Genomic DNA, 144,179 nt, shown 5'->3' with positions numbered 1-144,179 from the left:
ATGACGATGAAGAGGATGATGGTTTTGTGTTCATCCCTACAGGCTGGAACATGTAAAAGACTGGATTCCAGCTGGCAGCCTGAGAGGATGTGAGTACTGAGACAGTATGAGCAAGCACACACACACACACACACACACACACCAAAGGGAGTACAAATACAAACAAGGCTTTACAGAAAATGTGAGCTAGCTGAAACTATATGTGTGTGGATTTCCAAAAGCAGCTCAAATCAGCTAACATGAAACCTGGGCGCCCTGGGAGCTCACGTGCTGCAGAGCTCGAGCTTGTCCAGGCTGAGTCGTGGGTTTGAATCCCACCTCAGGCCCTTTGCTGCAGGTCGGCCCCTCTCTCTCTCCGGCCTTTCCTGTCTCTCTCTACTGTATCCAATCAAAGCTACAATGATAAAAACAACTTTAAAATTACAGAGAAAAATGAGTTTTCCTCTGTCGATTTATCTCATACATAAGCCTGGTATTTTTTTTCTTTATTATTGAAAGAAAGGTGAACAAGTCGAGTGCAGAGAGTGACAACATTAGAAAACATATCAGAAAAGGAGAAGACAGGACTGTACAAATGCGGAAAGCAAGAAAGAACCAGACAGGAACTCAAACAAAACAACACAGAAAATAAGAAAAAAAAATTATGAAAGCAAATCAATTGTAGTTTACTTTTGGTGTGTGTGTGTGTGTGTGTGTGTGTGTGTGTGTGTGTGTGTGTGTGTGTGTAAGGGGGGTGTATGATGAGGGGAGGGGGCAGGCAAGGACAGAGTGGTATAGAAAAAGAGAGGGAGATATAACAGAAAAAAACCTGAAGGAGAAAAAGGAGGGAAAAAAAGGTCTCATTTGTTTAATTTTTGATATGTATTTGTTTTTCTCTGTAAGCCTGGTGTTTTGGGTGGATATGAAATCTGCCTAAACTATAATAACCTTATAAGAGCCAAGAGAGTGTGAGTGAATGATGCTTTCTGAGGTGTGTTGTGTGTCTTCTCACCATCAGATGCCTGTGATCTCACACTGGATCCAAACACAGTGAGCAGAAAGCTCCGTCTGTCTGAGGACAACAGGAAGGTGACAAAGGTGTTCGAGCTGCATTGGTATTCTTATCACCCAGACAGATTTGACTGGTACCCTCAGGTTCTGTGTAGAGAAGGTCTGACTGGGCGATGTTACTGGGAGGTCCAGTGGAGTGGAGACATTTCTATAGCAGTGACGTACAGAAGAATCACAAGAAGTGGTTATGAGTCTGGGCTTGGAAACAATAATCAGTCCTGGAGTCTGAGGTGCTGTGATGAGAACAGCTACTCTGCCAAACACAACAGTGAGTACACCGACATCTCTGTCCGTCCCCGTGGATCTAACAGAGTAGCAGTATATCTGGACTGCTCTGCTGGAACTCTGTCCTTCTACAGAGTCTCTTCTGACAGACTGAGACTCCTGCACACCTTCAGCTCCACCTTCACTGAGCCGCTCCACCCTGCATTTCGTTTGTGGTCATCTGATTCTTCTATTGTGGTTGAGCTGATAGTTTCTCAGAAACAAACACTGACCTGAAAGTGTTTAGAACATGTTTGGCTGATTTGTGGTTTATAGTTGATGTTTTTTTTATTATTATTATTATTATTGTATCAGGCATCTTGCTGGATAATTGTTAATTGATTGATTGGACAGGCTTGTAAATACACTGCATCAATGAAAATTTTACACTTATTTTTCTGTTGTTGTTTTTTTTTATATAAATACTTATTTGAGCAAAGATTTCTGGCTGAGTTAATTCTAACAGCACAAGGCATGCTGATAACCACTGAATTGTGACCATTTTTGACCACCTCAGTATGCTGCCTTGTGATTGGCTGAAAAATGGATCAGGTGATTTTCCTCAGTGGTCAGCACCAATCCTTCATTTATCATCCTGGGACTGATATTGTCTATAAAATGCCCCCAAGAGTGAAGGCATGGAAGGGCGCAAGGGAATTTTGCCTAGAGCGCCAACATAGGTAGAGCCGGCACTGCCACCCAGAAATCCAGATCCTGCAACAGAATAATGCACGTTCCCACACTGCCCGTTACTACAGCCTTCCTGGACCAAAACAACATTGATGTTCTCCCATAGCCAACCTTTTTGCCTGATCTGTCACCCATTGAGCATCTCTGGGATCAGCTGGGATGATGTATATCCAGATGCACTCCAAGTCCAACAAATCGCCAGGAGTTGGTGACAGCCTTGCAGCACACACACACACACATATATATATATATATATATATTTATATATTTATATATTTATATATATACATATATTCATTCATTCATTCATCTTCTAGTGGGGATAAGCGGTTTAGAAGATGATATATATATACCACAATTCAGCACAGGTGTTTTTAATATATATGCAGATATGTTATAAACTTATATGCACATATATGAATTAATAATACACTACCAGTCAAAAGTTTGGACACACCTTCTCATTCAATGCGTTTTCTTTATTTTCATGACTATTTACATTGTAGATTCTCACTGAAGGCATCAAAACTATGAATGAACACATGGAATTATGTAGTAAACAAAAAAGTGTGAAAAAACTCAAAACATGTTTTATATTTTAGATTCTTCAAAATAGCCACCCTTTGCTCTGATTACTGCTTTGCACACTCTTGGCATTCTCTCCATGAGCTTCAAGAGGTAGTCACCTGAAATGGTTTTCCAACAGTCTTGAAGGAGTTCCCAGAGGTGTTTAACACTTGTTGGCCCCTTTGCCTTCACTCTGCGGTCCAGCTCACCCCAAACCATCTGGATTGGGTTCAGGTCCGGTGACTGTGGAGGCCAGGCCATCTGCCGCAGCACTCCATCACTCTCCTTCTTGGTCAAATAGCCCTTACACAGCCTGGAGGTGTGTTTGGGCTCATTGTCCTGTTGAAAAATAAATGATCGTCCAACTGAACGCAAACCGGATGGGATGGCATGTTGCTGCAGGATACTGTGGTAGCCATGCTGGTTCAGTGTGCCTTCAATTTTGAATAAATCCCCAACAGTGTCACCAGCAAAACACCCCCACACCATCACACCTCCTCCTCCATGCTTCACGGTGGGAACCAGGCATGTGGAATCCATCCGTTCACCTTTTCTGCGTCTCACAAAGACACGGCGGTTGGAACCAAAGATCTCAAATTTGGACTCATCAGACCAAAGCACAGATTTCCACTGGTCTAATGTCCATTCCTTGTGTTTCTTGGCCCAAACAAATCTCTTCTGCTTGTTGCCTCTCCTTAGCAGTGGTTTCCTAGCAGCTATTTGACCATGAAGGCCTGATTGGCGCAGTCTCCTCTTAACAGTTGTTCTAGAGATGGGTCTGCTGCTAGAACTCTGTGTGGCATTTATCTGGTCTCTGATCTGAGCTGCTGTTAACTTGCGATTTCTGAGGCTGGTGACTCGGATGAACTTGTCCTCAGAAGCACAGGTGACTCTTGGTCTTCCTTTCCTGGGTCGGTCCTCATGTGAGCCGATTTCGTCGTAGCACTTGATGGTTTTTGTGACTCCACTTGGGGACACATTCAAAGTTTTTGCAATTTTGCGGACTGAGTGACCTTCAGTTCTTAAAGTAATGATGGACTGTCGTTTCTCTTTACTTACCTGATTGGTTCCTGCCATGATATAAATTCTACCAGTTGTCAAATAGGGCTGTCAGCTGTGTACCAACCTGACTTCTGCACAACACAACTGATGGTCCCAACCCCAGTAAGAAGGCAAGAAATTCCACAAATGAACCCTGACAAGGCACACCTGTGAAGTGAAAACCATTTCAGGTGACTACATCATGAAGCTCATTGAGAGAAGGCCAAGGGTTGCATTCCTATGAGTATTTTCATATATGTACAAATATAAATGTTATTATGGGTATTTAATATGTGTTATAAACCCGTATCTTCATATATCCACAGGATGTGTGTATGTGGCAATAATGTATGGCCTTATATGTAACATATATGGCAGATCACTCTTGATATGGGGCCATATATGGACAGCTATGATATTTCCGTGTGGAAGGTGTAAAGGTGAGATCCTGACCCTGTTCTCACACCAAGGGAAGGAACCAGGTAAGGACGAGGAGATGAAGGAAAGAGAGATTTGTCTGAGCAGCCTGAGGGAGAAAGAAAGAGAAAAAACCGAGGACACGGCAAAAAAACACCAGAGGGATGTGAGAGAGACACGAGAGAGACGGCAGGAAGATGCAGAGACTGAGGAAGAGGGTCTGGTTGCAAAGCTGTCGTTTACAACAGCACCTGAAGGCAACGCCATTTCATTTTGGTTTGCAGAGGGCAGCCTGGCCACTTTAAGGACATCCTGGGTGTGGGGAAAAAGGAAGTTTTGTCCTATGGCCAATTGGTTGTTTGACATCATGGTTTGGAGATTTTATGAGCAACCACAAGAGGGCAGCCTGTCATCAGCAATGATTCACATGTATTCATGTTTCAAACCTGAAGCTTTGGGAGGGGAACCAAATTATTCCAAGGATCATAGGAACTTGTTTAGTGTTTTCTAGATTTTTCAAGACCATCTCTAGTATTTCTGCTGTATGAAGGATGGGCAGGGGACACGACAGCCATGTTTTATACCTTCATTAACTGTAAATTGCGTTCATATTCTCCCCCCAAATCTACCAAAATAACAGCAACATTTCTGTATGTATTTGTGTTCTTGGGTGGCGACGACAGCCTCTCATCTCTTTTCAACAAACTAACTTGCTTCGGTGATGACAGACGCATTCAAGCCCAGCTGTTAACAGGAGGGAGGAGAGATGTTTACCAGCCCTGAGGTACCTGCAAAAAAAAAAAAAAAAACTCATGTCCCTCAGTGAAAAGGTGAAAGGTTTTGAGGTGTGCACCGACGATAAGAGGTCAAGTAATTGCAAAAAGCATGAAAGGAGACGCTGTGCAGACTCAGAACTCATAATCATAGTAATTTCTTTCAGACCTTTTTCTGAAATAAAACATGGGCATTGAGAACATGTGAAAAATGGCAGAATGTTGCTTTAGTAACGAGCTGACCTGTAATTGGAGCCATGTTTATTAATAGGAACCAGAAAATGAGCCTGACAGGCGCAGCACCGCACTTCCAGCCAGAGGAAATATCTTGTGTTAGTTTGAGATCTGATTATCTGAACCCTAATAAATCTAACCGGGGGAGCTCACTCACTGGCAGGCAGTCTCACAGGGGAGGCATGTGTGTGTGTGTGTGTGTGTGTGTGTGTGTGTGTGTGTGTGTGTGTGTGTCCCTCCTCTGTCGCTCACAGTTGAGGCACACTGAATGGGACAGGTGATCAGAGCGTCCAGGTGTTCCCTGAAATGACCAACGTTACGGTGAAATGAGACGCTTGGATAACCTGCATCACATGAGACGACCTCACATGACCTCGACTTCCTGTCACACGGAGCGTCTCAAACAGTGACATCATCCTGCATCAGTGGCATTCAAATTTCAACCAATAAAACCTTCACAAACCTTTAAACCTCCTCTCTCATCCACCTGTCCCTTCAAATAACAATCTGTCCCCGAATTTTCCAAATTCCCTTTTTTCAGTGGTGGTGGTGGGCTGAGGGTATTTCTTTTTTCTCATTATTATTTTTTAATATTAGTTGAATGATTGATTGATTTGTTTGTTTGCTGTAATTTTGTGGTATCGATAATTTTATATAGTTTTATAATTTGTTGTTGTTGCTTTCCGTGAAACTTAAAAACAAGAACCACAAAATTACAGCAAACTCCCCCGAAAAATAAAAGAAATAAAGCGACTTTACAAATTTTTGGGGTAATTTTATTTTCATGTAACTTTGGGGGACAATTTCATTGGTAGTTTTCTTGATATTTATTTTCAATTTTTTCTTACTTTTTGTTTTGTAATTTTATGGTGATTTTATCTGTAATCTGTTTATTTAATGTTAAATATATCATGTTTTTCAAAGACATCATGTGAATTTGCTCGGGTTTCAGAAGGTTTTGCATGCACACACGATACAAGCATCACAAAGCTGTTGATTTATTTTTATGTAACAGGACATGTTACTCCCCCTCACTTTGGAAATGATGCCTACGCCCCTGTGTGCCGAACAAAAGGGGGGACCCGCCCGGCTCATTTCTCAGCATTAGTCCCCCGGCTCCCAGGACAGAAGACAGAGGCAGTACTCACCCCCCCCCCCCGTCCCAGGACCATCAGCTGTGCGCCCTGCGTTTCGTCACGACGTGCTCTGCCGCTCTGCCCGGGGAGGAAAAGCAGAACTCACTCTTGTTGAATGTTCCAGCAGTGACAATCTTTTCTTTGAGTGTTTTTTCAGGTCCATGTGCTCACATGCATGTGTAGTTAAGCAGACTAATGAAAACATTTGTTCTCTTCACTGCCTCCCCCTCCTCTCTTTTTTTTTTTGGCTCCTCTAATTCGGAGAGAACAACCATTTATTCACCTCTAATTCCCCTCGTCTGCTGTCTGCATCGAGCCGAGCCCTTTGGCCACACACCCACACAGCGTATGGAGATATGGACAGACAAAGGGGGAGAGGGAGAGAGCATTCGATGGCATTTATGCATTTAAAAGTGTGTGTGCGTGTATGTGTGCGCACATGTGTTTCTCCGTACTTGTGCATTCACAATTAGACCGTGGTCCATGTCTGTCAAGGTTAAGTAAGGCTAATTAGAGGGGCTTTGCGCTGGAGACAGGTTAGAGGCAAAGGCAGGGTCCTAGAGTTGGATTTGTGTTGGATTTCCACGCTCTTAGCCCCAAATGGTTTCCATATGGCCCAGGCTGGAATAATGGCGGGCTGGCACACTCTCTCTGCCGCTTTACACCCTTCCCAGACCCTTCAGTGGCATCTCTAAAAAACACGGTGAAGGTGGAAAGCGTCAAAGTGAGGGTGCGATTGAGGAGGAAGACAGGGACGAAGGGAGATACAGAAGCCCTACCTTTAAACAACAGGTGTGCTGACGGACATCAACACAAGTCAGGCGGTAACCCTGTCTTGCGCAACAGAGGCCATAATGTAAGACAAGGAGAAATCCTGACCAGAAACACATTTACAACTTTCCCTTCCTCCTCTGAAAGAATGAGTTTGGTTAACGATGCAGTCGATGGAGAAAATGCAGCACATCACATGGCAGCACTGGCCAAAACCTCATAATGAACATGGTTCTTTGCCATGGCCCAAATCACTTAGGACTCATAAAATGGGCCTAAATGACCAGCTTAAATTGTTCAAAAACAAACCGAGGCCAATTTGTGTAGTTCTAAAAACAGAGGCAGTAACATGTTACAGCTCTGGCACTGCGAGAAATGACACAGCCCATTAGAAAGCTATTAGGATTAATAGATGGTTTAATGGGCAGCTAATGGAGTTTGTGATAAACTACTTTGCTCAGTCATGTTGAGCTTATTTGAACCCGGTAGGAAAAGCTATTTGTGAGAGTGTCACAGAGAGGATTGAAAAAGTTCGACAGCGGAGCAACAAAACAACTAAGAGGTGTTTTCACACTCACACATGTTACCCTGTGGTGACCCGGGACGGCTCCCCCCGGAGCTCAGCCCGGCTGCTCTGACCCCGGGGTCAAAGAGGGACTTTTCACAGTGATTAATTTAAACACACGCTGAAGAGACATGCATTCTTGTATTCCAAACCAATTTATTTGAACTGTAGATTCAGCAGGCCTCACATGTGAACAGGTGCAGGAGTGCAGCCCCTCTAATGTTTGGAAAAACCTGAACAAATCAAGTGCACAGTGATGCATTATCAACTACTACTCAGTGGATTTCCACTTCAAGAGGATTTTCTAATTTGACTGCAGTACCGGCGTACTCCACTGTGGCGCTATACCTTTGTCAGCACAGTGCATCTGGTAAGGCAGTGGCGAGGAGGAAGAAGAAAACCTCTGTGGTGACCAGCGACAGGCAGGCTAACACACGCTTGTGGAGGCTGTAGCTGTAGATTAACCACAAAAATATTATAGAAATACTACCAGCAGCAATGTGCGTGCCTCTCTCTGTATCAGGATGAGGATCAGGAACGTCGGTCTGATATCTGATCTGTGATCAGGTCTGGATCGAACCTCATACCAGCATCGGTGTCAGTGCATCCCTACCTTTAACCCCCTGCCACAGCTTTAACCTCCTTGTTGGAGGTAAAAACAAATAACCACAGAACCTTACGTGGACTAGAATGGACTTTCATATTCAAATCAGCATGGCAGCATGGCCAGAGTGGGGGCCTATTAATGTGTACTGTTGCTGCTGCACCGGGTTAACTTCCATGCAAACCAACCAGAGAGAGGGAAAACAATTACAATTCACATTTGGCAGACACTTTTAAGTGACGCACAGATAAGATTTATATACACCAAAAAGCAAAGATCTGTTCAGACGAGAACAGCAACATCAAGATCCATGAAGCTCTGGTTCTGGTCCAGAGGACAGAGGAGCCACAAGGCAGAGCAGAGAGGGGATGGACAGAGGCAGGAGGTGCAGAGAGGAGGGAAGGAAGCATAGAGGCAGTTTTTTTCTGGATTAAACAATCCATCAGGTGAGCAGGTGTTCCCTGAAGATCTGGGTTTTAGCCTCTTCTTAAAGCCTCTGCAAGCTGAATGGAGTTTGGTGGCTCGTTCCTCCAGCGAGGAGCCAGTTAAGGCAGTTATCTATAAGAGTGTTAGCCGGGGGGAAATCCACTTCAATGGCAGGAGGCTAACAGTTAGCATGTGGAGCATCCAGCCAGTATCCAGCACTCAGTAACACTGAGAGGAAGACAGCACCAGTACTGTCCAACATAATAATTAAATAATACCACAATTTTCAAAATGGGTGAACTACTCCTTTAAAATACCACTGAAGAGGCTACAGCAGTGGCTGTTACCTCTCTCTTATCAGTGTGACTCCCTGTAATTACACTGATAATGTTAATAAAAATAAGCACTACAGAATCCACCCAGTCACTCAGAGCACGCAGCGTGTCAGAGCCCTCTTACAAAGTCACTGCACAGAAGCACTGCGCCATAACTTTGTGATAAACTATAAAATAAAAACATGTCTGATCACCCCCGGTCCACTTTGCACTGTACTATTTAAATTGCAAATATATGCAAAATACACAAACTGACCCACCTTCACTGCTTCATATCATAAAACAGCGTACAAGGAATGTGTTATTCATACGGACCCACTTCTACCTACCGAGGAGGTTAAATTGATTTCTTGTATGAGTGAGAAGGAATGGGTGGATGATTTTGGGGGGAGGAGGAAAAAGACCACAGTCAGTCCTGCAGTAAGATTTTCCCTATTAGGGCCAGAGCAATGTTCATCCATCAACATTGACAGCCTCGCAGAAAGTGATAGCCCAAGTATTACAGCCAATGCAAATAAATGGACTGATTACACTCCTTATGAAAGCTGCCTTTAAGAGTGCAAAGGACTTTGGCATTTTTTCCATCAGCTACCAATTATCCAGCTCACACATTGTGTGAACCACATGTGGGACGGTAAAGTGTTAAAGTGTTAGCTAAATGTTAGGTTAGGATGGATGACGGCACATTTTAGGTCTCGGTGGCCTTGACTTGTTGTGTTTCGGCGTGTTTATATTAAAATTATCGCACAAGACAACACAATTAACTTTGTTTTCATTGCCTTTGTATTTTATTGTTTTAAAACAGTTCATAAAGTTCTATAACAGTGAATTAAAAGCAATCAGTTCACTTCAGATCTTTATTGTCCCAGAAGGGAAATTTGGCTTGCAGCGTGGCTCAGCACCAACAAAACACACAATCAGGGATCCAGGGAGCCAGGGATCATCATACACACCAATCAGATCGTGAAAAAACAGCACTGCAGTCTGATTAAGCACACACACACACACACACACACACACACAGAGAAACAGAAAGATGTAATGGTCTACAAGCTTTATGAGCATTTTCTATTTGACACTGAACAGCTCGCTACAGAATAAAACATAAAACTGTTAAAGGACCATCTCAGGGATTTTGCATGTTTAGTGAAATATCTATAAAATGAAAATACTTTCACATTTTCTGCGGATCTTCTCCCAAAGCGACCAGAGGCATTTCAGAGCCGCCGTATCATTCCTCCTCCCTTTCCTCCAGCCGTTGGTTTCCATTCATCCCACTACGATATGAACATGAACTTTCAGAGCCTTCACACTTTCTTCACTCCAGTTTTCCATCAATGGAATAAAGTCCTCCACATGAGTTTTCCTAAAAGCAGCAGCACTGTTGTGTTTTCAGGACATTTTCAAATTGGGCGGAGTGATACGGCCTCCCTGCTGGAAAATAGTCCCCGGGAAACATTCTCTCCAACTATCAGTTCTGTGGTTTATCACCAGTGACTGAAAACTAAAATCTTTGTGTTCATTCATTGGATCAACACAAATTTGACAATAATGGAGGAATCACTGAGCATACATAAAAAGCACTTTAAGTTGCAAATCCAATCAAAAAGTCTCCATCTTTACTACCCCTGCATGTTTATGGCAGCAAAACGGCTTGTTTCAGTGTAAATTGTGGATAAATAAATGGGCCAAGCATACAGAGTGCGCTCTTTTTAAAGGTTTAAATAAAACCTGGAGGCACAAGCATGAACTGGGACTGCACCAACATGCTCCTGTGGTGACTTTTTAAACCAAATTTCTCGTGCATCAGCATCAGCCCATGACTGTTTTGGGCCCTCTCGGCGCTGCCTTGTGGCTCCTCTGTCATCCGGAGCAGAACCAGAGCTTTATGGCACCTGATGTTGCTGTGCTCTCCTGACTGGATCTCTGCTTGTGGTGTTAAAAAAAATCATATGTACATCGTTTTTGGATAAAAAGCTTTGTGAATTGTGCTAAAATATGTGCAAAATTAATTTAACGTTGGATGTATTTTCCCACAAAATTGCTCAAATTTGATTTTCTATGGAAATCTTCTGCCTGGTGACTTCAGTGGCCTTTGTCTTTGTGTGATTTTTACGGTGGAGAAATTGCACTGCAGTTTCAAGGAAACCCACAGGTGTTTATTGTTTTTTGTTTCTTTGTTTGTTTGTTTTGTTTTGTTTTTTTGCAAAAGAAATCTTAACAGAAAATGGTTTCATAGTTTTCATATTTTTGATTCCACTTTGATATGTCACTAGCTTTCACAGATTTCAGACAAAATGACTTTTTTCTTTCAATCTTTCTCTCTTAAAAAATATTTAAGATGAAATTCTGTGGCAGATAAAGGAAAGATCAAAAAAGTGAAGGGGAGAATATTCTTCACTATCATTTCGTGCAGTCATAAGTGGGCTGTGGTCCCGCTTTGCAGGAAACAGGTGGCGTGTGGGTTCATTTGAAATGCATGTGAAATTATGCATGACTCAAGAAGGAGAGCTTCTGTAACAGCAACTTGTTGTCATTACTGTTTTCTAAAATCATTGAATAGGCTGAAATATCTGAGGTCTTAAATGGAAAAATGTGTCTTAATAGAGGTGTTCATTCACTTCTATGTTTGGCACTGAGCTCATAGTTAGTGCTGCTGTTGGACTGGACTGTGTTTTATTGACAGTTGTTTCCAATACTCTGTCCCCCCTCATGTTTATTAAATACGCAGGACAAAAAATTGGAAACACCTCTCAATATAATGTAGTCCAGTACAAGACCTCTGCAAACTACAACCTCAGTAATAAACACAGAATTAAAGTGACACATTCTGCACAATGTCAACACAAACTGAACAGTATAAACTTTGTTAAAAGGTAGAGTTTATGGCAGAGCTGCTGAGCTGAGCTGCATCAGACTGGTATAGGTATTTGTAGTGTAGTAACAGATGAATATTTATCCATGAAACAGGTTTGTGGCCTTTATTGCTGAATTTGAATTAAAACTTCACTGTAGAAGACAACAAAAGTATGGAGGACTAAAAGGGACAGAATGAAATAAATAAATACATCTTTAAATAAATACTTAAAAGTGTCATTAATTAAGTAAAATGGGAATTAAATAAATAAATGTGTCATTAAATAAATAAATATGTCATTAAATAAATAAATGTGTCATTAAATGTGTCATTAATTCATTAAAATACCAGTTCATTTAATGTAAAAACATATATATAATTATTTCATTATTTATTTAATTATTTCATGGACCGGTGTTGCAGTGCTTCATGAATTAATTTTATCTGTCAAACTCACCCATCAAAGTCAGTGGGCGGATCCTAACACCTGATTGGTTACCCGGCACAGCAAGCCAAGACAGATCGACTTCAGATAATCGATTGATGCAGAGCAAGTAAACATATTCTAGAGTGAAAGTTTTTAACTGTTTTGCTTAACCCAGACGCTCAGGTTGCATAACCTACAGCCGAGAGACTTTACTAAACATCAGGTAAAGCATGCTGCAAGAACTGAGGCTCTCTGCTTTGATGTGGACACACTACGCCAGCACGGGATTTTACCTGCGTCTACACCGGCCGCCACCAGGGAGAGGAGGGAGCGCAAGCGGTGCAAACGTAAACAAACGAGGGGGAAGAGAGCCGGGATCCACGCTAGGCTACAGGCTAAAGGCTACAGGCTACAGGCTACAGGCTAAAGGCTACAGGCTAAAGGCTATAGGCTACAGGCTAAAGGCTATAGGCTAACCCCTCCAGACCAGCAGGACCGTGGCTCTTGCTCTCTAATGTTCGCTCCCTCGACAACAAGCTGGACGAGCTACGCTTGCTAAGACACCCGCAGGAGAGAGACTGCTGTGTGCTTGCTTTTGCGGAGACATGGCTCCATGGAAAGATCCCATCCCTGCAGGAGTAGAGCACTGAACACTGTCAGAGACCCTTCTCACCCGCTCCACAAATACTTTGAACTGCTTCCATCAGGCAAACGGTGAAAAGCAAAACCGCTAGAATGAGCAACAGCTTCCTCCAGAAAGCTGTTAGACTTTTAAACTGCTGACTTTACCATCAGTCGGGGATCCTAAGTGAAAAACTCTATCTCATTTTGTGTGCACTACTGCTGTATGTGTAGCTTAATGACAATAAAGCTTGATTTGATTTGATTTGATTTGATATTCTGACACACTTGGTGGCGCAACCTTTACTCGGTTCAAGCAAATGGGGGATTTGCAGGAGCAAATGTTACTGCGGTGCGCGATGCGTGCTAGATAGGTGCAGCCACAAAATGTCGAGAAGTTGCCCAGAACTACTCAGAGAAGCAGTAACTTTAACTGGGGAGGCTCTCAGCAAAACTCCTCCGGCTCCGGCAGACTTCCAGGCTTCAGACCTAAGCAATCGATTGGGCTAGATTCACGTTAGTCCCGCCCACTAACTTTGATGGGTGAGTTTGACAGATAAAATTAATTCATGAAGCACTGCAACACCGGTCCATGAAATAATTAAATAAATAATGAAATAATTATATATATGTTTTTACATTAAATGAACTGGTATTTTAATGAATTAATGACACATTTAATGACACATTTATTTATTTAATGACACATTTATTTATTTAATGACACATTTATTTATTTAATGACATATTTATTTATTTAATGACACATTTATTTATTTAATTCCCATTTTAATTAATTAATGACACTTTTAAGTATTTATTTAAAGATGTATTTATTTATTTCATTCTGTCCCTTTTAGTCCTCCATACAAAAGCAGCTGTCAGTGAATGAAAGCATGAATGAACGTATGAATGAAGCCCACAATGTGACAAAAGTCCAAAAAAACAGATTGTGAAGATCCTTTTTTAGGACTGAAGGTGTCCATCGGAAAATCGTCATTCTTCCTCCTCATCATCTTGAAAAATCAAGACATTTCACAAAAGCAAGAAGAGGTCCACATATGGGCTATTTTCAAAAGTGATCAACATTTGCCTGACTCAGTGCATAACAGCTGATCTGTTAGCATTTTTAGTTTCTTTTTTCAGTCCAGTGCAGTGCATCTTGTAGCGTGCAGTGGACACGTCTCACTGCACTCCCATGAGGCAGTGCCCCCCTCTCCGCAGAGCATTTCACACACAGCTCTGGAGGACTGTTGTTATGGTGGTGTTTTCATTATCCACTTATTTTGCTGCAGATTTAATGGAGTACTGACTGACTAGCGGGTGCAGGCTGATCCCATCTGACTCTGGGTCTCCTCTCCATTCATTCCCTTTATAATCACAATTCTGGGCCAAGCTGGACATCAACATATTGTACAGTTCAGATACGGGACGTGTGCTTGAGCTGCTTTTAGATACCATTTTCTCTAAGTTGGACTTTAAGGGTTTACTTAGCACATTATTTTGGTTTGTTTTAATAAAAGCTTCTTAATTGGAGCTATTTGTTTTGTTTTGTTTTGTTTTTTGTATCTGTGTTGTATTTGACATTATGTTGTCTGTGTTAGGTAAATACAAATCATGTATTTGTAATATATTTAATATACATAAATATATGGCCCTATATCAACAGTGATATGCCATATATGTTCCACATAAGGCCATACATTATTGTCACATACATACACACTGTAGATGAGGTTTATAGCTTTATAATACATCCAAAAATCCAATTTAGATATGTGCATATATATTTAAACATATCTGTGCTGAATTCCTATGTGATATTATATGTTGACACCATATACATGAACAATATATATTTAATTTATATATGCATGTTTATTAAAACGACACATTTCAACATATTTCTAATAGGTTTCATATATATTCTTATGCTTTTTCATGTGCATATATATTTAATGACATAGGTTACGTCTAAATAGTCATATTTGCGATAGCCTACATGTAAAATATGTAAGCTATTATAGGCTACATACATAAACATACATATTTGTATGGGCTAGTCATATATGCCATTATTTGAAATTGTTCAATTTCTAATCGGATTCATATATAATATATACATATTATGTGCGTAAATTACATTGCTGTATGGGGTGAAAAGCTCGTTTCCCCATATGGGACTGTGCATTTTATAATTATATATAGGCCTATCCGAGAAGCGGAGGGTGGAGGAGGGGTGGGGGGCGATAGAAAAAGATTGAGAGAGAGAGAGAGAGAGAGAGAGAGAGAGAGAGAGAGAGAGAGAGAGAGAGAGAGAGAGAGGTCTGCTTGAGGCTCTCGGTGGTTTTCAGAGCGGTCCAGTCTCAGACAGGCGCTTCTCTCGGCTGCAGGCTCCGCGGTCCTGGAGGCAGCACACCGGCTGTTTACTCGCCCTCTCACATCTTCTCTGTCTTTGAATGGTTTTTATCTCTTGGTTATTTTTTGTTCCATCGGTGCAGCGGGCTGCTCTGGACGGCAGGCTGCGCTCCGACCGGCGGGGTGTGAAGCAGTCGCGGCCGGGTGAGAGGATGGAGGGCCGGCTGACGGACAGATGATGGACGTGAAGCCGAAAGCAGCATGAGAACACCGGCTAGTTAGAGGTGGCGTCCCGCTCGGAGCAGCAGAAGTTTCGCCGGTGCTGAGCCGCTGAGAAGCCGCAGGAAGCCTCACCATGCGGCCTCGGAGTTCCACAGGATAACAGCCAAGTTGGATAAAGCTTGAAGCCGCTCACATGTGTGTGGTTGTCGGGCTGGACAGACCAGCTGGAGCCCGTGTTAGTCCCACCTGTGACATGGATATCCTTTCTTTTCTGTTCTGTTCTTCTGACTGAGGAGTAGAAGACCAAGAAGTCTGCAGATGACCGGGAGAGTTTTCAGAGTTTCACTGTGTGGGGGCCTTGGTCTGGGCGGCTGGGTGGTGTTCTATACTTAGTCTAAGGGTAAATGTCCGGAGGAGGCTCACTGTCACACAAGAGTCCTGTCTATAAATCCTCCAGCGATGAAGGAAAAATCCAAGAATGCAGCGAAGACGCGCCGGGAGAAGGAGAACGGGGAGTTTTACGAGCTGGCCAAGCTGTTGCCTCTGCCGGCGGCCATCACCTCCCAGCTGGACAAGGCCTCCATCATCAGGCTGACCAGCAGCTACCTGAAGATGAGGGCAGTCTTCCCGGACGGTAGGCTCTCCACCCCGGACACACCAACTCAGGCAGAGTCCGCTGTAGTACTAACAGAGTCCAGGACTAGTCCCGGACCGGGTCCACAGCGAGATGAGGCCAAGTGAGGCCAGAGCAAACAGGCCCCTCAAGACCAGTAGGCTGTGCAATAAAAGCCAGTATAATTAAAAATAATAACTATAATAATAATAATAGCAATAAAAAATGAAGTAGCCTATATCCAAAAATATAATCAAGAGTATTTTAAAGGAAACTTGCTCTTGTTTCCCTGACCTCGATTAGGGACTTTGCCTCGGCCTAGACACCAATCTGCACGTTTTTCTGTCTGTTTTCTTTTTCTTTTTCTTTGTGCGTGTGTGTGTGTGTGTGTGTGTGTGTGTGTGTGTGTGAGTGTGTGTGTGTGTGGCTTAAGTGAATATGGTTTTACGTGTAACTTTTAGTTTTTGTTGCCCAGCATTGAAGAAGAGATATTGTATTTCAGTGGGACCTTCTGGGGACAATATAGATAAATAACATAAACAAACAAACAATGACTAAAATAATTAATAAATAAATAGATAGGCCAACAATTATGGATGTTTTGAAGGATGAAAAAAACACCAGCCAACTTCACTATCCAAATAATAATCAACTGGGCTGTTAGATGCATGTGCCGAATATAAGCGGTCAATCAATGTCTGACGGCGAAACAGCCAGTTATTAGAATAGAATAGAATAGAATAGAATAGAATAGAATAGAATAGAAAGCCTTTATTGTCTTTGTACAACGAAATTAGGAGCGCTGTTCCTGATCAGTGCAATTAATAAGAATAAGACAATTAAGGACAGACAACAAACACAAACCCAATAAATATGGAACTAAATACACTACTGGGAAAATCGATACTGCACTGAAAAACGTGTATTGCTCTCAAAAATAATTGTATATTGCATTTAAAATGTTGAGGGTTAAAAGTTAAAGTGGCTCAGCAGATGATGGTATTTCTCTATAGTGTGTGTGTGTGTGTGTGTGTGTGTGTGTGTGTGTGTGTGTGTGTTGGCGTTAAGAGATCTGAGGTCCAGGGAAAGAAACTGTTCGTAAACCTGTTTGTCAGGCTTCATATGTATTTTTTAATACTATTATTATTATTATTATTATTATTATTATTTTATTATTTTTTTTTTTATGTATTTATTTTAGATAAGCGCGCGTGTATACAGTTGTACTCGCGGCAGACTACATATGGCTCATTTAAAACCAGTTTTCTGTGTAAAACTGACAACTGATTGAGGTCCCTCAGCTCCGAGTGTGTTACACTGCACAGGGGACCCAGGTGAGTCACATGTGGCTGATTTAAGCTCAGATACACACTCAGTGTCCACTTTATCAGCTCCAACTTTATAATCTAATCTAATCCAGTCCAGCTGTTGTGCCATAAAGTTTCCTCTCCTGCTGCCTATAATGCTCAGCTTGTCTTGTTGTCACAGTAATAGAGGTGTTTATTCACTTCTATGTTTGGCATTGAGCTCATAGTTAGTGCTGCTGTTGGACTGAACTGCACTTTACTGACCGCTGTTTCCACTATTCTGTCCCCCTTATTGTATATAAATAGGGAGGACAAAAAATTAGAAATACCTCTCAATATAATGCAGTCCAGTAGCAGACCTCTGCAAAGTACAACCTCAATAATAAACACAGAATTAAAGTGACACATTCTGCACAATGTCAACACAAACTGAACATTATAAACTTTGTTAAAAGGTAGAATTTATGGCAGAGCTTTATGTAATACCCTGATACATACAGATGGAAAGTAGGCTATAGCCTATTTAAGAAGCTAAATCTGCCACAAAGCATCTTTTCTCTTTGTTTGAGATGAATCCATTTTGTACGTGCTCCCTGTCAAAAATACTCTCAACAAACAAACAAACAAACAAACAAACAAACAAACAAACACAGTAAAAGCAGGCATACCTTAGCGCTACGTTTCCAGAAAATAGCCCAGTTTCCAGTTCAGCGCAAGCGTTTCAGAAGTTTCATTTTTTAATTTGTTTTTTTTTTTTTTTTTTTTTTTTTTACTTTTTATATTTAAATTAAACTTTATGACACATTTATTTTTCATTTAAAGCGGATCATTAGAATAGAATAATATCAGGCCTCCAGTCATAACTGAGGTCAGCATACTGCTTCATATATAAAATAAAATAAAATAAAATAAAATAAAATAAAATAAAATAAAATAAATGATAATAATATACTGTAAAGTGTAAATGTATAGGAAAACAGGTGGTTATATTGTGTTAAGCCTACCTGCGTTATAGAATAGAATTAGCCTAATTAGAATAGAATAAAATAGAACAGAATAGAATAATAGAAAAGAAAAACGAATCTACAACAACAACAACAACAACAACAACAACAACAATAATAATAATATAAGAAGAGGAAGAAGAAGAGGAATATTAACTGGCTTCTTCTGTACGGCTCTCTTCATTCATTAATCATGCGATTAGGCCGCTAAATCAAATTTTGATAATTATCATCTAAGTTTTAAAAGTGTTTTCACAGCGTGATTAAAGCTGATGTCCCTTTCAAATGAGCCACTCATTCATCAAGATTAATTAGCTGTTTAATTAGGCCGGCTAGGGCGACGTTTGGGCAGGTTAAAGGGCAGGAAAACAGAGTCCTTCCTCTCTGTCATCACTCATAAACTCAGACGGAACACATGGCCCTTTATGGCCGGGCCACCCGCTGGAGCCCCGCCGGGCCCGGCCACAGCCTTGAGAGGGAGTGTGTGTGTGTGTGTGCGTGTGTGTGTGTTCACATGAGATGCATCAACACCTCGACAACAAGCGTCCACAGCGTGTTAGTTTGTCAGCTCCAGGCCATCCATCATGTCAGCCCGAGCCTCACATCAGCACTCAGTCTGCGAGCCCACACCGAAATTAATATATGTACATAAATTCCAATATATGACATATATGTTCATATATGTAGCCTACAAACTATATGTGAATTAATAAACCTGCATATATAAATTAATTAGGCTATGTGTTGTCAACATAATACTAGGCTATATAAAAATTCATCTTTTAGATATTTATATTATCTGTACATGTACAATTTTTACTATCCCTTTTGTACTATTCCTGTATGGTATATTACTATACCATACAGGAATTCAGCACAGACGTGTTTTTAATATGCATATGCATATATAAATTCTACTATGGGTATTTTATATAGGCTATGTTATAAACTTATATAGGAATAGGCTTATATAAAGGATAATATAGCCTATATTTAACATGTATGGTTGCAACATAGCCTATAATAGGCTACCATGTAGCAAATCTTCCTATGGGTATTTTTCATATATGTAGGCTACATATATAAATTTTACTCTGGGTATTTCATATGTGTTATAATCTTCATATATCCACAGGATGTAGGCTATGTATGTGATAATATGTATGGCTTTATATGTAACGTATATGCAAAATCACTCTTGATATAGGGCCATATATGGACATAGGCCTATGTGATATTTCCGTGTAGGAGACTTTCTTCAAATTATTCTCATTATTCTCACTCGCTGCTGTAAAGAAAACGCAGCCCAGAATCATCGGCCGTGCAGAGTCATCTAATCCCTTAACAAGAGTTAGGTATAGCCTATTAAAAATCCTGCAGTTTATAATCTCGTCCTGAAACTCACCTGGGGAGGCTTCAGCCTCCGCTTTGCATGAGAGAGGCTCCGTCTGTTGTTTCCGTGTGTCTGGGGAGTGATGGACAGGGCTACCCTCCTGTGTGTCACTGTCAGTCCTCCGCCCTCCCAGTTTAAAGCAGAGAGCAGCCGGATGTGTCCCTGAGCTGCCGCCTGTCGCTGCTGGCTCATCTGTTATCATGAGGCGGGTTTGGGTTTGGCAGCATCACTGAAGGGTTTTCACTGCCTCGTTAAAAAATGAAGGCAAGCTCAGTTTGATTCAAAATGCTGTGAGAAGTAGAGGACTGATGTCACTATGCTGAACACACCGGCTCTGGCCGTGTAAAGGCCTTTCTGTCCGTCCTCTCCCGTCCGCAGCGGGAGCGGAGGACCGGCAGGGATTCAGGCGCGTCTGACGGATGACGGACGGCTGATCGATGCGCCTGTTTTCTTTCCGTTGGAAGCTGCGGAGATCACACCGAACAACACCAACTACACGGAGGGGAATCGCTCCCCTCATTTCCCGCATTCAAGCCCTTCCTCCTTATTTTAATTCGATTAAATTTATTTTATGAATCAACGAATGACTCGCACGCAGCGGACTCATATTTTCAGTGAAACTATACGACCGGAGGCTCTGATGCGCGCCTTCAGTCTCAGTTTAGGCCTAAGAAAAGGCTGCAGCTGTGATGGCATGTTTTTATATTGTTGTTCGGTATTTTTAATTTTATTTCGAGCGGCCCTCATATTTAGTATGAACTTAGATTAACATTTTTTGTTTTTCATATTTTCATATTGTCATTGTCAAGTTTGGTATTTTGATAGTTGGTGTTAAAAGGATGGAGAGCAGAGCACCATGAAAAATAAAGAAAGAAAAGAAAAGAACTGCAAAACAACAACAACAACAATAACAACAGCAAAAAACAAAAGACAAACAAACAAACATGATGAATAAAATCCCTCCTCTGGAGTCGGAAACAATATGAAAAACGATTATCTAAGAAACCTCTCTTCTATAGGGGTACAATAATGTAATTTTACTAACATGAAAAGGCCCATTTCACACATTTTGTTCTGCAGTGTAATTCTGCACAGACGACAGTGTCATGGCTCTGAATGTGAACACCAGCCTCATCAGTCTGCGTACAAACAATCACCTTTAGGCTTTTCACCTCTGTTACATTTATAAGCTAGAAAATAACTTCCATGACTTCAAAAAAATCTATAATCTATTTCAGATTAAACATTAACTTAACATTAAAACTATTTTTAATAACAATGACGCACGTCACAAGACAATGAGGAAAACACCACTCTCTATTTTAATAATATAAAATTAAAGTTACATGCCAACACATGCTATCTTTTATTTTATCTTAATATACAAACTACTCAAGTGTGGGAAACAGTTGAAATATTCATTTATTATTTATTACTGACCTACATGTAAGTATTTATTCTGTAAACATGTAACATAATTGATATATGATATATTTGGAAATATGAATTACGGTGTATTTCTATTTTATAGGATATATTTATAATTTATATGAATATTAATTATAAAAATGTAAACATCATTGGTATATGTGCACATATTTACTTTGGAGCTCTTTAATCTTATTATAACTTCACTGGGTAAATTATTAACAGTAATAGGTTATAGACAGTATAATAGAGAATCTGTGTCTTGGTAAATCTAACCACAGGAAGGAAACCTGGGGCATCATAACGCTGGTAGTTACAGGACAGTTGGGTGGATGGTTATGTGTCAGATGGTGGGACCTTCATAACCTGATGACAGCTTGCTTTATTTATTTATTTATTTATTTATTTATTTATTTATTTATTTTAATCACTGATGTGCCTGTTCCCCGTGTTGCCATGCAGGCCTGACACAGACACACTTCTCAATGAGGCTTTTCAGCTTGAATAGTCCAAAACAGGTTCCTTAAAAAACAGTATTCAGCCCTAATATATCATCCGTGTCTGGACTGACACTGAGGAAAATCCCTGCTGAGCATGATGTCCCATCCTCAAACATGCATCTTCTCCATGTTGTTTACACTTTTAAACTTCCAGTAGGGTATTATAGACGTCCAGCCGTCATATCTAAATCACAAAGTGGGGCTGCATCTAAGAGAAGGGCACCACCACTGATAACACCTGTCTGCTCACATTATATTCTGCTGGGTGTGAAGCTCAAACTCCCTGATCACGTTGTACCGCTGCGTTCCCTAAACACAGGGAATCTGATGAAATGTTATGAGAAAACAATGGATAACAAAAATCCAAAGTTAAGCAACAGATTTGATCACCTGTGGAACACAACACTGATGAAGTGTTTTTCTCAGGTGACGTGAGCCAGATAAACCGGTGAAAGGTGAGTATTTTGTGCCACCTTTTCACATTTATTGAGTTGAACGGCAAACTATAATAACACACCAAGAACCTCAAAGAGTATTTCATTGTTCAGAGGTTAGAATCAGTGGATTATTCCCGAGGGGGTAATCCAGGGAATATTATTCCTAACTCACATTGCTGCATTGCAGTGGCTGTCTCTGGGTGCTGTAGATGGCTTCTAGCAGCCAGAATATCACCTTTCTGATACTCAGGGAATAAATCGCAGTCTGACAAGAACAGAAGAACTAAGATGCTGCAAAAGTCAACAGGAAAATAGAAAATCATGTCAGCCTGAATGTGACATGCATAGGTAAGCGTGCAAAGGGACAAAATGTAAAAGAAGTACCCAAAACATTATTGTGTAAAGAAACCAAATTATTCCTGCCACCATAGCCAAATTCGTCCACAGCTGCTTTTTTGTCAGCTATGCTCCAGCTAATGTAATGTCAATAATATTTTCCAGAATCAGTTCTCATCAGCTACTTGAAACTGTAAGTACAAATGTGCTTTTTAAATACATAGTGTATGTCTGACCATTTATGCCACACAGGTATATTTGTTCATGCAGTGCTGAAAACTCAACTTGAATGCATTCTGAGGATTTTAAATGTAGTAAGAGTCACCATAAGTCACCATGCAGAGGCTGAGGTGAGCTCAGATCACTGGCTCAGAGCTGAGGAGGGGGTTTCCTGAAAGCCCTTCTTGGGATTCAAACTTAAGGGTCTGCTCAATTCCAATTTTTCTCAGTAAGAAGCTGGGCTTGCTGAGTTTCTGACAGGTCTGGAATGCATCATGAGAGGAATTTATGCTCAAATCAACTCATTATCATTCATGCGTAAAGAGATACAGACACACCCGCAACCTGTCCCGGCTCTCATGAACACTTAAAGGGGCTGATCTGTCATATTATTAATAGCTATATTCATCATGCAGAGTCTTGGACTTTCACTCGTTGCAAAGCGTGTTTCTCCTCATGCAGTAGGCAGATAAGACGTGGCCATATGATGACAGCCTATATATGTTAAATATATGGTTATGTGGGGAAGAAATTGATGCAGGATTGAATCTGTAGGCTAACAGTGTGCATGTGTAATGACCTTAGCAGGGGTGTGTTTCCCGAAAGTGTCCTTGCCTAACGACGGTTGTAATGATGTAGCCTAGATACAGGAAGTCTGTCATTATTCACAAGCGCACAGCTCACCGCCTGCATGGCACTGCAGCGTTTTCCGCCCACGTTAACCACTTCATGGGAAATGAAGGAATGCCTCCCAGACTTCCCACCTGGTCAGGGAATATGTATAACAACCGATTATTACAGGCATTCATCACAGAGCTGCTGAATATGCAGATTCCCCAGGAAATCCATATAATCACGGCTGAGTTGGTCACTTTTCAGATTTACCGGAAAATCTGCACAATCACGTTTTCCTACACGGACGCAGTACAACCGGTTCAGCTGTAAAAGATGCATTAGACATCTACAAAAGTTTTCTACATGTCTGTCAGTGTGTCTCCCTGAGTGTTTGTCTGCAGATCTCAGGTGTCTGTCTGTCTCTCCTCAGGTCTGGGTGATGGATGGGGGCAGTCGTCCAGGTTCAGCCCTCTGGACAGCATGGCTAAAGAACTGGGCTCCCACCTCTTACAGGTCAGTACACAGACACTAGGACCCAGAACTAGACTTTACCACGGTGCTCACACTTTCTTTGGATTGTCTCCTGTAGATATTCAGCAGAATGTCAACTGATATATAAGCTCAGTAGCATATCAATAAGCTATAAATGACATTTCAGCAACATACTGACATATCGATCGACATTCTGGTGTGTTTGGCTGAGTTGACATTATTGCTGTGTTGTTCTGGGTGAGATACGTCCCTGGGGTCAAGGTTAGGGTTCTGATTGGGTGATGGCTTCCTTGGACACCCCCTTGCTTCTGGTTGGATGAGGGCTGTTGTCAAGCCAACAAATGTTATGACCAATCACAGCGCTGGTGGGTTCATCGTGCCCAGAACTCTTTTGGAATCCATAACAACCCTTCACAAACATGTTAAAATGTAATTTATGGCTTATTGATATTCTACTGAAGAATTGTTGATATTTAACTTACATATCAACTGGCATTCTCTTGAATATTTACAGGGCGCTGTACAAAGTGTGGTGACTAAGTTCTGTACTTTAGCTGCTACCGGCTGCTGATTACTCTCAATTATTTCGATGTGTAATCTGTCATGTACTCAGAAAATACAATATGACGTCTTTCACCAACACTTGCAGTAATGAGGTTTCTCAGTCAAAAATTAACTATAGTCATACCAAAAACCACCGCAAAAACTGTTGGCCTCCCTGTCGTTAGCAGCAGCTGTGATTACTGGCAACAAGCTTAAATGTCCTGAGACCGATCTCAGCCTCAACCATGTGCCACCTAGTGCCATGGAGGAATATTACATCTCATTACAGATCAAGCACATGGCTCCTACTTAAAGAAAAGTGTCACCCTTTAACTAATTATCCATCTTTGCACTAACAAAAAAAAAAAAACTGTGACTTTGGTGTTGATATGCATGCAAAGTTGATGAATGAAAGTTGATGAATGAATGAACACTGGCTGCTCACAAACTGCCCAAAAATTTCCTGCAGCATGACAAACAACGACAGGAAGAAACAGATATTTCCTGTCAGTCACTGTTCTGCTGGGTGGATATTTCTGAAAGAACTGATGAAGGTCTATCGCTGGCATCAGTGCTTGCAAAAGAATTTGATGTTTGATGTTTGCAGTAAATGCTGGCTGCACAGGCATGGCTTCATAAACAGTGTTCACCACGGCCTCCTTCAGGCTGCAGTAAAGGTAAAGTTCAAGTGCATTAGATGCTGCTTCCACTCCGTCTGAGCTGCGTAGTGAAGAGGCTCACGAGCGCATCTACATGCAGCACGCTTGGTTTGAAATGGTTGCAGCGTCGTGCTGATGTCACTGACCAATCAAACTACAGTTAGAACTGAGGCGCATCACCTGTGGTATCGCTCTCTTGGTGCAAGGTGGCGCTGTTTTGCCAGCAATTAAAGATATAGACAGAAGAGCACAGCGATTATGTAAATTAATTAGTAATTATGTTGCAAGCCGGATTTTATTGGTCACTGGGCTGCATCTGGTCCCCGGGCCTTATGTTGTGCACACCTGCACTACACTATGCACTACACTATACTTTGTCGGTACTGTAAAAAAAAAAAAAAGTCGAAATTATAGTAAAAACACAAAAAAAGCGTCAAATAGTAACAGTAAAAGACTATAAATCCAAACTAGCGCACCACTGCAGCAGTGACATTCAAGTACCCTAAACCAACAAACAGTACATTACTTTAATTTTTACTGTCATATTATGTAGAAAACACACAATTTTACCATGAAAATAAACATTTTGGGTAAAATCCTTGGGAAAATACTGCAATTTCAAAAGCATGCATTTACACTACAATTAACAATGTTATTCTTTAAAAGTTACAGATTTCACTCAGTTGTACATTTAAATAAACAGTAGAAAACCATTGACAATTCAGCAAAAACATACCTCAGCTGTAAATACATACTGTAATCTACTGCATACAGGTTTATAGTACAACTGTTATTGTTATGCTAAGGTGTGTGACAGTAGGCTTGTTTTCCCTGCCACACTATATTACAACAAGTCTCAGGTTAGCTGTAGCTGCAAGAACATTTGGAGTGTTATGCAAATGTTGAAATAAAATTAAATAGAATTACATAGCTTAGTAAATGAAATATTAGAAGTAAGACCAATACTACAAAATTAGGCTGTGGGTGACCTTTGGTTATACTTTAGGAATCAAACAGAAACACAAATCACATATTTCAGTGTGGGGAGTCTGATTACACACAGATAAGTTTTGAAATAACTTCAGAGTAAAAGCACCATCCAGTCTTACATTATGTGGGCACATGTATGTTCGAACAACATGCTGCTGGATTTTAAAAATCACTACCATCTGATTTCTGTCCCTCCAGACCCTGGACGGCTTTGTTTTTGTCGTTGCCTCTGATGGTAAAATCATGTACATCTCTGAGACGGCGTCGGTCCACCTCGGCCTGTCCCAGGTAAGTTACCTGAAAACTCCAGGAGCCGCTAGTCAGTACAAGCTGTGCATCTGTTCTGCTGAAACCTGTTGGGAAATACAAAAATAAATGAATAAAGAAAGAAACTGCTTGAGGAAAATGAGAGAATAGGAAAAGGAATCAATAAGTAAATAAATGTGTGTGTGTTGCAGGTGGAGCTGACAGGGAACAGTATATTTGAGTACATCCACCCGTCCGACCATGATGAGATGACAGCAGTGTTGAGCTCTCACCAGCCCCCCCACCATAACTTTTCACAAGGTACTCCAAAGTCTTGTTCTTTCTATAAAGTATGCATGTGAATCAAGGTTAGAACTGACAACAGAAGTGTTTGAAAAGCAAGAGAGTGTTTGTTGTCCACTCAAAACTGTGCTACAGGTATTGGGAAGACATTAACCCTGGGAGCATAAAGAAGGAAGGGACAACACATCACAGTGACAGCATTCCAAATTTGCACTGGTGCCAGACTTGTGGTGCCACTGATGTACTGACATCAATGGGATGAGCATGGAAAACCCCTCTATACACCGCTGTACCTCTGCTGTTTGAACTTTGACAGGATGGAAAGTCAGCTGTGTAACAAAACACACTTTACTTAATGCAGAGTGGTGCTGTTTGTCCAGTGTGCACATTAGTTGTCCTTGTCACTGGACTCAAATCATCAGGAGTCTGTCATCTGCATAAAGTGTAGCATGAAACCCAGCTCTGGCCAAAAATTGCTAACCTTAGCCACATGGAATTTTAAAATATACAGCCCCATAGATAAAATATGAGCTGGTTAGCAAAAGACGAACATAACTCTGACACCTGGCTGTGCCACTAACCTGTTCACTGAGGCAAAACAGGGACAGCCACACAAAATAGCCGTCTGTCCACTGTGGTGCCGCTGTGAGCGAGGGCTGTCTTCCAGCCAGACGGTGTTAATGTCCCTCGGCCTCAAGGCGCGAGAACAAAAACCATTCGTGTTTCCCCTGTTATGCCGATCACCTGCAGTCTGGTCCCGTCCATTTAGGTGAGTGGGAGGAAGGAAGCGAGAGGTTTAAGTCCGCAGACCTGGCACCAACTAACTACTGTACAGCTACGAACCACAGGATGTTCTTTACTTTGGAAAGTTTGTCCAGTTTGTTCAGTTTGTCCAGTTTTTGGTGGATCTGTCCCGTTGTGTGTTGGATCTCCACCGCTGCCAGCTCTCTCACCATATATCGCATAACATCCTCATTTCGCCAAACCCCGCTGGGCCATTAGCACCTGGAAACTGGCCCCGACAGCCCCAACATGGAGCCATCAAAGACCAGAATGGAAGTGCAACTGGCCCTGGCAGCACGAGCACGCCAACAGTTTTTATGCTTGGCTTTGATTTTCAAGTGTGAGTCCTTAACCAAGAGCTCACTGTAAGGCCTGGGGTAATAAATACAAATGTGAATCAAGGCCATCCTAAGCCCTGGGCTACAGTAGCCTAAGCCCAGGGTTTAGGTTAGTCCAGGGCTGAGAAAGAAACTGTGAAAAGGGCTCAAGTCTCTCATTCATCAGGCTCCCTGTCTGCCACTGTGATGGCATATTTATATTAATCCCTCTCTCTGTGCTCGCTAGAAGGCCCAGCATTTCCATATGCATTAATGTGTTTTCATCAGGCGTTTGGTCCCTGTGAATTCCCACGTCTGAAATGCTTGATGATAGTTTCCACTGTAGTTACAATGGATTATTGATTTTTCTCCTTATGTGTAATTTATTTAAAAAAAAAAAAAAAAAAAAAAAGTAGAAGATTGATTTTAAGTTCTCTGGTTTCCCTTAGTCATATCATTTTATTAGGGCTGCCCTCTATGTGGAAGAGCACAGGGTCACCATGAGACTTAATCCACACAATTTAAATCTGAATCCAGATTATCCAAATTGGCAAATGGCAATTTAAATCTTTGCAGCTGTCCTAATAAATTTTATAGGGTGTATATTCTCAAAAGTATCCACATATGATTGTTGCATTTGATTATTAGTGGTAGAAGGGGGGCGGTGTGTGAGGAGGTATTATTCTGAAAAAATAACCCAGAAATTTTGAGATTAAAGGCATACATTTATGACAAAATTATGAGATTATAAAGTCACAGATTTATCGGGAAAAATCAGGAATTGTAAGAATAAAGTTATAATTTCATGGGGAAAAAAAACAACACAAATTTATCAGAAAAAAAAATAGAAAAGTAGTTTGTTCTCCTCCTGTGAGATCCAGTCAGAAGGAAATCCTGCTGGTTTGAATCCAGAATCCTAATCTCCTCCTCAGCATCTGGACTCTGAAGAGACGTTGCTGTGACTTGGGCTGATTCAGAAGAAAACAATCTACTGATTCTGGGCTCAAATCAGCAGCATTTCCTTGTTAATCCCATTTGCTGAGGTGATCAGCTGCCGGCCTGAGACACGGTGTGAAGGCTGATCCAACCTCGTAAAGTCAACATGTGTGGTTCCTTTGCCTAAAAAAAGACGGTTTTTCCAATAATTTTTTGTAAACACTGTTGTAGGGGCATCCCTATCACACATCCTTTACTTTTTTTGGTTGAAAAAGTGAACACCATTAGGATGAAATCAGATGTGACCGGGCATCATGCAGTTAAATATTTCAGCCTGTGTGGAGTTGTGTAGTAATGATTTTCCCTGCAGCAAACAGATGTTTACATTGAGTGCAGGATTTGTGCTATTCAATATACAGAAGCCATATAGTATTAACAACAAACAAAACTGATTGAGTGCTGATTCACCTTTGCATTTGTCACAGTTTCACTGCAATGTAATTTTGTTTTTTGTGATTATATAACATGAAAATAGTGTGTCTGTTTTGTGTGTCTTTGGGTGACAGAGTATGAAATGGAGCGCTCTTTCTTCTTGAGGATGAAGTGTGTCCTTGCTAAACGCAACGCAGGCCTGACATGTGGAGGATATAAGGTGGGTAAACCACTGGGTTGTCTTCTGTTCCAGTTCTGTTTTCAAAAGTCACATTATCACTTTATTATAGATCATGTCAGGATGCGAGTTCCCTCAAATAATTTACGCAAGTAATTATTAATTTATTATTAGTAATTTATTGGTCACCTTCAGCTATCTACAGTGGTAGGTAGATTGATGAAATCTAGGATTGCTCTAGACATTTAAGTGGACAGTTATATTTGCATACAGGATACCACTAATGGTGGTAGCTCCATTAATCATCTGACAGGTCCGGTTTGTCATGTTGGATATCTTTGAAAAATCCCAGTTCTGGTCGGATGCAGCTGGCTAGCCCATTTCACTCAAAAATCAAGCCAGGGGTTCAGTGAGGGCTCCATATGGATCCTCCCCAAGTCATTTAAACAGTATCTCTCTCTCTTTGTATCTGATAAAAATTGTCGTCAGATTTGTGAATAAAGACTGGTTGTAATTCTACACTGGCAAGAAGCTAGAGATAGATTATGTAAAACAAAGATTAAACCAAAGCTGCAGATGGCAAAACACCTGCCATCCAAAACAACCCAGCAACTGAGGAAGATAAATCTTGTCGTCATGATCAGCAGGTAGAGGTGCAGGAGAATGGAAGCTCAGCTGGATTTCTACTGATGTCTGTTGAGCAGCAGTGGAGCAGTGAGTGGTCTGTATCCTGCTCAAGGGCACTACCAACTCTGCTGTACTTATTGAAGGGATAGTTCACTCATTTTGAAAAAAAAAAAAAAAAAAAAAAAAAAAAAAAAATATATATATATATATATATATATATATATATATATATATATATATATATATATATATATATATATATATATATTATTATTATTATTTTTTTATTTTATTTTTTTTTTTTTCACAGGGATTGTGTCTGGTCGGGCAGCACCTTTTCCGTAGGCAGTGTTTGTTTGGAATATAAATGTGTCTTGAACCTGGACTGTGCTTGAAAACCACTGGTCTAGACTAAAAGGAATCCATTTTTATCAAGGTCTGATGTGATGATGTAGCGTACTCTGACACCAAGCCAAAGGTTTAGTCGTTAGTCTGGAATCAGGATTCAGCCCAGGTCTTTTGGTCCAGCTGCTAGCAGTTGGATACCATTGAGTTTGAACATCAGAATCAAGTGCTCACATGCCTTTTGAATTTATTTGAATGTCTGTTTTGCTGAGAATCCTTCTGTGCCGTTTTTCCCAGGTCATCCACTGCAGCGGCTACCTGAAGATCCGTCAGTACATGATGGATATGGCTCTGTACGACTCATGCTACCAGATTGTGGGTCTGGTGGCGGTCGGCCACTCCCTCCCTCCCAGCGGCATCACCGAGATCAAACTCCACAGCAACATGTTCATGTTCCGTGCCAGCCTGGACTTCAAACTCATCTTCTTGGACTCCAGGTAGGAGAAAGGATTTACTGAGTGGGTGGATAGATGAAGACAGGTGAGTGGATAACATGAAACCATAGCGATTCTTGTGGGGAAACTCGAGACGACGGGGCATCAGATGATTTTTTCTGAAATTCTAAAGTGTAAATTTGCAAGAAATAACAAGAAAATTGTTTTTCTTTTACTTTCTTTTTTTTTCATTTTTTGATGTCATCAAGTTCTACTTTGCAATGAGATTTAGTAACAAGGCAATCCTGGTGATTTGAGCCCAGAGTCACAATATTACAGTACAACAGAATATCCAGACTTTGAGGAGACATCGCTGTGTATTCCAAAGAGAACAACATACTAATTTGAAAGTTTTTTTCTTATAAATTTGTGATTTTTCTGACATTTTTGTTTTGTGTGTGTATGGAAATTTGTGACATTATAATCTCAGAATTTTTTTTCTAATAAGTTTGGGATTTTTTTTCTGGTACTATCTCAGAGAATATCCAATATTTTTTTCTCAAAAATTTATAATGTTAATCTCGGAGATTCAGCCATAAAAGAAAAAGGTTTGAGGTCTCTGAAAGTTTTTTTCATATCTTAGTGGAATGAATAAAAAAAGAACGACCAATGGCTCCTTTAAAATCCAAACTGTTGGATGTGTTATTATCATTACATCATTATCATTACATGGGAACTGCTTAGAGGACAATCCAGATATTGTCAGCAATATCTTGATGATGCAGTTTTCCTCACTGACGTCACTGTGATTTCTTCATGGGAGACAGGGTGGCAGAGCTGACGGGCTACGAGCCTCAGGACCTGATAGAAAAGACCCTGTACCACCACGTCCATGGCTGCGACGTCTTCCATCTGCGCTACTCTCACCATTTATGTGAGTTCTCTCTCCACACCACATTTACAACGAGCGAGCTGTAATGTACCTCCATGTACCTCGTAAATATGATTACTCAAAAGGCAACAAGTCTTGTGACTGCACTGAAGCTACTCTCAGCGTCTCCGTGCCTTTTGTATGATGGATCTCTCCCTGTATGACTGTTGCATGTTGGTGTAAAATAGTAGCTCTGGAAAGAAGCCCTTAAAATGTGATTCTGATGGGCGGACTCCAAAACCTGATGTTTCAGAAAGTTACAAACTATTCTGCAACTCAAAGTCTACTGCAGCTGCACTGGGAAGCTCCAGATGTGATTTCACATTATCTATGCCAGCTGGCTATCAGAATAGAAGTAAATACAACCAAACAACAAAATGGGCCCAGAAATGCGAGGTACATTGCCAATAGTTAGTTTAGTGTGGGGATTTCCTTTAAAACTGTTTTTTTTTTTTTTTCATCTTGTCTGCGCTTATATTTCACATTCTCTCTATTTCACCCTGTTCTTTCTCTTCCCTCTAGTGCTGGTGAAAGGGCAGGTCACTACTAAGTATTACCGCATGTTATCGAAGCATGGAGGCTGGGTGTGGGTGCAGAGCTATGCCACCATCGTGCACAACAGCCGCTCCTCCAGGCCTCACTGCATTGTCAGTGTTAACTACGTCCTCACGTGAGTTAACATCCTCCTGTCAGACACTGCTCTGATTAAAACCAAGAGTGTGGACAGCTTAAAGAAAATGCCCTGTGTGTGTGTGTGTGTGTGTGTGTGTGTGTGTGTGTGTGCAGTGACATAGAGTGTAAGGAGTTGCAGCTGTCTGAAGAGCAGAATCAAGCCACTAAGCCTGGCCTCAGCTTGACTTTCTCTCAGGACCACCGCAAACAACTCAAAACCAAAGCAGTCAAGATCAAGACCAAACCCAAAACAACGCCTTATCCTCAGGTAGGACTTCAAATTGACATGCAAACAATATTTCAGGGTAAACAATGGTGAAAGTAAGTTCTCCCATAATTATCGCAGAAAATGAATTACACCACAGAGGATATTTCTTGAGTATCTGCAGGATTGTGCAGGGAAAAAAATTTAGAGTCCTGGACTTGGAAACATCCAATTCATATCTTAGGGAGTCAAGAATTTGCAGGCTTTTTCTTGTGGAAACAAGACAAATAGTGTTACTGATTTATCAAGCTGCTGATGAAGAAAAGCAGAGCTGCTACAAAATGTGTGTTTGGCCAAATACATACAGTACAGGCCAAAAGTTTGGACACACCTTCTCATTCAATGCGTTTTCTTTATTTTCATGACTATTTACATTGTAGATTCTCACTGAAGGAATCAGAACTATGAATGAACACGTGTGGAGTTATGTACTTAACAAAAAAACGTGAAATAACTGAAAACATGTTTTATATTCTAGTTTCTTCAAAATAGCCACCCTTTGCTCTGATTACTGCTTTGCACACTCTTGGCATTCTCTCTCCTGTGTTCTCAGGACAGTTTATCTCTCCACTGCAAACATGGGAGCTATGGAACAGCCTCTGATTGGTGGATAAATCTACATTTGCTACCTGTTGCGAGTTCTTCCATTAAAAATGTGAAAACACAAAAAACAAAGTTTGTCTTTGCCAGTAGATTCTGTTGTTGTCAAGCAGCTAGATCTTCCTACTTTTAATAAGCCTTCAGAAGTCAAAGTCTTGGGCAGATGACTCCTGGTCCAGGTCACCATGTAGACCACACCTGTGTTGATCTTTCTGTCAGGTAACCACCAAGAGGTATAAGCTTATCAGCTCATCAGTTACCAGTTGGAGCCCTGCCTGTTTTCTGTCCTGACTCAGTCTGTGCCCTGTCAGTTTACTCGTCCTGAGACCCCTGATCTACCAGAACATCACAACCTTACGACTTCCCTATTGAATTGCTGCCTGGCGCACCTCTTGCCAGTAGCCGGCTTTACAGAGTCGATGGAGAGCTGGAAGAGCTCTCTGTCTGCTGGAAACATGTGCCTGCCTACCTTGCCTCTTGGAAGTGGTTTCTTTGTTGAAAAGAAAGACAAGACCTTTTGCCCATGCATTGATTCCAGGGGTCTCATCAGCATTATGGTAAAGAACCATAAAGGCAGAATGGTAAAGTATCCCGTGCCTCTCATGATTTCGGCTTTCAATTCTCCCCAGGGTGCCATGGTTTTCCCACAACATGACCTCTGCAATGCTTAGCACTTCATCAGATCAGTGAAGGGGATGAATGACTTCAACACTCCCCTTGGGCACATCAAATATGTGGTGATGTTGTTTGGACTCACTAATGCCCCCACTATCTTCCAGAACCTTGTTTTATCTTCATCTACCTGGATGATATCCTGATCTTTTCCAGAAACCTTACTGGACATGTTCAGCATGTCTGTTATGTCCACAGATGGCTCCTGGGGAATTGTTTGTAAAAGCATAAAATGCAAATTCCATGTGTCATCCATCACGTTCCTGGGCTACATGGTTGCAAAGGGACAGGTAAAAATGGACCCAATGAATGTCAAAGCAGCCCAAGAAGGGCTGTGCTTACAACTGTAAGCAGCTTCAACTGTTCTTTGGCTTTGCCAAGGAACCGTTAGAATAAGAGATTCATCTGCAATTACAGTTGTCTTGTGGCTCCACTAACTGCTCTGACTTCCACCTCTAAACAATTTAGGCACCCATGTGCCATCCTGGTGTAACCTGAACTCTGGCCTTCCTCCATAGATAGTTCTGGTAGTCATCCCTGGAGAAGGACGCCAAATCTTTTGTCTCTGTCTGTCCTGTCTGTGCACAGAACAAGATGTTCTCTCAACCCAGCACCGGTCTGTTGTGTCCTCTGCCTGTCTTTCACCACTCTTTGTTATATCTTACTCTGGATTTCATCACTGGACTCTCAGCCTCTGACAGTAAAACTAATACTCCTCGTCATTGACCCTATTAGTAAATTTGCCCATTTCCTGCCTCTGTCCCTGTTCCTTCAGCCAAGGAAAATGTCAGAGATTGTTTCAGACCGGAGTCTTCAGTTCACTTCAGTGTCTAAAGAGCTTTTTGCTCAGCCATTGGTGCTACCATGAGCATCTCTTCCAGATTCCATTTGCAAACCAACAGTCTGGGAGGGCTGAGAGGGCCAACCAAGAGCTTGAAACCACACACCATTGCCTCGCTTCCACCAGTCCATCCACCCGGGCCTTGAGCCGCAGGTATGTCTCCAGTGCCTGTATGGCTATCAACCCCTGGTCTTTCCACCCCAGGAGAAGGACCTCCAGGTTCCATTCTGCAGGCCTGTGTCTGTTGATGCCAAAGGATCTGGCATTGAGCCTGGTCTTCCCTGCTGAAAGCCTCTGATTGGCATCAGCAACTGGCCATCCGTTGCTGCACCCCAGCTCCTAATTACATCCCAGGAGAACAGGCATGGCTTTCAATCAAGGATTTGACATTAAAGACTGATGCTGAGAAACTTTTACTCAGATTCACCGGCCTGTTCCCAGTGTATTAAGTCATTAATCCAACTGTTGTCAGCCTGAAACCTCCCTGCACTCTCTGTCTTTCATGTGTCCCATCTCAAACCTGTCACCTCTGGTCTGCTAGTTCTGCCAGCCCCTGCTACTCTGACTCTTTGGGTTATTGATGGCCATAGCACCTACACAGTCTGACACCTGCCGCCATGGCTGTGGACCACTAGTACCTTGTGGACTGGGAAGAATATGGCACAGAGGAGACATGTTGGGTACCCTGTCAATACATCTATGACTCCACCATGATCTGAGAGTTCCACCCTGACAAGCCCGATGGGTCACCTGGAGGCACCTGCAGGAGAAGGGTATTATCATGATCTCTTCTCAGTGACCACCTGTTGCCCATCTGCCTGTTGTGTGAGTGAGTTTATTATTTATTTCAGCATTTTCAGTATGAGTGATGAGTGCTTGGTGTGTTTCTGGTTTTAGTCTGTCTGTCTGTCTCTGCATTTTATCCCCTCCCTGCTTGTTTCTTTGTCTCTCCTCTGCATTCCCTCACTCTCTCATGCTCCACCTGCCTGTCACTCTACGCACCTGATCCGTATACTGCAATTAGCACACCTGCCAGCCATCAGCTCATCACGACCTGCACTACAAATACCTTGCTGCAACATTCAGTCCCTGCCGGATTGTAATGCAACACCAGCTAGCCCGTCCACCTTGTCATTCTCCAAACCTGCCAGTCCTCATTCATTGTTCTGGATCTCTCTGCCAGGTTCAGCCCAGCACCAACCAGCCCTCACCTCTTCAATCATTCTCTATTCAAAATAAATCTTTTGTTACACCTTACCTTGCCTGCCTGGTGGAGACATATGTAACCCCTCAGTGTTCCAAACTAACAAGTTGCTAGTAACAACTATCATGAAATCCCAAGAGATAAACATCTCAACATACAACCAACACACAGCACTTGACTTAGTCTTTATGGTTGAATAGCATTGTTTATTGTGGGTATTGTTGTTTCTGGTCACACCTATATTGTTTTCAGAGTTGCTTTAAAAGTTTTGACATACGTGGTCTTAGCCTTGGTTAGGGAATAGCTAGTAGGGTGTTTTCTGAGGCTAGGTGTTTGAAAGTAAGGGTTTAAGTGCTCAGCCATCTGTGCCACGCAAAACAAAGTCAACAGTAAAATCTTAAATTCTAAAACAGAGAGCAGAGGCTAACATGAGGGAAATATGATCATGTCTCTAGAATTTACAGTAGTTAAAAGTACACAATATAGTTTGTGCCTACTCATGGTGTGATAATACACTCAGTGGGAAATAGGTTTGTTTTATTTAACTCATTGTTTGTTTATCACATTTTTCCAATGTATGGAATATGCCAACAATGCTCATAGCTGCTAGAAGAACATGTGATGTAGCACTACAGAGCCAGTAGTGGTCTCATTAGCTATCTGTAAAGATGAAACTTTAAGGCATGCTGCACTTCTGTCCACACCTACTCAGTTATGTGGCTACAGGGACTTTGTCTCTGACAAATACTAAAATTACCTGCTGTTTCAGAATCAGGCTCATGTATTTCAGTGGTAGCAAAAGTAACCATCATTACTGATGTTGTTTGTCTCTGGACGCCCAACAGTCCAGCAGCTCGTTCCAAACAGATAAACCCAGTTGCTCCCCACAGAGAGGGTTGCGGAAGGAGAGCCCCCCCTACCAAGCCACTGCTTGCAGGGAGCAGAGTTCAAGCTCCACCCCTGAGGCAGGCCAGGTTTCCTGCAGTGCCCCCTACAGCCTGACCTTCCCCTATGCCTACAGCCATCTGCATCTTGAAAGTCAGACCAGGCTTCCGGGCTCGGCTGCCACCTCTCAGCTGGCTCATCAGCTCATCAGCTCCCTGCAAGGAAGGACGCCTGTTGGTTGGAGCATCAGCAGTCCCAAGACCCAGGACACCCTGAGCCCCCCGGCACCCGAAACATACACAGGTAGCTCCTTTCTCTATGGGACTTTCACTTGTTACCTTAAAAATTACTTTCTATGAAATGAAAAGCACAGGTTTTTCTACATTAACCATCCATCCAAAACCATCCATGCCCCAACCCAAGTGTTACTGGAAGCCACAAAACAGCCAGGCCGATCAGTGTCTTTTGAGGAACTACAGCTATGTTGGATTGAATTGGAAAACACAAAACAAGCCCAGACTTTGCACAGCTGCACTATGTCCAGTCAGTAAGCTGTTAATGCAAGTGATGATTATGACTGAGTGTTGTTTAATCCTTGGTTGAAGCTAATTTACTCAGTATTAGCCTGGTACAGCCACAAATATTTTTTTGGTGTCAATTTTTCAACAGCTGCTGAGGGTCTGAGCAGTTGTGAAAAGAATTTGTGGAAATCTATGTCCATGTTTCTGTTCCATGCTGATTGGTCCCACCATTCACTGTGTGGCTTCCAATAGTGCCTCTGTTAGAGCATGGCCTGATCAGCTGGCTGTGTGAGGTTTCATGCAGCTTATGTGCTCCAGTGTCTGAAACTGACTCAATCTCCAAACTGGCACGTTGTAGTAACCATGCTAACGGTGTTTGTAAATAATAAGCAAAGAAGGTACGGTGATGTGTAAAATTTACCAACACTCCCAACACTTATAGAAACAGCTGTCACTGTTGGTATGGACAATTAATTATTTACTATCCCATGGGACCCTCCTTCATTTGAATATGTCAGGATTATACCTCCTTCTACAGTATTTCTATGATCAGTTCACCAACAGAGCCATCCCCTATCAGCCAATCATTGCAGGCTCGGTAAGACAGCTCATTCATGAAACACACCATCCACAGCAACGAGGTCAACTCTGTCTCTTAGCTTCAAATTTTTCCTAATTCCTTTTTGTGAGTTTTATGAAAAGGCCAGCTTTGTAAATACGATTTAAGAGGGTACTGTTAGCCAGGAACTTGGAGTCCTGCTCAGGGGAATTCTTGGTGGTGAGATAAAAATGCTCCATGAAAACATCCTCTGATGACACTGATTACAGTTCAGGAGAGGGAGAAGTCTGAGGTCTTACGTCGTGTTCTCACAGTGAAGTTTGTTTTCTCTGTCAGGCCCTGTGTTGCCAGCTATCCGGAGGTACCCTGAGGAGAACCAGCATGAGGTCTTCTCGAGCAGTGCGGCCCTGCACCCAAACAGTAGGTTCAAGGAAGAGCCCTACGAACATTACATGCTTGTCCACAGCAAGATGTCAGATGTTCACCCACACTCCCACCCTCAGGCCACCAGGGACAGCAAGCTGCCGTTTAGCCAAGACATCCGCTACAAGGCTAGTAGAGGCAGTGAGGGACCTCAGGCTGACAAGGCCCTGGCTTGCCCCCTGCTCAGTGGTCTGGTGCTGGGGAAGGGTGAGCAGGCTGGCTCCATCCACGGTGTGGGCCAGCCTCTCCCTATGCAGGTGGTGCTGGAACAGAGGAGGAGGTTGTGCATGATGGAGGCGCCGTACACTCACCCAGCTGCTGGATTTCCACAACCTGTAGACAGCCACCGGCAGCGTGGAGCCCCCAAAGACCTGGAGCCTGAGTCTGGGCAAGAGGACAGGAAAATGTGGATAGGCATGGGGGTGGGGCTTCCCGCCCGCGCCCCATATGTGTCTTTGAACTTTCACAAAGTCTTGGGCAAACATGGTTCGCTTAAAGCGCCCCCATATACTACACTGAGCCATTTAACAGACAGCTATGGTTACCATGGTAATGAGATGGCATCTTACAGCTGTCACAGCCAAAGCCCCGCCTCCAGCCCTTCCCCTGAAGGCCACAGGGAGATCCCACATTACATTGGCACATCTGTCATCATCACCAATGAGAGGTGACCCAGGATCCAAGCTAGAGACTTTATCATTAGCAGAGACTGTCAGCTTGGACTGCAGCTCAGACACACAGTGGCTTTATCTGGAACACTTTCCTCATGACAGACCTCTGGTTTGAAGAAATATGAATGCTAGAGTCCTTCAAAGAGCCAATCATCACCTCTATGGAATATATTCTAGTTTTGCAATCTGTTCCTTCAGTCAGCACTGTATGACATGCAGTGAAACAGCTTTTCTTTTCTTAAGATGTCAAGTATCTTTCACCCATTCAAGGCAAATCCTTGTGATGCATATATGAAATACGGCTTTTGCAGAAATTGAGCTCATTCAGTTTCTTCTGTTCTTTTTTTTTTCTGGGGGAAAAATGAATATTATTCAACCCATTCCAAACGTGGGCTTCGGATATCATATTATATAAATTGAGCCTAATTTTGTATTCATCCCAAATAGTTTTGCTACACATATAAAATCATATTTCTGATAAAACATTTTCATATGCGAACACTTGGCGGCCTGTAACTCTTTATATTCAGTCCTGTAACATGTATGAGACAGCCAGTGTTGGGCCAGAGACCATTAGGCAAATTCTGGAAACCATCTTTCATGGAATGTAACATGAGTATTGGCAGAACATTATTCAAATGCAGTTGTTAGTGTGCACTACCGCGGCTGAGAGTGGGAGTCCAAGACTGTTTCACTACAATGTCTTGAAAATTAATTATGTTCCAATGATTCTGTGTTTGAAGCAAAACAAGAATAGAGAGAAAATAGCACGCATGCCATCCTCAACCCTGTGCATTTGGCTGAATTTATCATCCTGTAAAATGTCAACATTTTCTATTCCTTTCTTGTCTTTCATGAGATCTGTGGTCATGAGCAATATTTGCAATGTCTTAAGGCAAGAGCCATGATGAAAGGTTTTGAAATACTTGATAAATATGTATTCATACTGGAAAAAATAGTGCATGAGTTTAAGTACAGTTAATGTCCAAAAAGTCCAACAATATTTTTTTCATAGTGCATGCAGGTAGATCCTTTTGAGACAAAAGTGACCCAAGAGTTCTAACCACTAAAACTGCCCACCAAAATAAACTGAAACATATTGCTTATGACTACAGATGTGGCCTAAAGAAAAGAAAAAATCAAGAGGTGAAATGGGTGAATAAATATTGGCATTTAATGTTCTATTTTATTGGTCTCCATAGGGAAGTTGTATGAATCCTCCAAAGGTCAGCGGTAAAAACATGTGGTTATGATGAACTGAAATCAAGCTCTATTTTTTTCCAGGTAGACTGTACAGAGACCATTACCAGGAACACAAATGATAAAACAGAAGTGGAATGTACATATTAATTTTGGTGCAAAAACTTGCTTATTTATGATGAAAACTGGAGTAAGAAGTCAACAGCATTTGGGAAATTGAAGTGAAACATGAAGCAGGATAAATTGTGTTCAGTTTCAATAAACAATGTAAAAGCTCTCCCCTGCCAAATGTGTTATCAAAACTCTATTCATCATTTAACCATACATCTGTTTTGCATATAGAAAAACACAATGCTAGTTCTACTACTTTTCAGCAATAATAATAAAAAAGTAACTATAGATATTAAAAAATTCTCAACTCACAGTTTGAAATGTAATTTGCCGACAAGACTAGAAGACAAGAAAATCTTCCTCATATAAAAATTGAAGGGAGAAACAGAATGTGATTGGTTAACACTATTAACAGTGTGGAAACTAAAGGAAAATGGTCAGCTGACAGTGTGGGCTGAATATATTGCAAACAGCATGAAACCTGACACTCAGTCGGTCAGTAACGATGTGATGATGTTTCTGGAGATGTGCTGAATAAAAACCTGGTTACATACGTGACCCTTGTTCTCTGAGGAGAGGATGAAGACGCTCTCGGTGGAATAGTTGAGATACACACTCCTGGTGATCAGATGCTGAGGTTTCTTTCAGTCACAGCGAGCAGGTGAACCCAGAGTCGAGGCAAAGTGTGAAATAGAGCTGCGGGTCCACCAGAGGAAAGTGTGTCAGTGTGACAGTATGTGACGCTGAAGTGGGAAAAATACACAGTCTGTGTACGGACAAAGACGGATCAAACACACAGACTTTCCCCTGAGAGACCGAGTTCACGTGTGCCACGTGTGAGCAACTGAGTTTGTTAATGTTGCAAACGTTGCCAACTAAAGTTTTCTAACCTTCCCCTTAACCTTATCCTTAACCTTAACCCTAACGCTAACCTTAATGTAACCTCAACAAAGTATTTTAGCTAACATTAGTTACGCTGGACCTGATAAGTGCTGTGTCTCGTTGTGACGCCTCGGCGACACAAAACACAACATTGCCAGTGTTGTTGTCCTCTGGTGGACCGGCGGGTCTGTTACACACTTTAGCCTGGCATCGTGTTGCTAAGCATGAAGTTCCTGTCATGTGTTATTAAGGTACAGTATTTACAAGAATGATGTCACCATAATGATGTCCTGCGCACCATGGTGGTGTATGGAGCAAATATTCACCCATTATTATAATTAAAAGGGAAAATGGTAAATAGATCATTATTTTACTCTATTAACAGGAATCAGGCCATAATGAAATCTTAAAAAGAAAAGGCAACTGGAAATGTAAAATGGCAATCTGAAAATGGAAAGCGAAATTGAAAAACAAAATTAAAAACACCCTTTTCCGTTTGTCATTTTCCATTTTTAATTTGGGGTGGGGTGATGGAAAGGTTCCAGCGTTTCTATCCATGTGGCTTCAGACACAAAATGACCGGCCAGCAGAGGTCAGAGGTCAACCTCAGCGACTAGTTATGTTAGTGTCTGGCCCTCTCGGCCTCTTCCTCATTCACAGCTTTGTGTTAGAAGAGCAGAGCAGGGTTTCAAAGGTCCCTGCTCCTCTGTGTCAGCTGTAGATTTATATAACAACCTTGAGGTCTCATTTATGGCAGCATGTTTCTCTACCATGACTGCAACATCAACATCAACATCAGCATTCAAAAAGGTAAAAAAAAAAAAAAAAAAAAAAAACCTTCCTCAATTTCACACAAAAAAAGTTTTTACACTCACTCGAGTTGGTGTTTGCCTGTTTTGACAGAGTTAATGTGCTAAATGAGAGATAGAAATCCTTTATTTGATCCCTGAAGAGGAACTGACCCAGGGATCAATAAAGTATTTCTGATTCTGTTTAATTGCTAATCACCTTTTTCCCCCACATTTCAATGTCATACTTGAACACTGACAAATTGTGTGACATTTAACAAGGAAGAAGAAAATGGTAAAATCTCATCAATTTCCAGAGAAATAAATTACCGTGAAATGAATCTCTTCCTCATTTTGCTGAAGACCCCCATGTGACCCTCAGGGTCGCCGCCTGCCTTGCAGTGGCATCCATTATGGTTCAGACGGCACTAATCCCCTCTGCAGCCGGTTAACCCCGCTTTGTGGAATAAGCAGAATTCAGTCGGCACCTCGTCAATACTGGAGCCTTTTTATGAATTTTTGTGCACTGACCTGAAACAGCCCCACTCTTGGAGAGGGCTGACGGAGCCAGCAGAGCGTCATCTGGTCAAAGCTGGACGTCTCAAGATCATCATGCGAAGTGTCGGGGGATCGTTTTTGATGAAGCACCCTGAAACCCACGATTAGCAAGATAAAAGGCTCCTTTAATAAAGGGACTCGACACGAACTGATCCAAACACTGCCAAGGCAATCCTGGTTGCTGTGGATGACAGCCAAACTCAAGTCCAACTGATTCATAAACTACTTTTCAACAAAACAGATTTATCACAAAGTGTGTCTTGAACACCACACGGCAAAAAACTGAGGGAGAACACACTATTATGCATATGCGTATGAGTGAGCGACTGTAAGTCTACATGACAGTACTGGACGTCATCACGTTCTACAGGAACAGGGAAGGAAGGCTCACTGCAAATCAATACACAGTCAATTTGAATGATCACCTTTATCCTGCGATGAAACATTTCTATGCTGATGAGAGCGGTCTCTTCCAGGATGACCACGCTCCCTTCTGCAGGTCACCAGGGCTGACTGTATGCTTTCATGAGGATGAAAATGATGTAAATCATGACACTATGGACAGATACCAACCCAAATGTGACTTCAAGATTTTGGAACAACGTGTGCAGGCTCTTTTATGCTCAATGTTAAATGTGTATATGGATACAGACGGAACCTTCTGTCCATACTCTGTGTTCATTTCGTCCATATTTCTGCACGTTTTCAAGAGGAAACGGAGCAGCACCACTGGAAATTGTGAAGGTTGCACAGCCGACAGTCCAAGAATGATCAGTCTATGAGTGAGACACGAAGAAGACATATTTAGAAAAGCTAATATTAGAGAAAAGAATTGTCCAGTTGTGATGTGTTTAATGACCTCACAGACCACCGCCGTCTACAATGCTGCCTTCTCTCCTGCCTCTTTGGAGCAGCTCCATTATCACAACCTCCTCCACCGTTGCCAAGTTTGTAGCTGTCAGAAAATTTTAACTCTGAGCCGCCCTCTGGTGGATTTATTGCTTAACATCCATGCCAATATAAAGGATGCATGGAAGCATGCTGGCAGTGACGGTTACATCGTTTGAAACAGACATTTCATCAAAACTCCAAATGAGGGGATATCTTTTGGAAGAACGGTGTTTTTTCCAGTGGAGTCTAAGGGGTATTGAAGACACTTAATGTTGGCTTTTCCTTTAATTTGTCATCTGTCTGTATCTTGAATGCATTGGGCAGACTGCCATGACATTTAGTGAGCACATTCATGCTCCCCAGAGGATGAACCCTGTTCATTTTGGTGAGCTTATAGCCTTTCTTCTAGCGCCACCTGTAGACAATGATGGCAGATCTGGCATCTAAGAATCTATTGCACAGATTATCAATTTGCCTTGAAATCTGTTGAGCACGTTCATGCTCCCCAGTGGATGAACCCTTCATGACCTTCTGTTTAGCACCACCCCCAAGCCAAACATTGGACTCTGAACGCATTTAAACATAGTAACAATTTGCTGAGCTTATTTATGCTTTCAGGGAATAAACTTTATCAATTTTGTCATCAACATTACCTTTCCTCTAGCGCCACCTTTAGGCTAAAATGTAAAATCCAACATTGCACTATATATTGGGCAGATTGCCATGAAATTTGGAAAGCGCATTCATGCTACATGCATGGTCTCCAGATTTGAAGGGGAGCCAGGGAACTCGTCTCTGTCCCGCAGTGGATGGAGGTGGAGACGAGCTAACAGAAGAGCAGGTCGGTCGCTCTGGCCCGGTGACCTGCAGACTCACACCGGCCAACAGGACCGCTCTGATGGATCAAATCGCAAGCCATTTGCTTAATAACTCAACACTGTTTTTTGCTGAGAGCCTTTTTGAAAAACTGACTAAATAAATAAATTAAGACAGTGCTGATGCAGGTGTGTGTGGTCATGTCTGTTCAGGGTGTCTGCAGAGTTCAATTTAATGCTTTTAAGACCTTTTCAACATAAAATCATCTGTTTCTTATTAAAATGAGTACTACAGGTAAAGGTGAGTAAGGCACTTTATATCTGGTCCTGTACTGAGGTCAGTACAGTGTATACATATATGTATATGTGTATATACATACATACATATATGTATATATGTATGTGTGTATATGTGTGTGTGTGTGTGTGTGTGTGAAACAAAACAGACAAAAAAAAAAAAAAAAAACAGTACAGGAAAATTATCAGAAAATTTTCAATAAATTGCAAGACAATTTTCAATAAATAAATGAATACATAAATAATGACAAGAAAATTCCATTCTAATGATTAAAATTATCTATGTAAAGATCATCTGGATCAGATATCAGATGTTAAAAGCTTGTAAAGGCGTCTGGATATCACGGGCACAGAAAACACCTGTCCCATCATAAACTACTTTTGACAAAATTAAAATACGGATGAATGAAACGTGATAAAAAGTTTTTGTGAAAATGATGACCTCCTAAACTCAATTTTAATACTTTTTAAGGCCTAATATTTAGAAAAAAATAATTTAAGACATTTTTAAGACCTGCAGACACCCTGTGCATTATCTTAGCTCAGTGATGGAGTAAATATGCACTTTGTAACTGATGTACACTCAGTGTCCACTTTATCAGCTCCACCTGTATAATCTAATCTAATCCAATCCAGCTGTTGCGCCATAAAGTTTCCTCTCCTGCTGCCAATAATGCTCAGTTTGTCTTGTTGTCATGGTAACAGAGGTGTTTATTCACTTCTATGTTTGGCATTGAGCTCATAGTTAGTGCTGCTGTTGGACTGGACTGCGCTTTACTGACAGCTGTTTCCACTATTCTGTCCCCCTCATTGTATATGAATAGGGAGGACAAAAAACTTGAAACCCCCTCTCAATATAATGCAGTCCAGTAGCAGACCTCTGCAAACTACAACCTCAGTAATAAACACAGAATTAAAGTGACACATTCTGCACAATTTCAACACAAACTGAACATTATAAACTTTGTTAAAAGGTAGAATTTATGGCAGAGCTGCTGAGCTGAACTGGTCAGACTGGACAGACTGGAGCTGAGCTCCAGTCAAACCCAGTCAAACCCACAATTTGTTTTCCAAGATAAAAGAGAAAAGACAACACATTTTACTAGAGAGTCAGCTCCTTCACTTAGCGGGTAAACTTCCCACACGAGATACGATGACTTCCATACCGGCAAGAACAGCACAGAGATACAGAGGAAGGAGCTTGTAATGAGGCGAGGGGCTGCATCCAATTTCAGAGGCTTGCATGTTTCCTTTCAAATTATCACTTCATTTACAGAGGATGAGCCAGGAGGTCGAGGTGCTTAAGACAAATGAAGTGTCATGCAGCGGCCCTGGAAGCCCCCCCCCGCCCCCAAATCTACTAGATATGCACGTGAGCACACACACACACACACACACACACACACACACAAACACACACACAAAACACTGTGAACCTGCAGCAGAAGCTTTCATTCACCTAATCATCCCCCCCGCTGAGTGTATGAAGTCTTGCTTCCCCTGCATGTGAGGCAGCCATATTTCAACAGTGCAGCTGCTTTGCTTGCTCCGATGGTTTTTCAGTCCTGATGGTCAAACTAGCATTTCAGTCCAATCAGTGAAGGTATGCTGAAAACAACTCTTCGCTTACAAAACAAAAATATATTGCACTATATTGGAAAAGATCATGTGATCTATTAGATAATACATTTCCATATATGGGAACTAGTCTTTATATTTTCCAGTATATTGAAATATATGCATAGACCATATATGTCTATATATTGATAAATATATATTTTTACATGTAATAGTTTGTCTTTGCATGTAATAATTTGTCTTTATATGTTCAAATATACTGCAATATATGCATATACCATATATGTATATATATCGCAACATATATAAAAATATATTGGGATTTTTTTTTACATTGCATATTTTCCAATAAACAACCATGACATATGCATGGACCATGCATGGCATATATCTGTACATATATATTTTTCTTTCCATAAGGGAAATTTCAAGCACAATTGAAGCACAATCTAATCATGTAATTAATCTGACTTGTATCAAATGCAATCCAGGAGTTCAAGATTTGTGTGGTGAGGGAAATATTTATCCACTTCATCTTTTGAATTTTCTCATTTCCTCAGATATTGAGCTTCTCTTCAGTGACAGAGTGTAGGATTAAAAATAAGCAAAGACCTCTGACATACATGACTAAGATGGAAATTCACTGCATTTTATTGAATCCTGTTGAATTGAGATATCAAGGATTTATGAAAATTTCAAATGGGTTTTACCTGGTGAACATACAAGATAATCTCTGACATGGCAGTGACACTGAAGGGTCAAATACCTTCTTCATTTTTCAAAGACCCAGCTGACCGGCGCCATCTTACTAAACTTATTGCTGGAAGAGTCCCACAAAAAGATGTTCAGTCTGTGACATTTCTTTTTCTTATTTTTTTAAAGACTGTTTTTGGGGGGCATTTCTGCTTTATTAGATAGGCACAGTGGAGACAGACAGGAAAAACAGGGCAGACAGGGAGGAAATGATGTGCAGCAAAGGGCCCGGGCTGGAATCGAACCCGCGCCGCTGGGACGAGGACTGAGCTTTCTGGTGAGTGTCACGCTCTACCAGCTGAACTGCCATGATGCCGCCCTCTGTGACGCTCCTCCGGCACGTTCAGACAAAATGCAAAGTGAACCTTCGCGTTGTGGAATCTCGTGTAGAGCTGCACTCCCAGCTAAATGAAGGTACACCAAGTTCTAAAGTGAACTAACATGACAGTTTTAGCGCAATAAATTGTCACGATAGCAGAAACTACAAAAATAAAACCCAAGTTGAAAATGACCATCCTGTAAGAGATTGTGGCCATGATGTGCAAGTGATGTAGATTTCATGTAGCTGTTTTGAAAGTTCTCCAGAACTTCAAACTGAGTAATATTTACTTATGCGAGTTAAACATTTCCAAAAGCTGACAGACACCAAAGGTCCCACTTTAAACCACTGTATTTAGTCAAAATGGGTGTTCACGAGCAAGAATAATCACTGAAATATGAATCAGTTAGCACCTTCTATAACTTCATTTAAATGAAGTTATAGAAGGTTTGTTGTCAGACTGTCATCTCAAATGTCAGTGTGAGCTGTGCTGATGATTCTGAGTCAAGGTGGGCTCAAATGAGGCCCTCGGAGGAGTGTCCTTAGCGCTGCTTGGTGACCACCAAGTTCTTTAGCATGTCGAAGGAGTTTCCGTCGGGCTCCACTGAGACAACGCCCTGCTCCTTGCTGTAGACCTGCAGGAAGCCGTTGTGGTCCAGACCCACCACCTCAGCCTCTGGTCCATCCTCGCTCCAGAGACGAACCCGAGTCCCGCTGCGGTCAAAGCAGAGCAGAGTCACGTTTCTGCATGTTAAAGCAACAGGTACGTATGGAGCTATGCTAAGTTCTGCAGCTCGAGGCTCATTTTGCTGTTCTGCTCAGTTTGCAGAACCGCCCATTTACAAATCAAACACCGTCTTAGCAAAGACATCAAACCCTCTGAGAGCAAATTCACTTGATTTCTTTAAAAAAAAAAAAAAACGGGGGGTGGGGGAACTACTGCAGCATTAGTAAAAATTAGCATAACAAAATTTCAAGAAAAAAAAGATCAAGGCATGCAGCAGAGGTTCCAGTGTGTACCTGTGCAGCCATCTCTTGTAATAGCTGGGCAGGACAGCGTCTGGTCCGCCATTTTGGAAGGCAGTGATGAGCCCCTCCAGGGAGGTGAGGGTCCGAGCGATGAGCTGGGCGGGGCTGAGCGGCTGCAGGCTGGAGCCGTGCCGCCTGTTGTGCTGCAGGATCAGGTCGTTGATGCAGATGGTGGGGTTGCTGTTGCTCACGTTGAAGCCGCAGCCTGCGGAGCCGAACATCACACCTCAGTAACGCTCTCTCAAGCACCTTTTATGGTCGATAGCAACGACATTTGTACTTCAAATGATGCCGTCATTGTCGTCGTTGCTATTAGGGATGCAAAATTACTGGAACTTTCAAAGTGGGAATCTTGTGGGAATTAATGGGAATATATAGGAATTAGCAGGAATAAACTGCAAAATTGCAGGTTTGCCTGTAACAGGGAACTTAAATGTAGTTGAAGAAAAAATTTCATGCAAATTCAGTTCAATTTCAACCCTACAAAATCTTGCAGTTTAATGTGAATCCATCTGGATTCACATTAAACTATTTGCTGAGATAAACTAAAAATCCTTACCGATGAGCAGATGGAATGTTTGTCCCATGACGGTAGAAGTCACCAATACCCCACCGAGCTTTATTCGGTCACTGTAGTAGATGTCATTGGGCCACTTCAGCCTCAGGTCAATGTCCTAAAACAACATTGGAACACTTCATCTGTAAGTCTACAAAAACACATGTAAATATGTAAACTGCAGAGCATGCGTCCTGTGCCACAAGATCTGGTTAGCACAGTGTTGGAAATGCCTGTGTCACTGCAGGTTCGTACCTGGTATCCAGGCAGGGTGCGCACAGCCTCCACGACAGCTAGGGCGGCTAGGTGCTGCAAGAAGGGAATCTTCTGGCCGAGCCTGGAGCTTAGCGCCACCTGGAGACTCAGAGTAAACATGGCGCTACCTAGAGGACTCAGCCATGCATTCCCTCCACGACCTGAAGCATCAGCAAGCACACAGAGAAGAGGGAAAGGATCTGTGAAAAACTGACCGGCTTTTTCCAGGTGTAACCATTTTAAATACTGGTACAACTGAGAAATGAGAAGCACCGTCACAACTTTTGGTCACGCTTTCTTTGGATGGTCCCCTACAGATGTTCACCAGAATGTCAAACGATATTTAAGTGAGAGTTCTGTGCAAGATACACCCACAGGCTTAAGGTTAGGCTTCTTATTGGGTGAGGGCTTTCTTAGATACACCTACTTAAGGATAGGGTTAAAGGTTGGGGGAGGGCTTATGTCAAACCTGTTTTTGGAAATGGGCAACAAGCCAACAAATTTTATGACCAATCACAGAGCTGGAAGGCGTATCTTACCCAGAACTCTGCTGGGATCCATAATACGATTTTATTTTTTTTATTTTATTTATTTATCCTTTATTTTACCAGGAAGGTCCCATTGAGACACAATGTCTCTTCTTCCAGGGGGTCCTGGTCAAAATGGCAGCATAAAGAAAGTTTCAAACACAGAAGGACACCAATTACACATAGACACACACAGGGGTACCATTTCACAAAGACAAAGGCTGACAAGACAATACAGGCTAATCCAGGGCTAGGATCACCAGCACTAAGCAGAAAGAGGAGAGAAAAAAAAAAAAAAATAAAATAAAATAAAAAAAAATAAAATAAAAACTCAACAACATGCTGTAAGTGGCCTATATCAGACAGTGACACTGTTCTGTAAGGACTGTATTTAACAGACTTTTAAAAATATGAATTGTAGGTAGGGAATCTAAGTTAAGAAGGCTTTGCAGCTCATTCCATGCATGTGGTGCATAGGCATGGAAGGCAGATTTCCCCAATTCTGTCCGTGGAGAAGGAGTTTGAAGAAGAAGCTTATTTGAAGAACGTGTATTATATGTTTGATGGCAGATGGATAACAGGCTACATATATAATGGGGTAATTTGAACATTAAGGCTTTAGCTATAAAAATTAAAAGATGTATTCTCCTTCTCGATAAGGATATTTATAGCTTATTGATATTCTGATGAACTCTTCTTGATATTTAACATATACCGTGTATCACCTGCCATTCTGTTGATTATCTATAGGGGGCTGTCTGAAGAAAGCGTTACCTGACATTTAACTGCAACTCTGAAAAATGAACTGACATTGAACTTCTCAAATGGTATGTGTGTGTGTTTGTGTGTGAGTGTGAGTGTGTGTTGGAAAACTGACCTCTGCCCTGGCTTTGTCGAGAAGCTACAGCTATTAACCCCATATCCTTCGGAAAGTGCATCGTCAGCCTGTGGAGAAGAGGAATCAGAAAGAGAACGATTAAAGGCGAGGAAAGGACCAACACCTACACACCAAAACATCTGATGAACTCAAAATGGTCTTTGCAAAATATGTCACCAAAGTATCAGACTGCTCATAGAAATAAAAATGAATGTAAAAATGATGCGGAACAGTGCTGACAGAGACTAACCCCCTGGAGTTAGAATCAGCCCAGCTTCACCAAATCGCTCGTCTAAATGTTTTTCGTCGGCTGCTTGGCACTATAGAGCTCTTGCATGTGTCATGAGCCCTTTCACCAACAATGCGACTCAGCATAAACAGCACAAAGTTAGTGGGATTCAAACCTGCCAGCAGCAATCAGCTAACCCATGGGCTGACGGTTAGGGTTCAGACTGAATAATGGGAGTGGAAGTGGAACGGTCATTCTGTCTGAATATCAGGCTGCTATAAGCACATCACCCCAGGTTTAGTTCACCTTCAGCGGCTCCCTGTGTCTTTTAGGATTTTAAATTTCTTCTTGTTTACAGGCTTTCAGTGGGTTAGGAGTGACCTACATCACTAATTCTATATTGTTTTAAAATCCTTCATGGCCTCTTGGATCTTCTGATGCTGGTTTTATAAAATACAAACTGTCACATAAATAAGAGAATCGTCAGCGAAGCCTTTTTTAATTATGCACTGAAATAACAGAAGGTTTTAAGAGATGCAACAAGCGCTGTGAAAAATTTCAAACCACAAATTAAAACTTATTATTCAACATTGCTTTGAACTAACTGTCACACTTCCTTGGTCTTATTCTTTTTGTTTAAGCCGCTGCAGATTGGCTCACATCCAGCCTCTCTCAGGGTAAGACCAAGACTGATGCCACAGTCAGTCAGAGCCACCAGGGGCCCTTCCTCCTCGCCCTGCCGCCCGTTTCTTTGACTCTCACTCTTCTTCGTTTCCATGCCGTTCTACAAAACCACTTCACAGAGGACGGTCTAAAGATTTAGCCAGTCTGCAATCCAAGCAGACGGCACTGAAGCTTCTAGGATGGAGCGCAATCCAAGCTGAACATAGAGATTAAAGTTTAAGATCTACTGTCGTTCAGTCCTATTATCAATCAGGATTTCTTTCAAGGTATGTCACTGGCAAAAGACAAAAACTAGAAGTAGTTTAGTTTTAGGAATTTAGTTAGCGGTTTAGTTTATGTTTTATTGCATTTGAATACAGTTTAAAAAAAAAAAAAAAAAAAAAAAAACAACCAATGACATTAATATCTATCTTTTAATTATTCTGCTGCATTATTATAAAATGAATGACCAGCATGAATACTAGAATACAAATGCAGTCCAGTAAATAAAACTAAATGGAAGTGGCTGCTGTGTGCTGAGCAGGACCAAGCCTGTCAAAGCCAAGTTTGGTTGGATGAAAACTCAGACGTCCTCAAATCATCTTGGTGAGAAAAACCACTCACTACCCACGGGAGACTGACAATAAAGTTGAGATGAGTTGATATCCAACCTTCAGTTAACACACACACACACACACACACACACACACACACACACACACACCTGATTTGCATGATTCACACAGGTCACATTTTTAGGTCAGAAAAGAAAAAATTGCAAATTAATCAGGAAGAATCACATCCCTGCTTTCCGTCAGGACTGCTTGGTAGAATGAAAAGGTCAGTGCTAAGTGAGGCATGCATTATTTTATTGTTTGTAAACGCACAGCCCATTATTAAAAAACTCAGTGGCTGGAGGACCGCGATCACTCCGCGGTTCAAAATGCTGATTGTCATGCAAGGTACTCATCACAAACAGATTAAAGAAAGGAGGAAGAATGACGAAATATTTGCAGATTCTGTCATCTCCAAATGAAATTAAAGTGATCCAGTGACTTAAGGCAAGAAAGCTGCCGTCTATTGGCTCATGAACAAAGACTGTGGAGCTGGCGAAGGAAGAGAGGAGGGGACTTTAGACTATTATGATGCAGAGACCATCGCTGGTAAATCAGCTTAGGGCTCAGTCTCAGTGTTAAGCCGCCCCAACACTGGCCAAATAGTGCTTTGTAAGAGCCTTGTTTAAGAACTGTTTATCAAAGGGATAGCTGGATAGCTCAATCTAGGCTCTGAGGGACGCTCATGGAATGCTAATGGGCACGGCTGAATTTAGCACCAAGGACTAATCTATCAGACTAGCCCCTGGTGAACATTTCAGTTAATAAGTGTTTGCCCAGGCACGTTCAAAAGAAATCATGGTTTGCGTACACTAAAAAAAAAATAATCCCGATAATGAGAAGGTGTATAACTGGAGCTAGCATTGAAGTGCAGTTACTTCATAACATTACTGCCTGCAAATCCCTTAATCTCAGCAAATGCCCGAGCCAGACACGTCCAGGTGAGAGCAGTCAAAACCATGCGGGGGGAAATAACTGTCCGAAAATAGCTGAACCTGATTTACGGCCAAAAGAATTTGACCACTTCAGCAGCGGTAATTACAATGGACATGCAGCTCTGCAGCCACGGACACCGCCCGGAAAAAAAGAAAAAAAAAAAAAAAAAAAAACCTCCTTATGTTCTATATGGAAGGAGGACATCTTAAAAATGGTCGGTCACTTGTGCATAACAACTTGAGAGCGTGTTTCTTCTATGTCTTCTTTATAATTTAAGAGTATGTTTTTAGTAGAAGTAATGAAATGCTATGTATTTTTGTAAGGCTATGGTGTTTGAAATGTGTGATATAAATAAACTTTGCCTTGCCTTCTATGTGATTCAATTATGCTGGAATCTGTAAAAATATAAACTTGAAATATTCCAATTTGATTTGACAAGAACACTGAATAGATGAGCACGAGTGAATACAGTGGATACACACACACACACACACACACACACACACACACAGGTGGAGGACGGCGGTCGGTCTAGCACTGCGAGTGTGAAAGCTCAGTGTAAGCCAAATTAACTGGAGCATGACCTCGCTGAGGCTGGTGCCAGTTAGGTGCTGGCCAGACGCACAGCTCCCCACCGGGGCTGTAATTGGGAGATGCCGCTGTTTGGCAGGACCACCAGAGAAACAGCCAGCTCCGTGATCGAGGCCTCTCCGCCGACAATCAATCTCCATGGAGAGGAGGAGCGGGGGCCCAGCTGGCTCTCTGGAGTCCTCAAGCCTCAGAAATGAGCTTTAAATGAGAATAGCTGCGCCTAACAAGACAAGTAAGTCCACCGCTGACCTCCTCCAACAGGCGGGCAGGGCAGCGCCACCTCCCAATGAAGCTGGAGCCACATTTGGAGATGTGAGAGTTCCCTCTTTAATTTGTACACACAACCAGTGTCCACTTTATCAGCTCCACCTGCGCAATCTGATGCAGCTCAGCTCAGCAGCTATGCCATAAATTCTACCTTTTAACAAAGTTCATAATGTTCAGTTTGTGTTGACATGAAAAATTTGATTTGTTGTAAATTTAATTGTGTTTATTACTGAGGTTGTAGTTTGCAGAGGTCTGCTACTGGACTACATTACACTGAGAGGGGTTTCTAATTTTTTGTCCTCCCTATATAATAGACATGAGGGGGACAAAATATTGGAAACAGCTGTCAGTAAAGTGCAGTCCAGTCCAACAGCAGCACTAACTATGAGCTCAATGCCAAACATAGAAGAGAATGAACACCTCTATTACTGTGACAGCAAGAAAACCTGAGCATTACAGGCAGCAGGAGAGGAAACTTTATGGCACAACAGCTGGACTGGATTAGATTATACAGGTGGAGCTGATAAACACTGAGACACTGGACACTGAGTGTGTGTTTAAATGTGGGAACATATCAATTTCTATTTTAATTACTGCAAAGAAATCAGATGAAGTGACATGACAACAGGCTCAAAATGAGCTTGTAATCTTTGAATATTTGTAAGTACTCTGCAGAATATGCAGGGAAGTTAAGACATTGCATGAAGCATTGCATACACACTCTGTAGTGATGATAAATGAGGAGAAATGATAGAGACTGCTCCATTACAATACAACAGGGAAAGGTCATGAAGAAAATCAAAATGCAAAAACACCAGAAGTGCCAAAAAAAAATAGTATAAAGTAAAGTATAGAAACTGTAGTCTGCATGTATATACAAGTAAAAATGAACAAATACCGTTTGCTTTCTTTATGTCGATATAACAAATGTAAAAGAAATATGTTTAGACACTCACTTCACTTGACTTTTTTTTGGGGTAATTTTCTTGTACTTTTTTTTAAAACAGATTTTTGTGGTACTTTTCTTGCATTCAATAAAAAAAATAGTAATTTTCTGGTCATTTTGTTTGTAACTTGAATTTCTTGCTTATTTGCTCCACGCCTTTTGCCCATATTTCTCAATGACAAAGTGAATTTGCTCTAGTTTCAATGGGCTAAATGAAATCTGACGTTGATCCAGCATCACTGATCTGACTTTTAAATATATAACTTTAATAATTAGAAATAAAATTTTCATATAATTTTTAACATACAATAGGTTCATTTTCATTTTTTATTTTTAAAAACTAATGTTCTGGTGATTTATTGCTAATTTGCTAATCGTCTTTTTCCCATGTTTTTGAAAGAAATCAAGTAAATTTGTGCATGTTTTAAATGATGGTTGCTGTGTTTCGGACAGGCCGCTAAACACCGACGCCGACCTGAAACAGTCAGTCAGTCAGTCATTTTCTCCGGCGCTGCGGCATCCCTGGATTTCTGTGGATTTTTGTGAAAGAGAGGACGAGAGGCAGAGAGTGCCACTCCTCGTCTGCTGAGCTCCTCGTCACACACTGCCATGCAGCGACGGCTCTGGGAACCAAAATTAATCCTCTCTAAGTTGGACGCGGCTTCATTGAAAACACTAAAATCCCTGCCCATCCTGCCCGTCTCAACATGCAAAGGAGCTCAAATTAATTTCTAGAACTCAAATATAAGATGAGCCGCGGATCACACACACATCTCAGGTCGAAATACGTTAATGCTCTTAGACACTCAATGGGGAGGCTGTCAATAAAGGAGGTGGCAGGGTGCTGTGGTGGTGTGCCTTAATGCATGCATGTGTACTCAAGTGATCTCTATATAGGCCGGCTCAGGGCTGGAAAGCTTGGGGGGGGCGAATGCATTCCTCTAGAAAGTTAATCTCATTTTGAAAGCACATCCACTGAGTGCTGCAGAGGTCACCGCAGGCTCGGAGAAAAGCCTAAATGTATTACAAAAATTCTCAATAATGTCCATAAAAAGGGATGCAAAGGGGGCCACAATCAGCAATTAAACCCACACAAAGAACACAAGTGAAACAAAAAGATCAACATTTCTAGTTCTTACAGCTGGACTGATGAGGCAAAATTAAAGGGATAGCTCACCCACTTTTAAAAACTTGATATTTTTACACTTCATCCCTCGCTGTTATGTTTAGTCCAGTAGTGGTGCTATCTTCCTCTCATTGTTACTGAGTGCTGGATACTGGCTGGATGCTCCAAATGCTAACTGTTAGCCTCCTGCCACTGAAATGGACTTCCCCCCGGCTAATGCTCTTAAAAATAACCACTTTAATCCACTCAAAGAAGGTGTAACCTCACTTTAGTAGTGTCACTTTCTGAAACTAAAATGCACAACATCAACATCCAGAAAGATCCGGTAACTTCTGCACTTTCAGCATCACTTTCAGAGGAGCTTAGCCACCACAGAAACAGATTGCTTCAGTTTGCTGTTGTTCTCTTCATTGAAAGAGCTATGCTGTCGCTTGCTTTTCCTCTGCTGCCATCTATCATGCGTTTTCATGTACCTTTCAGGCCCCTGCCAGCCACCGTAGGAACTGAGGGCCGGCACAGAGAGCTGAGAAAACACAAGAACATAGTCCTACCACACAAAAAAAGTTCAACTTGTTTGTACGCCGTTTTGGGCAGCAAAAATTCAGCTACACATCATCAAAATCAAACTTTGTTTATTCGACCATCTGAGTGAATTAAAAATGCAGCACTCAGTAAACGGTGTTGTTGCGATTCCTTTCCAGTGATCCAGATATTTCACGCTGCACCTTATGGACCAATACGAGTCAAATTCCTCGCTGAACAAGTAAGTAAGGAAGTTGTAATTCCTGAGTCCCTGTTTTATTTCCTTTGTCCATCTCACGCCCAGATGCCTATCAGAAATCTGCATGAGAGATTCTTTATGGTGCGAGCGAAAATTCCACACAATAAGCTCCAAAAAGCATATGCATAGTCTCAACTGAGAGCGCACACTTTCCTATAATCTATCATGTAACTGAGGCATGGGTCAGACCCCCCACCATTACCCTCCACCTCAGCCCCCAAGGTTGGTTTCCTCAGTTTGATTGGAAAAAGCAGCCACATGTGCTGGGACTCCTTAAACATCCAGCTCACAGGTGGGAGGAGAACACCAGACTCTCTCCAGAGACTTTCCACAGGAATTTCAAAACAGATACAAAATGTGGCTGCACTCTTTGGCTACTTGGCAGGATCTGAGGGCTTTCAGGCAACAGAGAGCGGCTGTGAAAGGTCACCTTTGTGGAAAATCTGCGATTAGAGGAGCGTAGTAGAAGAAGACAATAGTACCGGCGGACAGCGCTATAAAATAAGAGGCAGGAAAGACATGGCGATCGAGAACGTTCTCTGCTTTTACCCCCACCGCTGAGATCCATTTCATCTCCACTAATCACCACAAACCCATTGTCAATTCACTCATCACAACAAGGGCAGAACAAAGACATACAAAGTAGCATGACTGGGGCATGAAAGAGAAGAGGTGTTGCTCCACGAGGAAGAGCAAGGACCTTTTTAAGCCCGGCCTTTGTGCCTGGTAGGGTGGGGAGCCCCTCCCAAACCCCTGCTCATGGCTCTTTGTTTTGGGGGGCAGCTAAGCTAAGGGGTCACCCTGCCAGATCCAACGGGTCAGGAGGATAAATGCCCACCAGCCAAGTCATCTGTGGGAGACGAGGAGCGGAGGAGAAACTCTGTCGCTGCTTTTCTCCCACACTTGGGTTAAAGGCAAAGACAGACGCTCACCTTGTTTGGGGGGTAAGGCGAGCAAATCACACCGAACACGGCAAAAGGGGGGATTTTCCTGCTTAAAGCAACCCGCTGGCCACCCATGAAAATGAAGCTTTAATCTATTAGTTTGTTTCAAACAGACCGCATAAAGAGCTTTCCAAACAGCACAGCTGGAAAACACGCAACCCTGTCACATGCGATCGGTGGTGACGGCAAATAAATGCAACTCAAATTTACAGTCAGATCTGCAGCTATTGTAAACATCCAAAATCTTCAAATAAAAACTCATTTAACACACAGGGTATTTCCAATGGAGAGTTAAGGCATCATTTTATCCAAAAAGCCATTTCACCTAAAATCCTCCACTTTCAATCCCTATTGAATCAACAGGATCAAAATATCTCAAATTAAAAGATTATTTCTGCCATTGATGCTCATTTTTAAAACAGGATTTGCCGTCCATAAGCGTGTTTGCATTGATCACTCTCCAGCATCAAAGACATGATCAATAGGAGAAGACAAACTAATCTGTAAATGTGATTAATTGAGCTAATCCTATTTACTTGAGAACCGCAGAAATTATCATTTCCAAATAACACTATTGGATGTGATCAATGAGAAAGGGTTGGTCCATTACAGAGGGGCAGCTGAGGCACAAGGTGAGGATGACCTTGTCTGGAAAACAAGGCCAGCGCGGCCGGCCGGGTCCAATCAGGTTCTGGACAGCGAAACACAGACTGGGACCTCCTCAGTCGGCTGCTTTAGACTTTAAAGTAAAACAGTTTTGGGGAAAAGCTGCGTCTTTCAAACCATATTCTCCATGAGAAAATAACTAAACATGCTATATTCTGAAGGGGGTCGACATTCATCTCATGCTGTTCTCGGTCCTCAGCTTGTGTTCTTTTACTTTCCAAAAATTAAACATCTATCGTCACTCTTGGAGGTGCACCAGCGTGGCATTTCACAGCCGATAACGATTTCTTGATTTCTTCTCTGTTGTATAAATTGAATTATCGGGAAGATCCGCTTGTTATAGCATCACATATAAGATGTGATGTGATGTATCTCATGGATCAAAATGAGCTAAAATAAGTAATCTTCATGTATTTCTACTTTGAGGTTTTTAAAGTTTTGTATTTTGTTTATCTTTGTTAAATATATCTGAAAATTAGAGATGCCAGATGAAGAAAGCCTGAACGATGGGAGCTGAACGTGTGACGTCACCACCTGTGGACGCCTGCGTCTGTCTGACTTTTAGATGAATTTTCTTGTCGTGTCGGTGGAAATAAACAACACACTGTACATGAAGAGAAGTGTGCAGCCTTCTTATATTTGACTAGAGCCAACACAGATAACAGTAATGATGTGTTTGTTAGAGAAAACCTCTATGCTGGTTTCAAATAATGTCTATAATAATAATATATAATAACTCCAAACTCCACACCAGGTGTACATGTTGTTATTCTGACACCTAATCAAGCTGAGTTTAGTTTGTTATGTCGACTTTTACTCCTAAACCCAGCATGTCAGCTTTCTGTAAAACTGGGATAAGCTAAAAACACAATTTTGACTCTTTTAAAATCACAAGAGGTTGCATTTTTTCCCTTTGCCGAGAAAAAAGGGCGCAGTTTGCGAAGCGGCATAATGAACAACGTATCACAGCACTAAACAGCAGCTGGACATCATCACACACATCTGAGAAATCTGGTTTTCCAACAAAAAATATTATTATCATTATTATTATTATTATTTTACATTTCTAAATTGTGTTATTACACTTAGGTCCTCGACAATGACAGTCCATAATACAAATTAAGAGGTGAAAAATAAAATAAAATTTTTGATGTCCATTTGTGGTAGAATTGAGCAGCAGCATTTTAAACAGATGTTCAAATGGATTTCCACATTTCATCAAATATGCCTGACATTTTTTTTTTTTTTTTTTTTAAATTTGCATCGGTTCACTTTATAAAATTAAATCTGTATTCCCACTTTGTTCAAATGAGTAAACGTATTGATAACAGGCTAATGTTGCACAATGACGTGATTTCATGGAGAGTTGAGGGCTTTTGGCTTTTCGAGCAGTGTGTGTGTGTGTGTGTGTGTGTGTGTGTGTGTGTGTGTGTGTGCAGCAGACAGCTGAGCAGCCTGCTGTGTTAAGGACAACGGGCTTGCAGGCTGCTTGTTAACAGTGTGGAAGTGTTTATTTGTGAACAAGGTGGGATAAGAGACTATAGTTTTCTTTAATGCCACTTGGCCGGTGCAGAGAGCATAATGACTCTTTTCCTGCTCTGCTGAACCTGATCCAGGCGCCCGGAGCGACCGACTTCCCATTTGTCGGCTTTCTCTCCGAAAAGCTTCAGGCTCAGACAGAAAAACCCAAGGGCCCACTTTTACCTTTTTCTGCCCTTGTTTCCCCCTGAAAGAACAAATTGCACACAGGAACAGAAACGGCGATGGATGTGAGTCTTAATTCTGAAAATGTCCAAAGCGGTGCACCTACATGTTCCTACAGATTTGGTTCATTGGTCTGCAGTTTTATGGCTCCTGGATGCATATTTATTTAGCTGGTTAGTTACCGTATTTATTCTTGTAAGCTATCCCTGACTTTTATAATCATGAAATCGCATCTTGTAAGATTAGGAGTGTCCTAGTTTTGATTTTCCCCGGAAAATGGATTTTTCTAAGCATTGCACATAAGCAGAACACTGTTCAGCTAATAGCACCCTAACACCGTCTTACTCTCAAAGTATGAACAGGACAAACAAGTCGAACAAGGCACTCTTCTAGTTAAAGCTGTTCCAGTTGTTGGGCCAAAGCCTTGGCAATCAGTGTTTGTTTTGACAGGGATTCCAATATCCAAACTGACACTGTATGGAATTAGGGTCCTGTTTCCTGTGAAAAATACAAACCACTGAAGAAAAAAAAAAAAACATAAGGGATCTGGTAGAGAGAAAATGGACGCCTCATAACTGCTGCAACAGGTTTGTGCATAAAAATCAAATTGGTCCAATTGACCTTTCATGCTCTACCTGCAATTATATAAGATTGTAAGCAGATGCCTAAAAGTCCTCATTTCTTATTCTGGGGAACATATGGCGCAGTGTTGAAGTTTTTCTGTCCAGTGGAAGGTATGCCGCAGCTCTGAGCCGCTCCAGCACGGGGAGGGAAATCACCCAGGATTTTCATTCCAACCACAGGCTGCACCGGCCCGCCGCTCAGACCAGACACCAGCACACTACCTGCTGCACACTCACCAGGATGCACTGCACCTACCACTGAGTGCACTACCACCGTCCAGACTGCAGCACATCACATCACCACGCCGCACTTTAAAGGAACGTACCTGTCATTTTACATGTTTACTGCAACTTCTATAAAATGTATAGAGGTGCTATTCTGTCTGTCTTTTCCCATAGCCCGCAGTCACATTGACTTCCATTCATTCCTGTGACAGCGTACTTGGGCTTCTGCAGGGAGAGAAAAAAAATAACTGAGGGTCGAGTGGGGGGTATTTCGAAAAGACAAACTCAGAATTTTCAAGATTAAAGTGGTAAATTTACAAGAAAAAAACTTCTATGAAAAAACTCTGATTATAAATAAAGTCACAAATTTACGAGAAAAAATTTGTTTTTCTTCAACTCTGGGATTTGGTAAGAAGGAAATGCCGGTTATTTTAGCCTCAAATCACAATATTATGATCAGCATCCGGATTCAGAGATTAAAGTCAGATATTTATGAGAAAAACTTGGATATTCTCCGAGTTTATAAAGTCACAAATTTGCGAGAAAAATCTCAGAAATTCTGAGATTAAAGTTTCAAATTTATGAGAACAAAACTTGAAATTCTGTAAATTCTGCAAATTTACAAAAAAAAAGCTGTGGAAACTAGTTTGTCCTCCTCCTGTGGGATCCAGTCTGAAGGAAATCCTGCTGGTTTGAGTCCAGAACCCCAATCTCCTCCTCAGCATCTGGACTCTGAAGAGACGTTACTGTGACTTGGGCAGATTCAGGAGAAAACAATCTGCTGATTCTGGGCTCAGATCAGCAGGATCTCCTTGTTCCTGAATCCCATGTCAGAGTCGAATCTGCTGAGAGGATCAACTGCAGGCCTGAGACACGGCCAGCAGGGGGCAGCACATGTGGAGAGAGAAGTTTAAGAAAAACAATTTTTCCAAGGTTTTTGTTACTACTTTAATCTTGGAAATTTTGAGGTTTTTTCTCAGAATATTACCCCCCTTCCCCCGGCTCTATAATTTTTTTCTCAGTAAAGTGGCCCTGATACGCCGTCGTACATTCCACTTCGATATGAAAATGAACTTTCAGAGCGTTCAGACTTTCTTCACTCCAGTTTTCCATCAGCAGAATAAAGTCCTCCACATGAGTTTTCCTAAAAGCAGCAGCACTGTTGTGTTTTCATGACTTATCAGCCATGTTGTTTCTGAATGGTGACGACTTTGTTCGCTGCAGAGGCCGAACACTGTAAGGCGGCTGTTTCGACCACAAATTCATGTGAAAACCGAGGAATTTTGATTATATGCTGCGATATCTTTAGTTCCTTCACGTGGTTTGCTAAATGGTTTGTTGTGATGTAAAACGCTGCTGTGGTGTCGAGTGGGCTCAACATTCAAAATCCCAAATGAAAATACAAACTAGCCGACTTTCACCCAGTGTATCAACGGTAATGTTGTAAGAGGTTTTAGTTATTTTGGCCTACATTATGTGCCTACATTGTCTGTATCAGCACATTTTGAGTGTTAATACTTTCAGTTCTAGATCAAATGTCATATTGTTGCACCTTTTTTTCCATTTCATTTCATCATGTTTTGCCATCACTGAAAAATGACCACAAAAACGTTAAATGCTATGAATCATCAGATCATGTCACGTCTCCAACACGTTTAGGAACAGACTGCACCGCTGATCAGGCTCAAATTCACAGCTTCAGCTCAGGTGCATGATGCTGTGCACGCCTGGTCAGATCAGCGTCTGCTGCTCCACACACCACACACACACACTCCTCACACACTCATTTCTTTCATTCTCAGGATGTTACATGTGTGTATCGCCCCGTTTCACACACAGGACAGGTGACTCCACTGATTAGCTTACTTTTAAATGTATATATATATATATATATGTGTGTGTGTGTATGTTTTTGAAAGAACTCAAGTAAATTTCCAGCGTCACTAATTTTACATGTAAACATATAATATTACATATTACATATACATACATATATTGCATATTACTATAATTCTAAATATGTATTTTGCGATTGTTGTAAAACAGTATCTATCTATCTGTCTGACTGTCTTTCTATCTATCTATCATAGATAAACATATATATATACACACACATATATAGAAATATACATACATATATAGACAAACACACACGCACACACACGTACACATACACATATATATGCTGATTTTCATTTTTACTTGTTGCTGTAATTTTCTGGTAATTTTTTTCTCATTTTGTGGGATTTTTTTTCTCTTCCCTGAACGTTCCTGTGAGTGTGTGTTTGAACGTTCCTGTGGGTGTGTGTTTGCTGACCGGCCGGTCCCGTGTTCCAGAGGAGCTGCAGTGGACTTGCTCGGTTTGGGCTCTGACGCTCGAGCTCGCCGTGACCTTGTGAGAACACTATCCTCTGTCTGTCCACCGGCTATTATTAGCTGCTCCTTCCCAAACAAAGCGTTAATACCCTGGGCAAACACACAACCTGCGGGCCATTGAGCCTCGGCTTCAAGCCTCTGCGCTCAATAGCGGGTCGAGCCGGGTTTTCATCAGCTCCTCGGGCCCACCAGGCTGTGACCTGCGGGCTCTTTGGCTGCAAACCAATTCCCCGGCTGTTTATTAAGCTCTCCCTCCACGCTGTTTACCTTCAAAATATAAGAAAACTCCGGTCTTTGTCCATTCAAAAGACACTAATAACTGATTAATGTCTAATTCAGGATGTGTTCGACGGATATGCTGATTTTATTAAGAATTTTACTGTTTTTTTGTCTATGGTCTTAATAATATCTTTAGTATTCTGAATGGGGCAACTAAATAAGAAAAGGACAGCCAAAAATAAATATATGGAGATGAAAAAATAAAATGCCCTGTAATATAAGTGAAGTATTATTACCAAACAACTCAAATTAATTAAAAAAATAAAAATAATGTATGTGCATCTGTCCCTATCAAATAAGCATTACATAAATAATTTATAAAAAATACATTACAAATACATATTCATTTTTTTTGCTGCTGTTTAAGTCAGTTAAAACCCTGTCTCTACAGTTTATTATACTGTTCAGTCTATTTTTACTGCCCACATTGCTCCGGGTAAATAAAGAAACTGCCCTTTTCTGAACATATTAAATATAAATGTGTAATATGTAATCTTTATTATACGGCCGCACTGGTTTGACTCTAAAGGTAACTTACTAAAACCCTTGAAGTCATAGATTTAACTCGGTTTTAATTATTCTTCTCCAATAAAAAATGAGAGCTGCTGCCTTCACTGTGATGGGGAACATGCCGTCCAAAACATCAGCCGGCTTTCCGTCCGACGAGCTGCCGAGGAGCGCCGAGGTCTCGCTTTCACCTGAGAAACTTGACCTACTTTTGCTGCGTTTTCAATGCATGTTAACGCTGAGGCACCAAACTCCCAGAGGGTACTGGTATTCCATCGCATTTGAAGTTTGAATTCTATTTCTGTTTTATGCCCGCATGCTGATTTATGGCTGGTTTTTAATCAGAATCAGAATCAGAAATACTTTCCTGATCCCCGAGGGGAAATCAGGTCAGTTGCAGCTGCTCACACTCTCAAGAGAAGAATAAAATTATAAAAGAAAGACATAAAAAATACAGAAATATGTGCCTTGTAAAGTTGTAAAAAGTATGTGCATTATGTATAAGTTGTATCAAAAGTATGTGCATATGTGCATTATGTTTAATTAATTAATTGTTTTTAATTCAGTCAAATTAATTCAATTAATTTGTGTTGGAATGGGTTGACTAATGCATGCTGTGCTTCTGAGTGATTTTATTTAATTTATCATTGTCTTGCACTTTGTGTCTTGTTAGTGAGCTCACTGAGACAAATTCCAATCAACTCAGTTGATCTTACAATGAGGTGCTGAATCTGAATCTTAGAAATTCAACTTAAACGCCAGTTATTACAAAATTGCAAAATAAAAATAAATTACAGTAACATTAAACTAAACGAGTTAATCTTTTGCTAAGGACCCCCTGGAAGCCGTCAAGGACCCCTGAGGGTCCCTGGACCCCACTTTGAAAATCTGTGATGGAGGGCAGTGATTTTCAAACTGTGGGTCGTGACCCTCTGGTGGGTCCCAGACGCTCCACTGACCATGACGCCCTGCGACGTGACAACGACCGGAGAGCAGTGAAGGCACCACAGAGAGTTATGCAAATTGTTTATTAGTTTTGTAGCCTGAAACACCTCGTTTTCTTTCTTTCTTTCTTTTTTTTTTAAATTTAAAGCTTAAAATTTTGATGATGATGCTTTCTCATTGAACAAATTTAAATGACATGTAACGTCCGAAAAATAATAATAACAAATTTTGTTAATTTGCTATTATTTGATATTTATCTGCAAAAACAGATAAATATCAATCCCGGGAAAGAACTACCCCATAATCCAAACTTTTATTGCGAAAGCAGTAAATATTGCCTGTGCATGAACCAGCTTGAGCCAGTTTTGGATTGATATTATATTGATATTTCCAGAATTTCCCTGGTTGGGATCAATAAAGTATATCTATCTATCTATCTATCATATTATAGAAGAGAAAAGAATGCATGTGGAGAGATGGTTTTACAAATGAAGCTGTCAAATATTTAAGGCTGTAGGATTCACTCGGATGTAAGTGCACCGAAAGCTTCACTAAATCTTTTAACTTTTTTCACTTCACAAAAGAGTCTCAGGGCAAATCCACATGTGGTTCCTCGCATGAAAAAGTTTGGGAACCGCTGATCTAGGCCGTCAAAGTCTCAGTTAAATTCAGTTACTTTTATTTAGTTCAACCTTGGCTTGTTTGGAAACTTCAAAATATGATCTACTGTCCCCCAAAAAACTCTTTTCCGACAACATATTACAACAAACATCAGTATTTAGGAACTAAAACAAAGAAGGGGCTTTCCTTAATAATATAATTTAATTAGGCCTCTTACAGAGGAACATCTGGAAATTCAAGTATTAGTGGTGAATTGGAACTGGAGAAACATATTTTCCTTGGTATGGCCCAGTCACTCACCCTGCTTTGGTTCCTATACAACCTTAATGACAACACTGTCTGTTCCAATCAGCTCAGCGCTGCTCCACAATCCATTTTTCAAACTTTATGACAGTTTTAATCGCTCCCACCTGCTGCTGGATCTGCTGGATCTGCCGGCTCAGCGGCCACTTCCACTCACATGTGTGGACGCACACAAAGACGTCTATTAGGTGCAACATGCCTTCGCTGCAGTGAGGTCACTCAGCCATTAAATTAGTTCCAGCCCAGCTACCCTCAACCCACACACACACACACAAACACACACTCAAATGCTTAATTCAACGCTGATTTTTTTTTGCTCTATTGCTTCCTTTTCATCTCCTTTCGTTGCACCTTCACCAAGAAGGTGTCAGCTTCGTTTTCCTCCACCGCGGAGCTTCACCGCCTCATGATCAGCGCCCGCCTCATCATCTGTCAGAAATAACCTCTACAATTCATTTATACGTCCACGTGTTGACGCGGTCTTACTGAAATACAAGGGCAATACTGGTCAAAACCGCGTTAAATTTCTCACAGCTGAGTCAGGGAATGGGTTGCGGGAAAACAGGAAGCGAAGGAAAAACAGCAGACTGAAAAGTCGGAAAACTGACAACCAGGTCCGTATTTGCCAACGTGCTCTTAGAGAGATATTAATTCAGATGTGACAAAGGAGGAAATTTTAGGAAGTTGAGAGGTTGATCAATTCCTCAATATTGTCATAGTAACAAGCTCATTTCTTACAAATTTCCAATTTAAAAACTTCTCACAGTAGGGTCTTAATTGTTCATAATTTAGAATAAAAAATAGGGCCTGAATTAATTTGTTAATCATTTATCATAATTTAGCTGCTGAACTGCTGAGGCGACGATTGAGACTCGGAGACAACAGTGAAATTCCAGAGCTAGGAGGTGGTGGAATGCCAACGTGCGAATAGGTGATCAGATCTGTTGTCTGATCTACGGCCTCCTGAACGAGACAAGTCTGTTTGGGCATGAGGCAGAGGAGATGTGGTAAAGACCCTTACCCTTCCAGCAGGTCCATGGTGGTGGTGGTGACCTCGGCGTAGAGCAGGGTGTGTCCCAGTGAGCTGGTCTTCAGGTTCTTGCTGTAGGTGTCCATGCTGAACTGGTCCCAGCTCTGGGTCTCCGGGGCGTCGGAGACCAGGGCGAAGCAGCCGCTGGGCAGCAGAGGCCCATCCTGCACCTCAGCGCCGGACGCCATCCGCAGGGAGGCCTTGGACAACCGGATGACGCCCTCTTTGTCTGCACGGGTGTGAAGCCACTTCAGGAAGGAGGCCTTCCTCTCCTGTGGAGATACAGACATCCAAGGTGAAACTGGTGAATTAGAAGGCCAGGGGTTGACAGAAATGCTCGTCAGATTGTCCAGCTAAAGAAAATCAAGTACAAATATTCAGCCTTAAAAAACCCAAAGCTCATCATGTTGAACAAACCCTCAGCTCAGGCTCTCACTAACGCTGCATGGTGTCAGTCACATGGGCTCGCTTCATCTGATCCATGTTCAGTTTTACTGAGAGTTTGGCAAAACTAGGCTTAAAATAAGTAAATCCACATTTCCAGTGAAGCAGAGCTCTGTTGTACAATCCTGGCTCAGCAAATCCAACTTCAGTGGTTTAAACCTTCAGTTAAATGAAAGGCATCCGAATGCTTTCCAACTTCTTTTCCAATAATGTTTTACTGATGTTTTGTGCATTCTATTAGGAATATTTGGAATGTTTTTTGATCCTTTTTTAAATAACAAATTTAAGAAAGGAAGTTCTAGAAAAGACAGTAGTTCCAACATTTTAGCACAAAGAGTGCTGGAAAGAGCTTCGATAATCATTCAAAGACAAATGTGTGCAATTTTGTAAACTTCTTTTTTTTAGAGATGGGTTGCCACTAAAAACTAAGGCAGGGCTACTCAACCCGCAGCCCACCGTCATTTTTATGTGGCCCGCCACTGTCATATAATAAAATATTATTATTCTATCTAATTACAGTTGTCCCTCGCTATAACGCGGTTCACCTTTCGCGGCCTCGCAGTTTCGCGGATTTTTTTAGTGCAATTTTGCATGCTTTTTTTTTTTTTTTTCTTTACAGCACATTGTGTTCTGCGTCCTGATTGGCTAAGGGAGAGCCCGCACATTGTGTTCTGCGTCCTGATTGGCTAAGGGACTGTAGACCATTGTCAATCAATCTCCTGCGTGCCGTGTCTCCTGTACAGTACAGAATGCGTTCACTCTATAATACTGGACTTATTTTTCTATGAAGGTTTGAACTTTGAGAGTTTAAACAAGAGAGAAAAGTGAGAAAATGTTAATGCCTGTCTGAGAACAGTGTATAAAGTGTGTAGTGAGGGGTTTTACAGCCTTAAAACATCTAGAATAATTGTAAAAAAATAAAGCTGACTACTTCGCGGATTTCACCTATTGCGGGTTATTTTTAGAACGTAACTCCTGCGATAAACGAGGGACCACTGTATTGACTTTATGATTGTCCGTGGTGTGTCGGAAGGCGGTGTGTCGGTAGGCACGACACACCACTTCCCGCCAATTCCAAACCGAAAAGGAAGATAGAAGTATCACATATCACTGTTCACATTTTGTGAATGAAGCCTGCAGAGAGACAGTTAGTGTGTCAGCTGCTGCCTTGTCCTCACGGCTTCAACCAGCTTTTTCCCCACAAAAACTGAATCACAACTCTAAAGGAGCAGTGTGAGTCACAGCTGCCTGTTCATACTTTATTCACCAAGACATGAGACCTTACAATAAACTTGTCAAATCATATTTCAGTTGTTTTAGTTTTAGTTAAGTTTTGAGTTGATATATGACGAACAGTAACCAGATGCGTTAATGAGAATGTGGTATCATCTGATCTCGACAGCAGGCCCCTGAACTGAATCGAAGTTGTATCGTGGCAGACTTTATAGCATCAACAAATTTTGTATTGTTTAACGACGAATCGCTATAATATCATATCATGGTGAAGCTTGTGATTTACATGCCTTCCATAAAGCATCCTGTTTGCTGGTCTGTATCCACTCTGTTCATGTGGGAGAAGAGCAGCTCTCCTCGTCTGTCAGCGGAGGAGCTGACGGCCAAACTTTCAAGAGCAAACACAACTCACCGGGCGAGAATCCAAACTATCACTTTCAGCTTCATGCTTCCACATGACGGTAGTGTAAATAAATCATTGATATGAAGTCACATCAAGCATATGCAGATATATACATACAATTATGTGTTTGCCTGTGTTTTTATCCTGGCCAAGTCTGACTGTGTGGAGTGTTTTGACACATTCACAGCTCAAACCTTCACTGGTCAAGATGACAGGGAGAATGTATGTGAATTCTGTTTTAGGGTGGATTTCCTCTTTTAAAGAGCTGACCTGGATGAGTTAATCAGTGTCTGTGGCTAATCAATGACATGATGTAATTAGGCACCGGTCCCAGCCTCTTCTGTTCCAGTCATCTCTCATTAATCAGAAACCGTCACACAGCCAGAGGTTTTCTCTGCTGTGTCTTTGGATTATAACAGACACAAAACATGTTAGGTTAAGTCAGCCCTTCCTCACACCGCACATAACTGGATATGATATGTAGACATATAACACACACCAAACACGACACAGATGGCTCCTAAACTCTGTTTAGATCAGTCATCAAAATCTGTCCAAGGTTCGTCCGAGCGAGTGACGCATCTCTGCCCTGGTCCCAGCGTAAAACGTCTTTGGAAGTGTGACATGAGGTGCATGTTGCAGTTTATGAAGCCACAGCCACGCAAACCCAACGGTCTCAGAGCCAATGTCTCCACTGGAGAAAAAAAAAAAATCAGTTTATCACTGAAATCTCCAAAACACATGATAATAATGGACAATATTGTGCATATTAATGTTAGTAATTTTCTATATATTTATTCATAAATATTTTGCACTCATTTCTTGTTTGCCTCACTTGGTCTGACTACTATTATTTTGTACCTGATATATGTCTGACATATATGGAAACAAAATGCATTCATTTGGGAAAAAAATTCATGGGTGAAAAAAATCATTTTCTTTGGTGTTCTGAGATAATTATCTCCACTTTATTTCTTGTAATTTTTGACTTTTTTGGCTAATTTTTTTTTTTTTTTACATAACATTTATAGTTGACTATTATATATTGGAGCAAAAAAAATGTTAATTGTATTCCAGAACATGGCAGTAATAATCCCTTATTCACTGCAATCTGCAATTTAAATCATGTGATTAACACTTTGTAGAGTTATGGATTTAAGTCAATAGGCCTGAATCAATATTTAGGGAATAAAGTGACGGTTAATCAATTTGATTGCTCTATTTTGCATTCTGGTTGTCTGCTTTGTGGCAGTCACATCTGAGGGCCAACCTGCCCAGCCTTGAGCGAGCACGTATCTCTGATTTCTCTCACCTCCTCAAATTAAATTAAAAAGTAAAAATAATCTGGGATTCAGAGATGGGCAAATCAACCTGATGCATGCAGCGTCTCCGTCACGCGGACCGCAGGGCAGAGCGCAGACTGACGAGCGAGCGGTGAACAAACAGCAGCTTTTCCACGCTGCACAGAGACTCTGTATATTTCTGTGGTCACAGGCATACTGAAGGAGGAGCTGTGGCGAGGGATTCAGCATTCCCATGATAACCGAGCCAGGAGAGGCCGTGAGCAGATACCCAGTGCCGAGAGAGGGATCATGGGAAATGACGCAGGGTCCCAAAACTGCTGGTCAACGGGTCCTTTAGGGTCCTGAAGCTGAAGATTTCTCCACCCTCAGAAACCCAGGAGTGACGTGCTGAGCGGACAGCTGTCCACGCTCGGCCTCACCTGACCTCTACTTCCTGTCAAACAGAGCGTCTTAAACAGTGACGTCATCCTGCTCCAGTGGGGGTGAATTCAAATTTCAATATCCTCTCTCATCCACCTGTCCCTTCAAAATAAAATAGTGTTTCTCTCCCTAACTGATATCCTGTTGGTTTGGTGTCTTTGGTTTGGTGTTTCATAATTTGCTGCTATCTGTTAGCACTCTGCTGGGCGGGGTGGGAATCACCTGCGATTTTATGATGCGATTTAATCACTTTTCTTCGATTAACTGCAATTTGTGACCCTTGTGTGTTACCAGCCATGAAGGCCAAGATGTTAAAGGATTAGACATATTTAAAAAAAAAAAAAAAAATTTACAATAAATTCACTTCAACTTCTTTTTACTTGCGCAGATCAACAGAAGAAGCACCGTACTTGTTGTTTGTGAAATTAATCAAAATTATCCACATATCTATCCAATGTATCTCTTTTAGGCCTACATGCGTTCAGTTAGAACAACCAGGTGATGTTAAAGTCTCCATGAAATGACCTCACATGACCTCTGCTTCCTGTCAAACAGAGCGTCTTAGACAGTGACATCATCCTGCTCCAGTGGCTGTAAATTCAAATTTCAACTAATAAAACCTTCACAAATCTGTAAACACCCTCTCTTATCCACCTGTCCCTTCAAAATAAAACCATGTTTCTCTCCCAAAGTGAGATCCAAACCTCCCGTTCAACAGGAAATACATCAAATCAAGAAAGTTAAAGTCCATTTCCTGTGGTCTTCAAGCCTAACTATGAAAAGAATCTGTGTGAGAAACTGAAGTGGCTTCTTTTATATTTTCAGATTATATATAATCTAATATGGAGTTTCCAATAGGCAGTGACCTATCGGAGCTCTTCAAGAATGCCAGAGAGTCCTGCACAGGTCCAGTTTTACAAACCTGCATCCGACCCGACCGTGCCCGATCTGCTGCCTGCACTTTTCTCTAAATCAGTTCTGGACCTGACCCGGCCCGGTGATCCAAGACCTAGAACCCGACCCTGCTGCAGTCAAATACAACACTCTGTTTGAAAAAGGGCTGTTTTTAACTTCAGGTTGGCTGACTAGAGAAGCCACTGACGACGTCATTCTCACCGCCTGTGATCACACCGAACGTCTCCCGCCCGTCTGACTTGGCCTTCAAGGTCTGTTTTCAACAAACACGTTTCCCACTTCATCCGTGCTGATGATGATCAATGTGTGGCTTTGATCGCTTTCAGTCGCAGTCGTATTTCAGAACTATATCATATTGCCTACCTTTTAAAAAACAGCCACTTCCATTCATTCCACTACGATATGAAAATGAACTCTCAGAGCCTTCAGACTTTCTTCACTCCAGTTTTCCATCAGCGGAATAAAGTCCTCCACATGAGTTTTCCTGAAAGCAGCAGCACTGTTGGGTTTTCAGGAGTTTTTGAAATTGGTTGGAGTGAAGCCGGAAAAAAATAATCCCTCGGGAAACGTTTGCTTTCCACAGCTGGAAACTGTTCTGTGGTTTATGACTTGAGCCACAGAAGCAGAACATTAAGGTGGGTGTTTCAACCAAAAATTCAAATTTGAAAATTGAGGGATTTTGATGATATGTTGTGAAATGTTTAGTTCCCCCGCATCATTTGCAAAACGGTTTGTTACGATGTGAAACATGTGGGTGAATCGCAGTAAATGGGCCAACCATTCAAAATCAGCGGTATGGTCCTGAAAGAGGCGGGGCCAGAGAAACGCTAAACGCTTGTCCAAGGACACACACAGGACATGCAGAATTGAAAGAAGCTGGTTTACTGTCTGTGGAGTCTAGAGAGAGACCGATACATCGACATATGTTTGATATTATTCATAAGAGGGCACCTGAATTCATGAGATTTATATGGTCGACATAATTAGATAACAAGAGCATACGTTAACCTACTTTTAATAAGAAAAGCTCCTTTTTCATGTTGGGAAAAGATCCTTTTTATGCTGGGATTAATCTGTGGAACAGTCTGCCTCACACAAAGGAGCGCTTCAAAAAACATGTTAAATACGCAAACCTGCAAAATTCACTTCACTTCTTTCAAAAACACAATGAGCACGGCAAACCTGCGTGTGTCCTACTAAACGTCCCTACTGATACCATTTGTCCACCACATGGTGCTGGCTCTGCTCGACTCAACTCGACTGAACTGGCTTTAGTTTTCTGGATTTTGTTTTTGCACTGCAGATAGCACCGTTGCTGCCGTACTGTGCACGCATCGCACTAAACGTCCCAGCAAGCCGTCCGTGAGTGAGTGAACACAATTTGCCATGCCTAAAACTACAAGAAAACTGCAAGAACATTTGCAAAAAAAAAACCAAAAAAAAAAACCAAAAATGCAAAACAGAAAAATTATAAAATGAATAGCAAGAAATTATCGAAATAATCTATTTAAACGCATGATGATTATCCTCAGTTTTCTTGTGTTGAAATGCTTGCAAAAGGTGTCTGAATGCAACCTCAGGCCTTTCATACGCATTTTACGTTTAGTGTAGGATAGGATATTTTATTATATGACTAATATCTTCTAGCATTATTGTATTTTACATTGGCACACACCTCTGTATTGTGTGCTTTGTGTTTGTTTGTGATGTTTTTTCCTGCCAATGATGGTGTTGCTTCTGTAATTTCAGGGTTACGCTCTGGAATTTAATTTAATTTTCTTGAGCATTTGTATTTGAATTCCTTATCAGTTCAATTCAAGTCAAATGCCAGTGTAAGGGTCTGGTTTGGGGACTTGAGCAGAGCTGAAGAACAAAACCTACTGAGTGCTCTTTTATTGGATGGAATGATTTACTGTAAATGAATAAGAGACATTAGCAAATCATTCCTCTGTGCATCAGCCTCTTGTATAAATGGGCAGATCGCTGCAGCACTCTTCCATAATGTTGAATGGATGAACAGAAAAAACAAAACAGGCCAGATGAGAGCGGCTGCAGGTGCTGAACAGCAGCTTGGAGCTCTGGTGCCCCCTAGTGGCTTCATTGTAAATGCATCATCAAACAATGTTAAGGCCACTGCGCTCAGATAAACCTGCGTCAGTGATGCAGACAAACTCCTCACAATCCCTCGACAACTTTCTGCAAGTGCGCCGGGCAGAGGTGAGTCTTAGGTACCTGCAGGTTAAGTTAAGTTAAGACATTTTTAACGCTGTCTGGATGCATTAATGTAAGAGTGGACACTCGACCGAAAGAAACCAAGACACCTGCAATCACAAATCATTTAGGGGAACTGTTTTGTTTTAAAAAAAAAAATAATAATAATAAGAAAGGTAGCAATTTTGTTGAATTTTCATTTAATATGTACTTATAATAATGATACCAGCATGATCTAATCCAATCCAACTACTGTACCATCAACTTTCCTTTTCCCTTTCCCTTTCCCCCTCTTGTATATAAATAGGGGGGGGGCCAAAAAATTAGAAACCCCTCTCAGTATAATGTAGTCCAGTAGCAGACCTCTGCAAACTACAACCTCAGTAATAAACACAGAATTAAAGTGACACATTCTGCACAATGTCAACACAAACTGAACATTATAAACGTTGTTAAAAGGTAGAATTTATGGCAGAGCTGCTGAGCTGAGCTGGTCAGACTGGAGCTGAGGAAGTGACACTGAGTTTAGAATCTAATATATACATGTTTTGGTAATGTTTTCTCATTTCCTGGTATTTTTTCTTGCTAATTCTCTGTTTTCTATATTTATTTACTTTTATGCATTTTTTAAAAATTTGCTCATCACCTTTTTCCCCGTGTTTTTGAAAGAAATCAATTTAATTTGCTCAGGTTTCAAGGGGTTAACCACTGTGACAACAAAATGCTGTCACAGTTGCCATGTTTAAATCTGGTCTGAAAATACAAGATTACATGGTTTCTTTGTTTTTTGTTTTTTTTTTGGTCTGACTCCTTTGCGACTCAGGGGCTCCCGTGTTGAGACCGACAGTTACCTAAACGGCACAAGCCAATCACAAATTTCATCTCTCTCTCTCTCTCTCTCTCTCTCTCTCCCTCTCTCACACACACAAACACACACACACACAAGCACACAGACAGGTGCATCCACCCAGCGTCCTCATGTTTTGGTTGAACTGTTTATTGTGTGAGCTGCAGGACAGACCCTGACATATGGAAACAGTTTGGTAACCTAATATATGCAAATGAAAGTGTAATGTATGCAGCAGACGGGGAGATGGTTTGTGTGTGCAGAGGGCCAATCCAAACACGGGAAAATAGCGAGCGAGCCTTTGATCAGCCATCAGGGCGAGCTGACAGCGGGCTAACACCGCCCAGCCGACAGCACCCACCGCACAGCTGGGCAACAGCACCCACTCTGCCTCTGCACACCACTTAAAGGGACAGTTCACTCATTTAGAAAAATTTGACATTATTTCACTTAACGTCTAGCTGTTTTGTTGATGTTTGTCTTCCTTAATTTCTTCAATAATTTGCTGTTAATAGACCATATTCACATGATGGCGTCACACTCAGCTGAAACTCTCGGATCATGTTTACCGCTGAGTTGTAGGTTGTGTCTTTTATAAACGTAGGGAATCTGACAGAACATCTTTTCTAGCAGGGGCGCAAAAAAAAAAAAAAAAAAAAAAAAAAACATATAATCTTTTGCACATGATTTAGTTTTTACGCTAAAATGTTCAGTTCAAGTATTTGTTTTTTTATTTTAAATTTAGGAAAGCATCACCATCTTGGTTTGAATTATTTAAGGTATCTTTAAACCACTAGTTTTTTAACTGTCCAACAGCGCTCTGCTTCAATTTCAGTCTAGATTCATTTATTTTACCACAAGTTTTGCTTAACTCTTATCCGAATGTGGGATTAAATAAAACCCTTTTGGTGTGACCGAGCTCGCGTCTATTATCTGCAGCTCTCAGAGGAAGTTTTCAGATTGAAATGATTTCCTGTTTTGCAACTTTCCCAGTGAGAAGTAGTACATTTTATTATTGTTAGAGCTAAAAATTGAGGTGGCATGTTTTTATCACCAGTTCCACATCAGTTGGGGAGAAAGTTCCCAGTTCTGCGCCTTTGCAACCCTGTCATGCACTCACACTTAGAAGCCTTTATTTGTTTGCTCGTTTTGATTTACACCGTCCAAATTTTACTTACTTTTACCCTGTGCTCTGCATTTATTTTGCTGTCCCAACCAAATAAAGATTAAATAAATTAAATAAATGAACTTACAGGACAGGATAAGTACTTTTTTTTTTTTTTTAACTCTCATGGATTGATGCTGGTCCATTCTTTGCAGCTGTGATTGAAATAACGCACAAGGACATTTTATAGATTTTGGAGATTTTGTAAGTACATGTGGTTGACTGTCTAAGGAGGTTAATACTTGTATATAACAGCCATACTGTCTTTGTTTTCTGTTTTTGCTCCACAGAAAGGTTTCCTCTGCTTCGACTTATAATAATATCATAACCGTATTATATTTTATCTCTAACCCCTCTAAAGTGTCATCTGGATCTGTGACAGCAACACAACCAGGACACGTAACTGCTGACACCTATGTTGTTACCATAGCAACCTGTGCAGATAGGTTGGTGATGTCTGCACACATAAATCTGACTTGCACTGACTTCACTTGCTAATTACAGAGCGGACAGTCTGTCTTAAAGATCTGATTTAAGAAACAAATCCAATTTCCCTGCAGTCTGAACAGGGTTTTGTTACCTTCACCGTCTCCTCTCAGTGTGTCTTACCTGACAGGTGGACAGCAGGTAGACGGGGCTGGGGGCCGGGGCCTGGCTCAGATCACAGCTGAGGCCCAGAGAGGTGAGGATCTCTGTCAGGACCTCGTAGCGCCGCGCGTTACTGACTTTCAGCTCATCAAAACTTTCAGACGTCACACTCTGAGAGTTGGGAGCCACTTCCAGATGCACCTGTAGACAGGTAACTCATGACTTACACAGCACAACATGACAGGACTGTAACAACACAATATGTGATTAACAACACAATTTATAATAACTCTCCAAAATGCAATAACCTTTTCCTTAATTTTGTAAGACACTTGAATTTTGTAATAACTTAGCCTTTTTCTTTTTTTTTAAATAAAAAATGTAATGACTGCATTTTGTGGTAACTTACTCCATAATGCTGCTGTTATTAAATAATGCAGGGGTAGCACTTTTTTCAGTGCATTGTGCAATAACATGTCATATGTAAGTGCCATATGTTATTATTCGCTCAATTGAAATTGCACTTGAGCACAATAAATTGCAATATTCTAAAAAATATGAGGCTAACAGATTGTATCTTCTAGATGCAAGTTTGGTACAGACCACAGAAAAAAAAATTGTACAATCATAATTTTAATAGCTTTCTCAGTGAAAAGGCAAATTCTGATGGAAATATGGTCATTTCTCCTAAAATTTTTAATTATATCAACATATCTATATTGTTATATATCTATATCTATATCTATCTATATAGATATAGATATATAGAGAGAGAGCGATAGAGATAGATATAAATATATAGATATATATACAACAGCTGCAGAAGTACTCGTAATATGATTTTTCCCCATACAGCTTAGCCCTATTACATATGCATCGACCTAGAAACTAAAAATAGCAACTAAATGTCATCTCAGCCTTATCCATATCCATGTCTTTACCTGACAGAGGACAGCTTCGCCTCCATCCTCTCCATGGGTCACCCTGACAACGACCATGTCTCTCTGCTGATGGAGGACGTCCCCCTTAAGCTCCCCCCACAGCTCCACCTCCCCTCCTCCTCGAGTGTCCCTGATGAACACCTTGCCGCTGGCCAGCACACTCAGCTCCAGCTCTGTGCTGTCCTCCCTGGTGAAGTTCAGTGTGCTGACCTGCCTGTGTCGACTCTCCCTGACCTCTAGAGAGAGCCCTGCGGGGCACAGGCTCGACGCCAACCCCAGGACCCTGCCGCCCCGGCCCAGGTAGGAGAGGAACTGGGTCTGAAGCTGGGGGGTCAGGGGTTCCTCCTCTGCTAGGACCAGGAGCCTGGTGTTATCCAGCCACGGCTCGCTCAGAGCCTGCTGTGGCTGCAGGGGGTAAATCACATAGCTCTCCATGTTGATGCACTCTGTTAACAGCTGATGGATTGCTTGGAAACGCTCCTGACAACCACCGGTATATATGAGCACGTTGGGTGGTTTGCCACTATAGTCAGCTCTACCACTCTGACCAATAAAGCCTTTGGCATCATCCTCAAGTTCATCTAGCGTCTCATCCCCACTATCCAGGCCAGGGGAATTATCATGTGGAAGGTCGGGAATATTCTCAGCTGAGGCATATTTGACAGAAAGAATAGTGCTGTTCTCCAGCTCCAGACATTCATGGCAGCTGGACAGATGGAGGTGGTGACCATGACCCTCCATGTGGTGATGATTCCCCAAGGAATGCTCCTCCAGGTCACCCTCGTTTCCCTGATCCTGGGTGCAGTGAAGGGGCTCTGAGCCTCTTCGCTCCTCTAGCCTCCTCTTGACCTCCGGGGTGAGGAGAAGGCTGCCTTTGCGGCAGTGTAGGTGCTGGGGGTCGGCTAACCGGGGACAAGGTGAAGGCTCAGAGAGAACTATCTGAGTCTGGACACCGCTGAGTGAGAGGGAGGCCAGAGTCTTTGGACTACCTGGACGTTGCTTCTTCAACAGCTCTTTGAGGGTGGACTCTTGGAGGACAACAGCTAGGGGAGCGTCACAAAAGAGCAACAATGTAGAATGTAGATGATTTACTGCAGAAGCATGAAACCAAGTTTAGATGAAGTAAAACGTCAAAAAACATAAGGCAAAATGTGAGTGGTATTTGCCTGGAATTGATTTTGTGTAATCCTGAAAAGAGATAGGGAGGGGAACCACTGCAATGCACAGAAAGTTTTTTATTTTAGCCTCAAGATTCATTCATACTCCCTTTATGTACAAAATACGTCAAACAGTGTAACGTTACTGCCCACATGCTGCCATGTGTCCTTGACATTGTCATAGATGTTAAGCAATACATCCACTAGAGGGCAGCTCAGAGTCAAAAGTTTCTGACTGCAACCAACATGGCGACAGTGGAAGAGGTCGTATTAATGGAGCTGCTAAAAAGAGGCAGAGGAGGAGGCAGCATTGTAGAAGACGGTGGTGTGTGAGGTCATTAAACACATCACAACCAGAGGATAGAGGATTCTTTTCTGTAATATTACCAATGAGAGAAAATTCTTTTTCTGTGTCTCACTCATAGACCGGTCTCTCTTACCCTAACCCTGACTACTGGCTGCACTGCCCCCCCAGTTTCCCCATGGTCAACGTTTGCTTTCCACAGCCAGTTATCAGCTCTGTGGTTTAGGAATGCCTTGAGTTTGTCAGCCACAGAAACAGAACATGATAAGACGGGCGTTTCAACCACAAATTCATATTTAAAAAAACAAAGTATTTTTATTATATGTTGTGGGTGAATTGTAGTAAATGGGCCAAACATGCAAAAATATGGGGATGGTCCTTCATCGACTTGCAGACCAATTGCATATCAACTCATTTTAAGTTGGTTTTCTTCAGGCAAAAATGGCAGGTGTGTAAAATCCTGTAAGATATAGAGGACAGGGGAGGATTGCATCCTAATTTTTTGGTTTCCCTCTCTATCACTTTTGTGGTTTCCTTTGGTCATGTAGAGAACCTTGATTTCTGCTTTTATGTGTGCCACATGTGTAATCATGCCAATTAAAATAGCTTAATAATAACAAGTGACTAAGTGCTAAAAATGTTAAATGAACATATGTACTCAGTGTCTACTTTCGCAGGTCCATCTGTATAGTCTAACACAGTTAGATTACAACAGCTCTGCCATAAATTCTACCTTTTAACAAAGTTGATAATGTTCAGTTTTTGCTGACATTGTGGTGTATGTATGAATTTAATTTGATGTTTATTTCTGAGGTTGAAGTTTGCAGAGATATAACTGAATGAACACCTTTATTACTGTGACAAAAAGAAAACCTGAGCATTATAGGCAGCAGTGAAGGAAAATTTATGGCAGAACAGCTGGATTGAATGGTATTAGATTTGTTATGACCTGGATACAGTACACATGCTTTATTAGGTACAGGTGTACCTAATAAAGTGGTCACTGAGTGTACATAAAATGTTTCTCTACGTAGTGGTACACAGGTACCATATATTAAATAGCATATATGGTGCTAAAAACTTATTTGAGGCAACCTACGGACTATCTTTGAAGGCAAAAGTCCATTGTCCAGCTGAAGGCGATCTTCCATAAAGGCCACCCCGAGGCGACTGAAGTTATCCACGGTGGCCTGAGCCACCGCCCTGAACGGCTGGCCAGGGCTACAGGCCAGAGGACGACAGTAATCTGACCACTTCAGCACCTGAACACAGAGATGACAGATTAGCAGGCAGTCCATAGTAAACTAAAGTATATGGATACATGTGTATGTGAGGACTCCAAGATTAACATAAGGACAAATCAGTGCCAGTGATCTGATTAGTTATGAAACTGTTAAATTAAGCAAAACTGACCATGCATGCACTTATGCACATGCAAATCCTCATGTTCTTGCTCCTAATCTGATGTAATGACCAGCTTACTCCACTGCTTCGTGTAAACATAAGGTAAGTAAGGTACGTTAAATGTAAAAGCTAAATTACATTTAAATAACTCCGGTGGAAAATTAAAATAGATGATGGGGCGACTAAAACTGTGATGTTGCTGTAAGAATATTACAGATGGCCAAACCGCCCACCGAGTCACATGATTATTTTAACCTGGTTATTTTCAACCTGGGCCTTATTTTCCCAGTTTTTTTCCATCATGTCAATCAGCTGTGTTCAACAATTCATCACTTCAGTGTATGGCTTCAATTTGCCAGTGATCCTGCTCTCCAATACACACTCAAGGGCCAAAGTCCACTCAAACAGCTAAATGCAAAACGTGATTAAAATGCGACCTCTGAACTCACTAACACAAGCACTGCAAGGGGGCGTCCCTACATAACAATTTTCTGATTGGCTGAATCTTGTGTAATTTCCATCATTAGATATATTATTTTCATTAGCATGAGCCTGTTAGAAGTGCAACCAAAGGCCAGACCCACACCAGGCCGGTTAAATCTGACAACACTGTTTTGTCCTTGCATCCTCACTACACCGCAATAGTGTTTCCATACCGTTTTTCACACCAAGGTTATTACAGTTTTGCATTTTTCATTAGTTTTCATTTTCATTTCGTTCTGAGTTTTTGTTTGCAATGTCAATTAAGTTTTAGTTAGTTTTGAAAGTGTGTTTGCCTTCAAAGTTTTATTTTTTAAAAATGCTTAGCCTTAAGAATAGTTTCTATTAGTTTCAGTTTTAGTGGGGATTTTTTTGGCAATAAGCGGTATTTATCAGGAGCGAGATTCAATAACGCTTTGTTTGTGCTAATGTGCCATGCCAGAAAAACTGGCAAAAAACTGAAGTTAGATCATATACTATAACTAATATAAATAAATATACTAAGTTTATGTATGAAATAGACTGACTAAGACAAAAACTAGATGATTACATTTTCTCTGAGTTAGTTAGTTTTGTAAAATCACAATACAGTTTCGGTTAGTTCTTGTTTTTATTTTAATTTTGTTGACAAAAATGTTTTCCACATGACGTTTTTGGTATTTCGTTAGTTTCCATTAACGATAACAACCTTGGTCCAAACTCAAACAACCAAAAACACATTAAATCCTGTACTGCGCAGCTTAGGCTCTACAACACGTAATAAGGAAACATTTCGTAGATCTCATGATGATTTTACGTCGTCCTTTTCAGAGAGCTAGTTGTCCCTGTCCACATGGAAACACCAGGCTGGTGTTTTCAGAGTTACACACTTTGGAGCCTGTTTCTGAAAAGGTCAGTTTCCTGGGTGGAAAACCTTGGCTCAGTGTTTGATGAAAGGCTACAATGGAGGGAAAAAAGATGCATTTTAAGATTTGCCCAGCTTAGTGTGGACATGGCCCAAGAAAACTGTAATTACAAGGAGGATAGATTGAACTTCTGTGGGGTCCATTATCATCTACATATCACAAAGTGCAGAGGTATCCCAAAAAAGCAGTTATTAAAGTGTTAAAAATCTAAATTACCACTTAAATTCAGTTTGTTTAAATTTCAGATAAATAATTTTTGAACTGAGCCGTTGTAATAACCGATCAATCACAGCTATTTCAAGACCTAAACCTGCAGTGTTAGTGTCACTGTGCTGAAAGGTCACATTTCACTTTGCATGGGACAGCACAGCTAAGACCAAAATGAAGACATCAAACTCCTCAAACAGGCAAGAGCCCTCAGTAAGATGGCTAGCATCTGACACAAACCTACACCTCAACCTGTTTTTTGCCACCAATTTAACTTTAGCTTCCGTGGTAACATTTCACTTGGTAATATAATCTCACACAGAGATATTTCTGCTGGAAACTTTGCATGAGCAGACAAATATGCTAGCCTGGTTCCAGACCCGTGAATCACACGCTCCTTAAAAACAGGTCCGGTGTTGTCCGATTCAAATACAATTTCTCTGCTGAAAAACTGGCCTGGCCCAGCAGCACCACTGTAGGGTCGGACAAACGTTGCTGCTAAAATCAAGCTGCGCCAGAGCCAGAGATCACAAACCAAAACAATGTCATCAATACCACTTTTTTTTTCTTTTAAATGTTCCACTCATGGATGTATAAAGAGAACGAAGCCACTGCACCCAACATGTCAGCCACGACAACATAACAGGCAACATGCTGCCTGCCCCTCCTATCCCCCAAGAAAAACACTGAGAGACACGCTAAGTGAAGCCAGCTCGTTGCAATATGGCTTGAAATGCCATTACCATACCAGAGATAGAGGATCCTCCAATAACCAGCAGGTCTGGCGAGAGAGTGGTGGGTAAAAAAAATAACAGTATGTCACATCTGCCACAGAAGAGCAGGTTCCACCAGCGGGAAAACATCTAACATGACGGATCATTTACGCCGACGACACCCCGCTGTGCCAACAGGTGGGACTAGAGCAACACACACACGCTACAAACTCTCAGCGCAGCATTTCTGCAGGCACAGCCGTTCCACTGATTCAAACAGAGCATAAGAAATCACCGTGGCGACCGGGACGTTTATAGCAGCAGATATGAAAGCCGACTCTGTGGAGGAAAACGCAGCTTTAACACTGAGCACTGCTACACCAGCCCGTTTCAGACAGACCGTAACTCCACACAGAGAGTGAATTGTGGGAAAAGCAGCCGCTGTTGCTCTGACTGCAGACTCAAAGCTAACTGACTGTAAAGGCACATTACCTTAACGTTGAATGGGAAGTCACTGCCAGAGTCATCATCATCAATATCATCATCATCATCATCATCAAATAGATCATACTTTATGGATCTGTTGGTGTTTTGGTTTTATATGCTGCTATGAAGACACCTCAGAAGATGGCTCAGGTGGAGCTCCATCACTGTTCAGACTGTATTTATATACTGTGTTTCTCGAAAACCTTCTGAACCGTGACTCCTCTGTGTCAAACCGAAACGTGAATTTTGTGAACCGTTACACCCCTATTCACTCGGTACAAAAACAAAGTACAGTCAAGAATGCCAATACTCAAGTTGCTATATATTTTGAGTGTGCAGTTACTGCATACTATAACACCGCAATATCCAATAAGATACTTTTTCAAATTCGCTGGAAGGTGGGAGGCAGCTGAAAATGTACATGCGTAGATCAGGACACTACCGTCAGCGGGTGTGTTGCATCATTTCCTGTCAGTAAAAAATAGTGCAGTATGTTGAATTTCTGTCACATTCACTGCAAAAACGATATACCAGTATACAGTAGTTACTGCTTAGCGTTATTGTGTAGAGTTCTCCCTGGAACAGAGCAAGCATTAACCCAACTTTGCTCATCCAGATTTTTTTCATTGGCTATTTGGCAAAATAGAGCTCTTACATAACATTTGTTATGAGTCCTTTCATCAACAACCTGACTTGGAGTAAACGGCAAAAACGATCAGCATCGACTGACATCTTTGTAGGTGGCTCAAGTAGCTATGTTAGATTGATTTGCAACAGTGCTGCAAATTAAAAGATACCTAATCAACTGAAACCATGTTATAGCGGCTGGACACGTCAGGTGCTAGTGACTGGTTATCAGGATTCAAATCCCTCCGCCTAAAGAAATCAGCTGACATGAGGGGCAGTTCCAGACAGAACAATGGACAGGAAACCCAACGGTCACTCAGTCTGAATATCAGGCTAGACACAGTCTATGCAGGTAATTCTGAAGAACTCGTTAAGCAGTACACACTGCTGCACAGAAAACAAAGATGCATGCAAATGTGATAACTGATAGCTGGAAAGAAGACACTGTCCATGTCCAAAGTCCACATAAGGGCCCTGTGAGTTGAAACGTTAAAATTAGTCCAGTCATTTTATGAAAAAACCTAGGACAAATTGCAAGAGAAGCAAACTCAACTGATTTTGTATCCTCAGTACGTCCTGAGTGAGGGAAAAAAAAATCTTGGGACTTTTTTCCCCTCACTCCAGACATACTGAGGATACAAAATCAGTTGAGTTTGCTTCTCTTGCAATTTGTCCTAGGTTGACCCCAATTTTGGCCTAAAATTACTGGACTAAATGCAAAATTGCAACTGTAATTAAGGCTTTGAGGAATGATATTTGGCTATTTGTTAAATGATGTGTGATGCGTACTTTCTTATTTGATGTGTGAGGAGAATGGTAGCCCACTCTTTGTCCTGAAGTAGCTTCTATGATGAACGAAATATTCTCTATTCGTGGCCCACAAACCAGAGAGGACCCCAACAACACAGTCCACTTGCTGAGGTCATCACATGCCTAGGGACAGTACAGACAACACAGACATTGACGGCTACACATACTAGTGAAGAAAGCTGTTAAACACACATTCGTTAGTAGTGAGACAATTCATCTAAATTATGTGATCAAAATGACAAAATTGACATCAGTAATGCAAATAATGCGTTTTCAGACTGTTAGGCATCACAGGCTATGAGGTCACATGTCCCTCCAACATGGATTCAACAACTAGCTACTAACCTCTCTGCATTTCCACTCAGCATTAGTTACAAACACAGACCTACGAGAGTCAATGCACCCAATCATGCACACAATTCTTCAGTCAATGCGAATAACCAGAGAAATAATTACTGAATTTAAGGGTTTACATGGGACTCTACTTTTGTGACACCTGGTCGCTGGCAAATGCTTAATAAAATAAGAAAATGAGACACTTCACCTCTTTTGCACCAATTTATTTTTTGGCCTGTATCATACCGTCAAAGCCCCATCAGCTTTTTTCTTAGCAGTTTAACCACATTTTTTTAATGTTTATGAATCTATTTATATCTATGAATCTCTGTCTATATATATTTTTATATGCTTTGTTTTTTTGTTTCTATGTGCGCGCTCTTACGCCTGCCATCTTACCTGACCCTTGGGGATGAATAAAATTTATTTTATCATCAGGGCACCATCACCTTTTTTTTTTTTTTTTTTTTTAGCCCTTTAACAGATTTTTTCATGTTTATGTATCTACTTATCGATCTATCTACATACCTTATATGTTTTGTTTTTTGTTACTATAAGAGTGTTTGTATGCCTGCCATCCTATCTGCCCCTTGGGGATACATCTAAATTATTGAACTGAGTTGAAGTGACACAATCTAGAAATTTAAGCATTACCCTGCAAATCTACCTTGGAGCAATGGGCCCAAATGCTCTACTGGAACCTGACAGCAGTGAGAGACAGGAAAGAGGGCAGAGAGAGATGGGATGCAGCAAAAGGCCCAGGGAGGAATCAAATCTAGGCCACCGTGAGGAGGACCAGCCTTAAAACGGCCACACCAGTGATTTTGAATGTTTGTCCTGTTACCAGTTTATTCACATTTTACATTGCAGCAAACCATTTTGCCAATCATGCAGGGGTACTTAAGATTTCACAACATCAAACAAAATGCCTTGATTTTCAAATATGAATTTTTGGCTGAAACACCCACCTTGTAAAGTCCTCACCCTTCACAAACCACAGACATGACATGAGGAGAGTTTGAAGTCTCTGAGTTTTCAGTATCGTAGTGCAATGAAGAGGGAGAGGGAGACCGGCGCAACACATCAAACACGGTACATTGCTGATTTGCACACTATGCAGACGAAGGTGTTTAGACATGTTAGTCGTGCAGCTTCCTTTACACCAAATGAGTTTAGCACAGATGTTGCACTGTGCTGCCGACCCAGCATTTTCAGAGTAAAACAAAGACACACTAGGGAAACTGAAACTATTCCTATTAATTTGTTTAATAGGAATCGATCACCAGAATCCAATAAAACTTCCTTAACGATTCCTTTGGAGTTTAAATTTTAGAAACGTTTCCAATTTATGACTGATTTTCAATGCTCAACCCTAAAGGAAGGCCCCCTGCATCATCAGCGAGTGTGTGAGATTTATGGGCTTAATGGGGCATAAATATGAGAAACATGGGACAGTACATTGTGACATCACGTTGCCTTGACGACGATAACACCGGCTGTTCCTACTCTGCTTTCTAAAATAACTATGAACATATTTTTTTTTCTTTATTCCCTCTAAAATAACTGTGTTACATGTGGGTCAACTGTCAAGTCCTTGATAAAGTCTCAATAAAATAAACATGAAGGTTTTGAGTTCAAAGAGTTTAAAAAGTAGGTAAGAGAGCCCTCACCCCTCGCCGGTTTCACAGCGGGACCGTCCTGAACACTCGCGTACGTGTCAGGAACACCTCAGGACCCACTGCCTCAAGAATCTGAGTCTGTGAATGCGGACATTGATATTGGGCTAAAAGATTCCTCTTCATTTCTGTGACCTCATGACTTTACATTTAGCACCACCCCAAACCCAGTTCTCCCACTACTTGCATTCCTCAGACATACACTGAGCCAGCGAGGGCCCTGTGTGTGTTTAAATAGAATAAGCCAACAGCACAGATGATACAATGATTGATAAATGGGACGCAGACATCGCCATCCCATCCCGTTTTCTGAAAATTGGAGGAAGGAGAGAAAGAGCAGGTGCTTCCTAGCAGAGATCACTCTCTGATGGCTGGCCAGTTGTAAACACAGTCAGCCCTGGTCTTTGTTCTGGTTGTTCCACACCAGAAGTCAGCTTCCTCTACCTGGAACAACGCTATGAGGTAGATCTAAGTGTTTCGTTTTTCAGATGCACAACAACTGAAAATGCTTCCTGAGGTGTTCAGAGAGAACTGAGGGTTAGTTTGTGCTCGCTCTGTAACTCTAAACAAAGAGTCCTTGTTCACTTCACAGTTTGTTAGAGGGCTGGCTTCAGAGCTACAGGGGTTAACTGACTCGTGATTCTGCGTGTTTGGCGTAACATCTACAAAATGTATACGCTTTACATTTCTGCTGATCTTTTCCCAATGCAAGCAGTCACATTTTAGAGCTCCAATACCACTTTCACCCAGCCACTGGTTTCCATTCATTCCCCTACGATATGAAATTGAAACGGTTCCTCTACCAGAAAATAGTCCCCGAGGAAACATTCACTTTGGTCAGTTGCAATGAGCTGCAACTTTGTACTGTGGTTTATGAATGGTGACAACTTTGTTTGCTGCAGATATGAAACAATATAATATGGGTGTTTATGCCAAAAAAAAAAAAAAAAAAAAAAATCATATTTGATAATGGAGGGATTTTGATTGTATGTTGTGAAATGTTTACTATGCCTGCATAATTTACAAAATGGTTTGTTGTAATGTAAAATACGGGCAAACTGGTGTAATTGGGCCAAACATTCAAAATCACTGGTATGGTCCTGCAATTAGCTTACTGATGCAATAACTGATACCTGTAGGACTCGACAACAATTCAACCTTGCAATGTCCCTGTGTATATAAGGTGTGTGTATAAGTATACTTTATTTATTTATTTCTACACATGCTCAATTTCTTATGTGTGCATTTATGTCTGGATTAATGCACATACTTCTGATAAAACTTTGTACGCAATGCACATAATTTGTAAAAGTATGTGCATTAAAAAAAAATCCTAAGGCACATAGTTTTATATTTTGTATTTCTTTCCGTTTTCTTACAATTTAATTCTTCCCGAGAACTGAACAACTGAGCCGATCAATAAAGTATTTCTGATTCTGATTAAGAGCTACTTTGTAAGGTACGTGGTTAGTTGAAGTGCTGCTATTAGTTTAACTTCTATGGTTACTAGAGCCAGTCTATACCAAAGTGGTTGTGGTTATTTTCAAAGGGTTATGGTATGGGCTACTTAACATGTCGGGGTTAATTAAAAGTTTATGGATGTGGTTTGTCAAATGGAGTTGTAGATTGTCAAACTTGGTACTTGGGACTCTGAAAAGGCTACTGCTAGTTTACTATGCTTCCAGGTTAGTTAACTGCGTTCTCTCTGCCTTTGCACCGAAAGTGTAAATGACTGTCTGATCAGGTGTTTAGCGCTCTGGGTGCCGGGCACCGCGCCACTGATCAGCCCGGTAAATGAGGCCATGACGGCCCGGGTCACTCCTCACTGTCCACCCGCCTCTGGCTACCTCAGCATGCGTGCGGATGGATGTGTAAAGGCTATCTATCTATCGGTGTCTCCGTTAGCTCCAACCTGAGGTTCCGTCACGTATACGGCCTTGTCTCCCAGCTGGAGGAAGACGGGCTCCTCGGGCAGCGGCGGGCTGGGCTGGCGCCGGACGGCGGCCGTGTAGCGGCCCGTCGGCGGGGCGGTGAGCGGCGCGGAGGCCGAGCCGGAGCACAGCCTGAAGCTGAAGCTGAAGCTGCTGCTGTTCAGCCGGGCCAGGCTGTTCCGGATCAACACGGAGTAGCACTTATGGAAGCGCACCCACAGATAGACGTAGCACAGCGTTATTAACATCTTAACCAGCCCACATTCGTTAGGCCATCGCTGCTGTCCTGCTCCCGCTAACACGCAGCGGACATGACACCGCAACTGTCAACACGGCCAAGTGCGCCAGACACTTCCGGCCCTTCAAAATAAAATCCTGACTGGCAAAAGGCACATTCCATTTACCAATAAACGAAACTGCAGCCCAGACTTTTATGCGCTAGTATACTCCCTTCCTGAATGAACACCTCTATTACTGTGACAAAAAGAAAACCTGAGCATTACAGGCAGCAGGAAAGAAAACTTTATGGCACAACAGCTGGATTGGATTGGATTGGATTAGATTATACAGGTGGACCTAATAAAATCTAAACAACAACTTCCCCTCGGAGATCAATTATATGTCTGATCCTGATTTTCAAAAAGAACAAAAATAAAATTAAAAAAAAAAAAAAAAAAAAAAAAATTAGTGGATAAAGAAAAACAGCGAATTCGCACTGAAATACTCAATGAAACAGTTATAATAACATAGATTGATGATTCTGCAGCCGCTTAATATTTATTTACCTGTTAAGATTTTTACAAAATCATGCTTACACAGATACGCGCGCGCGCGCAAATAACAAGGGATTCGTGGCGCGTAAGTTGCGAGCACGATCCGCCCATAAGGTCAATATTCGGGCTGTGATTGGCTGATACGGCATATCACGGATGTTTTAGCGAGTAAGCAACAAGGCGTGGGTTTCTGTGACCAATCACAGCGCAGGTGGGCGGGTCCACGGAAGCCGCTCCCCTCTGAGTCAGTTAATGCCGTTAAATGGCCGGCGGCGGAAGTGAACTCTGAACTCGCTGTGAGCGCGCTGTGACGACACGGCGGAGAGCCTAATATGCAACTCAGAACGTGTACACTTCCGCTTTATAGTATGACCAGAGCTATCAGAGTAAACTAAAAACTCTCAGAGCGACGAGATTAACAGGTAAGGCTGATATAAATTCACAAATAAAAACGGCTTGTCTCTCTCTTCCTCCTGTAAACGCAGGCTGTACACGCGTCAGTCGAGGCGCGCGCAAACAAGGAAAGAGTGAAGTGTCGTCGATTATTTTGCTAACATGTTTGAGTTAGCCTAACGTCAAACTGACACGAGACACAACAGAGCCGTGTTATAAGAGCTTACAAACGCCACCCAACTAGTCACACTAACACATAACATTAACTTCATTAGCTGGTTCACCATGCCACCTGCTAACACCACCTGGCAAACCTCTGAGGCGGCTCGGTGGCTAACCAGCATGCTAACAGTCATGTAGCTTCGTTGGGAGGAGTTAACTATCTGTTGGAGAAAAAAAACACATTCAATCTGCAAAACTGGCAGCATTTAAGGGGAGACCAATCATCGAAAGGTTGAGTTTACTCCCGGGGGTCTGCTGTACGAGGCTTGCTGTTTACAGCCTCCGTGTAGTGTTAACCAGCATACAGACATTGGCGGTGCATTGCTAATATAATGGGCATGGCCCTCGGTGTGGTCCAGCTTCCGGGAGCGTTTATAATGATGTTATAACTCAGAGAGAGAGAGAGAGAGAGCAGCCACTGTAATACTGCTGCTGAATCTGAGACACATGCCCTGGATGTGGGATCCCCTGTCAAACGAGAACACAATTTCTAAATAAACATTACATGTGTGTTTGAAAGGGCTTTATATTGTCTCATGGCTTACCTTTCAACAATTATTTCGTGGCCAGTAAAATAGTGCAGTACAGCAACCACTGCTAAGTTTATAGCTTTCCCAGTCTTATTTGAATTCCTCCATGAATAGGAAACATGAGCTAGAATAATCATTCATCTCTGTTTCTTTTTCATTTACAAAGCCGTACTGGGTAAACTCCCTTCATATTTGTGTAATCTATCACTCACAAACAGCTGTTATAACTTTCATTCCACTAGAAGGCTGCTCTACCAGGTACCCAGGAGTTGCACAGAACTTGGTAGAGCAGCTTTCTCTTATTTTGCGCCATGGTCATGGAACAATCTTCAGAACACATGACAGCTGAATGATTTGGTCTCCCTGGGAGAGTTCAAAGCTCTGATAAAAATCTCTGTTACTGAAGAGTGCAATTGCTACTCCTAAGCTGGATTTTGTCATATGTGTCTGTTGTCCTTTTTCTGTTCTTAACGTGTTTTATTTTAGAATTTCTGTAACTTGTAATGGTGTGCTCTTCTTGGCCAGGTCTCCCTCGAAAAAGAGATTTTAATCTTAAGGGATTTTCCTGGTTAAATAAAGCTTAAATAAAAAAAAAAATACAAATGTCTGACTTCTGCTTACAAATTGCATAAGCTGTGTAGCATGAATTCACACGTTTACATTATGAGTAACACCATTGAGACAGGAACACTGTCATTTCAGTTATCGAGCATGATTTGATTATTTAGTAGTATCAATGATCTTACTGGAATCTCTATAAACATTAATCAAATTGCATCTGTGACAAGACTGCCTTAAATCCTGTTTTTCTGATTAATTATTCAGAATTGTACCATTCTCATTTCATCAGAAAGGTTTCATTTTCATCAGACAAGGAGTTATGGAGTAAGTCATGCTCTGTATTAATCCATTTAGGGAGACAGTGTTTTGCTTTTTTATACTGTGCCCCCAAGTGAAGAGGAATAAAGCTTTATTGGAGTTGAGTGATTTGTCTTATTGCTGTTACAGTGTTTCACAAAATGTCAGATATGGATGCTGAATATCGTCGTCGGATGCATGTGAGTTAATTATCATCATGAATTTTGGCAACTAATGTTTATCTAAACTTCACTGTTGCCTTATAATGTTTTCAGCCAACAGTTTTACTGTTTGTGATAGTAATGGGTTGTTATTATGTTTTCTTCCTCAGGTGTTTCGTAGAGACCAGCCAGTTGTTACCCACTGTCCTTCAGGTAAGTGAGCACAACTGATGAGGATTTTTTTTTAGCCTATATCAGTAATAACAAAAACTAGAACTGGCCGGTAGCCGTTTTATCTGCAATATTGTCATGATGGTCTCACACACACTAGGGGTGGGTGATGCAGACTGAAAGTAATATTACAATATTTCAGACGATATGAAAAAAAAATTAGAATAACTACAGTTTTTCCTGCATGATGACACTGACAGAATGTTCTAGGCTGTGCAGTAGGGGATGCAGAAGTGTCAGCATGTCATCATGCTGCTGTATCACTGATATCGTGATATTACACTTTTTTTTTCGAGGTACAAATTTATACCGGTATTATCATGAATGATATGATATGGCACAGCTCTAACACACACTGTTATAGATTTGGTCAGAAAGTGAAAAAGAAAAGAAAATCCAATTTGGTTCTCCATTTAAAATATAATGAACATGAGCAAAGTTTGGTTGTTTTCAGTCCCTGTCTTCTTAGGTTTAGAATCACCACATGTCTCAGCCAGCTCAGCCACACAGCGAGGCTGAGGATCTAACAATACCATCATTTGGCAGCAAAAAAATGATGTGAACTGATGTTGTTGGCCCAAATGTCCATGTTTTAAACTGTTTGCTTGCGTTTTGGTTTATTTATTTTTGTTTTCAGAGAAGAGGAAATACTCAATTTCCCATTGCCCTTTGCATTACCCACACATCTAATCATGCATTTTTGGTCTCATGTCATTTGTTACGCGGATTTGGTGCAAAATTTAACCATTTTTGAGCACTTGAGAATTCATAGAAATGGTCTAAAATCCCAACACATTGAAGCACACCATAAAAATTCATGCTTTGATTTGGTGTGAAAGACCTGACATTAAGATTAGGATAGATTTTTCTGTGACTGAATGGCCAGCATTCTGTTGTGTAAATGTGTCAGAAACTGGCCCTCACTGTCAGTCCAGCTGGAGAAGCAGAGCTCCTCTGAACGGCCTCGCTCTCTAGTTTGTGTCTGTAAAGTTTGATGAGGCTGTGATTCTCCTGGAGGTCACTAGAGGTCATTTTCTGCAGCGACGTCCAGTTGGACAAAATGCTCTGCCTGCTGTGAAATGGCTGCTATGGGGGCCAACATCATCACACAGGAATCAAATGTGGCTCATTGAATCCACAAGAGTCTCAGCTTTCCAGTCAAAGCCAACTGATGCAGCTCCAAGACTGTTTAGGCCCCAGTCTGCACACACACACCATTTTACAACAGGCCACAAGAACATGTGGACTGCAGGCTTTGGGGCCCAAACTGCATGGGATTAGCATGAGGTGGGCGTGTCTGCAAAGGGGAGAGCCGTGGCTGCCCAGAGAACCCATTTTCATTCAGAGAGCTGGAGGTCAGAGGTCAAGAGACCCCTGCCTGTTCTTCCATTACCAAAATTTAGCCTAAATTTGGGGCAATATTTAGGGCGCACTCACATTAGGCCCAGTTGTTCCGTATCGTTCTAAAGCACGAATAGCCTTTGTAAGACAAAATATCGTCAGCTGAGGATGCACGCGTCCACAGTGGAGTTGAAAAGGTTCACATAAATCAGATCTGGTGTTTTTAAAATTAAAAATGTTAAACATCTTTTACCCTTCTTTTAATAGATTGATCAGTATATTTTCTGCTCAATAATGTTCTCCAGAAACCACTTATGAGGCGTGGATCAACATCCCTATTGACAAGAAATTAGAGGCTGGCCAGTTGCTGAGAATTTGTGCCTTTTGGGATCCGATTCTGCTGGAGCGCCACGAGTCACATGGCACCACACGCTGGGCTCGACATGTTGGCTTCATCAGTTCACTGTAAGTAGCTGTGGTTGTGATGAAGACTTGAATGATTAAATTTAAATTCCCAACATTTTTCATTTTTCATCTTTTTATGTTCTCATTCTATGTGGCTTTACTTGTCTTGCTCTAGTGACAGTGACGACCTGAGTCTGAAGCAACTGAACAAGATTGAAACATTGGAAGCAATTCTGAGAGCCATGGAGAAAGGATGTGTAAGTTGGCTACTGAGTGCTTCAGTCTTTGTACAAATGTTTCCTTCATGTTTGTGATTAGAAACGTGACATCTGTATGTGAAACAGGAAATTTTGTGTATGAACGGCAATATAAAACCATTAGCATAAGGGACTAGGCTTTCCACCGATCTGATCGGCTATATCGGATCGGCCGATATTTTGCATTTTATGCAATTTGTGTGATGCGGCTGAAATGTCTTAATTCGCTGATCCGATCAATGACGTCATTGTCGTGTTGAAACTTTTTGCAGATGCTCCTGTTGCATTGTTTCATCTGCCTCATTTACTCCAAAGAAGTTCCACACCACCGCCATGTTAGTTTGGAGCCCTGTCACTATATGACTGACAATAAAGATTTTTGAATCTTGCATCATTCGCTGACGGATTCAAACAAACATGTCGGTGGTGTGGGACTTCTTCAAAGTGTCTGAGACAGATAAAACTCAAGCTCAGTAAACGGTACATAAGTATACAGTAAATAAGTTATTTAAATAGACATACTGCTCCCTCATGTGATCGGATCGGTGATCGGTTTATTTAAACTCACTGATCGGTGATCAGCCCCAAAAATCCCGATCGTGTAAAGCCTATAAGGGACTGATGGACAGACTCTCTCATGCCTGTAGAGCGTTTAGCCTCACCATCAGCATTAAGAAGGCCTCTTGGTTGCCCATGCTTGCGCTTCAAGGATGTCTTTAAACATGATAAGAAGCAGGCAGACATTGACCCCAACGACTGGGAGGAAGCTGCACCCGACCGTGGCATTTGGAGGCAGACTGTCGGTGCAGGAACCCACTGTGCCGAGGAGAGATGCATCTTCTTGCTGCAGGAGAAGAGACAGAAGAGGAAACTGCGAGAAGCAGCCGCAACTCCTGTGCCAGACCCCTCCTCCTTCGTCTGTGTCAACTGTGGAAGAGACTGCCACTTCGGAGTGGGGCTGTACAGCCACAGTTGCCGCTGCAACAAAAACCGATGACCCCTCAGGCGCAACCCTTCGTCAGCACTGACGGACGGATGCCTATTTAAATATGATGGGGTTTTGAGTTTGCTTAAGTTAGAGCACTCGGTGCACTCGCTCTGACTTTTTCTTAGTTTTTGTTGTCCCTCGCTATAACGCGGTTCACCTTTCGCGGCCTCACAGTTTCGAGGATTTTTTTGGTGCAATTTTGCATGCTTTTTTTTTTTTTTTTTTTTAATTACAGCGCATTGTGTTCTGCGTCCTGATTGGCTAAGGGACTGTAGACCATTGTCAATCAGTCTCCTCCGTGCCGTGTCTCCTGTACAGTACAGAATGCATTCAGCTTGCCAAATTTACATAAATCTTCGATCGCTATAATACTGGACTTCTTTTTCTACGAAGGTTTGAACTTTGAGAGTGTTTAAACAAGAGAGAAAAGTGAGAAAATGTTAATGCCTGTCTGAGAAAAGTGTATAAAGTGTGTAGTGAGGGGGTTTACAGCCTTAAAACATCTAGAATAATTGTAAAAAATAAAGCTGACTACTTCGCGGGTTTCGCCTATTGCGGGTTATTTTTAGAACGTAACTCCCACGATAAACGAGGGACCACTGTACACTATAGATTTGACACGATCGATGCACAAATTTTACATTTCCTTTTGATTGTATGTTAACAGAACTAACAGAACTTAATTAATTTTTGGTGGCCCATTTCAGAAAAATCATTAAGAAACTGCTCTGCCCTGAACATTGCTGTTGCTGGTGTGTCTCAAAGCGTTTAGAAATAGTCTGCAGACAAACTTCCTCTGTACCTAAATATTATTATTATGACTTGAGTCAGTATTCACATGAAGATATTTTTACATTTATTTCTTTTGCGTTAATGTATAAAACTCATTTTTATGTCTCAATTCATTTCACGTCTTGTTAGTCATATGCCCCCAAAACAGGCCAGGTTTGGAATGATTTGATCGCCTGACAGCAGGACAGGGGCCCAATGCTTCTTATATTAGGCTGTGAAATTACAGCAGGCGCACAAATATTAGAGGTATAGATAACCCATCATCAAATGCTAGTCCCCTTGTGTTGTGAACTACAATAAATGTGTTTGGCGTCTTCAGAGGTGAAGACATGCAGCCCAAACTTATTGCCCTTTTCCATTAGTATCGACTCGGCTCGACTCTACTCGACTCTACTTGCCTCGACACGGTTTCGGTGGTTTTCCATTACAATTGAGTAGCACCTCGCCGTGGGTGGAGTCGTCATAGCAAGGCGGCGCACCGTCCAGCTCCCTCTGGATTCTTTGGGCCACCACCAAGCACAGAAAAGTCTCCACGTCTTTATTTGACCGCGGTGCCGGTTTGCTTGCTATTTTCCGACTTTGACAACTTCACTGACAATCAATGCGCACGGCCGTTGTTGCCGTTTTTTTTTTGTTTTTGTTTTTTTTTAAATTTCGGGTTTTGTTTTCGTGCAGGAGTCTCTCTCGTCACTCCCTGTCCAATCAGTTGCCTGCACGGCGTTTACGTCACATTTTCAGCTCGACTCAGCTCGACTCAGCTCGCTTGGAACCCCGGCTGAGTAGGTCCTAAAATGGGACCTGCTAGCAGGTACTACGACCTAATGGAAAAGCTCTTAAACCGAGTAGAGTCGAGCCGAGTCGAGCTGAGTAGGTACTAGTGGAAAAGGGGCATTAGAGTGAGCATTAGCAGGACGTGTTTGTACAATATGGGGTTGTGCATCTCTGGTCCAAGGCCAATATGATCCCGAAACACTGCCAACGATCTGATACATTAAAGATAGATACGCAGCAACTACGATGCGATACAATATGATTCACCCCACAGTCATGATGCACGATGATCTAACAGTTGATTCAACACAGTGCAATTCGATGCAGTATCATGATGCTATGAAATTCAGTGAGTTTGATTATTTATTAACGAAATAAAATGACATTTCACAAACGGGCTTGTTTCACAAGTCATGCACTAAAGCTTCCTCCGTTTAGACTAATCTTATCGTACCATATTTACAACTCGGTTACAGTGTTTTTTCAGCTGGTACCAGGCTACATCTGTCACACAGCAGCTGTGAAGACAAAGCACATAGCGACTGAGCGAGTCATAATGAAACTCCGGTATGCCCATGCTGACGATAATCTGTGGGAGCACTGGAAGGTTTATGGTTCCTATTTGCAATGGGCCATCGCATCATATTTCCACTTACAGTATCTGTGTAAAATGGAGACAATGCGTCTTGTCTCATTCATTTTTTTTTTTTTTTGTTCTCCTCATGCAGTTTAGTTCAGCACAGTTTACACACATACCTGGCTGATGCAGGCCTCACACTGCTGACTCTTGTCATGCCTTGAGCTTTGGCTTTGGATCTAAAACACTCATGTCCTGACTTGTTTTCTGTTTCAGTTTAACAAAGACCAAACACAGCAGCTGATCTGGATAAGCAATAAGTTCAACTTGGTAAGTTTTATCAAATGTATATTTTGCAGTGAATATTCTAGAGGAAGTCATATTTGTCCTGGGGGATACCATGTGTCATCCAACATCTGCACTTGGGGCTATTTTCCAGTCATGCAGTGTTAATTTTTCTCACTGGCTGTTGAAATTTGTGTTTTTTCAAGACTGGAAATTGGACCAGAATCCAAAGTTGCTTTTGAGTCAGACGGCAGTGTAGTTTTAATCGGCGGACATTATGAGTGTATGCCTCTTTGCCTGTTGAGCTCGACTAAATTCCTTCTCAGTGACCGCAGCATTTAGTCCATCCCACTTCTTGCCACTCCTGGCTTAGAAATGCTCTCAACCTGGAACAGATTAAGAGCATTTCAAGATGGGCCTGAAAAACTTGTTGCCATGATTAGGTACATTGAAACTCGCTGAAGCTCACTGGTACTAACCACATTCCTCCCTTTTTTAGCATTATTTATAAAGTGGCCAACTAAAAGTTCACATTGTGGGTTAGGGTTAGGATAGGTTCAGTCACTACCGAAAGACTGTCCAATAAGTTTTTTTTTTTTTTTTTGTCACAGTGTTAGTGTTCAAAGGTGGTTTTCTTGCATTCCTCTCGTATAGTAAGTCATAGGCTCCATTCCCACCTGGCATTAAAACATGTGTCTCGCCTGCCCACCTTTGATCCGATCTCACTTTCCCGCTCTCTGTGCAGATGAACACAGATCATTTCAGAGAGAAAGAGCGAGACAGATTCTGATCGCCATATGCACAGTAAAACCGCACAATGAAATTCTTACTTTGCTAGTCCTCCTTCCACACAAAAAAATTAAAATAAAATAGCATTTAACAGACAGCAGGTATCTAACAAAAGGAGATATCTTTGCTCACTCCAGCGTCATTGTAATGATCTGTCGATTACTGAAGACATATTTCAAGTTTGTTAGAGACCCGGCAGTGGATACATAAATCTGGAATATTTCTGTGGTATTCCTGTAGGAACTGCAACGTTCACATCCACAGGGCCACTATAGTTTTTCTGTAGTATTCCTATAGGAGCACTGTCGTGTCTTGAGTCAGAATGTGTTAAATTGTGCTGGGGCACAAAATTTAAGCGTGGCTGCCACTTCCAAATTTTATATGGAAGAAAAAACTGCATATTGTCAATACAGGACGTGGCATCCTCTGTCTAAAGCTCTGACCAGCTCGACACCCCGACACAGGCACTTATAGCCGACGTGTCCTTCACTTAGATTTGATTTATCAGCTGACAGTTCAGCTGCCGGCCAGAGTCAGCCAGGAGAGTTTTTCTGTTGGAAAAGTGACAGTCTGGCCGGTGGTCTGAACCCGAGCTGAGGACAGAGGGCGTCAGGTTAGTTGGCCGTCCCTCAGTGTGTCCTGGGTCACACGTCTGCACTTCAGAAGTGATGTGATCAGATCACTCAGGACAGATGTTAATACCAGGTGGAAACAGGGTCATAGTGCACCTTAACTGATGTTAAATGTGCCTGTGCACCTCCAGCATGATGCAGAGGTTCTGGATGATGCTGTAAGATGGCTGGAGAGAGCAGGAGAAAAATCTATCTGCCACCGTATCCAGGAACTCGGCCACATACAGACCTGCTACACCACCCTGTATCACATCTTTACAGTGTGTAAGTACTTCATGGCGATCAGTGGATCTGAGGAAATTATAGCCCAGTTTTTATATTTGAATAAATATCTATATTTATACTTTATATTTTAGAAGGGGTCATATTTGTGTAAGCCTCACACAAAAAACCTCAGGTAACTCTATTATGAAATTACAAATTGCATTGAGGCATGAGTGGCACATACAACAGCGTACTAGGGCCACTTTGGGGAGACAAAAATTATGGAGTGGGGGAATTTTTTAGATTATATTCGTAGATATACGACTCACAAATTTATGAGAAAAAAACACAGAGAAATACCTTTCCCTCAATTTCTCAGTTTTTTGTCACAAATTTGTGACTGTATAATCTTTTTTTTCTTGTAAATTTAGGAAATTCTGAGTGTTTTCCCCTGGAGTATTACCTCCCTACGTCCCGCAGCTCTGTTATGTTTTTTTTTTTTTTTTCTCTCGCTACAGTGGAACTAATACGCCGTTGTAGGCACAAACATTTAACACAGCCACATGTTTATTCAACACTGGCTGTCTTGTATTGTGGTGGTCACATAGAAAGAAATTATGTTGAATGATTTCCTTTACTAGTGATTTTCCTTTTTCACTGTTCTCTTCCTTTTGGTCTTAATTCAGATGCTCAGTTCATTGTGGACATGGGAAACAACATCAGGAAGGTGATGAGGGAAATGGCTCTCCACCCCAATGACTGGGCTGTAGAGGTATGCCACAGATTTACCTGATGCAGATCCTCCACAATGGACAGTTTCATTAAGGATGACAAAGATTACAGAAACTCCTTTCTGTAATAGACAAAGCCACAAAATACATTTACAGAATTTACACTACACATTTAACAAATACAGCTTGCCTCACAAACTTAACCATACAAGTGGAGTTTTAATTGTGGAAGGTCTTTTCCTCCTCCTCCTTCCTCTAACCCAAACCTTTGATCTTTCTATGTATTTATCATTCTTCATGATAATATTGAGAGGGTATAACAGTAAAAGGATTGAAGGCAGAATCTACAGCTATTATCTTCCAATGTTCTCCATAAATTAAGCATTCTCCTCATTGGTCATTTCTTACAGAAAAAAATGTGACTGGAAAGCCCATAAATAAATAGAACCAGATGAACAGTAAATGGACCTAAACATTTCTTAACCAAGGACAAAAAGGACAGATTTAATTTCATTTCACGCAAAGAAATTATAAATATCAGAGTTGATTTTACATAACGGCAACCATTTATAATACCATAATATGATCAATAATGATCATAGTTTGTTGCAGACAGTAGCTGCATGTAACAATGCCTTGTACATATATCCCTATGTTAAGAAACAAAATAGTCATAAGTGAGAAAATCTCCCTAGACATCCAAAATACCATTCACAAAATAAATGTGATTTATCTAAAGGAACAGGCCAACATGCAGGCTTATTATCTGTCAAAATATTTAACCATAGCAGCTGCTTTCTAGCCCCTGCTGAATTGTTTGGTGGAAGTGAAATATGACAGCATTAGGAAAAAAAATGCTGGTCATGTGACTGCACATCCTCTATCAACAGGTGATTGTGAATATGGTAGTAAATAGATGAATATGAATGAATGAACAGTTTATTTGGTCAATCCAAACATTATAACACAGGCTCATTTCTTATCACTACAATTACTTCAAACAAACAAAAATGTAGTAAGGATTCGACCAAAAGGGTAAGGCTGAAGCAGAGCTTTTAGGGAGCCTACCCTTTCACCTAAGGCAGTTTTATACACGGTCATGTGGAAAGAAAAGAAAAGACAAAGCACTAGAAAACTGCAACAATACTCAAACTGATGACACTTTAGATATCAGAAAAGCCAATAGGCACATTAAAGTCCCTCCAGACATTAAACTATGGACTAATCAGCCTCAACTGAGGGAAAACGAACTAACTATCTATCTAAACTAACCAAATGCTGGCATCATTCATAAGTCAGAGCCCGCCAGGAGAAAAGATGGAAGCAGAGCAAGCATTAGAGGGAGCCCTAAGACAATCCTTGACACATTCTGTTCTTGACATCCACTGCATGGCCTCAAATGAGCAACAGCAAGCCGCCAAATCTATACCGAGCACTTCCTGTAATCGACGGCTTCCTGTGCAAAGTGTCATGCTCCAAGTAACAGGCAGCTGCCCAAAATGGTGGTTTCAGTCGCTTCATGACAGTTTAGGATCGCGTTTGTCGCTGCAGAGGACAGAAACCCTCAGTCTCTAAATCACTTTGCTCCGCAGGCAGTCAATGTCAACAAAATGACAATGGAGAAAATACTGTAAGTGGTTATTGTACAGTCAAGTTTCTATTTTTGAGTTGTAAATATCCAAAACAGGATGCACAAGTGCGTTGCAAAATGTGATTTAGCTTTTGACCAGCTCACAGAAATACATGTCTCTCTTTTAAGTATTGAGTCATATATGTACTTTGTTCCAAATATTAGCGGTTTTTCATGTTCCTCTCCTCCAGAAATGTGAAGAAATGAAGAACAAAGGAAATGAGAAATTTCAGAAAAACAAGTACGAAGAAGCTGTGGAATTTTACTCCAAAGCCATTAACTTTTAGTAAGTTGCCCTTTTTGCAAATTTTGTCAATACATAAAATATTATTAATATTATATTAAATATTAGAAGTATTAACCCTATGCCAAAATCAGTGTTTGTTTTGTAACTTGAATTTCTCTCTTCCTCATCTAGCCCTGGTAACCACTTAATTTATGGGAACAGAGCGCTCTGCTATATACGGTGTAAGAAATATCTGTAAGTATCAAAATGGTAGATGTTAGAGTTCATCAGTCATTGGTACAATCATCTCAGTTATTTCCAAAGGAAAAATGTCACTCTTAAAGGCGTGGTTACCCATTTTGAAAAATGTGATATTATTTCACTCCCCCCAGCTGTTGTGTAGGACAGTAGTGGTGCTGTCTTCCTCTCAGTGTTACTGGATGCTGGATACTGGCTGCATGCTCCAAATGCTAACTGTTAGCCTCTTGCTATTGAGGTGGACCTCCCCCCAGCTAACATTTTCAAAAAATAACTGCCATTTTATATAAACTCCAGCAAAAAAAACAGTGGTACCTCCGTCTGTGCCTGTTTTTGTTAACCAACATAACAACCCTGGGTTAAAGCATGGCATTTTTGCCATGTTGAGACAATTTGATTGACATTCCATGTTGGTACTATTAAATATTTACATATTTTAACCAGTTGGCTTTGATGGTAAATAATTTAAGCTGTAATGAATTAAATGATTTTGTAACAATTTCACACATATTTCATAGCAAACTCGTTCAAACATTGATCATTTTTAGTGCCAACCAGGTCACTGACATGAATCGCCAGTAGAGTTTCTTGAAACGGGGCTGTGAGACATTTGTTAACTGAGTTTGAATTAACACTTGCTGGATGCGGGTAAAAATGAAATGTGCTGGGAAATGTTAAATTATCAGCCAACTTGGCAGGTAAACTTGATTAATGAAGCTCTCAATATATATAGGCTATAAATATGACAGCATGTGTTTGAGGCAGTGAAGCCACATTCTCCCTCAGGGTATAAAGTGGTAGAAAATATATATTTCCATTACAGATTGCAAATATTTACAACAGTCTGAATACTTAGTGAATACTAATCTCAATACTTTCTCATTCTCCTCCTGTTAGGAATGGGTCTCTGATAGCGACCACACCACGCACACACACACACAAACACAAAGCAACACTGCCTATTATTCATTGTAGATATGTATGTGTGGTTATATAGATACATCGATATAAATGTATAGATAAAGATATATATAAATAGGTTGATAGATTTGGTTATTTATCAAATGTAGAATAAGTGTAATGCTACAATGATGATCTTATTGTTGGATTATCTCTTAGATCTCATCAGAGTGAGAGTGAATGATGTCTGATGGTAGAAAAGTGATTTCCTGATGCTGCTCATCATAGGTACAAGGCTAACAGACACTGCTGAACTAAAAAAATCCTCTGTTGCAGAAACGCTGTTGGTGACGGAAAACGTGCTACTCTGCTAAAACCAGTGTGGGCTAAGGTACGCATCTGTTTGGCAGGCAGGCTACAGTAAGGCATCGTGAAAATGCAGCAAAAAGATTGAGATACCTTGTGCAAGTGACATGAAATATAGATTTTTTTTTGGCATTGGTTTGATATTTTCCTTAGTAGTGCTAGTAACATATTAGGAATACCCACATTATATTTATCACAAGATGTTGTGTAGCTCCATATTTATTGATTACTAGTCAGTGATGTGAAGCCATTAAAGTTGTGAATGTTGATTTTTGGTGTGTGTGTGTGCGCGCAGGGTCACTACCGGTACTGTGAGGCCTTGTTTTGCTTGGGAGAGTTCATAAGAGCTATTGAAGCCAACAAGCAGGCCCAGATTTTGTGTAAAGACAGCCAGGAGGGAATCAAGGACCTCGAGCAGCAGTACCAAAGGTTCATTTCTGTCTTCCCAGAAATCAAAGGTACATGCACTGCCATGCTCAGGCGGGCAGATCAGATGTTTCTGTTTATTTATTGTGTGTGTGTGTGTTTTGTTTGTTTCCTGCATATGAGTCATTGTTTGTAACAGTACAAAGAGTGTTCAAAGAGGATTTAAACCACATGCATTAAGGTAATTTGAAATGAGATTCAGATAGCGCCTGAAAATGTCACTCCGTTCTTACCACTCAGATCAGATATAGTCCATGTACATAATTTTGATTTCCTTTATGAAAAAAACACCTCAAGCAGCGTTATCAGCATGGAGAACATGTTTTCTCGTGCTCCATATCTTTAAAAATTAAAATGACATGATTGTTTTTCCTGGATGTTCTACAATCTTCTTACGAGGGCTGGGCAGTATGGCCAAAGAAAATTTCTGGCAGTGGCTGGTCTTACTGTGAAAATGCATCATTCAGTTTGCCCCCTAAGGTACCGGTATGAAACTTGGTTAACAGATATGAAGAGCAGAACCGGCCCATCATCAGGCCAGATTTACTCTGTATGTATATAAAATTCAGTAATGATACAATTAAATATAATTCAAGGCACAAATTTTGACAAGGTAGGCTTCACATTATTATTGATATCAATTAGAATACAGTACAGTTACAGTCATGTAGAGATGGACAGTAAAACAACAATAATATATTTTTCCTCAATATAAATATAATAACACTAAGTCAAAACCGAGAATATGGCTCTGATGTGACTACATTTGAGAAGTGTCTGTTTTGACCTCAGCTCTGTGAACAGCGGCTGAACTGGACTGCAGATTTCACACCATGATTGTTTATACAGATAAACACTTTGACCTAAATTTGTGATGATGTGTGTTTGTGTCGCAGGAGGCCAATGAATTCAAATAAAACCGTTAATAGTGTAATAAAGTACAGGCCTGTCTCCATCCAGCATCTATCCTCTGCAGCTAATGCACTATTAACATTATTATTTTAATTCATTGGCTTTCTGCAATTTAAAAAATGCATTATCACAAGTTTAGACGTGTGTAAGTTTGGAAATGATGAAAACTACTGTGACCTAAATAAGCATAATTTGCAGTCTTTTAACTGGTCGCTCCAGATGTATTACATTGTGTTAATTGAAGACAGCATGTCATCAGCAGACATAAAGGTTATGTTTATGGGCTTATCTTTCAGTTATGCCGTCTAAGCAGAGCCACAGTAAAAGGTAAGTACTGCTATATACAGTACCTATAATAAAGGATAACAAATATGCTGAGAGACTTGTAGACAAGACTTACCTTCCCTTTCTCACAACAGACCAAACAGTGCCAGTCGAAAAGAGTCACGATCACAGCCTGCAAAACCTCCCAATAAGGTTGATCCAATAACCAGTGCAGCTCAACAAAGCCAGGTTAGTAAGTCCTTCCTGACCTCACAAATGTTTTGTCCGCTTTCGTTTTTGGAACAGTAATAGCCAGCTTATCCTGTATTGCTAGTGTAGCAGCATTCTTTTATGACTTTTTTTTTTTAAGACAGAATGAGGGTTTTAGACATACTTACTAGTTAAAACAGTCACAGAGATCCAGTGATATGGTGCAAACACTTGAGGCTGGTTTTATTAGGCTCATTTCTTTTACAGTCACTCAAAGACAATATTTGGTCAAACAACTAACCAATAATTATTTCCCATTTCATCCCATTTCTTCCCTGGGAACCCTCAGTGCTACAGATTGGCCAAGGGCAAGCAACGGGCATATACACTCAGTGTCCACTTCATTAGCTCCACCTGCACAATCTAATAGAACCCAATCAAGCTGTTGTTACCTATAAAGTCTTGTTGTCACAGTAATAGAGGTGCTCATTCACTTCTATGTTTGGCATTGAGCTCATAGTTAGTGCTGCTGTTGGACTGGTCTGCAGTTTATTGAGAGGTGTTTCCACTATTCTGTCCCCCCTCATGTATATAAATTGGGAGGACAAAAAATTAGAAATACCTCTCAGTATAATGTAGTCCAGTAGCAGACCTCTGCAAACTACAACCTCAGTAATAAACACAGAATTAAAGTGACACATTCTGCACAATGTCAACACAAACTGAACTATATAAACTTTGTTAAAAGGTAAAATTTTTGGCACAGCTGCTGAGCTGAACTGCATTAGATTGTACAGGTGGACAGAATAAAGTGGACACGGTGTATTGTCAGTGAAGGACAGGAATAGCCTCAGCAGCATTGTCAGTATCTGCTCCGAGATTATTGGAGTCCAGATGACAGACCTAACCTCTCTCTGGATAAAACGGGTCATCCAGAAAGCCAGACAGGTTATGAGCCATTCCGTCCATGTTCCAGTGTTTCCCATACATAGACCAGTGTGTGGGGCAGCGCCACACAATCAACATCAAGCTCGACAAATTGATTCCGCTTTTTTTTTTTTTTTTTTTTTTTTTTTCCCCCAACGCGATTTTGAAATATAAATATCGTTCCGTTCATTCATCTCTGCATAGCGCTCTTTCTCCCTGTCATTCTCGTACACACACACGCGCGCGCGCGCGCGCTTCAACCAACCCGACTGCAACTCGGACCGCAAATATTAATTAAAATAATGTACCCGACCCACTTAATTTAAAAGGTGTAGGCCATGCTCTTGATTAGCTTAATCATAGCCTTACTGGCCTACGTGAAAATGACATCCCAGAGTGATATGCATTTTAAACCAAGTATTACAATTTTGATGCATAGCAGTTTAACGCGAGGATCCTGCGTTATTGCATTCGCCTATTTTATCCAGCTTCAGCATTCATGCAGATTTTTTAATAATAATGGTTTAACCTTCACAATAATTAAGGATTTCCCCACTAGCCTACATAAAATGTTGTTTGAGCAGTTCCTCACGGGGATGCCTAATTGATGCTATCTCCCAAGCATAAAATCTGAATATTTTAAGAAACGTCTTTATTAGCGGACACTCTCAACATTCTGCAAATTGAAACCAGGTTGTTCACCATATCAAAAAAAAAAAAAAAAACCTAGGCCGTATTAAGATGAAAGATGGCTTAACATAGGCCTCATATTCAGAGTTACCTGGTCCAAATAAAGAAAGAAACGTAAAAGTTGTCTATACATTCGCTACTAAAAAAAAAAAAACAGGAAGCCACCACCTCTGTTCTCACGCAAGCACCTGGAAAGCTCGTGCTGCATCTTTGCGCGAGTCATTCAGCCAATGATGTCTTTGTCTTTTATATGATAAAGCTGACTCCTATAAATTACTAAAGTGTTTTCGGCATCTTTATTTTAACCGACCCGACCCAAATATCATTAAAAAAATTTTTGGGGTGACTCGCAACAGCTCAATTTGGATCAACCCGCGCGGCACTGATGCATGCGCGCACACTGGCAGCTGATTGGCCCGCTCCGCCTCTGCACGCACCGTGCGGGAGGCCGGTCAGAGGAAAACCCGCAGCAGCGGGATATTTGGCACAGAGAAGACTGTCGGCGATATCTTGAGTTCACTAAAGGTTGGTATGATTATAGGGCTGTCCTAAATTATAATTTTTCTCTTGATTAATCTATCAACAATTTTTACGACTAGTGGATTAGACAAACGATTAATTTTTCAAGTAATCTTTTTTTTTTTTTTTTTTTTTGTTATGCGCGACGTATTAACGTGCATCGTTAAGTTTTGTTTTCTCGAAGCAGCGGTGCACAGTCAAAGTTACCTGTGTTAATTCATTCATGCTACCGTGTTACCGTGAATTCGGGTTAGTTGGTAATTGGTTAGTTAGACTTTAGATCGTCCAGCTTTTTGCTTCGTGTCGTCCTGCAGCAGCACACCGGGATGTCGCCGCTTCAGGTGCTCGCTCATCGCCGTGGTGCTGCTGTGGTGCCATCTCCGCCTTACAAAGGCTGCAGACGACCAAGTCATTTGGCTTCTCTTTAAAATATCTCCACACTTTGACGTTTTTTTGTCTGTTCCGTGCTGCTGCTGCCTTCTCCGTCTGAAACGCTGGAGCCTCTGCAATTTTTTTCCACTTCTGTTCATGAACGTCAACGTCTGCTGTACGCGGTTTGCGCGAATTGATGCACTTACGTCACCGAAGTAATCGATTAAATCGATTAATCGGGACAGCCTTAGTATGATATACTGTGCTCAAACACACCTGCCCAAAATTATTGTTAACTCAGAAAAGGTATTGTTAGAAACAGGTGTATATTTAACCTGTAGCAGCTTCAGAAAGTGTGTGTTGCCGCCTGCTGCACACACCCCGACTCCACCGACCGCCATGACACACGATTCCCCCACCAGCGCCAGGGGGCACCACAAATTGCTACCTGGTCAGTGGGAAACACTGTATCTTCATTTATTTTCCTCGATTATGCTGTCCTCGCATGGCGACCTGTGTGTTCCTGCTTTAGTCTGCTCCACATGTTGATCTGTTGCCACTGACAGGTGTCTGAGTGTCTGTGGTTGTTCTGTTTTTTACCGACTGGTAGGCTAAAACTGAATTGCCCTTAGGAGATAAATAAAGTTGTTTGAATCTTGAATTTTGTATTCATAACCAAGGATATCTATTCAGTGAAGAAATCCATAAATGAAACATGTTTATATGACTATTACAATTAGAAAGAAAGCACTGAAAGTTTCACTTTCTCTGTCTTATCTTTGACTGTACAGTCACGCTCTTGAGCAACACCAGTCAACAAGGCAACACAAGTCTTTCAGGCCCTGTAGAGCTGAGTGCTTAGGGATGATGAGTCATGAACAGTCGCTAATGTGCTAAATAGGAAATGGAAACCCTTTATTCACATAACCATGAGTCACGGAGTGATTCCTGTCAGACAACAAAACGACAGTGAAGGAGACAGGATGCTGTTCTGTGAAATACTCACTGGTGAACTGCTGTGAGCAGGGGTAGTGTTGTGGATTACCTCCCTTCCATCAGTAATCACTAGCCTCTTAATTTACAATAGAACTATCAAAGAGCCACAATAATTGTTCTGGTAATACAGACCTCCAATTTGTAATACCAACATCTGTTGACTGTATGCACCATGCGGGGGGGGGGGGGGGGGGGGGGGGGGGGGGGGGGAATTGAGCTCTAAATAAACCTCAACTTGAATTTGGAGGCGTTCTGTGATTAGGGCAATCAGCATTTCCATTTGCGTAACATAATTGATGAAAACACATGTTCATTCGCATTTTCCTCTATAAAATTTTCTGAATTTGCTTAAAATGTGTGAAACTTTTTGGATGGAAACCCTGCAGCTGAAAACCCCTAATCATCATTGAGAAGAGTAGCATGTTTGACTCAGTGCTACACATTGCTGCGAAGGCAAGGACTTAACTGTTTACTATTTTCATGGATCTTCTAGGTCTCAGGGGTCAAAATGGACAAGCAGACCCAACCAAGTGAGTTTTTAAAATTCAGGGTGGTTTGGGCTCTTACCCATATGTGGTGTTTGCTACGCCTTGCAAGAGTAATAGATCCTCCAGGTGTGACCCATCAGTTCCTTCCCTGTTACCACAACAAAAGTTTCACTAGGAGCTGCGACCCAAACATGAAAAAAAAATGTTTTTAAAAGTGTTTTGAATATACCAAAACCACATCTACTTGTTGGAGAATCATTGACACTTTTTTTCTAGGCTGCTTGCATCCTGACTGGTGGACCTACTTTTATATAGTGAGACTACGTTTCTAACAGGCATGCACCAATACTGAGACTGGTATCAGTAAAGGCACAAACGTGCAGCACTGATGGGCGGTGTTTCCTGGTATTATAGGAACAAACTAGTTCCACCAGTTATCCAGTAAGTGGGTTGGAAAAGAACGTTGATAATAACTTCCGAACCAACTTGTGTCGTTGTGCATCCGTCAAACTGTTTTTTCAGCTTTGGGTCGCCACTCAAAATCGTGTTGTTAGTGAGCTAGGTACACTGTTTGTGATTTTGTAGAAGAACACTGCTACTCAAGCAGTTCTTCTCATGACAGGAAAGGGGTTGACAGGTCAATTTTGGAGGATTTATTGCAGTTGTATGGGCAGCAAGTATCACCATATGGGTAAGAACTCAAACTATCACCTTACTATCACCTTACTTCAGTATCTTATTCTTGAGTTATTTTATTATTGCTGTGTTTTTACTGTTTTAAATCATTTCATATTGTTTTTATATTTTTATTCGGTATCTTATTCTTGAGTTATTTTATTATTGTTGTGTCTTTATTGTTTTAAATCATTCCATATTGTTTTTTTTATTTTATTCATTTTTTTTTTTTAAATTAACCATATTTTATGAGCGTGCATCGGTCTCCTTGTCCTTTAACTTCTGTAAAGCTGTAATGTAAAGCACCTTGAATATCATGCATTTGTTTGAAAGGTGGTATATAAATAAAATTTGATTGATTACTGCAAATACTGAAATGTACTGTACATCTAGCTTGGTTCTGTGAACCTTCCTGCTAGTCAACTTTGTTTTGACTGTCCTTTAAGCAGTTCATGTCCAAACAGACTTTTTATTTGTGCCAGCTATGAACAATCTTGAGTCTGAACTTTAAAGTGATGCTGATCTTTACAACTTGAATACTTTGCATTAACTGTCTGAAGTCATATGTTACATCTATATTAAGTCTATGGCTAATCTTTTCTCCTCAGGGAAAAATGAGGGGACTCCACATACAGCCAACACTAAGAAAGACTCAAAACAGACTAAAAGGTAAGTCAGAATGTTTGGTCCTGCTAAAACAATTCTAATAATGGAAATGGTGTCACATGTTAAGAGTATAGGAGTGGCAGCAGTGGTTTTGGCATGTAAAAAACTGCACAATTAATGGATAATCCTGCACTTCTAGTGAGTTGGCTAACAAGAATGGAAAAGGAGACTCCAACGCCTCTGCAAAAAAGAAATCAAAGAATGAAAATCATCAACCTAAAGAGGAGGTATGCTTTGGTAGTTCCTGAAAATACACTGTTGTAGTTGATGTAACTCGGGAATGTGACATTTGTGATAGAATAGTCATTCATGTGGTACAAAAATGATTTGATTTCAGAAATTGCTCTTTGTGTTAAGCATTTCTTACATTATGGTTCAGATCAGCCCTGTTAACTCTAATGTTAGTTTAACCAGCACTGGGGAAAGCTGCTGATTACAGCAATACACACACTCAAAAGTCGCCTCAATTCACTGAATGCTTTCCTCTAGAAACCACATGACACTCTGCAAGCTCATGCAAGCTCTGCATGCACCGCAAACCACCAGTCACAGTCGTTCTTGATTAGATCAAACAACCAAAACAGGCAGCACTCACTCTCAGGTTGTGATGAGTGACTAGTGCGTCCTGCTTTGAATAATAATTTAATACCATGAATGGGATTAAATTATGTTCTATCAGACAGACATTTTTTTTTTGTAGTCATGAAAAATCAGAACCTTGCAAGTTTTCGTTTTGTATGAAGCAGCAAAAAAGTTGGTCAGTGGATACTGGAGCCAGATATAGTGGTTGATCATCAAGTATGATGAAACTGAGCGCCTGTAATCCCTTTAGCGTTTGTGTTGTCTGCAGCACGTTTACCATGCCTTCGGAATAAGGTTGTGCTGATAGACAGTGACATTGGGGATCAGTGACATTCAGATTTAGTGCCGTTAGCCGATGCCTTTGCCAATGTCAAGACCATACCTGGTTCGTTTGATTCTGACTGACTGGCATTTAAGCAAAGACCTGTGCCTGTGTGGTATCCATGGGCTTGCCTTTTGCATTTGGGTTAAACCCGGTGTTATGGAATGGAACGTGGTTTATTGAAGAAAAGACACTATCCTCACTCAGAGAGAGAGACGGAGCCAGGATGACTTACAGTGGTGGAAAAAAGTTTTCGGACACCCTTAAAATTTTACACAATCTCACAATCTCAGATATGATCATGAAATATTTGTGGAAAAATCTTTTCTGTGTTTCAAAAGGTGTGGCTGCATTAGACAGATACAAACAAATACAAAATACATTTTTTAGTTTATTGTTTACCAGAAAAACTAACAAAACTAAATTCTTGACAGTTTAATCTTTATCTTCCTGCGTTAGGTTCCTTGCTTTAGCCATTTTTGTTTCTGAAGAACTTTCAAATGTGCTGGCTTTATATAGACACCAAGCTTGGCAACAAAAATTGTGTCTTTTATTAAAAAGAATGACCTTCATCACTGGTACTAAAATGACCCAATACTCAAAATTTCTTATGTATTTTTATGGAACCAATCAATTTGAAGTTTTTAATGGCTTTTTTAGGATTTGTTTAGTATTTTGGCTGTGACTGTACTAAAAGAAATTGCACTTGAAGACCTAAGAGTGATTCTTAATGCAATATTTCACAAATGCATGGGGTGTCCGAAAAATTTTTTCCACCACTGTATGTTGAATATTCAGCTTTACTGAGCTTTACTGTCTCAGGAGAGATGATCGCAGTCAGCACGGTCAGTTCTCCCGGCTCTTCCACATACTAAGAACTTTATAGGTTTGGGACACTAAACATAGATTAGGACTTATCATGGAGACAGTCCAGAGACACTGAGTCTTTGTAACAGCCAAAATAGCTATCCTAGCCTTGGAAGATAGGGCAAGCTGACACGTCTGCTGCAGCCTATGTACCGGAAAGCCCAATAAGGGAGTGAGGATTGCTTTGACACTTAGGATAATTTGGGATGGCCAGGCCTAACCGCTGACCAGTACCTACATCGGCAGTATAATTTTCCTCCACACCCGAAATATTACCAAATAAATACCATCACATTTTACTTTGGCACCTACTCCATCTTTATTCCCAAAATAATGGCTGACAGTTCTCTTGCCCCACATATCATTCCTGTGGGAAATAAAGAGAGTGAGAGAGGAATAGTCCAATCTCATTTAATTAACAGTCTCAGCTGCTCCTAAACAGAGCAGAGAAATGCCTGGCTGCTGTGTCTCACCCAAGTTTTGCTCAGCACATATGGCAGCCTGTAATGCCTATATTCGATCTTTTATTTTTATTTTTTATTACTTTTTTTTTTTTGCTCTGCTGGTTTGTCTGACCTAAGCATCAGGCAGGTGATTTGTCATATTGCATCTGTCCATCTCCATCCTATCAGAAAGTAGCTGCAAGTAGCACAGGAGTTTGTCAAGCACTGAGGTCAGCAGTGCAGGATGGCCACTCTGCCCTGGTCGACCTCCGCAGCCGCAGTGCTGAGCAGGCCTTCAGAAAGGCACTGGCCATACTGGAAACCAGTACACCCAAGGTAAGCACACCTCTGTCTCCAGACAAAACATGATGATGGGTTAGCAAGAGTTTAAACCAGATTCATACATAGTAAATACTTCAGTAACATTTGATGCAGCAACCGTGATGGTTGTGAGGGCCAGTACATTTTTATGCTCATTACCAGGGGGCTGATGATATGATGATTTAAAAAAACATATTGATTATGTTACTGATTGTTGCTGAATTGTTGCAGCCTAAACAGACACTTGATCAGATTTAAGAGCTTAACTTTCTTACACCTGCAGGGTTTCTCAATAATATATTTAAATGCTGTGATTATTTTAGCAGTATTTATGGTCATACCAACCATCCCTCACACACACACACACACACACACACACACACACACACACACACACACACAGTGAGGAGCCTTCTGATTAGTAGACGACTACCATGCTGTTCCCATTAATTAATTCATAATAATATAAGTACAATATCTTCATAAAATAAAGCTAGATGGTAAAATCAAGGATTTAAGGGGATAAGAGATGGTGATGGTGTCGTGGAATTCTACAGCAAAAATGAACAGTCAGATGGTCTTCAGGCCTTTAATGCTGTGACAGCAGGAGAATCACACACACCAAAGCTTGGAGGTTGATTGTCAACATGACGGAGGTGAAGGGAAGCTTTTAAGGTCTTCAGATTTTAGATATACTTTGCATGTCTTACATAGTCAATCAGGCAATAAAGCAATAAAACGTTCCGGAAACAGACCCAGCTAATGAACAGGCCTAGTCATAAATTCCAGGAAAGTAACTGGTCACCTCTAAATGAGATAAGCTGGTAGAGGGTCTGACCCATCGCATATACCACCAGCTTAACTCTGAGGTCATACAAAGGCTAACGCAATACATGATGTTAATGGTAAATTCCTTCACAATGGTCACAGTGAGCTGTCAGCGACTGAAATTAATTCATACTACAGTGTACAAGGCACTTGACACATGGAAGCCACAGGACTGATGGGTTTTGCTTTTCCTTTCTCAGGAATTTGGACTATCTACAACAGATGTATTGTTGTTGTTTTATGGACGTGCATCAGCCCTGACAGAAATTGGCCAACCACAGGTAACGTACTGATGGGTGAAGTAGCAACTCAGATTTACAGCACTGGTACACATGCAGCTGTCTCTGTTTGTTTTAGTCATTGATATCAGACGTTACTTGTAAAAAAAATTAAATGTGGTGTAAATGTTTGTTTTTTTTTAACACAGGAACTCACCGAAGCTCAGAATGTACTGGAGAAGATCAAATTGTTTGAGGAGAGGACATTTGAGTGTCTTGTATACTATGGCATTGGAAAGGTGTATCTCAAGGAGAACAGGTAGCTTCTGGCTGTATGGTCTCTGTCTGGTGGTCATTACACTTGGTTCAGTTTCTTAATGTATATCTCATACAACTCTTCTCTTCTTGTAGATATCCATATGCTCTCAGACAGTTTTCAGACGCCTTGCAGATGGTTAAGAATCAAATAACACCAGGTAAACTCACCTGGCCTATGACAAAAGAGATTGTCAAAGAAACACAACTCGACTATTTCAAGGTATGATGTTATTGGTCATCATTTGATACATTATATATATATTCAAACAAATCTTAGGGTAGGAAGGAATGAAATGTTGCAAAAGATTAATCCATGTCAGATTTCAGCTTTAGTGGTGAGAGAAAATCACCTCGTGCACATTCAGTTAATCTGTACAAATTGTGTAAAGTCTGTGTGTTTTTTCGTTTTAGGAACTTCTGTTTAATGTCATAGATTTGTGTAAATTTCCTCCTACGCCTCAAGCGATTTGTCGGCTTGAGAATTGTCTTGGCCCTTTGAAAGCTGAAATCTACTTCACTGACCCAGATTTTAAGGTAAATGCCATCAGCAAGAGATCCTGCCAGCTTGCCATTACATCAGGAGTCAAACATCATTTTGCTGACAAACCACTGTGCTTCGTCTGTTAGGGCTTCATTCGAATAGGTTGCTGCCAAAGCTGTATTGTGGAGTATCACATCACGTGTTGGAAAGCCCTCAAGTCAGTGTCATTCTCTGACAAGAATGAAAAGGTAACATCATTTCTTAAAGCTGCTGTGCAGCATTATGCTATCAATAAATCGTAGCACATTAATTCATAGAGACACTAGCATAATTATGAGAAACCAAAGAGACCATCTGTATGAAGATTGGCAGCCTTAGTTACCACCGGTGCCACAAGGACAGATTTTGTGGGAAATCTGTTGTATATATAATTCCATATGTGTGCATGCATCATTGACAAATCTGCCTTTATGCCCATTTTTCATGGATTTAAGGTTCTAACTGGAGCCACAAACAACCTGGAAAAAAGGGTTGTAATCTAATGTCCATATTATTTAGCTTGTGAATGGTGACTGCCATGTTGAATGCCATGGGTCTAAATGAAGAAAGACACAAATAACAATACTTAACCTGAACGAATCATAAACCTAGCCTTAAAATCATGCTAAACCATTTGCACATTAGTTCAAATAATGATGAGCCAAACATGTACGGCATCGTAATATTACATACCAGACCAGATCAAAGATTATATTAATATTATATTAACCTTCATGTTTATTACCAAGCACAGCATAGTCCCAATTAATTGAAAGAACTCAGTCATGGTAGAGGTGTGTGTAGACTAAAGAGAAAGTCCTAACTAGGCCTCCATTCACAAAGTGGGAGGTGCTGCCACAAGTACACTGAACCACCACCACCTTGTGGAGTTGAGGGAAAATAAACGTACAGTTTCTAACACCCGTGTGATATTTTTGTGTCACAGGACTTCCTACAAGAACCATGTTTCACTCCAGACTGTGGTGGTCAAATCTGTTGTATCAAAATCTTTGGCTCAACAGGCCTCATCAAATGTAAGGTAAGGAAGATCTTTGGAGGTGAAGCTGAGTTTGAAAATTCATTGTGTTCCTGATTCACAGTGGTAATAGTGATATCATTTCTCATTTCTCTTTTCTCCAGTTTGAGGTTACCATCACCAAACCCCAGGCTCCACCAAGGCGGAAAGTAAATCAGAAATGTACAAGGTAAGGTGAGGGGGAACCACGTTTGCCACGTTGAGCTATATAGGCTGGTGACAAATTGTAGCTTACAGTGGCTACCAGTCCAACACAGCATTGCTTTACAAGGCCACCACAAACAGTGGAGCATTATTGAGATTGATTTCAGCCTCTCAGACGATTGGCTTTAAGTCTGAGCCAAACTGACAGTCTGGTCTAAGAACAGTGTAACGTGAGCTGCAGATCCACTCGAGGCCAGCGGTGCACACTCTGATCTCCAAACGTGTCACCAACAAGGAAGGAGTAGAGGATTGAAGTCAGATTTTATTCTCTAAAACAAAATGAATAAAATCAAGAGATTAGTTAAAAACACTATTACCAGAGTCTAAATTTAAAAAGCTCCTGCTAAAGTTTGCTATGTTCTGCTGTCAGACAGGAGAGCATTTCCTGGTGTCCTTTTGTTTTCTCCCTGTTTATATTTAACTCTCAGAAGCTGTGTTCATTTAGATAAAGGCTGATTTTGATCTTAGATTCACTTCCAGGTTGCATTTTTTTAAAGAGGTTAAAATATCTAACTGAGCTCTCTGAAACCCTCAAATACTCAGCTCCAGTCATGTAAGCAAAAATGTTAAAGCTCTACTATAACGCTACATGTAACCTGAATTGACTTTTGTTGATCTTAGTGGATTTTATGTATTTCCAGTTGTTAAATGATATTTACATTGCACTGGGAGGCATCATTTAAAACTGTAAACCAGTAGCATATCAGTTATGGATGGTTTTATTGGTTGGGATTTGCAAAACACCTACCAGTGTAACATAAGGTGACTGTTGCACCATTTTCCAAATTATATGTTAAATATTATAGGCCTATTCTTACTGTTCACATGGCACATATCCAGTCAGCAAATACGTAGGTCCATCGTGAAGGGGCCATATAAACATTCACACTCGGTGGGCTTCTGTTGAAAATAACTGCTGGTCATTTCTTTCTAATTTTCAGTCAGAAGAAGTTAAAATCCAAGGAAGAGCGCAAGCTCAGGAGGATGCAGCATCGACTGTCATCTGTGGATAACCAGGGAATCAATGATGACATTCTACTGGAGAAAGAAAATTCAGCAGCTCAGTCTCAGCAGAAAGGTACAGTCAAATTTATAACACTTGGTTAAATGAGATAATTAGCCTCAAATGTTTCACTGATTATGTTTACAGAAACCAGATTGCTGTGAGTAACCTTTACATGTGCTGTGCTACTCTGATACTCTGAAACCCACTTTACATGGGGTAGGTCAGTATTTAGATTTCATTCCCCCACCCCTGACAGACCTGGGACTGTCACGTCCACAACAACTAAATTGTCAGGCTAGGACTGGACCCTTTGTATTCAACTGAAGTAACACTTAAACAGCTATGGCAACATTTTTCAGCTGAAAATATCAAAAGTGTTTATTTCTGACATTGAGTATTCATGTTGCTTTAACTTGGTCTCTGTGATGTCAGCCTGGCTGCTGTACAGGGATCGAGTCCTACTGCAGATCAGCCAGAATATGGAGGTGCTCCGAGTGGAGAAAAACGTCCATGTTGAAGACCTGGCCAGCAGCCTGAAGCCTTGGCTTGAGCTGGACTTGTCCCGGGGCAACCAGCTGGCAGAGAGGATGCTGAGCTGGCAGCAGCAGCCGGAGCAGACGCTGGACCAGGCTGTGGAGATGATACTGGAGAGGAAGAACCGGGTTTGGGCTCGTGTCTTCCTCCAGTGCCTCAGCAACTCGCTGGACATCAATCCAAAGCTGCTGGACTGGGCACGCCATCTCAACGATGCAGGTCAGCCACACCTTACCTTTGCAAATCCATTGAACATCTTGGCTTCACATAACTGAGGCAGCCAGCAGAAATTCAAGAAATGTGTGACAGTGTAACATATAGTTCTAGAAATATTTGCAAATTTTAAGTTGTATATTTCAGACGGGCATGGGTGCAAGAGCTTATTATTAACATAATTTTAATTCATAGGCATTCTGCAATGAGAAAAAAAACATTATGCTTAAGTGTGTAAGTGATGAAAACTGCTTTGAGCTAAATAGCCCTAAATTCACAGTCTTCACTAAACGATCTGAACGAAAAAAAAAAAAAAAAAACGTGGCAGCAGTGTCATTCACCACAGCTGTTTTACACGAGCACACCTCACTAGCTTAGCTGATGGTGAGTTGTTACAAACAAGCTAAAACAAAAGCTGTCTGTATGTAGTATTAATTGTTTACCTTCGTTTGCCATGTATCTTAAATTTTGTCTAATTCTTGTATCAGCAGAGGGAGGAGGACAGAATGAATGACTGATACTTAATGGTGTCTGTGTTCTTCATTCTTTCTCTAAACTTCACTCAGTATTTTGATGTTAGGGATGTTATTTATTTCACTGAGATTTCAGATTTGTTTCCAGTGAAAATTTGAGATATATAGTGATTTTACTTAGTAAACATCAGTGCTGCTGCTCATGAAACCACATTTAGTTATATTTAAAATAAACATACATTTTAAACACATTCTGAATTTATTCTTAAATTAACAAACAGAAGGAAAAAACACTTTGTGTCCGGGTTGTAGTGTAAAATGTTCAGTCATCCTTTTCTCACCTGCTCTCCTCCGTCCACGGGGGAAGGCTTTTTCAGCCCATTTGTTGTGGAACCAAAAAAAAACCAAACCAAGAAGGAAAACATTTTAGCTCAGAGGACGACAGTGGATTAGTTTGGGAACATCACTGGAAAACTGTGGAATTTTACAACAGTGCCAGGATAAGAAGCCTGACTTGATGTTTGTGACTTTCCTCAGGTCTGAATGCTGCCAAAAGCTTCATTGAACGCCATGCTGGACATTTGGAGGAGTTGGATCTGGCTCTCCTGCTAAAGTTTGGCCCGTTGCAGGACTTGATTTTAGAGAAGCTTGGGACGAGGCCTGAGGTTTTTACTAAAATTGGCTTGACGGTGACAGACTACCTAAAACAAGCCCCATCACAGGACATGAGACTGTTCATCTGGACTCTGGAGGAGCATAGGGATCAGTATGTCTCCTGCCACAATATACTGGATGAGTATTTTGAAATGATGGGTAAGCATTTTGAACTGGGGAACCTTTGAATTTGAAAAGGTTTTTTTTTTTTTTTGTATTGTTTTGTTTTTGCTCTGATGTACATTTTTACTTCATTGTTTTTCAGATGGCCATTGTTTAATCTTAAAAAAGTCTGAGAATGAAAATCAAAATGTAAGTACCAAGAGCACATGGATGTTCACTGGGTTCAGTATCATTCAATAATCGACATGACTTTAAGTGTACCTGTTTCCCTTATATCACAAATAACTTCAAGCTTAATTTAGAGCCAAAATAGTTCTTAGCATTAGACCCCACTGTGTATAATTGAAAATACTGATACAGTAAACAAAAAGAATCAGACCGGCCAGGGGCGCCTCCAGAAATTTTTCATAGGGGTGGCCAGATGGGGCCACTCAAAATCTTGGGGTGGCACACCAAAAGTAAAAGCCATAATTTCAGGATGTTATTATACTGTTGTAGCTAAGCCTCTGCTGCTCCCCTGTCGTCTCTCTCTCTCTCCTCCTGTACTAATTTTCTTCTTAAAATAAGAATGGTTATCTGTGGACTTTCTCTTCATTGTCTGCAAATTGACATAACATATACAAGCGTTAGCTAGCTGCGTAACTCAGTTCGACGTGTCAAAAAATAAGTCAAAAAGCTGCTGTAACAGCATCATTTGGCACTTAAAAAGCACATGTCACAACACTTACTCCCCCCTCTTCTTTTACTAAAGAAATTTATGACTTACTCATTGGTAGTCTACGCATAACTGATGATAGAATCTATGTGACTGGCCAGTGGGGTGGCCAGCAAATTTATAGGGGGGCCGTGGCCACCCCTGGCCACCCCCTGGTGGCACCCCTGAGACCGGCCAATATTAATATATTGTCACATTTAATTTTTCTCTCAGCTTGTCCAGGTTACATTTGAAGTGTAGTGCTACTGTCTAACTTAACTTTATCTGTATAGATTTCATTGTCTTGTTAACACAGTTTCAAACATTTTTAGAGTGATTGTGTGCTATGTTAGTTAACTGAGCTCTTGCCTCTGTGAGGAGAAATAGTTGTTTTAGAAATGATTCTTTTTGGCCAAAGCATATTTAGTCTTACCTCTTGTCACTTCTCGTGGATTAGTGTATCAGCTGCAGGCCTTGGATTTAAATGTCTGTCTCTCATGTAGCTGTACAGCTTTGGCCATTGAAAACATTCTTAAAAGTCCTTGAATTTCAGTTTTGGAATTTGCATGTTCCCTGTTATTTTAAGAGAGAATGAAGCATTCATGAGGTCTGATTGCATTTACTGTCTTTTCAGAATTCTCCTATGAGGTCTAAGAACCGAGGTCGGAAGAAAAAAAAAGAGTCAAAGGTGAGGAGTGGTTGTTGGGAGTGATGGATGAGTTTATTTCTTTATTGTTGATATTATGATATGACACTTTTTTCATGTGCAAATGTGTACAGTTACTATCATGAGCGATATGATATGTTGTTCTGGAACCTCACTCTGAATCTCTCCTCTTCCTCGCAGGGTGTTATTGTTTTGTCTGGGATGAGAGGCGCTACTCCAAGAGATGAATGGGACCAAGACTTTTTTGATGAGGATGACTCTTTGTAAGTTGCTGGATCCACAGGGAAGCACTGCTCGTCTCTTGAAGGCCGGATCTGTCTCTGACTTTGATATTTGTGTCAACAGATCAGTCCTTCACCCTGGCGATCCTTTCAGCGTACCCAGTCACCTTCGAGAGCATGTTGCTGATTTTGAGGAGCAGTACAATGCCACCAACCATAGAAGTCTCTATAAAAAGATTTTAGACAACAATCCTGATCCAGCAAAAGAGAATTTGTATGAGTAAGTTCAAATAATGCATACATTTATGTTTTTGGAGCTCTTGAATGTTTATTCCTGGTACATTTGGTGGAAAAACCCCAATCCAACTCATGTGCTTCCAGTGGTTAGGCAGATTGTTTTAAGATCATTTTTGAGTATAACATCCAGACTAAATGCTGCGCCATGTGGGTTTCCTGTGTAATGCTGTTAGGAGAGGTGCACAGTGTTTCATTGTACGCTACAACTTGTCCGCAAAGTTTAGAGCAACATTAAAGTTAATTGGACCAATTGATGAAGTGTGTAACCTAGCAGGCTATTGGGTGAGAAAGCGCTCATCTTCACATATTTTTTTGATCTGTTTTTATGGCACAGCTGCCGGGATGATGGCGCTCTCATTTTATTTATTTTTGCAATCTCCACCGAACATGCCTGTCACATATGAGCTAGTTACACGCATGCTTTTATGCTGCTTAGATCTTTTTATGCTTCTTGTATGTCTTTCTCGTTTTTTCACTTTTGGAGTGCCTGGAATACCTTTTGCTCTGTTTTAAGCTACTTTCCTCAGTCAAATGTTGTAAGTAGAGGTGCAGTTAGAACAACTTACTATTGATTTTCCTCTTGTTGATGCTTCATGGGATTTCTCTCTCCAACCTGCAGCTATTTTGCCCAGATCTTGGAGGAGCATGGTCCCCTGTGTGCTCAGGACCCCCTGCTTGTGGGTGAGCTTGACAACTTCCCAGCTGTGGCTCAAGAGAAGATTCAAGAGGCTGGCGGCTTTGAGTCCTTTCTCCTGGAGTCCCTTCGCTTCATAAAGATGGGACAGCGCATCGGCCTGGCTAAGCATGCTGTTTGTCTGCAACAAGCCGGACATGGGTCCAGTCTCGATGACCTGGATGACATAACAGATGCTGACATCAGCTCTTCAGCCCCCAGCATGTACGCGTGTCATGACGTTTTCACAAACTATCTGCAAGATTATTCGTCTGTACCCACTGAAGTCTGTCCCTTCCTCCCCAATCCTTATCTGTTTGGCTCACATATGCCTCAGCCTGGCCCATCGTATCAATCATATAGCGAAATTGCTGATATTGAAGATGACTTGAGAGCAGATGGCCCTCTTCCAGCTGCTGACAGCTCTGGAAATCAACAGTATGGCCCTTACTCTGCGGAGGTGGATCTTTATAACAGTGAGGTGGATGAGGGACTTTGGGAATCTATTCTGTCACCAGATGATGGCACTTCCATGACGACCACAGAGGCCCCTTTGAGGAAACCTGCAGCTGTACAGGTGGACACATACTTTTTTTAAATACCTGCTTTTTTAAATAATCTGAGCAGTATATTGAAATACATAAAATGCATGCAAAATTTGAAATGGTGTGCAAATTTGAGCTGTGGTATTTTCTTTTCTTCTTGTAGGCATGTAGCAGTGTTGCAGTCAACACAGAGGCCTATGAGCTTTTTGAGAGTAGCTGTGTGAGTTCCACATCCCTAATGTGCATGTGTCAACACATATTATCTCATATTATGGCCTGCTGGTGGGCCCAGCCGATACACTGTCTTTTAGTGGCTGTAGTGGCTCAGAATTAAAGCTATAGTGAAGATATCTATATCATATGAAACTACGTAACCCACAGAATCGACGGATGCCAAGTTTGTTATGATAGGTTGTCGGCACAGATATCGCTCCAAAGTTAGGCTAACTTTGGCAAGGGAAAAACGGTCATGGCCATTTTCAGCAGGGTCCCTTGACCTCTGACCTCCAGCTGTGTGAATGAAAATGGGCTCTCTGGGCAGCCACGGCTCTCCCCTTTGCAGACATGCCCACCTTCTGCTAATCCCATGCAGTTTGGGCCCCAAAGCCTGCAGTCCACATGTGTTCTTGTGGCCTGTTGTAAAATGGTGTGTGTGTGCAGACTGGGGCCTAAACAGTCTTGGAGCTGCATCAATTGGCTTTGACTGGAAAGCTGAGACTCTTGTGGATTCAATGAGCCACATTTGATTCCTGTGTGATGATGTTGGCCCCCATAGCAGCCATTTCACTGCAGGCAGAGACTTTTGTCAGGTCTTCATCCAGTTGCTAAGAAATACAGTTCTTACAGAAATCTTGAAATGTCAAAAGTTTTTGATAGCAAATCAGAGCACGAATTTCCACCAAATCTGTGTCACAAATGGTGTTAGCCCAAAAAAGTGCTGCCACAACTAATGTGACATTGAACAGGGGAATGACTATCAAACACTAATACTCTCTAAATAAATAAATAGGTGCCTAAGCAAAATACAGTGTTTCTTATAGATTTATGACTATAAAAACTTGACACAAAGAGCTGAGCTGCATTTCATGTAAATCTTTAGGTTCTCAGCTCTCACATGATGTTTACCACTTCTATTTGCCGCATCTTAGACTTAGACTTCTTTTATTGTCATTGCACAAAAAAACACAGCAGTGAGATTTTGGCAACGAAATGTCGTTGCTTGGCTTCCAGATTACAGCAGAGATGGAATTGTGGGACCGTTTAGGTATATATAAATATAAATATTATACATAAATATAGTCTATATAACTGGTATGATATGATCTATATAACTAGTGCTAAAAAACAGGAGCTAAATAGTAATGAGTGCAATTGAGAATAGCTAGATAAAACAGAATGTACAACAACAGACTAAACAGTGTAAACAACTGAATAACCAGTATAAATAATAATGAGTGCAATTGAGAATAACTAGATAAGACAGAATGTACTGTCTTATCTAGAATCTACTGTTGACCTATTATTTCTTCCTTAACCCTGAACTTTTTTTTTTTTTTGCCTTATTTCCTGATCCAGGGTGACATCAACAAGAAAGAAAAGAGCAACAAAGAGTTAGAGCAACAGATCAACAAGATGGAGAATGACTATGAAAAAATAAATCTAAGGCGCAAAGAGGCCATTACGTCCCTCGAGGAAGACTTGCAGAGAATCAGTACCAACATACAGGTAGGCTTAACCCCCGCGAGAATTCAAGAAAAAATCCAAATGCAGGGAAATATGTATGTAACGACATGAATCAAAAGGTGCTCAGAGATTTATTTTTTATCGTTTTGTTGTGTCAAGGTGACCAATACAGAGCTGGCACTGTTCCAGCAGAAGCTTGAAGAAGAGGTAAAGAAAGACCAGAAGGAGAAGAAAGGCAACCAGGAGGCACTGAAGTCCCTGAAAACAGAGATAGAACAGCTCGTGGAGGAGCAGGAGAGGTGTGACACACTGGGGCCATCATCATAATTAAATATTGTTATTAGTCCAGTCATTTTATGAAAAAACCTAGGACAAATTGCAAGAGAAGCAAACTCAACTGATTTTGTATCCTCAGTTTGTCCTGAATGAGGGGAAAAAAGTCCCAAGAAATCCAATTGGTGGAAAGTTTTGAAAATCACCTCTATATGACCATGTAATACCAAAAAACACTGTTTTTAACACACAGGGGAAAGGGGTTCAACATTTTACTTTCAGATATCACAATAAAAATTCACAAGTTGATTACACACACAAAGACAAGAAAAAAAGTCAGTTACAAGTTCTTTGAATTACAGTTGTCCCTCGCTATAACGCGGTTCACCTTTCGTGGCCTCGCAGTTTCGCGGATTTTTTTTTGTGCAATTTTGCATGCTTTTTTTTTTTGTTCTGTGTCCTTATTTTTCTACGAAAAAGTGTATAAAGTGTGTAGTGAGGGGTTTTAAAGCCTTAAAACATCTGTAATAACTGTAAAAAATAAAGCTGACTACTTCGCGGATTTCGCCTATTGCGGGTTATTTTTAGAACGTAACGAACGATTAACGAGGGACCACTGTATTCTGTTTCTGTTTACACATGCATATCACACATTATCTCATTTGATATGCGCTAATAAGGAATATAAGGAATAAATGCCAGAACAGATATTTAAACAGTGAACAGATATTTAAAAGGTTACTATATATATATAGTAACCTTGAATTAAAAGGTTAATATATATATAGTAACCTTTATTTCACTGTTTAAATATCTGTTCTGGCATTTATTCCTTATATTCCTTATTAGCGCATATCAAATCAGTTAATGTGTGATATGCATGTGTAAACAGAATAATTCAAAGAACATTTTTTTTTCTTGTCTGTGTGTGTAATCAACTTGTGAATTTTTATTGTGATATCTGAAAGTAAAATTTGGACCCCCTTTCCCCTGTGTGTTAAAAACAGTGTTTTTTGGTATTATATGGTCATAAATAGGTGATTTTCAAAACTTTCCACCAATGGGATTTCTTGGGACTTTTTTCCCCTCACTCAGGACAAACTGAGGATACAAAATCAGTTGAGTTTGCTTCTCTTGCAATTTGTCCTAGGTTGACCACAGTTTTGGCCTAAAATTACTGGACTATATGATGTTGAAGTAAATGTGCCCATCTCACTACTTCCAATCTGTTATACAGAGTCTCAGCAGTATATTCTAATTACAGCCTACCTTATTGCTTGTTCTTCTGCAAAAACAAGCATTTCGTGTTGCAGAATCAACCTTTTTGTTCTAGTTCCTAAACTTTTATTTGTGTTCTCTCTTTCTAATCTACAGCCTTACCAGAAACATCAGACAGAAGAACATGAAGTATCAGACACAGCTCAATGACTTCTTAGAGCTGAGGTAAGCGGTGGCTAACGGCAGCCACACACTCATTTAGGAAGTCGACATCTTTAGACATCAGAAAGACCCAGGACACCCGGTGTAGACCCCGCTCCTCCTGTCAGCAGTCGGCTCACAAACTGACTATGAATACAAATCACCATTGTAGGAGCAAGGAGGAAGATGAGCTCATTAAAAAAAAAAGCAAGTATTAGTATTGTTGGTGTAACGCTCCTGTTAATGCCCTTGGTCAAGGCATTGTCTGTAGAAATGGAGTTGCTCCCTAGGTGCTGCACTGTGGCTGCTCACTGCTCCTGATATCTAGGACGGCTCAACTGCCGCAGACAGATTTCACCACCAAGATTAATCACATTGAAGTATAACTTGTTGCCAAATCAAGGTGTGTGGGTTGAAAATACATGCCGGTCTTACACTGGCATCACAGGAATATATCGTCAGGGCTGTTATTCACCCGTGTCCCTGTGATTTGCAACAGTGACTTCAAAACAACTTTGCAGCCAATTTAATGGTAATGTATTAGCCGAAACACACCCAAGCTTTCCTCTCACTTGCACTGTTCCTGTTTTCTCAGTAATCAGTCGGCGGCCAAGAGGATGAGCCTGGAGGACGAGATCAAGCGATGTAAAGACTTGTGCACCAAGGCCAAAAGGAGGTCTCAGACAGCTCAGGTTGGTCCCATCTCTGCAGAGATATCGCTGAAGAAGAGTCTGCTTCATTCTCATCAAGACGCTGTGGAATTGTTCTGGCTTTTGTTCGTTTGTTTTCATGTATGTATATGTAAAATAAACCAAAAATATTGTATCTGTCTTCAAAAACACGGGTCAGTCCCTAGTCACAGGGCTTTGATGTTGTGGCAGCGTCAGTGGTGGCATGACAGCAGGAGGTCTCAGCTAGTTTGTATTTGAACACAGAAAGCAGCAGCAGTAAGACTAATATTTGAGAGGGAGGATTAATGCAAATTTAGTGGAAAACAGAACTGACTGTTGTTGCTCTCCCCCCAGCTGTCTATGGTGGAGAGTTACTATGATCCAACATTGGAGTGCCACTACAAAGTTCTGGCAGATGCCAGAGCCATGCTGGCCAAACTGGAGGACGTGGCTCCGAGGTACGGAGAGAAACCACACCACAGGCTCTGTCCTCCCTTCAGATGTCTGATGATTGTGGGATGCTGTTCATGCTGATCACTGGGCTTCCATCTTTTCCAGATACCCTCCTCAAGACCTGACCGTTCCTCTAAACACCTGGAGATCTCGTGTCCAGGAGGCTGAGAAGAAAATCGCCACCACCAATGTAAATACAAAGGACACGATCATTAATTGCACTTGTCACAACTCGGGTTGGGAATCTCTGGCATGAGGCCGATTCCATACATATCTAGATACACGGGTTACGATTTGATTCAAAAACGATATATTTTTAATACAGAACGATTCGATATGGTTTAAGAACGATACGATTTGATGTGGTGTGAAAACAATACGATAGTTAACATTTGTTGATGTAGACGTTAATCATAAAGAAGCCAGTTCTATAAAATGACATTCTTAGAGTATTTTCAAACGTGTAAAAGAGCACATATCCCCGAGCATTGTTGCTTTATGGCACTGTCAAAAATAAACAACAACAAAATCCCATGTCAGTGTATTTATTTTTAGACATGGACAAAAAAAAAAGACTTGCTGAATCAACATCATCTTGTTGGATGGGATCAGAAAATAAAATGTACATATATAAAAACAGAACATAATTCACTATAGCAATAAATAAACAGTGCAAAGCCCCTCCAAAGATGACAAATATCCTGTGGCTTAAATTGTCAATAGTGGCAAATATTAGTCCAGGAAAAGAGAAGCAAACATAAAACAGTATTTTTACCGGTCAAGTTTTGGGTTGGGAGCATGACGTTACGGAGCTTGAGAGTCGTCTCGTGAGCTCTCGCGTTGTTTTAGAGATGAAAACTGTAAAGCCTCAGGCAGCCGACTCCTCGTCTCACGATATCCGATCCACAACTCTACAATCGATTCATCTGAGGATCCATGGCTGATCCGTATCGATTGAGGAGTCACAGCCGTATCTCTCGTCTGTAAAAGCGGTTATCTGGTCATATCGCTTTATCGTTCCCAACCCTTGTCACAACCCTGTCGGTCAGTTCTCAACAGGCTTTGATTATGTGTGTATGTTTGGCCCGACCACTAGCTTTAAAATTCGAGCATGATTAATTCTTATATTTTGTGAATTCTGGAATGTGATCCTTCTTATTTATGACACTGAAGCTCATTGGTGTTGTGCATTGGTATGTGTTTCCATTGCTTGACTAATAATAATTTGAAAGCAAGTGTATTGCATATTGCAGCTGATATCCAAAAACAGATGTTTTGTGGTGATACATGGAGCTTACAACCTTTTAGTTCATTTTGTTGTGTAGCTTCAGACTGAGTTGGACAGACAGTGGAGACAACAACAAAAAAAAAAAACCTCCAGAAAACACGACAAGATGTGTGTGTTTCTCTTGAGTTTGGAATAGATTGAACTGGACACTTAGCATGATTAGCAATAGCCACCATGGATGAAAAGTCAGAAGTGTCCCCTACAGAAACTCAGGCATAGAGTCCATACAGTTTGATAAGTGACTTTTAGGAGGAAAATGCAAAATAAATACAGCATGGAGGGCTTTGCACCAAAAATGGCGATAAAGATTTAAGAAGTTCAGGAAGACAGCAACAGAAGTACGCACAAGAACAAGGATCTCAAGGATTCCCACTTGGGACACAAATGATTGTTTAACAAAGAATTTTAGTTTTTTTTTTTTTTTTTCTAAGTACTTGTCACTTGTAACAACCCAAAAAACTGATGCAGTGCTTTTGGATGGATTGGAAGGATTGGTTTTATAATAAGTTAGACTGCTTAAAACCTTCAAGATGGATTGATTCTGAAAGCTGAAAGAAGTGCATCATGGTTTCCTAGCCTGCTGTAAACTGGCTAGCTTAATCATAAGGGGAATGTCTTGTCTGTTAAGTCAGGTAGAGTTAGGATGCCTGTGTGTGTTGGAGCAGCCGTCAGGTGTGTGCTGTCTTTGTGCTGGTCAACAGGCCCAGTATCAGGAGCAGATCAGCCTGGTGAAGAAAGGCAGCAGGATGAATGAGTTGCCTCCAGTCAACACTGCCAACCCTCCTGAACTCCCAGCTACACCGGTAAGAACACCTGTTACCTGTAAGTAGGGCTGGGAATCACTGGGTAACTGGCGATACGACACAATGACGATATTTTACCCACAATAACGATGGTATCATGACACAGGTGATTCTGCAATCAATCAATCAATCAATCAAATTTTATTTATATAGCACGTTTCAAACAAATGCATGATATTCAAGGTGCTTTACATCTTGATTGACAAATAAGCATAAAATAAGAAGTGAAAGGACAAGGAGACTGATGCACGCTCATAAAATATGGTTAATTTTAAATAAATAAATAAATAAAAATAAAATAAAATACCGAATAAAATATAAAAAAAACAATATGGAACGATTTAATACAATAAAGACACAGCAATAATAAAATAACTCAAGAGTAAGATACTGAATAAAAATATAAAAACAATATGAAATGATTTAAAACAACAAAGACACAGCAATAATAAAATAACTCAAGAATAAGATACTGAATAAAATATTTAAAAAAAAACCAAGATGATAAACAATAAAGTAGAATATGTGAAAGCAATATGTGAAGATAATCAGTTATGACACATCACCACAGATTAGAGTGTGGATTATAAATATAGATGTCAACTTGTATAACAGCTGAATCAGCAGTAGTGGAAAATTAGAAATTTGTTGAGAACTAGATTAAGAAAATGACCTTGTACTCCCGCCTTTATGGCACAAGCACAGCACGTTCAGAGTGATCGGCTCTGTGTTCATGGGTGTTTTCATACTTAATATCTGTGACAGTGTCCAAAATCAAATTTGAGTAGTGATGAAATGTTGGCAGCGTTGTTGTGATGTTGGGCAAAATAAAGTGACCTTAACATGATCCCACATTAACTCTGAGACACGCTGTTCTTCAAGATGGTGGCAGAGAGATCACAAAATCCCAATTAGATTGATACCAGTTTGTGTTGTTAGTATGAAGGCACCCTGCGCCCTCTTGTGGTCGTTGGTATGCACTGCAGCTATGGTAATTGTACCAAATAGAACTAGAAACATGTCAAATAAAAATGCCCTGAAGTAGCTGTGCTCATCAAAATGACAGCAAATTCAGTGTGAGGCCTGCACAGCGCCTGGGTGACCCCACTGCTTCACATCCGTCATGGTTGGTCTGATGAGGCTGCTGTCGGTGCAGAAACTGGCATCTTCGCCTCCTCTAATATGCATCACTCCCCTAGCTGTGTTGAAAGTATCTAGATTTTACAGCACATCATGCAGATTTGGTAAGTTAAAAATGCCACGGGCATTGCCAGGAGCTGTGTTTGCTTCTTGTTAGAGTTAAAAGCTGATTTTTGCAAATTTTCAGATGTTTCGTTCTTTTTGTTCTGAATTTCTCAGATGTCTCTGCCAGCCCAAGAATCTGTTCATCAGGCTCCTCATCAGTCCACCCTCAGTGGTCCCACACCCTCGCAGCAGTCCAGCTCATCTGGGGCTGGAGTCAAAGGGCTGAGTGGGTCGGCTCAGCAGCCCCAACATGTGGCCAGGACACAGGAGCCGCAGCATGTCACTGTGTTCAGCAGGGCTTTGGAGCAACTCACCAGCATCTTCTCTGACTACACCAGGTACTGCCAAGCTCACACTGTACCATCTTAGGCGTTATTTTCCACTCGTAGGCCGTTATTGGAGCTATTGGAGCCAACAAACGCCCCAGATCAGAGGCAAATCAGAGTTCACTCAGCGCTTTCAAATCAAAATGTGTTAAGTGTTTGTTGTAACACATGAAGTTTGTGTGTGCATGCAGGTCAGACTTGATGATGTTCATCCAGGACTTGCGTTCAGCCAACGGTGGAAGCCTGAGCAGCATGGCTCTGCAGGACGTGGTGAACGGAGTGACCCAGCTGATCCTGGATCAGCAGGTAGGAAAGCCGATGTCGAGCCGATTCTCGACAGTCTTTGTCATTTTGCTGTAGAGAGGATCATAATCGCCGTGCTAATGTTTTCTGCTCAGGAGCGCATGAGTTCTGATGAGAGAGCCGACGTTCGGCAGCGGGGCAGTCCGGCTCCGTGTGCCTCCGCCTCCTCAGCACCTCCTGCCCCAGTCTGGCAAGCCCTGGGACCCCAGAAGCCCGCCCACGCCACGGCTGTGAGTCTCAGCTGCACATAACACCGTCTGCACCGTAACGTAGAGACGCACCTACCGATCAGCCAACACCGACTGCATCCTCTGCCTCCTTTGACCGACTCGGGCTAAGGCTCCCACATGCATCCTCAAACCTTGTTGTAATCAGAAGGCTGCTCCCAGTCCCACCAGTCAACAAAAGCGTCTATCTCAGGGTTCCCGCGGGGTCTTAAAAAGTCTTAAAAGCATTGAATTTATGAATTTGGAAATAATACCTTAAAAAAAACTTGAAAAAGTCTTGAATTTTGATATCTGAGTCTTAAAATTTCTTCTGTATGTAACATCTCCATATCGCATTTCTCGTCAAGTGTTTCATTTGGCAACCACAATTATTTTGATGAAATAACGTAAACAAAGAGCGGCGGAACCAATAATTTCGAACGCAATTCAGCCCCGGGAAAATGCTATGAATATGTCACTGAAGACCTCGCGCTACAGCAGACACAAGACTACGCACGACAAGACAAGTAGTTGTTTTTTTAATGTTAGATAGTTGATTCACGCTTGGAAAATGGGGAAATGTAAATTCAGCGAAGCGTTGATGGATAAAATTTCTTTCCGTCATTGGTTAAAACCTGTGGTAGATAACGTTTTTTAAGCCTACTGCACCTTGTGCAAAAAGAGGATTCAGCTTGGCACAATGGCGGTGACGGTGTTGGACTCGCACGCCAAATCGGCCAGGCACATTAAACACACCAGAGGAAAGGACCAAACTCCTTCAGTCACCTCCACGTTCCCACCAGCTAACGTTAGCCAGCTAGTTGCTAGTGCTCCTTCAGCCCCTCCTGCTACGACCGCAGCAGAGTCGATCTAGCACATTTTGCATGAGCACTGTGGATTGCTATTTTGTTTGTTGAATAAAAGATCGCTCGAAATTCAAGGAGTTAATTTTTCTTTGCCGGTAGGGCTGTGAAATAGGCTGAGAAATAGGTATTAATTTTTGATATAAATGTTCTTAAAAAGGTCTTAAAAAGACTTGAATTTAACTTCAAGAAACCTGTAGGAACCCTGCTATCTCTGATCCTAACTGTGTGTGTGCATGTGTGTGTGTTGTGTTGCAGCTGAACATGGAGGACCCCTGCATCATCTGTCACGATGACATGAGTCCAGATGACGTGTGTGTGCTGGAGTGCAGACACAGCTTCCATAGAGAGGTGAGGCCTGCAGAATGGGGGTGGGGGGGTCAAACGGGCTCTGGAACAATGATGTCATGTAATGGATCTGCCGTGTCCGCCGCCACAGATCCTCTGAACAAAATAACTAAAATACTGTTTATTCAAATCTTTTCAAATTCACTGTGCACATTCATGAAACTGGACCCGCGTTGCCTTTGTATGTATGCTGCTTCTTCCACCACTTTTTCAGAGTCCACCTACTTCCTGTGCAGAACTTGTTTTGAAAAGTAATTCTCAGCTGATAGGGACTTATTCCAAAGTCATACAGGCAGCTGGTGGCGTGAAGAGGCTCGCTCAGGGTCACTCCAGCTGTAGGCACTGAGGGGGGGGAAGAGTGCCACTCCTGCCATAAAGATTTTTCCTGCAGCTCTCTTCCTAACTGGCCCAAGGTTTGATGAGAGCTGCAGCTTGACGGCATGAGTCAGCAGTGTGGACAGCTGATGTTATCGTAGTGGCTGCAGGAACAAACTCAAAGGTTTGCACAGAAAATGAAGGGCCGCCTTCATCCGTCTCTGAAGAGCTGCCCTGCTTTCTGGAGGTCAAATAGTTTTCAAATCATCCTCAGTTGGTCTCAAAGCAGCAGTTTGGACTCTTAGGAGGGCTGGATGACATGGCCAAAAATGTTATCATGGTATGTCCTTTATATTGATCAATTTCAGTAAATATCAGTATACACTACTCACAAAAAGTTAGGGATATTCGGCTTTCGGGTGAAATTTCAGGATGAACCTAAAATGCATTATAACCTTTACAGGTGAACTTAATGTGACCTTCTGTAAACTTTTGAATGCACATGTCCAACTGTTCAATGTTTCAGTACTTTTTGCACAAGTTGCTGTTCTCTAACAAGGAGCTTAACGGCAAAATTCACATCAGGTGTTTGATGCTCCAGCTCATCGAGGTCGTATCATTAGGGAACGGCTGCTGGAGACTGGGGTACCTCAGATGGAGTGGCCTGCACTTTCTCAGACCTGAATCCCATAGAAAACCTATGGGATCAGCTGAGTCGCCGTGTAGAGGCTCGGAGCTCTGTACCCCAGAACCTCAATGTCCTGAGGGCCGCCCTTCAAGAAGAGTGGGATGCCATGCCTCAGCAGACAATAAGTCGACTTGTGAACAGCATGAGACGTCGTTGTCAAGCTGTAATTGATGCTCAAGGGCACATGACAAGTTATTGACACTGACATTTTTTATTGTGGTATATCCACCACTGTTGTTGGCTTTTGTTTCAAGAAATTGTTTGAGATGAGGAAATCACCAGTGCATGCTTCTACTTAAATGCCCTACTTTCATCATATAATATCACTGTAGCGTGAACATTTTACATTTTCCATAAATTTCACCCAAAAGCCAAATATCCCTAACTTTTTGTGAGTAGTGTTTATTTAACAATAATAATGCTTAATTTACAGTTTTAAGAGTAAGCGTTAGTCTTGCTTTGATTTCTTTTAGCAGCTTAAACAGCAGGTACAGTTGTTGTTTGTTGAACGCTGGATGTTTGACTCCCAAAGCGCTCTGTGGGCTGGTCCCTTCTGAAATGGTTGAAGAGGTTAGTGCTGTTTCCCGTCCTGCACGGGACTGGTCGCCAACATCATTTGCACCTGATGCTGATCCTGGTGCTCGGTCAGACTTAGGGTAGCCGAGTTATTTCCAAATAACTGAGGCGATACACCCTTTCTGTCTTCATTTGTGGTGTCAGTTTCCCCGGGCTCGGTTTCGTTCAGCCGCTCCAAACAGTCAGTCATCCCAAGTTGTTGTGAGTGGGGGAGGGGCCGGAAACATGCCTCAACCACTCATACCACATGATGGTTTCTCTGCTTTACTATTAGAGGGAAACAGACTCGTTTCTATCGTTCTATCGTTACTGTGGAAGATTTCCTCATGAAAATGATCAGGGTCGTTTTATCGCCCATCCCTGATTCTTACCTGTACAGAGGTATTTGCTGCTCCATGCAAGTGTAATGATCTGGTAAGTCTGGTCCACTAAATCCTTACCTGTTGCACCATTGAGAGCTTCACTGGGAGTGTGCTGCTCCAAAGTGAATGAAATACTTATGGACTTTGAAGTTGTGTTGTTTTCTGGTCCATAAACATACACATCTCAACATTTTCAGGGCGAACCTGCAGGCTTGTTGTTGCGTTTGTGCTGATGGTCGGCGTCTCCTCTCTCTGTCTAGTGTATAAAGTCGTGGCTGAAGGAGCAGAGCACCTGTCCGACCTGCAGAGAGCACGCCCTGCTGCCGGAGGACTTCCCCATGCTGCCTGGACGGAGGCGCCGAGCTCACAACCCTGCAGCCGTGTGACGTCAACCAGCTGTTCCAGTACCCACCTGCTGCATTTTACCTTACATTTTCCTTTTTTTTTACCAAGCCATTTCATTAAAATAACAAATGGCTTTGGCTTTGATGTGTTTTTTAATTACTTTATTCCCAATTTTTTTTTTTTACTAAGTCATTTCATTAAAATATAAAACAGCTTTGACTTGATGTGTTGTTTTTTAATTTACTTTTTTTTTTTTTTAACACTCCATTATTGCACTGGAATTATATTAAGGACTTTGAGGAGATGAATGCTTATTTAATAAAGTGAAATGTGACGGTGCAATTAAACGTGTACATTTGTGGGAATGTTGTAAACTAAAGGATGAGATGATCTCGTGTTTCTGACCACAGCTGCTCTTCCATCAAACATGACGTGGATGGTCAGAGTGCCTAAACTGATGGGCTGAGCCACCGGGACACACCAGTGGTTCATATTTTGAGCTGATATTTGATACTTAAACTTAAATATTTTCTATTTTCACACAAAACAAGCATGTAATTTGTGGTAAGCTTGCACAGAGGCTGCATGTAAGTTTATGATGCACAGTGTAACAGCTTATTGTCAGTAGGCTGGTGTCTGAACTAGTATGAATTCTTGTTCCAGTGAAGGGATATCGGGGCATACTGATTGGTAAGAGCGCTTTGTGGAATGGAACATTTAGCCGGACACTGACGATGCACACAGGCTCGTCTGGTGCACTGAACATGAGATGTAAAATGTTTATGCAATGCTTGAAAAAAAGCTTTGATTCCAACTAGTTTGACCCAGAACGTCCCGCCTGGGTCTGAAATGTACATCATGTGACCGAAAAGCCCTAGTTCCCAATCCTGGGCCTTGGGATGCAAACTATTGTTAGTTCTTTATTATTTCTATCCTACTATGTACTTCACCACGTTCACTTGACGTTTCTGTTGCAAACCATTTATTACGACGGCTAGAACGAAGCCAGTAGGGCTCCATGTGCTGAGACCCACGCTGGAGTCTGGGACCGGCTTTGAGGTGACTGCCTTTTGACTGCCTTTTGAATCTACTTGAGGTGCTATAATTTTAGTCAAGAGAAATAGTTATATTAGAAATGAGTGATTATGTCAACTGACAATTTTGTCTCATCACTTTGAATATCTTTCCATATCAGGGTTCCTAGTGCGAAATCACTTAAAAAGGCGGTCTGTGGCTTAATGAAATATATTTTAGGGGCCAGAGGATGAAAAGTTTGAAAAGGCTATATAGATAACTGAGGGGCTGTAAGAATAAGATGTTTGTTAGTGACGTCAAAACAGTAAAATCAGGGAAAATACAAGATCCAAATCTTGTGCAGTTCACTTTCTGGGAACATCACCAGCCAGGGATCCTTCCGTCCTTTTCCAAATGTAAGTTGGTAAAAGAGGCATCTTTAATAGTTCAGAGCATAGAACAACACATAAAAACACCCGAACCAAGCATGTCTGCATGATAGCATTTTTATTTTTTTAATTCACTTTTTGAAAATCATACATCAGAAGATCAGCACAGCAGACATTACCAACACTACCACAACAGAGTCAACAGGAAATTGTTTTCTGGAAACGTGGGTGGATTTTCAACCTTAGGCTTTCATTATAAAGTCCATCTTGGATCCATTTAGTAGAGGAAGTCCGAAATAAATTTAAGAATAAAACCGATGCAGCGGATAACACCAAAAATAGTGACATTTTTAAAATGAATCACAAAAAATATTGTCTTCATTAAACATGTTTGGTCACACTGTGTCTATACATGAGGGAGCTCTGGCCTCCTGTAGGGAACACAACCTGTGTTCTGTGTTTAGCTCTTCAGCTCCACACCTGACAACAAGCTCCGTGTTGAACAGCCTCCTGGAAACCACAGAAACCCGATGCAAAAGGCACAGTCCCAAAGTGGAAGTATTTGGGGGTTTTCTCTGGACATTTCTCTGGCCAGGTGTCCATGTGCTGTAAGGTGGGCCACAGGTGAAGCCAGCCTTCCTCCGCTGGACTGGTTTCAGCGTCGATGTGATTCCCACACTCAGATTCGGCAGAGCTTCAGAGGGAAGTTCTCTGTGATCAGATGATCATCATGAAGGACGATCACAATGTTGACTTCAAACTCTAAAGAGGACAAAACAGGAGCCGTGGGTCAAGCTCAGTGTGGCTGTGCAGCAGGTACAACACCTTTTCCCAACAGAGAGGAGGGGCCTACAGTCGTTTTACAAACGATCATATTAGCCTGACTTTAAGACTGAATGATGACTTTATTCCATCTGAAACTGCCCCTGTCTTCGCTGGCTTCTGCAGGCAGAGGGATCTGAATCCTGCCATCGCCAGGCCGCTTGATTACAACATCAACACGCTGGTGCGTTTTTAAACCAAGAAATCATAATTGGATCGGGAAACACCAGACCTGTACAAATAGCCAGAATTTTTAAAAAAATAAACATGCGATTTGCAGGTTTGGCTACGATCCTCTAGATCAGTGGTTCTCAAACATTTTTCAGTGATGTACCCCCTATGAAATATTTTTAGCCAAGGTCCGAATTCAGGGGGATGAAATTGAATACTGAAAATAAAATTCTGTTTATGAACTTTCATTTTTTTTAAATATATTTTTTAAAAATCTCACGTACCCCCTGAAGTTCCTCCATGTACCGCCATTTGAGAAACAGTGCTCTAGATTTTGCTCTTCCATGTTCTTGTGAGGCTTTTTTTTTTTTTTTTTTTTAAACGATGAACAACGTAAAGTGAGTATTCTCAACGTGACTGACCGACTTTGAAGTTGGTGGTCTCCAGGGTGGGGCAGGTGAAGAGCCGGGGGAACACCATGTAGATGGGGATGGACAGGCTGTGGCACACGTCGCCCTCAGCGATCTGGATGTTCTGGATCTCGGTGGCGTCTCGGGCGTAACCTTCAGCACAACCTGGACGCAGCACACACCCCCATTACTGCTATCGTTTGTAATAAACGGCAGCAGAGTTTGCATGCACTGTGCACACTGTTTTCCCATTGAACTGAATGAGAAAGTGGTGAAACAACTTGACAACTGGCTTCAATTATGGCAATCTTAGTGAGACAAATGAAGGGAATCAGATTTTGACGGGAAAAAACAAAATGATCTGTTTTAGGTATTGAACTGGAAGGAAATTAATATATTTGTCTGTTGATGTTCTTCAGAATGAATGAGCAGCTTTCATATGTTTGGATAACAAAAACAGGTTTATATTATTTGGCATTCATTAGCTGAATATCACACTGTAAACTTAAACGGTTTTGAATGTATGGTTTTTAGTGGGAAATATATTTATTCAGAGTACATCCTTTGTTTTGGCTAAACTGCCAGATTTTTCCCATCACCTCGACAAATTTAAATCATGACAATTTTCTCCACAAAAAGTGCAAACACACAACTTTCTATTTTTATCTTTCAGTCAATTTACTATCCATGCAACAGGTGGCATATGGAAACCTTATCGAATAAGTCGGGCTCACCACAGGTTTCCACTCGGACGAGCTGCAGTTCAATGCTCTTGATGGGAACCTGGGAATTCTCCACCACCACCTCTCCGGTCAGCGGCTGGCTGATGACGCAGTTTGTGGCGTCTAAATGGCCCCGGATCAGAAACTTTGGCAACAAATTCCTCTGAGGAGAGAAAAAAAAAAAACAGTTTGAAGTGAAACGTCAGCTCGTCCGGCTGAGCGAGATGTAAAACTTGTCTTCTTCAAAAGGAAGCGAGCGGCCCACCTCACGGATGTTCTGCAGGGTGTCCGGAGTGATGCTGAAGTCGACCGGAGTCGGTAACACCTTGGCTTTCTGCGGCTGCAGGAGGAGAAAAGAGCAACAGGTTAGGATTAGAACTCAGTTAGGATCTAGTCTGCAGGATGTCTTCTCTTTCAAATACCGTCCAATCAAATCCTGTGGCATTTTTGACTCCACACTCGATCACATGATTCATTTTTAAGACATAAGAAGCTTTATTGTCATTGTGCTACTGAGGACAGCACACAACGAAACTGAGTTGGTGCATCCCTGAGAAAAGGAAAAAAGAAATATATAGCAAATTTTAAGAAAAAAAATATATACATTATATAATAAATAAAACAAGATAAAATAACATAGATCACTTATAGCCTAATGTGTGTGCATATACAGTTATACCCTTTGTCTGGGTGAATACTTTATTTTTCCGAGTGGCTGATGTCTGTTCAAACTGTGCTGCCAAAATGAGAAACACTTTAATAATAATCCAGCTGACCTGAGTCGGTGTGTCCGTCTCACCTGACTGTGCACCATGAACTCACAGGTGCGGCTCAGGTCTTTGGCCAGCAGGGAGCGCTTCACGTCACAGCGCAGGGTGTACTGGCAAGAACAGCACAAACATGAGTCAGTCCTGAGGGAGGGAGCGCTGCAGCTAGCCTGTTAGCTTACTACTGTAATTACCCATAGAGGTTAGCGTGTTAGCTCACATTAGCTTGCAGTTTTTCTTTCTCGTTTTCCTTATCCTGATTATTATTTGTTGTATATACTGTTGCATATCTTGCAAGTTAGCATGTGTGTGTCTAGTAGTGTGATGTTGTGTTAAATTATGAACAAGGCGCAGCATATTCAGGAAGAATTAGACATGGAACGAAGCACAGACTTTTATTTTGAAGGATGTGGGTTCACATTTCCACTATCATGTTTCCAGTGTTGTTGATATGTAGCTACTTACCTTTTATTTTTGTTTTGTTTTTTTGCTATATATTTTTGTATTGACTTTATTGATTTTCTAAGGAGTAATAAAATAAGCAACATTATGGGCAAATGTACAAAAAAGTAGCAGAAGTCACAGTTCACATTTTGCTCCCCCCATACACCGTCGTTTTCAGGAGGTTATGTGTCCCGTGTCAGACTGAAAATCCTAAATATTGAACATGATAACACCTGCTGGGCTCGTTGGTACCTGGATGTTGACGAAGACGCCGTGGTAGGTCTCGTACAGCACTTTGTTGCCTTTGGTCTGCAGAGGAAACTCAAAGGGGATCTCCGTCTTGCCTCCTGGGATCTTCCCGGCCTTGGCCACCTCGATGTTGCTGCTGATCAGCTGGATGGGCTGGGACACACAGCGACAGGCACGTCAAACACACACACACACACACACCTGGCCAAACCAGCCTCAAAACACCACTCCGTCTCATTACTGGCTGTGTGAAAAGACTGGCAGACGGACTAAAAGTAGATTTTCCTTTCAAAAGTATAGATATAGATAGAATAAAAAGTATAAATATAGATTTCACTGTGACCTTTTAGTTTCACAATTTTGGATTCTAATGCTTTATTCATGTGTTTTTTTGTTGTTGCATATCATTTTTGTTTTCAAAAGGGTTTCTATTTTTGTCTCATAAGAACAGTTGTTTTGCTTTTTTATTGCAACGATTAAAAGTTCATCATTCCAGACATCTGTTTCTTTCTACTACATTGCCAAGTTTTCATTTTTGCCCATCTACTGCAAATCTTGTGGTAGATTCCTATAATTAGACATTCTACCGTTTCTGTATCCTGGGTGGGATCTTATTTATTTTTTGCATGTCATCTCTAATTGCATGTTAATTTTTCTGTGTCTAGAATTTGTTCTGTTGTTGTCCACCATAGTTTTATTTTTGGTGGATTTTGCAGTTTCCAGTTCTCCTGCTTCATGGCTGTCACTCTCAACAACACTGTGATCTGAATTACTGCTGGTTTTTCTGGTTGTGGTTTTTGCGTGGAGCCCAGAGGAAGATCAGTGACCAGGGATCTGAATGAAGCCTAAAGCACAGAGAATAAGCAGGATGAGGCCCTCAGCGGGGGCTCGAGCCGCAGCTTTCACCTTGACAGAGTTGTAGAAGGCCTCGAAGACGCCGACGCTCTTGGAGCTGAGCTGCAGGTTGACCAGGCCCTCCATGCTCAGGGAGATGCCCTGGTGCTGCACCGCCTCCTTGCTCACGAGCACCACGACCCCGGCCAGCAACTCCTGCACACACACACGCACGCACACACACACACACACACACACACAGCTGCTTTCTCCTCTCATCTGACAAACTCATGCGTGCGACATTCCAATATGCAATTATTTAAAAAAAAAAAAAAAAAAAGCAACGCTCATGGCTCTAGTGGCTCGTACGACAGGTGCTCTTTAGTGCAGCAGCTGAGAGCCCATTTAGAAACAAAATCCTAAAAGTCTTGCTTGATATTAAACTTTAAGCGATGCAGACAACCACGGAGAAAACTAAGGCACGCCGTCTTTGAATAAAGCAAAATAACAATTTATGCTTTGAGCAAGGCGACTGAAGAGACCAACACATATCGACTCTCAGTCTTCATCAGGATCTGACAAAAAACACTAAATTAACTGGAATTATATACCAGCCATGAGGGGCAGTTCACCCACGAATATAAGGCTTTGTGCCTGGCCACAAGAGGGCGCCAAAAAAAAAAAAAAAAAAAAAAAACACAGCCTCCATATAAACATAATTACCAAAGAAAAAGAATTACAATAAAGTGTAAATAATAAGTGGAAGTACATGTTTTGTACAGGTGCACCTGAGCAGCCTAGCACCTGGCAGCTGTCTGTTACACAGCTGGAGTGACCTGAGTCATGGTCATAAGACACTATCATTAATAAACAACATGCACTCATGTGATATGGCTTATAGTTTCCATAAGACAAGAAGATAAAAGAAAAACAGGCAAGATTCATAAAAGGCCTTTGGGCTTGAAAAACCCTGGTTGGAGCCAGCCCACACAGGAGGTCCATGAGGGAAACAGTGAAGTGGTTTCGGGCTCTGTTAGGGTTAGGGTTAGGGTTAGGGTTAGGGTTAGTCTAGAAACTCAAAGTTAACTGGCTCCCTGACGTGCGGCGCCATCTGGTGGCCATTCAGGCAAACAGCCTGCCCGTGTCAGCTGCGGGTCATGTGACTGCAGCAAAACACAGCCGCTCGCTTTGACGCTGTTTTCTCTTATTTTCCGCTAAGCTCCGCCGGTGTGCGCCGGGCTGACGGTCCGACCCCGGCCGGCGGCGGGGCGGCCAGGCGGAGCGGCTCGCCGCGGCGGACTTACCCCCTCACGGTAAACTTTGTTGGCTCTTTTGAGCCGGATATCCAGAGTGACGCTCATCGCTGACCGGCAGCCAGCAGGCACACGGCTGGCTTTACCTCCCTGCAGCCGAATGAGCCCTCCTTAATCAAAATACACCCACAGGGAGACTGCAGGAGCTCTTCCTCCTCCTTCTGCTTCCTCTTCCTCCTCCGCCTCCACCGTTTTCTTCCATGCGTTTTTTGTGCGGATCCCAAACCAACTTTTAAGGTGCACACCGCCACCTGCTGTATCGGAGTGCAAGGATTCATGGCTTTATATATCTATATATCTATATATAGGCCTACACACTCAGTGCCACTTTATTAGGTGCACCTGTATAATCTAATCTAATCTAATCCAGCTGTTGTGCCATAAAATTTCCTCTCCTGCTGCCTATAATGCTCAGCTTGTCTTGCTGTCACAGTAACAGAGGTGTTCATTCACTTCTGTGTCTGGCATTGAGCTCATAGTTAGTGCTGCTGTTGGACTGGACTGCACTTTACTGACAGCTGTTTCCAATATTCTGTCCCCCTTATTGTATATAAATAGAGAGGACAAAAAATGAGAAACACCTCTCAGTGTAATGTAGTCCAGTAGCAGACCTCTGCAAACTACAACCTCAGTAATAAACACAGAATTAAAGTGACTCATTCTGCACAATGTCAACACAAACTGAACATGATAAACTTTGTTAAAAGGTAGAATTGATGGCAGAGCTGCTGAGCTGAACTGCATCAGACTGGACAGACTGGAGCTGAGGAAGACACACTGAGTGTACATTCATTCATTCATTAAAAAAAAATACACCCTATTTCCTAAGCAGTGGGAGAAGCCCTCCTGCTCAGCAATGAAAAGAGAGGAGCTCGTCTGTGGGTACGTCCACGCCGGCCTGTAGAGACGACAAGAGGCATTTCTGACGAGCAGCTGCATCTCTGCCTGCGTCGTGGTAAATCTTTGGCTGCCCCGCAGTAACAGTCTGTGTGCTAGACTGTGAGAGGGATGCGTCTGTTGTTTTCCTCATGGGAACAGTCCCAAGAGAGGCTCCCTGAAAGTAGAAGTCTGTGTTTTCCCAGCGGCACAGAGCTGCAGTGCACCTGTGTGACTGGGACACATGAGCGGAGGCTGCACACGTCGTGAAGCCGGCGGGCTGTGAGGCGGCAGGCAGACCACACCTGGCAGCCTGATGCATGTGTGATTTCACTGATCAGCTCCCCTTCAGGCCGTGCTGGGCGAGCTCCAAGTCACTGCTCTCTTAGTGATCAATAAAACTGTCAGGCAAAAAAAAAAAAAAAAAAAAAAAAAAAAGTTCAGTTCAATAGTTGATGAAACTGAGCTCTCTCTGCTTTTACTGCTGCAGACCCTGGCAACAAAAACACACAACATGCTTTACATAAGAACAAAAATGTGGGGGAGGTGTGTATATATGTTAGTGTGTGTGTGTGTGTGTGTGTGTGTGAGAGAGAGAGAGAGAGAGAGGGAGTGAGAGAGAGAGGGAGAGAGAGAGAGAGTTTCTCCAAACTTTTTTCCTCATCAGTGGATCCGGAGGCCAGGCATCATCATCTTCCTCCTCCTCTGTCATCTTCATCACCTGCGTGCCTGTTTCCTGCTGCAGCCGACAGGTAGGACAGGTGTGTGACATCACAAAGACGACTGTCGGCCACATGTACGCCGGTGACATCACCCGCTGCTCCTGGTTAAGTGTCAAACCTCTCCGCTGCGTCTAAGGTTTAGAAATGCCTGGGAAAGTGTAGCTTCTGTGGACGCTATTTGATCAGTAAAAGGTGAAACTTCATTCGGCTACACATTAATGAAATGAAACCTTAATTAATATCATCAGTAACACCTGGGTTTACCTTTATTTAACCCGATAATAAATACAGGCCTCCCCATCAGTGAGGGCCACTCTCGGGCCCCTCAAGACTCCCACACAAACTCCCTCCACCAACCAGCAGCAGGCCTGTGTCATAACCTGATGATCCAGGCCTGCTGCTGGGGTTGCTCATCAGGGGCACTGTGTGGGCCCCGGAGGGCTGAGCCAGGGGCCCCGGAGTGACCCTCACTGATGGTGCGGGATGATTCACACCATCAGTGTTGCAGAATGCATCAGAAATCTTGTGATGCACTTTTATTTTCTTCCTTCTCTACGCCCTGTGGCTGCTGTCTGTCTCGGCCTGTTTATGTGAGTTACAACTCATTTTATGCTCGACTGAAGCCCATCTAAACACATCTGCGTCTCAAATGACGGAGCTGTGCAGAAAATAAAACCCAAAAGGGCAGCGGCTCTGTTACCGTTATTTATCATCTTTCAGTGCAGCTCTGGCTCAGGCTGTTGCTTTTCTGCAGCGACCAAATCGCCACAGTTAGTGAAATTAAAAAATGCAAGCGGCAGATCCTAATACATGATCAAACAGCGTAAATACACTGTGCAAGAACCACGTGCACTCACATATATACAGCATGAGGTGAGGCATCCAGTGTGAAACTGGTTTTCACAAATGCAAAAACAGTGTATTTGCCTTTAATTTAATTCACCGGAATTTGTTAGAATGCAGAAAATGCATAAGGAATCATTTTCCTCTTCCTGGTTTAACCTCACCATGATTTCTAGGAGTTTCCAAATTCACTTGATTTCTTTCAAAAACACTGGAAATTAAGATGATGAGCAAATTAGCAAAAAAAAATAAAAAATAAAATAATAATACTGAGAACATTAACTTAAAAAAGAAGAAAAAATATGAAAAATATCAGAAAAATGTCTAATCAATAAAAACTGTTTTTGTAATTATTAAAATGATTTAGCCTTCAGTATTTAATCATCAGATCAGTGATGTTGATCAGACACCTTCCACAGTCCATATTTCTCTGGTATGTTTTTTTTTTTTTTTTTTTTTTTTTTTTTTTTTCAGAAAGGGATTTCTGAAACATTTCTTTTCTTGCTTGACATGGAGACATTACTGAAAAAGAAAAAAACAACAATATTTAATGATCTCCAGTCTGCTGAAACTGTGGAGGATGCTGATAGGAAAAGAACAATTTTAAATGTCATGTCTCTGCTAGCTAATGTCTAAAAGAGTATTTGTGATGAAAATGTTGCCGTTGTGTGTGAAGGTAAGAGACGAGCTGCACCTCACATCAAACTGTTGTTTTGAGCAGAAACAGCCTCAGTGTTGCTACATCAACATGCCAGAGGAGCTGCCACACCTCAAACTGATGGAGCTTTCAAATGTTTTCCTGTTTTCACAAAAATGAACAACCAGCCTCAGTCTTTCAGTGAAATAATGAGCATTTTTTTTGGAGGACAGTCTTATTAAAAGGTTTAAAACTCAGTAGTACATGTTTTAAACTCCCTTGCCCGATGCGTTCATGGAATGGGACAATGCGTTTGTCTGTCCTACTTCAGGGATACATAACAGGCACAATTTTCCAGGAATCAGGTGATGCACTTTCTCATTTGTTTTCATAAAGCAACAGCAACTGCCACACAAATCCGATAAGAGCCGAGCCTCAGCACCTGGGACCCAGCCCCGCCGCTGCTTCACGTCGCAGACCAAGGCCATTTACCCTCAGAGCAGCTTCATGCTTCTCT

At 41.4% G+C, this 144,179-nt stretch overlaps 4 protein-coding genes across 5 annotated transcripts; 2 read left to right on the top strand and 2 right to left on the bottom strand.

Moving 5' to 3' along the window:
• Window positions 1-15,817: 15,817 nt before the first annotated feature.
• Window positions 15,818-38,739, top strand: sim2 (SIM bHLH transcription factor 2). The gene is made up of 11 exons (XM_030068138.1): window positions 15,818-15,992; window positions 23,641-23,723; window positions 26,093-26,182; window positions 26,353-26,461; window positions 29,046-29,131; window positions 30,359-30,558; window positions 31,323-31,429; window positions 31,949-32,096; window positions 32,213-32,366; window positions 36,526-36,868; window positions 37,982-38,739. Exons 1-11 carry the CDS (start codon window positions 15,818-15,820, stop codon window positions 38,737-38,739), a joined length of 2,253 nt encoding a protein of 750 aa, XP_029923998.1.
• Window positions 38,740-46,487: 7,748 nt separating this feature from the next.
• Window positions 46,488-88,407, bottom strand: hlcs (holocarboxylase synthetase (biotin-(proprionyl-CoA-carboxylase (ATP-hydrolysing)) ligase)). Of its 2 annotated transcripts, XM_030069192.1 has the most exons (11): window positions 88,040-88,407; window positions 84,095-84,238; window positions 79,583-79,745; window positions 77,023-78,065; window positions 76,103-76,282; window positions 66,543-66,823; window positions 50,176-50,243; window positions 48,772-48,932; window positions 48,520-48,634; window positions 47,952-48,165; window positions 46,488-47,645 (listed from the first exon to the last, which is right to left on the bottom strand). In XM_030069192.1, the coding sequence occupies exons 1-11, from the start codon at window positions 88,304-88,306 to the stop codon at window positions 47,474-47,476; spliced, it is 2,808 nt and encodes a 935-aa protein (XP_029925052.1). In that variant the 5' UTR covers window positions 88,307-88,407; the 3' UTR covers window positions 46,488-47,473. The 2 variants fall into 2 exon arrangements, with proteins under 2 accessions (XP_029925052.1, XP_029925053.1); XM_030069193.1 differs by lacking the exon at window positions 84,095-84,238.
• A 720-nt stretch (window positions 88,408-89,127) lies between these two features.
• ttc3 (tetratricopeptide repeat domain 3) lies at window positions 89,128-133,582 on the top strand. The gene is made up of 46 exons (XM_030068860.1): window positions 89,128-89,253; window positions 90,985-91,034; window positions 91,166-91,208; window positions 92,873-93,032; window positions 93,148-93,229; window positions 96,634-96,687; window positions 98,195-98,327; window positions 98,954-99,039; window positions 100,820-100,914; window positions 101,047-101,109; window positions 102,349-102,403; window positions 102,674-102,836; window positions 104,013-104,043; window positions 104,136-104,229; window positions 108,188-108,224; window positions 109,466-109,526; window positions 109,663-109,750; window positions 111,927-112,073; window positions 113,087-113,167; window positions 113,314-113,423; window positions 113,516-113,642; window positions 113,834-113,956; window positions 114,050-114,151; window positions 114,889-114,981; window positions 115,083-115,147; window positions 116,124-116,260; window positions 116,621-116,941; window positions 117,946-118,221; window positions 118,328-118,374; window positions 119,514-119,567; window positions 119,727-119,809; window positions 119,892-120,047; window positions 120,684-121,314; window positions 121,446-121,502; window positions 122,858-123,007; window positions 123,125-123,264; window positions 124,613-124,681; window positions 125,253-125,349; window positions 125,683-125,786; window positions 125,887-125,971; window positions 127,771-127,872; window positions 129,232-129,455; window positions 129,635-129,749; window positions 129,842-129,976; window positions 131,074-131,166; window positions 133,365-133,582. Exons 2-46 carry the CDS (start codon window positions 90,996-90,998, stop codon window positions 133,488-133,490), a joined length of 5,334 nt encoding a protein of 1,777 aa, XP_029924720.1. The 5' UTR covers window positions 89,128-89,253; window positions 90,985-90,995; the 3' UTR covers window positions 133,491-133,582.
• Window positions 133,583-134,982: 1,400 nt separating this feature from the next.
• On the bottom strand, window positions 134,983-140,775 carry vps26c (VPS26 endosomal protein sorting factor C). The gene is made up of 8 exons (XM_030069308.1): window positions 140,576-140,775; window positions 139,344-139,487; window positions 138,441-138,590; window positions 137,777-137,857; window positions 137,243-137,317; window positions 136,990-137,140; window positions 136,268-136,420; window positions 134,983-135,614 (listed from the first exon to the last, which is right to left on the bottom strand). Exons 1-8 carry the CDS (start codon window positions 140,630-140,632, stop codon window positions 135,532-135,534), a joined length of 894 nt encoding a protein of 297 aa, XP_029925168.1. The 5' UTR covers window positions 140,633-140,775; the 3' UTR covers window positions 134,983-135,531.
• Between the last annotated feature and the right edge of the window lie 3,404 nt (window positions 140,776-144,179).

This window comes from Myripristis murdjan, chromosome 14 (assembly GCF_902150065.1).
Source record: "Myripristis murdjan chromosome 14, fMyrMur1.1, whole genome shotgun sequence".
Classification (NCBI taxonomy): Eukaryota; Metazoa; Chordata; class Actinopteri; order Holocentriformes; family Holocentridae; genus Myripristis; species Myripristis murdjan.
Note: the sequence above shows the minus strand (reverse complement) of the source record. Positions and strands in the feature narration are given on the sequence as shown.

Coding starts and splice junctions, on each gene's coding strand:
- ttc3 (XM_030068860.1), top strand. CDS start 90,996: ATGTCAGATATGGATGCTGAATATCGTCGTCGGATGCAT. Junction 96,688..98,194: donor TAAGCAATAAGTTCAACTTG/GTAAGTTTTATC, acceptor GTGCACCTCCAG/CATGATGCAGAGGTTCTGGA. Junction 100,915..101,046: donor TCCAAAGCCATTAACTTTTA/GTAAGTTGCCCT, acceptor TTCCTCATCTAG/CCCTGGTAACCACTTAATTT.
- vps26c (XM_030069308.1), bottom strand. CDS start 140,632: ATGAGCGTCACTCTGGATATCCGGCTCAAAAGAGCCAACAAAGTTTAC. Junction 136,421..136,989: donor CGTCCGAGTGGAAACCTGTG/GTGAGCCCGACT, acceptor TGCTGCGTCCAG/GTTGTGCTGAAGGTTACGCC. Junction 135,615..136,267: donor GACCACCAACTTCAAAGTCG/GTCAGTCACGTT, acceptor TGTCCTCTTTAG/AGTTTGAAGTCAACATTGTG.
- sim2 (XM_030068138.1), top strand. CDS start 15,818: ATGAAGGAAAAATCCAAGAATGCAGCGAAGACGCGCCGGGAGAAGGAG. Junction 26,183..26,352: donor TCCACCTCGGCCTGTCCCAG/GTAAGTTACCTG, acceptor TGTGTGTTGCAG/GTGGAGCTGACAGGGAACAG. Junction 30,559..31,322: donor CTCATCTTCTTGGACTCCAG/GTAGGAGAAAGG, acceptor CATGGGAGACAG/GGTGGCAGAGCTGACGGGCT.
- hlcs (XM_030069192.1), bottom strand. CDS start 88,306: ATGTTAATAACGCTGTGCTACGTCTATCTGTGGGTGCGCTTCCATAAG. Junction 48,635..48,771: donor GCACCCTGCCTGGATACCAG/GTACGAACCTGC, acceptor ATGTTGTTTTAG/GACATTGACCTGAGGCTGAA. Junction 47,646..47,951: donor TACAAGAGATGGCTGCACAG/GTACACACTGGA, acceptor CTTTGACCGCAG/CGGGACTCGGGTTCGTCTCT.